Raw genomic sequence first — 144,179 nt, 5'->3', positions numbered from 1 at the left:
TGCCCTGAACGGCTTTATGACACAAAGGCGGCCTTGTATCAAAAAGTGGCATGGTCTTGTGGCATCCAATGCCTATTCCCATTGTGTACCGAATTCCTCCGACTCCGCGTACGTGTCATGTCATCTAGTCCCATACCAACAAGGTCTAGTCTAGTGTTCTGAATCAGTCATGGTTCCCTTTCTGCTCAAAGCATCGGCCATTGGGTTGGCCTTTTCTGGAAGGTACTCGATCATGCCATCGAATTGCTGGAAATTTGGCTCTAGCGGTGCTGACAGTCACTCCACTGTGCACTTGGCATTGTCTGAATCCAGTGCAATGCCTGATGGTAAGGGCGAACCTCAAATTCTCGCCCATAAAGGAAATGCTTCCAATGTTTCAGGGCTTGAATTACTACTAGAACTTCATAGACCAAATAATCCTTTTCTGCGGGTAGTAACTTATGGGACATGTTAGCTACTGTATAGCCATTCTGTTGTAACACAGCTTCAATCGCGATATTACTCGCATTGGTGATTACTTGGAACGGCTCATCCCACGAGGTCAGCGCTAGACAAGGAGCTTTTGACAAAGCCACCTTGAGGTTCTTGAATGCCTCCAAAGCTCGTGGAGTCATTCGGATCCACTTCCTTCTGGTCTTGATGCCCTTTAGCAGATCTAGTATCATGCTGAGCTTCATAAGGAGTGTGGTCTGGAAGGCCCTAGTCGGACATTTGTGGCTGCACACACAGGTTGCACACATGACAACTTCCATCCAAAATTGACATTTGTGGCTGCACACACAAGTGTTGGCCCTTGACCATACATCGTGCTATCTCTACAAGAGACCTATTTTTCCTCTCAGATACACCATTTTATTGAGGGGTATAAGGCACGGTACACTAATGCTGAATGCCTCTTTCTGAGTATGCATAAACTCTTTGGACATGTACTCCCCCTCTCTATTTGTACGGAGAGTTTGGGTCTTACATTGAGATACATTTTCAGCCATGAGCTGAAAATGATTAAAGCACATAAATACCTCTGACTTCTGTTTCATAGCATAGACCCAGCTAAGTGTGGAAAGGTCATCAATGAACATAACGAAGTAGAGATAACCTCCAATGGATGGTGTACTCATGGGAACACATACATCCCTATGTATGAGGTGCAATTTCTGCGCAGCCTTCATTGAAGCATCCTTGGGAAACGGTGCCCGATGTATCTTGCCTAAAATGCAACCCTCACATACATGCTTGACAGGTGCATCACGTGGCGGCAATGCAGAGACCATATCATGCCTTTGCAAGCATAGCATACTAGCAAAGTTGAGGTGACCAAACCGAGCTTGCCGCAGCTCTACATTTGTCGCACTGGATGTACTAGACACTGTATGTGCATCATATGCAACTCTCGTATGCATCAAGTCTGTAAAGACCATAGCGTAAAGTATTGGATGCAATAATAATATCCCCATCATTGCAATCATGTACAATGTATTTGTCATCCATAAAACGGACCACTTGGCTGGACCCAGCCCGGACCCAGCAATGGCCGAAACTAACAGGAGATTCTTCTTGATACTTGGTACATACAATACATGAGAGAGAGTGATCGTCCCACCATTTGCAGCATTGAGCATGTCTCATGCACAGCCGTGGATATGGCTAATCTAAAATCTAATCCTTGATTTCGGTAGCAATTTAGGGTAGATTAGGGCAATAGGAGGCTCAGGCATGGAAGAAGCAGCAAGTCCACCAGTATCAAGCCTCAGGAAGTTGGTTGACAGCAGGTGCTCACACATGGGTATCTTCAGGGCTGGCCGATATGAGTGTTCAAGACTCTTGAGCATTTTTTATATCAGTTGTGAACATTTGGAGCTGGCGGTCAGTAGTCGGCCAGGTTACATAGCATATATGAGAGCTGGCGGACAGTAGTCGGCCAGGTTACATAGCATATATGAGAGCCTATAGAAGGCTAGGCCAGCATTAGTCATTGTCATCTGATCCCTTATGGGGAAGTCCATAGATAGTCTAGCAAGTCCTAATTTAGTCCTCTTTGGAAGGCCAAATGCCAAAGAAGTTGTACAATCAAATACGTCTATCAATATGCTGAAAATATAGTTCATCTCTCTCTCATGTGTGCTGTCTATTCATTGTTAAAGTTTGCATCATTGCTCTTTATCAAGCTTAGGGCTGAGGATCAAGTAAGCAAGGCTTCTGCGGCTGCAACAGAGCACGATCTTTCTATTGTGGGGAGCGACAAGGGTGTCGAAGTAGTAGACGGGCGTCTCCTTGCTTGCAGAAACTAGAGCGGGGGGAGGGATGTTGTCTCCGGAGTAGTGCCATCTCCTTGATTGCAGAAACCAAAGCAAGGAGATGGCCGTCTAATGCTTTGACACCCTTGTCGTTCACCACAATAGAGTAGTGGCAGCTCAACAGAAAACGCAGATAGTGTTCAGCCCGGCTCTGATACCATATTGTGGTGAGTGGCGTCGGTGTTTGGATTGCCCGGAGGGCTCATCGATGAATGAGGCGATGCGCTGGTTGAGCGGTGGGGACACCGGATGAGTGCTTTGCCGCACAATAGCCTGGGCATTGGCTGCTAGCAGTCATCTCCTGTCTGGATATTTACACCAGGGCCTCTGTTGTGGGTGTGCCCGCCCGATTTAGGTGTTTTCTCATTTTTCCCCACTTGTTGGGTTTTATGCTGTGTATGCACCTAGAGGAGTGCTAGTGATCATCAGTAGGTTACTGGGGCACTTTTTACTTCAGTTAGTGGAGGTTTTTTCCCCAGTTTAGTTCAGTTTCACTTATATGCAGTTTATAAGTGTTTTGGTCCACCCGGCACATTTATGGCCGGACATGTGAACACTTATCCTTTAGGGGTCACTATCATGTGGCTTGTACTTTACTTTTTCTATCATTGAGATATACAGCAGTCGTGTTCACTCCCTCTCCTTGGTTTCCACGCCTGTTTGCTTTCTGTAAACCCTAACCCTAACCCTGTTTTGTCTTCAATTGGTATCAGAGCTTTGAAGCTCTACACTACCTGCCCGTACACATCCTGCGCCGCCTTCAGCAGAGCATTGAAGCTCTGTATAGCTGCTGCCCGTACAACTGTACCTGCCCGTACAAAGCCTGCGCAGCCTTCAGCAGGTACACTGCAGGTTCCGTACAAGTTCGCCGACTGCGCCATCAGTACAGTACTGCACGTCACCTTCAGTCGGCGCTTGTGTACCAGTCAGTCTGCGCCACCTGCCCGTGTCTAGTCGCCTCCAGTTGGCCTTCAGCCCGTACACCTGTGCGCCGTCAGATATACTCTGCGCCTGCTGCCGGTACCTGGTCGCCTTCAGTCGGGTACTGCATTAGTCAGTCGTCGCCTACAACTATTGTGAGCGCCACCTTCAGCGCCGACTGTACCTGCACAGTACTGTGGTTGCCTCAGTATCCGTACTGTACCTGCTTGCTTACAGAGGACTGGTTTCGTAAAGTACCTGCACAGTACAACAGTCTACGAGTACAACAATCAACTCATATCTCAGCTGGTAAGCATTACAGGTTTTGAGTTTTGGGCATTCTTATTTTTCTCTGTGAAAAATATACAGGCACAACAGGCAGTTTTTCTAGCAAGAAAAATATACAAGCACAACAGGTAGTTTTTCTAGCAAGAAAATATACAGGTTTTTAGCACAGTTTGGGTGCAGCAAATTTGGGCATTTTTGGGGCATTTTGGCATTGTGTACGCCATTTGCTGCTCTACTCAGTCATTGGTGCATTGAGCTGCACATTCAGAGGATTGAGAGTGCAGGCAGATTTGGGTGAACTGTATTCAGTGGAGTACAGTTGTTATCAGGGTTTTTGCTATTGGGTTTTTTGGTAAACAGGTACAACATTGTGCGTAAAGCATAATGGCAAATCAACAGCAAAGTGATGTATTCACATATTTGTCTAAGGAAGACAAATTGGATGGCACGAACTACTCCTTGTGGAGTTTTATGCTGAAAAATGTGCTTGTGGCAAAAGGTCTTTGGGATTTTGTTAGTGGTGATGAACCACGTCCAGGTCCATTGGCTCCAGAGACTCCTCCTCAAGGGGGTGCTCGTGGACGAGGACAACAGGTACAGGCTCCAGGACAGCCATTGCCTGTTCAGAGAACAAATGCTCAAAAGACATGGGATGCCAGGGATGCACAAGCTTTGTCACTCATTGCATTGTCAGTTCAGAGGTCCATTATACCTCATATTCGTTCAGCTGGCACTTCACAGAATGCATGGGTGACTTTGGAGCAGATGTATGCTTTCGTAATGAGGCTAGGATCTCATTTTTGAAAAGAGAGCTGGAAAATCAGAAAATGAATGAAGGAGATGATATGTCTAGCCACTTAAACAAGCTGCAGGATTTGAGAGAGCAACTCATCAATGTGGATGAGATTATTCCTGAGACACAGCTTGTGTCCACCATCTTGCACTCTTTGCCAAGATCTTACTTGGCTTTCCATACCTCTTTGAACCTCAGCATGAGGAATGCTGTTGAACCCCTCAAGTATGAGGAACTTGTTGCTCTCTTACTACAAGAGGAGCAAATGAGGAAGAATATGAATATGAACACAAATGCTGAACAAGCATTTACTACAGGTCAAAAGGGGAAGGGAAATCTCAGCCAAAGAGTGCAAATCAAAATTCAGGTGATGGTGGTTCTTCACAGGATACCAAGAAAGGTGATGGACAGCCCAAGAAGAAGGGCAAATGTCATTACTGTAAGAAGCCAGGTCATTACATCACGGAATGTAGGAAGAGGATTGCCAAAGAGAAGGCAAAGGAAGCTGGGATGTCTGTTAATGATGCTCCTAAAGCTCCTCCAGAGACTGCTTCTTTTGTTGAGGACAGGGATTACTGTTTTTTTACATGCAGCTATGATGCCTCTTGGTCTTCACAGGCACTCAGTTTGACAGAGCATGCATGTACTTGGTATTTTGATAGTGGTGCCTCAAAGCATATCACATCTCGCAGGGATTTGTTTAGTCATGTTGGCCCTGCCCCTGTTGGCAAAACTGTTGAGTGTGCCAACAATGCTTCATATCCAGTGTGTGGCATTGGGGAGATTCAGCTTACAGCCATTGATGGCTCCATTCTCCGCCTTACAGATGCCTTATATGTACCAGGGATAAAGAAGAATTTGTTGTCCATTTCTTCTTTAGCACATTGTGGAATGCAAGTCCACTTTGATGATGATAAATGCATGGTCAGAGACAAAGCAAATGCCTTGACCTTGATGCTTACTGGTACATTATGTCATGGACTTTATGAGTTGGATGCATTTCAGCCAGTGGATCAGTCTGCTTATCATGCATTCACTCTTACTCCAGCTATGGTTGATGCGGAGTTATGGCATGCTCGCATGGGGCATGTAAATTTTGGTAGTCTTATGCTTATGCAGCGACATAATATGTTTACAGATCTACCTCTCATGGAGAAGCCTCCAGATCACATTTGTGAAGGATGTATTTTGGGAAAAATGCACAGGTTTTCCTTCCCACGTGATCAGGCTCTAAGAGCAACTGCAAAGTTGCAACTTATACACAGTGATCTTTGTGGTCCCATGCAGACAAAGTCATTAGGTGGTTGCTTTTATTTTGCAACATTTATTGATGACTTCTCTCGTATATGCTGGGTCTATCCTTTGACACAGAAATCACAGGTATATGATGCATTTTTGGCCTTTGTAGCACTTGCTGAGACAGAGTCAGGATGCAAGGTGAAGACTCTCCGTTCTGACCGAGGGGGGGAATATATGTCACATGTGCTGAATTCCTTTCTTGGGAGTAGAGGTATAAAACATCAGTATACTACTCCTTACACTCCACAGCAGAATGGGGTTGCAGAAAGGAAAAATCGGTCACTCATGGAGATGGCCAGATGTATGCTAAAGGCAAAAAGACTACCACATATCTTTTGGGTGGAAGCAGTAATGTGTGCTTGTCATATTTTAAATCGATGTCCCACAAAGGCATTGGTTTCTATTACTCCTTTTGAGGCTTGGCATGGCCGCAAGCCTTCTGTATCGCATTTTCGTATCTTTGGGTGTCTTGCTTATGCACACATACCCAAAGAGTTAAGGAGGAAGCTTGATGATAAAGCCACAAAATGCATTTTTGTTGGGTATAGCCGTGAGAGCAAGGGCTACAGGTTATATGACCCACTATCCAGGAAGATATTCATCAGTCGGGATGTGATTTTTGATGAAAAATCAGAATTATCCATGGCTGGTTATGAGGCAAATCAGGCTGAAAATGATGTGTTTGAAGGTCTACTACCCATGGAGTTTCATTCCACAGTTGGTGATCCAACTCATGAGGGTACTGGACAGCCAGCAAATGATGTAGGTGGTGCAGAAATTCAGCAGCCAAATGAGCCAGAAGCTGAACCAAATATGGGACAGCAGGCACCACAGGTCAAACATATACCTAGATGGTATTTGAGGACATTACAGGACAGCCATTTAGAGGGTCCTCTGGCTGGTCGTACTCGTAGGGAGACAAGGACCAATGAGCATGCACACATCATGGATTTGAATCTGGTTATGGCAGCCAGTTTACAGGATGATGATGAGCCTGATTCATTTGTGGATGCACGAGATAATGTGCATTGGAACAAAGCCATGCAGAATGAGATTGATTCTATTAAAAAGAATCAAACATGGGATTTGGTTGATCTGCCCAAAGGCAAGAAAGCCATTGGTACTAAATGGGTCTATAAGTTGAAAAGACATGCAGATGGATCCATTGACAGGTACAAAGCCCGTCTAGTTGCAAAGGGTTATGCACAGAAAAAGGGCATTGATTATGAGGAGACATTTGCTCCTACATCCCATATGTCGACACTTAGGTGTGTCATTGCATTGGCTGCACATCGTGGTTGGGTTGTTCACCAGTTGGACATAAAGACTGCATTCCTACGTGGGGACCTCGAGGAGGAAGTTTATGTATTTCAGCCCATGGGATTTGCAGAACATGGTCATGAAGGGAAAGTATGCAGGCTGAAAAAGGCCTTGTATGGTTTGAAACAAGCTCCACGAGCTTGGTATGCAAAAATAGATGCTTTTCTACTCACTCAGGGATTTGTGAACAGTCCATCAGAGGCCACTTTGTATGTGAAGAAAGAAGAGACAGATCTGCTGGTCATCAGTCTTTATGTGGATGATCTCTTGCTCATGGGATCAAATGATGACAAAATTGCAGCATTTAAAGAGATACTGCAACAGACATTTGACATGTCTGACTTGGGCCTTGTACATTACTATTTGGGCATACAGTTTGTGCAGGATAACAGAGGCATTGGGTTGTTGCAATCACGTTATGTTGCTAAACTTCTGGAGAAGTTTAAATTTCAGGATTGCAAGCCTATTAGTACTCCTATGGAGCCTGGGATGAAACTGTCACTACAAGATGACAGTGTTTCCTTTGATGTCACTACATATGCTCAGGCTGTTGGGTGCCTCATTTACTTGTGTAATACAAGGCCAGATATTCAGTATACAGTCTCTCAGTTGAGCAGATTCATGCACAGCCCACGGTTGTCACATTGGCAAGCTGTGAAGCGTGTATTCCGTTATTTGCAGGGTACCTTGTCTCTTGGGTTGCTTTATCCTGAGGGGGGTGACATGCAGTTACATGCTTACAGTGATTCAGATTGGGCTGGTGATTTTGATACCAGACATTCCACTAGTGGGAATTGTTTCTTCCTTGGCGCTTCATGCATTTCTTGGCTAAGCAAGAAACAGACCACAGTGGCCACTTCGTCTTGTGAGGCAGAGTACAGAGCAGCCTACACTACTACTGTTGAGTGTGTTTGGCTGCGTCGTCTTATGACTGATATGGATATTTCAGTGGAGGAACCTACACCTATCTATACTGATAGTCAGAGTGCCATTGCTGTGGCCAGGAATCCTGTGTTTCATGCTCGCACGAAACACATTGAGATTCACTATCATTTTGTTCGGGAGAGACTCCAGGCAGGAGATATCAGTCTGATCTACTGTCCTACAGATCAGAATGTGGCAGACATCTTCACCAAGGCATTACCACGTCCAAAATTTGAAGCATTCCGCAATGCTTTGAATTTGTTTCCTTTTGGTGGATGATGTACAGTGATCACATATCACTCCAGGGGGGTTTGTTGGGTTTTATGCTGTGTATGCACCCAGAGGAGTGCTAGTGATCATCAGTAGGTTACTGGGGCACTTTTTACTTCAGTTAGTGGAGGTTTTTTCCCCAGTTTAGTTCAGTTTCACTTATATGCAGTTTATAAGTGTTTTGGTCCACCCGGCACATTTATGGCCGGACATGTGAACACTTATCCTTTAGGGGTCACTATCATGTGGCTTGTACTTTACTTTTTCTATCATTGAGATATACAGCAGTCGTGTTCACTCCCTCTCCTTGGTTTCCACGCCTGTTTGCTTTCTGTAAACCCTAACCCTAACCCTGTTTTGTCTTCACCACTTTCCATATTTTTCCATATTTTTTCCTTGGTGTGGAGGGCTGTCCGACTGCTCTGCTACCCCCGGCTTTTCCCTGTATGCTGGCCGACTGGAGAGTGCTGGCTGACAGGTGTCTGCTGCTGGCTGATTGGAGGGAGCTGGCCGACTAGCACTGATTGCTGGTCGTGGGCAGTAGTGGTTGCTGTCGGCTATTTACCCCAGGCCGACTGGCTGCCCTGGGGCCATATAAAATGGCCCCTTCCCCCCCCCACATTGTATTACGGGATTTTCTTGTGTATATAGTTGAGTTACACGCTTCTCTCTCTCTCTCTCTCTCTCTCTCTCTCTCTCTCTCTCTCTCTCTCTCTCTCCCAGTTCTGCGTTTTTCTGCTGTGCACTTGCTCTTGGAGTTTTCAGTTCTTGTCTTCATTTCCGCTGCATATTCTGACATGGTATCAGAGCTCTAGGCTCTTGGAAGATCTTGCGAATTGTGTGAGCAAGAGGGGGGTAGTTTGAAGTGCTGTTTGGAGGACTGTTTGGGCTTTGAGGAAATAGGATTACAAGCGTTTGGCGGGCTGAATGCTGGACAGCCACTTGTTGTTATTTCTTATCTCATCCACCTCCTTTCACAAGACTTCAGGACTGTTTTGGGCCGTACGGGAAGAGGAGAAGCAAGCGAGAAGGCGGGCCGTGTTGTCGGACAGCCACTTGCAGGTTTAGTTCTTCATTTTTTCCCACTGTCCCTCCCTTTTCAGTTAAAACTCCGCAATGGCAGATTTGCTTGAGATGGCTGAGAAGCACGTGAAGATCCCGACACTCCCCACGTTCCCGGTGGACCATCAGTTGGACAGGAACAACTATGGCATATGGAAGGTAATGATGGAATTTGTTTTGGAGTCTTATGACTTGGCTGATTTCATTGTTGTTGGGGTTCCATGGCCGGAGTTAGAGGAAGGGGAGTTACCCTCTATTCGGAAGGAATGGGAGGCACAAGCACAGCTATGGGATCGTGTCAATGCTAGAGTCCGTTCTTTCATCTTCCTCAATTGCACACCACAAGTGATCGATCATATAAAGCATATGACGTTGGCCAGAGGTATTTGGCAGCATTTGGCTTCTCTCTACAACAGGGTATCACCCATGAAGAGAATCTCCTTAGAAGTTCAGATGTGGGTGATGAATCCTGCAAAGTCGTCGACAATGCGGGAGCACATCAACAAGTTGCAGGCTCTTCAACAGGAAGTTCTCCAGGCAGGGAGGAAAGAGATACCGTCAGAGGATATGGCCATAACGTTGCTCTCACATTTGCTCTCTTAGTACTCAGCCTTTTACTCTTCTTGATCACCAGTGGCAAGCTCAGCACCATCACATGGGAGGAGCTTGTGTCCATGGTCTTGGACCATGAGGAAAGATTCACGAACCCTCCATAGGGCGGAGGTTCGGAGGCCTTAACCGGCCAACGGTCGAAAGGCCGTAATAACAACAACAAGGGAAAAGGGAAGGCTTCATCGGACAAGTCTTCTGAGAAGAAGCCCGACTCAGACCGAGAGAAATTGAAGGCCAAGAGGACCTGTGAAGTGTCCCAAGCGGACTGGGAAGAGTGTTGATTCTTCAGCTTTAGCTACAAAGACTCCAGCCTTTGTGCACTTGGAGATGATGGACACGGATGCTTCATCTTCTTCGAGCGAGAAGGCAGTTGGCTTCACTGCAAAGGATACTTAGAAATGGATTCTTGATAGTGGTGCTTCCAGGCACATGACTCCTTCCCGTGACTTCTTTCAGGATTTGAAACGGCAGTCAGGGCGCATTTTCATTGGCGACAATTCCACCATACCGATACACAGTGAGGGCCTGATGGAGATCATTCCCGATGGCAGAGGGGGGAAGCATTCCTCTCGTGTTCTTTATGTCCCCGCACTTGGTTTTCATCTGTTGTCAGTGCATGAGTTATGCAAGACTGGTTTCCAGGTGGAGTTTGAGAAGCGTTCTGTTGCTCTACGAGACCGCGAGGCTGGCTAGGTTGTTTGGGAAGGCGGCGTGGAGAATGGTATATACAAACTCTCCGCACTCTCCTCTTTGACAGGTTCTCAGATTGGTGACTTGTGGCACTTTCGGTTTGGCCACTTGAATGTGGATGCGCTGCGGCGAGCTTTCCGGGACGTGATGGTGGTTGGCTTGCCAAATGTTGGCAGCAGGCAAGGACGCTGTAGTTCTTGCATTTGTGGCAGCACAGGGAAACTTTTTCGAAGCAGGCTTCCCGGCGGGCTTTGAAACCTTTGGAGTTGGTACACGGTGACTTGTGTGGACCTATGCAGACATCATCCTTGGGAGGTTCTTTGTACTTTATGCTGCATGTTGATGATTGTTCTAGATTCACATGGGTTTACTTCCTTTCACAAAAGAACCAAGCTTTTGCTCGGTTCAAGGAGTGGCATGTAATGGTGGAGAAAGAGTCTAGCTTGCAAGTGAAGACTCTTCGGGCTGACAAAGGAGGTGAATTTTCTTCCAATGCTTTCGTGAGATTTTGTGCGGAACATGGCATCAAGAGGGAGCTGGCCAATACAGGTTCGCCGTCGGAGAATGGAGTAGTGAACGAAAGAACAGGACTGTGGTGGAGATGGTGAGGACGATGCTGGAGCATCGTGATCTTCCTCGTCCACTTTGGGGAGAGGCTGTGGCTACGGCTGTCCATATCCTCAACCGGTCTCCGATGACTTCAGTACCGAACATGACTCCCTTTGAGGCATATTTTGGTAGGAAACCTGATGTCTCTTATTTCCGTGTGTTTGGGAGCGATGCATGTGTTCACATTCCGAAGAAGCAGAGGGGGAAGCTTGACTCAAAGTCCCAAAAGCTTGTCTTTGTGGGCTATAACTCTCTTTCCAAGGGATACAAGGTTGTATGATCCAGAGAGGAACGAGGTTGTTGTCAGCAGGGATGTGGTCTTTGATGAGCATGTTTCGGTTTCCACTGTTGATGAGCCGCCACTTCTTGGAGACCCAAAAGATTCTGATGATGATTCCCAATCGATCATTCCAGCTGGACAACCTCAATCAGTTGAGGAGGTTGAGCAGCTGGAGAAGAGCCCCCGCAGCAGTAGGAGGCTCCGCGTTCTGTTCGAGTACCTAGGTGGTTGGTGGACACCCTTAGGGAGTCGGGTGTCACGGAGCTTCCCTTTGAATGGACCTCGAAGATCGCACAGAGTTTGTGATAAAAGTCATTTAGCGGAGCTTTTACAAGTAAACTATGCTTTGATGTCTCATATCATGTGGGACAAAGAGCCCACTTCCTTCAAGGAAGCCCTTACACAGGATACTTGGAGGAAAGCCATGGAGGTGGAATTGGATGCCATTGAGAAGAATAACACATGGGAGTTGGTACCGAGGCCGTCAAAACGGTCTGTCATCGGTGTCAAGTGGGTCTTTAAGTGTCACGTGCATGTTTGCCCATGGACATATCCTGGAGCTAATCCTGAAGGGGTAACGAGAAAAACAGATTAGAACCAGGAAGTTTTGAGCATGAGGTGCAGTTTTGGCCAAGGTTGGACTTGGGGCAAGACATGGAAGACAAGGAGGACCTGTCGGCTGTGTTGCAGGGAACTGTTGTCGGTTCAAGAAGACCAGTCGGTGCTGCATTTATGGATAAGATAAGCCAGTCGGCTAGCTGACCAGCAGTCGGCCAGCACTCCAATGCTCCAAAAGGCCTATAAAAGGGGGCATATGCTCATTGATTGGATCATTCATTCCACTAGGGAGTGGGTCAAGAACTAGGATTGTTTTGGTGTTTACCACCTTTTATGAAGGGCAACCTATGGCTGTAGATGTAGGGTACCTTTTTGTACCATATGAATATACTGAATTTCCAGCTCTCTCTCTCTCTCTCTCTCTCTCTCTCTCTCTCTCTCTCTCGTTTTGTCTGCGTTTTTGCATCAGCATGTTCTAAGTGGTGTTTAGGGCTGAAAGAAGACTCCCAGAGCTTCCGCATGTTACATTGGTATCAGAGCATGAGGCTCAGCAAAGCTAAACACTGATTCAGTCCCATATGATGGTGTATAGGTCCAAGGTATAGGAAAGTGCACGGGTACGAAGCCCAAGGCAAGGAACACAAGTTTGGGAAGAGTTCCCAAGAGATTTGTTGGTGGTGTTCATGAAGAATGAAGACCAAGACAGTGTTCAGAGTCAGGGCATGAACGGATTGGGGACTGGATGGAACAGATGCATAGATATTATTCAAAGTCAGAGTGGTTTTGGAGATCGGGCCGTGTTTCAGAGAAAAGGGTTGCCAGAGATGATGGATGACAGGGGGACTTTGGGAAAAGATTGGGATGATGACAATCATCCAAGAACAGGTTGGAATCCTGTCATCAAGTTTAGCAGAGGGGGATGTCATGTGCATGTTTGCCCATGGACATATCCTGGAGCAAATCCTGAAGGGGCAACCAGCAAAACAGATTAGAACCATCAAGTTTAGCAGAGGGGGATGTCATGTGCATGTTTGCCCATGGACATATCCTGGAGCAAATCCTTAAGGGGCAACCAGCAAAACAGATTAGAACCAGGAAGTTTTGAGCATGAGGTGCAGTTTTGGCCAAGGTTGGACTTGGGGCAGGACATGGAAGACAAGAAGGACCTGTCGGCTGCGTTAGATGCTGTCGGAAGCAAGGAATTGTTGTCGGATGCAAGAAGACCAGTCGGCGCTGCATTTATGGATAAGATAAGCCAGTCGGCCAGCACTGCAATGCTCCAAAAGGCCTATAAAAGGGGGCATATGCTCATTGATTGGATCATTCATTCCACTAGGGAGTGGGTCAAGAACTAGGATTGTTTTGGTGTTTACCACCTTTTATGAAGGGCAGCCTATGGCTGTAGATGTAGGGTACCTTCTTGTACCATATGAATATACTGAATTTCCAGCTCTCTCTCTCTCTCTCTACTCTCCCTTCTGTCTGCGTTTTTGCATCAGCATGTTCTAAGTGGTGTTTAGAGCTGAAAGAAGACTCCCAAAGCTTTCGCATGTTACATTAAGACCAAGTATACGTCAGATGGGTCGGTGGACAAACACAAAGCCAGACTTGTGGCCAAGGGTTATGCTCAGCGGCGTGGCATCGACTATGAGGATACCTTTGCACCGACAACGAGGATGACCACGATTCGGACCGTTCTTGCCCTTGCTTCTTCTTAGCGGTGGCCCGTATATCAGATGGATGTTAAATTTGCGTTCCTTAATGGTGACCTGCAGGAGGAGATGTATGTTGAGCAGCCTCCAGGCTTTGAGGTTCCAGGATCAAAGGGTATGGTTTACAGGTTGCGGAAGGCCCTGTATGGTCTGAAACAGGCTCCCAGGGCTTGGAATCAGAAGATTGATTCCTTCTTTCTACGGGCTGGATTTCAGAGATCGGTTGCAGATCCCAACCTATATCTCTTTCGGGAACGTGGCATGGTCACGTTGATCATCCTTTATGTGGATGACCTCATTCTCACCGGCGGTCATGTGGAGCACATTGTAGTGACGAAGGCTGCCTTGTCAAAGGAGTTTGAGATGACCGACTTCGGCTTACTCCACTTCTTCTTGGGATTGGAGATTTGGCAAACCTAGAGGGGGTTCTTTGTCTCTCAGCAACGGTATGTTCATGAGTTGCTTGAGGCCTTTGGGATGGAGAACTGCAAGCCTATCACGTCCTCGATGGACCCGAACACGAAGCTTACAATGAATGATCCTTGTGAGCCCGTTGATGCCTCTCTATACCGGAAGCTGGTTGGTTCATTGATCTGGTTGCTGAACACTAGATTGGACTTGAGCTTTCCTGTGGGGCTGCTGAGCTCATTCATGTAGATGCCGTTGAAGTCTCATTGGGATGCAGGATTGTGGACCTTGCGGTATCTGTAGGGTATGAAGGATCTTGGACTCTTTTACACAGGAGGGGGGTTGATGGATGGAGTCAGACTCCAAGGTTGGAGTGACTCAGATTGGGGAGGAGATCCAGACACGAGGAGATTCACATCATGCTACAGTTTTTCCCGCGGCTCAGGAGCGGTTTCATGGAGCAGTAAGAGGCAGCCAACTATTGCCTTGTCGTTGACAGAGGCGGAGTACCAGGTTGCTTGTGGTGCTGCTTGCGAGCTTGTGTGGTTGTGGAGGTTGCTTGGCGAGATTGGGTTTCCATAGAAGGAGCCCACAGTCATCCAGTGCGATAACCAGAGCTGTATCGCTATTGCTTGGAACCCGGTCTTCCATACCCGGACCAAGCACATAGAGATACAATATCACTTTGTTCGTGAGAAGATCTTGGCTGGTGACATCTTGCTTCTTTATTGTTCGACAGAGGACAATGCGGCAGACCTCTTCACGAAGTCTCTACCTCAGGCTATACTCCGGCGGCACTCTAGCTCACTGGGGTTGGTTCCCCATCCAGGAGCTGAGAGGGGGTGTTAGCAGTCATCTCCTGTTTGGATATTTACACCAGGGCCTTTGTTGTGGGTGTGCCCGCCCGATTTAGGTGTTTTCTCATTTTTCCCCCCTTTCCATATTTTTTCCTATTTTTTCCTTGGTGTGGAGGGCTATCCGACTGCTCTGTTGCCCCCGGCTTTCCCCTGTATGCTGGCCGACTGGAGAGTGTTGGCTGGCATGTGTCTGCTACTGGCCGACTGGCATTGATTGCTGGTCGTGGGCAGTAGTGGTTGCTGTCGGCTATTTACAGCAGGCCGATTGGCTGCCCTGGGGCCATATAAAATGGCCCCTTGCCCCCCCCCCACATTGTACATTGTATTCCGGGATTTTCTTGTGTATATAGTTGAGTTCTCTCTCTCTCTCTCTCTCTCTCTCTCTCTCTCTCTCTCTCTGATCCAGACATTGTATCTGATCCACCATGATGTAACTTTTGGTCTCATAGGTCATTATGGCCTTTTGAAGACGTTAATATAACATTTCATAACATTTCATTTCATTTCATTTCTCTCTCTCTCTGTGTCCCAGTTCTCAGTTTTTCTGCTGTGCACTTGCTCTTGGAGTTTTCAGTTCTTGTCTTCATTTCCACTGCATATTCTAACATTGGCGCCAACAGGCTAAAACGGCGGCAGCGAGACTGAACGATGGCGGCAGTTGTGCAAAGAGCTTAACGCACAGAAAACTGAGATGATAATGCACCTATGCTGATGGCGCCATAATAAGTTTTATGATGATATGATGGGTACAGTGCTCTGATACCGTATTGGCATCTAGGAGATCACACATATGCAGCTACGGAGGCTTGAAGATCATCATGGTGAGGTGTATAGAAGCGAGATGAAGCAAGGAGAGAGAAGAAGGTTTAAACCATAGCAATGGTTGTACAAGATTAAGAGATACAGAGAAAATAAGAGGGAGAGAGAGAGATGAGATATTTAAGCCAACAGAGAGCAAGTTTGCACAACTCAAATGATACTCATTGTTATAATGAATCCACCCAAATACATGCTTTTATAGTCACCAAGGCCTTATCTTATGACCCTTAATAAGAGGGTGTTCACACCTAGTGTGTTCATACTACTAAGGACACTTGATCAGACTCCCAGACTAATCCGAAATACCCAACACTTTCCAACTCCTTTAAGAGCATAATTGAAGTTGTTTGCACATGTAATTGTCACCCCCTTGGGAGCATCTTCCAAGGAAGAGAGGAGATGACATTGTGATGTGATTTCACCTTCGTGAGGTCATCCATAGAGTCACCCTTATCCATATGCAAAATGTCCAGCTGCTTTTTCAGGTAGGCCACATGAGCCTCGTTGTGCACCTGATATAGTGCCCCAAAAGGGCTTCTCACACTAACTTAGCAATGACACATGAATGGATGTGTGGTATGATGCTTCTCTTCATTGAGAGAGCAATGGGGGCATGCGATTGTGCATCTCTAGAATCCCATTGTCTTTGATCTGTAGTAGGAGGTGCGCGGGCTTGTATGATTGAAGTGATTGTAATACCTCTTGTATTTGATTTGCAGTAGGAGGTGTAGGGGCTCGTATGATTGAAGTGATTGTAATACCTCTTGTAGAAGTAGTAGAAGCAGGCTGCTAAAGCCGAGGTGGGTAGTACAATCCAAATTTCTAAGAATATTAAACTTCACATTAAAGACAATAAGTAGAGATAGCTTCACCAGTTACAACCACACTCACCCACACTCACTTAATGAGTATAAAAGATTTGGATAAGCTAACAACACAATGGTTCCGGAACGCGCCCCCTCCCCTACCTATAAATAAAACTTTATTACAGGGAGTATTTATAGATACACGTAGAGGGTGCTCTTGCACCGGACTTCCAAGTATCAAAGATGAAAGCAAAGTAAAACAAGTCTCTCTGCCCAAGCCGAAGGCAAGGGGTGTTTCCAGCTTCACACCAGCCTAGTGTGGATCTCACAGGAGAAGCCCAGTCTCACATAGTCTACTATGTGGATCTCACAAGCAACCCGAGTCTCACACTAAACTAGATGCTCCTACAGAGCCTCGATAACTTGGTCCTCAATCCCAAATGAAAATATTTGCTGTAACATCATTTTCAGTATACATACCTTCCATTTATCATCCCTTCAAGGTACATGTAGGTGCTGTAGCAAAAGAGGAATTTGATGAAGTTTATGACCTGCTGTACCACCCTGTAAACATTTCTGTAGAGGGAGAGAGAGGGAATTATAGTCGGCCACAGTGCAATCTGATGATACACAACCTTATGTAGCAACTGCCCAATGGAGAAGAAAAGATTTTGATACGTTGTTCCCCTCCTCTATGTGTGCAGCCTTGGGAGGTTGAGAAAAGGCTTGATGGGGCCTGCCTGCTGATTCTCCCTCTGCACGCAGCAGTGAAGCAAGGAGAGAAGAAGGTTCGGCTGTCTCTTAACGGAAGGGAGAGAGTGAACTTCGAACACTTTAGGCCCACCAGAGAGAGAAACAAAAGTGAATCCCTTCGCTTCAGTTTTCAGCCATGAGAAGGAGAGAGAGAGAGAGAGAGAGAGAGAGAGAGAGAGAGAACGTCCTTTCGCTTCAGTCCACCGGTCTGCAGGAGAGAGTGGGAGAGAGAGATGAGATTGTCAGAATACGCAGCGGAGATGATGACCAGATCTGGGAACACGAGCAAAACGCAATGCAGAAAGTAACAGCACAAGAGAGAGAGAGAGAGAGAGGCGTGTAACTCTGCTCTATATACACAGAAGAATCCCGGAATGATACAAATGTGACAAGGGGGCTGGGGGCCATTTTATATGGCCCCCCAACAGCAGTCAGCCTGCTGTAGGGCAGCCAACAGGACCATAATCCCCACGACTTGCTGAAATGCACAGTCGGCCAGCAGCAGGTGGGGTCGGCCAGCATCTGGGGGGGTCGTGGACCTGAAGCAACACAAACAGCCAGCAGCAGCATGTCAGATGCAGTCGGCCAGCTTCAGAGGTCCACCTTCCACCACGGGGCTGCCACCCAAGCCACAGAAAAATAGGGAAAAAATACGGGGAGTGAGGAAAAATGATAAGACACCTACGAAGGGCGGGCACACCCACAACAGAGGCCCTGGTGTATATATATAGACAGGAGATGACTTCTTACAGAGATTCCCTTCACTTCAGTTCACTGACTGTAGGAGAGAGAGGGAAAGGAGGATTTGACCCTTTTTACTTTTGTTGGCTGATTCCAGGAGAAGGAGAGAGAGCCCTTTTTGCTTCAGTCCATCGGGTGCAGGAGAGAGAGAGGAGAAGTCCTTTTGCTTCAGTCGGCTGCAGGAGTGAGAAAGAAAGATGTGACTCTTTTCACTTCAGTCGCTGGCTGCAGGAGAAGGAGAGAGAAGATTTCCTTTCGAATGTTTCTGGCTGCTTTCCACACTTTTCCCTCTCGGTGTGCAAAGGAGTCAGAACGGCGCCCAGTTCTTCGCCAGCCAGCCACCTTCTTTTCCCCACGTCGACTACCATGCTAGAGAAGAGGGCAAGTTACACTGGCCAGCCATGCTTTATTATTGTTATACTTTTGAATACAACCAGCCTTCGTAAATGATACAAGTCCTTTTATACAAATGACTTAAAAGTTTGGGTGTCCCTTGGGCTGTTCATAGGTGTGAACACTCCACCTTATGAAATATAACTAAGCCTTTTACATGGTTTTAGTCCTTTCAACGGCCAGTTTGGGTGCTTGCAAAAAGCCGATCGCAAGTCAACAAGTAATCCACAAAGTCTTGTACCCAGTAGTTCTGGGCGTCCCTAGTGCTACGAGACCGAACATGGGCAAGCATGCAGGACACGAAAACACGTCATGCATCTAGTAAATCTTTTATTTTCGCACATACACAAAAAGAAATGCATATGCAAATATACATTGGAAATCCCCCGTTCTCAAACCATGTATCTCACCTAGGAATCTAGTCATACTAGATGACTGAGCTCCAGTGTTCCCAGTCATTGGTCACACCTCCAGGCCTACTAGTCACACTAGCACTGTCGGAAGTGCTACTGATCATATTAGGAAAGCTCTCATCGCTCTGGAAATATTAGTCCACGTCAAAGGACTACTGATCATATTAGCAAAGCCCAAATACTGGACATCCCGAGGGTGATTCACGAGTCAAACTGGTGTCCTAATGCATAGAAAGATCCAGTGAGAATCCGTCTTTGCATTTATTTGAGGATACCGGAGCCAAATGGTGACATCTCCCCCCTCTTCTAAATAGTTGACCCCAACTGAAAAGCTTCCAAGTAGGCATCCAAAATTTGAGGATAATCTTTGAATGTTTGTTTATCCAACCATTTTGCATCCATAGCAGGATAGTTGTGAAACTTGACTAGATAGTGCCGTGGTAAACGGCCTCCTGGGAGCGTCTCTTCTTTATGAAAGAGAATTTGGTCAGGTTGGAGAATCTCTTTCATTTCCTCAACTTTATGAGGGTTCTCCTCCATAGGTTCACTAGGTTCTGGTCCCATATATTTTCAAAGTAAGCTCATATATAAAGCATTATGAATCTTTCAATGATCTGGGAGAGCCAATCTGAATGCAACTTCATTAATCTTTTGTGTAATTTTGAAAGGGCCATAATACTTGCTGGCAAGCTTAGGAGTAGCACCCTCCTTGCCAGGTCTTTTAGGAAGTCTGGCCTTAACAAATTTCAGCAATACCCAATCTCCTTTTTTGAGATCCATGTGTAGTCTATGCTTATCAGTAGCGTTTTTATGCTTTTCTTGGGACTTTTGAATGGCTGTTCGTACTTTGGGAAAAGCATCTTGCAAATCACGCACATATTTATCTGCTGCAAAGATTTCATCTTTTGTACGCAAAATGGAGGCAACACTACTCTGCCATACATAACCTTAAATGGTGCTTTGCCTGTAGAGGAGTGTACGGTATTGTTGCAGGAAAATTCTACCAATGGTAAAAACTTCTACCACATGCTCTTTTGCTTGGCAACATAGCATTTAAGTAAATCAAGTATGGCTGAATTTGCGGCTTCGCTTTGTCCATCTATCTCAGGGTGAAAAGCTGATAAGAAGCTAAGTTTTGTGCCCATATTGTCAAAAAGAGCCCTCCAAAATAGGCTAGTAGTCCTGGGATCTTTGTCACCCACAATGGACTCAGGCATTCCATGATGCTTAAAGATGTGTGAGAGAAAAAGTTTAACCATGTGGTCTGGCTTAATGGTCTTCTTCACTGGTATGAAGTGAGCCTGTTTGGTGAATCTGTCCACAATAGTCCATATGATATCATTGCCATATTGTGTACGAGGCAAATTCATGATGAAATCCTTGGCTATGCTTTCCCAAGGTTCATTTGGCATGAGTAAGGACTGAAGTAACCTTGGAGTCTTTTGCCTGCTGAATTTTACCTTTTGGCAAGTAATACATTGACGTTTATATGCCTCGATATCCTTGCGCATAGTAGGCCAAAAGAAATACCTCTCAATAAACTGAGTGGTTGGCAAAATTCCTCTATGCCTGAAATAAGGCGGTGCATGAGACTCATGCAAAACTTTTTGCCTGAAGTCTTTGGTAACACATAATCTATTAGCATGCATGAGATATCCATCTTTACATACATAAGGCATATGTGCTGTCCCGGACTGCAAATCAGCCCATAAAGATGAAAAATCAGTATCCATAGCATAAACATTACGCATCACAGTCAAATCCTCATGTGATGCGATGGAAATAGCAGGTAAGGGGTGTTTCCAGCTTTACACGAGCCTAGTGTGGATCTCACAGGAGAAGCCCAATCTCACATAGTCTACTATGTGGATCTCGCAAGCAACCCCAGTCTCACACTAAACTAGATGCTCCTACGGAGCCTTGATCAATTGGTCCTCAATCCCAAATGAAAATATTTGTTGTAACATCATTTTCAGTATACATACCTTCCATTTATCGTCCCTTCAAGGTACATGTAGGTGCTGTAGCAAAAGAGGAATTTGATGAAGTTTATGACCTGCTGTACCACCCTGTAAACATTCCTGTAGAGGGAGAGAAAGGGAATTATAGTCGACCACAGTTCAATCTGATGGTACACAACCTTGTGCAGAAACTGCCCGATGGAGAAGAAAAGATTTTGATACGTTGTTCCCCTCCTCTATGTGTGCAGCCTTGGGAGGTTGAGAAAAGGCTTGATGGGGTCTGCCTGCTGATTCTCCCTCTGCATGCAGCAGTGAAGCAAGGAGAGAAGAAGGTTCGGCTGTCTCTTAACGGAAGGGAGAGTGTAAACTTTGAACACTTTAGGCCCACCAGGGAGAGAAACAAAAGTGAATCCCTTCGCTTCAGTTTTCAGCCATGAGAAGGAGAGAGAGAGAGAGAACGTCCTTTTGCTTCAGTCCACCGGTCTGCAAGAGAGAGTGGGAGAGAGAGATGAGGTTCCCTTCACTTCAGTTCGCCGACTGTAGGAGAGAGAGAGGGTGTCACCAGCCTGGACATTTCCCAGTCTGAAAGGGGTTTGGTGGACTCCAGGATGTTTAAATATTTGGAAAGTACAAGCTTTGGGAATGGGGGATTATCCTAGAATACAAAGGACCACACTTCTAAAATTTAGGAGAGTTGCTATTTTTGGCCCGAATCCGATGGAAATTCTGTTCGCGTCATTACATCTGGAATTGAGGAGATACCAAGAGTTGGCAAAGTGCCTATGACAGAATGTCTACCAGTTGGGATATTTTTAGAGATAAAGTTTATGGAAGGACCATCTCTTAAATTGGGACATGTGGCAAGAAAGTGGACCAAAGTGAGACAAGTGGCTTGACACTTATTAGAAAGTGGATCAAAGTGAGACAAGTGGCCTCACACTTGTCACTTCAGCTATTGTGTGGCTCTCCACTTGTCATTGTAGCCTTCTCTTGCCATTTTAGCTCATGGGAGGCCCAAATCTATAAATTGGAGCCCTCTCTCTTCATAAATACACTAGCCTCTACCACCGTTGAAGGCTGCTCTAATGATGGCTACTCTCTTTCTCTCTCACTTGAAGGCTGCCCATGAAGAATACCGGCTGTTGGGGACTGTTTTGGAGGCTTCCATCTCGAAGAAATACTGAAGGCAAGGGTATTTAATCATTTATTATGATTTCTAGCCATTGTACTTGTTGCACCAGCATTTGTACTTGCTGTACCTGCTATACCAGTCATCGTACTTGCTATACCAGCCATTGTACCGGTTGTACCAGCCATTGTACCTGTTGTACTAGTCATTATACCTGTTGTATTAGCATTTGTACTTGTTGTACCAGCCATGGCACCGACTGTACCAGCTAGTGCACCGGTTGTTTTAGCCAGTGCACTTGCCGTACCAACATTTGTACTTGTTGTACCTGTTGTACCAACCATCGTACCGGTTGTACCAGCCACTATACTTGCTGTACCAGCCATTGTACTTGTTGTACCAACCATTGTACCTGTTGTACCGGCTGAATGGAGAGTTGTACTTGCTGTACCAGCTCTATTGCATGAAGACCTGTGGTTTTTGGAGAAGAATCAGTACCCACACGGAGGTATATGGATTATATTGATGGCTCGGCATTTCTACAGCCTATGTTCCGGCTCAGTTGCCTTGTGTTGGGCTGTGTTATGGCATTTGTATAGGGATAATCCGGCATCTCCCGTAGGGAGAGTAAGGCCCTCAAAGCTTGTACATGATATTATTCTCCTTGGGTAATAAAATACTCCAAGGGGGGGGTCGGCCCATTCCGGCCTCTATGCGGTGTCACACGTGCAAGCTCCATTTTCAGCATTTGTAGATGTTTTGTGGAGCTTTTATGTTTTATGCAAAGTGTTGATGGATATGTGTTAAGGCTGTGGCCATGTTTAAGTGTTTTAACATGCATTGATGGTATCAACAAGTGTGTCAAAGGCCCTAGTCCCCTGGGCACCCGCCGCGAGTTTCATTGGTATCAGAGCATAGGCTTTCTTGGAAGCGGAGGCTTCCTTCTATCAATAAGGAAGAGAAAAGATCTCAAGTGGGGACCACACTTACCATCATTGCTGTTAAGCATGGCCAGCCGCTTCATAGCTTATGAAGCAAGAGCATGAGCAGTAGACAGCTTGTTGATCTAAGGATTCATGAATTCACAAAATTTATCTTGGAAGTATGGAGTTGGCTTTATGTGCACACGTTTAGTACTCTTTCCATATGGATATTGTGGATTATATTATCAAGCTTACAGGCAAGCTATATGGAGATATATCTCGGGATATCTTAAGGATATGGTGAAGAGATATTTCTTTTGGCTTCATGACCAACCTGGCAAAGAACAGCTAAGTATACTTTGAGTTTGCAAAGTTGGTGCTTTTGCTATTTACTATGAAGTATTTTTGATGTTTACTAACCCTTGTATAGCCATGCAAGGAGAAAGGTGGTGTTGTTTGCCTTGAGATGGTTTCAGGGAAACATTGTTTATGGCTCTCTTTATTGGGATGGATTATATCTATGGAGATTTCTTTCTTGGACGAGATTTATATAGATATTGGGCTTTACAAGCAATTTCTATGGACGAATCTGTCCGAGTTTATAGAGAAGAAATCTTTGGATATCTCATGGATATGATGCTTTTATGGATAAAGTCCACCTCTACTCCAAGGTGTGTGGTTAGCACAGAGTATGTGGTAAGAGTTATGGTATACAAGGATTATGGTATACAGGTCTATGGATTCCTGGACTTCTTTTCTAGGGATTTGGATCCATCCTCAGGTTTATGGATTATGTTTATGACTCCCTTTAATTGGGATGGATTATTCTTTATGGCTCCCTTTATTTGGGATGCATTGGACTTATGAAACTCACTGTTCACATACCCTGTGTAGTGTTCTCTTGTCCTACGTGCTCTCTTGAAGATTGTTTCTACCATGTGAGGGTGGAACAATAGAGAGCAGATGGAAGGGAACATGGGCACTTCAAAGGGTAGTGACAAGCACAACATACCCTGTGTAGTGTTCTCTTGTCCTACGTGCTCTCTTGAAGATTGTTTCTACCATGTGTGGGTGGAACAATAGAGAGCAAATGGAAGGGAACATGGGCACTTGAGAGGATAGTGTGGGTTGGTGGCTGAAATGCCTACAAACTATTGGTGGCCGAAATGCCTAAAAACTATGTGTAGCAGAAATGCTTATGGAACACCAGGTTGTCTATGCCTGCGAGTGATTGTTTTATCTTGTTACTTGAGCCCACCTCTCATCCAAGGTGTGTCGTTAGAGTACCAACACGGAGTGCAAGTGGTAAAGTGGACATGACGGGACTTATGTCTATGCCAAGGGTCATGTGGACCGATGTCTTGTTGGCAGGAGACTTATTTTGTCTCGCCCATTTACTTGGGACATGGATTATGATATCTGGACTTATGGGACTGTTTTGTCTCGCCCATTTACTTGGGACATGGATTATGATATCTGGACTTATGGGACTGTTTTGTCTCGCCCATTTATCTTGGGACATGGATTATGATACCTGGACTTATGGGACTGTTTTGTCTCGCCCATTTACTTGGGACATGGATTATGATATCTGGACTTATGGGACTGATTTGTCTCGCTCATTTATCTTGGGACATGATTTTGATATTGGTATTATGGAGACTTATTTAGTCTCGCCTATTTCTTTGGAACATGGATTCTTCAGTTATATTGGATTTTTGAGACTGTCTTGTCTCGCCCAATCGATGAGACATGATTATATCTTGAATATATGGCTTGAAGCTTAAAGTTGCGAACAACTTTTAAGAAGTTGGGGAGGATGTCACCAGCCTGGACATTTCCCAGTCTGAAAGGGGTCTGGTGGACTCCAGGATGTTTAAATATTTGGAAAGTACAAGCTTGGGGAATGGGGGATTATCCTAGAATACAAAGGACCACACTCCTAAAATTTAGGAGAGTTGCTATTTTTGGCCCGAATCCGATGGAAATTCTGTTCGCGTCATTACATCTGGAATTGAGGAGATACCAAGAGTTGGCAAAGTGCCTATGACAGAATGTCTACCAGTTGGGATATTTTTAGAGATAAAGTTTATGGAAGGACCATCTCTTAAATTGGGACATGTGGCAAGAAAGTGGACCAAAGTGAGACAAGTGGCCTGACACTTGTTAGAAAGTGGATCAAAGTGAGACAAGTGGCCTCACACTTGTCACTTTAGCTATTGTGTGGCTCTCCACTTGTCATTGTAGCCTTCTCTTGCCATTTTAGCTCATGGGAGGCCCAAATCTATAAATTGGAGCCCTCTCTCTTCATAAATACACTAGCCTCTACCACCGTTGAAGGCTGCCCTAATGATGGCTACTCTCTCTCTCTCACTTGAAGGCTGCCCATGAAGAATACTGGCTGTTGGGGACTGTTTTGGAGGCTTCCATCACGAAGAAATACTGAAGGCAAGGGTATTTAATCATTTATTATGATTTCTAGCCATTGTACTTGTTGCACCAGCATTTGTACTTGATGTACCTGCTATACCAGCCATCGTATCGATTGTACCAACCATCATACCTGTTGTACCAGCCACTGTATCGGCTGTACCAGCCATCGTACCGACTGTACCAGCATTTGTTACTTGCTGTACCAGCCACCGCATCGGTTGTACCAACCATTGTACTTACCCGTACCAGCATTTGTACTTGCTGTACCTGTTGTACTAGCCATCGCATCGACTGTACCAGCCACTGTACCTGCTGTACCAGCCATTGTACTTGTTGTATCGGCTGAATGGAGAGTTGTACTTGTTGTACCGACTCTATTGTATGAAGACCCGTGGTTTTTGGGGAAGAATCAGTACCCACACGGATGTATATGGATTATATTGATGGCTCGGCATTTCTACAGCCTATGTTCCGGCTCAGTTGCCTTGTGTTGGGCTGTGTTATGGCATTTGTATAGGGATAATCCGGCATCTCCCGTGGGGAGAGTAAGGCCCTCAAAGCTTGTACATGATATTATTCTCCTTGGGTAATAAAATACTCCAAGGGGGGGGTCAGCCCATTCCGGCCTCTATGCGGTGTCACACGTGCAAGCTCCATTTTCAGCATTTGTGGATGTTTTGTGGAGCTTTTATGTTTTATGCAAAGTGATGATGGATATGTGTTAAGGCTGTGGCCATGTTTAAGTGTTTTAACATGCATTGATGGTATCAACAAGTGTGTCAAGGCCCTAGTCCCCCGGGCACCCGCTGTGAGTTTCAGAGGGAAAGGAGGATGTAACCCTTTTGCTTCAGTCGGCTTTCCAGGAGAAGGAGAGAGAGTCCTTTTTACTTCAGTCCAGAGAGAGAGAGAGAGAGAGAGAGAGAGAGAGAGAGAGAGAGAGAGGAAATGAAATGAAATGTTATATTAACGTCTTCAAAAGGCCATAATGACCTATGAGACCAAAAGTTACATCATGGTGGATCTGATACAATGTCTGGATAAAAAAACCCAGAAAATGAAAAACAAAGATGATACTCTTTTCGCTTCAGTTGGCTGCAGGAGTGAGAGAAAGAAAGATTTAACTCTTTTCGCTTCAGTCGCCGGCTGCAGGAGAAAGAAAGAAAGTTGTATTAATGTCTTCAAAAGGCCAAAATGACCTATGAGACCAAAAGGTTACATCATATCCATGAGGTACATCATCCTGGGTACAAAATAGTATTAAAGAAAGATAACAAATATCTAGAACTGTAAAATCTGATCTAGGTACATGAGCAGAGAGCTCTCATATCACCCTAATACATCCCTCATGGGCCGTTGTGACATGGTGCTGAAGGTGGTAAAACAACTGAGCTGGCGCAAGGTCTTGCGATGATGGGAGATGATGGCCTGAATCCTCCTATGGTGGTGTGGCCGTGGGCGAGGGCCATGGGGTCTGGGGCGTCGAGCTCTTTATACCTCAGTGGCACGTTGTGTGCACTTGACAAGGTCATCCTTTGAAAGAAGACCATCGTTATGATTTCTACTTATATTGATGACTGCCTATGACCAATCTCCAAGAGGGAGATGATTTTTGTACAATGATGGCTAGGGCTTATATAGGCCCCTTATATGCAAGTCAGCCACTTCTTCATGCTGGCGGCCTGTGAAAATACCCACAATTGTCATAAAACGATGTTTATGTTGCGTTTTCACACACGTGTGGAGTCGGGTTCCTGACGTTTTCACACACTACTGCCTAATGAGGGATTAGATTAGAGATTAGCATGGCATGTTGTGTGCACTTGACAAGGTCATCCTTTGAAAGAAGACCATTGTTGTGTTAGGGGACAAGGATTGTAGGCAAGGAGACGAAGTGGAACAAATGCACATTTTTCAACATCAGACCTGGAGCGAAATCTGAGGAATGGCAAGGTTTTCAAGGATGACAAGTTTTGGGAGTCCGTGTGCAAACAAGGGATGATGAAAATCATCCAATCAAAGTCGCGTCATCATGTTTAATAGGAGGGAATGCACGTGTACACACGTGGACATGGCTAATCCTTGGCTACTCTTTGATTTGGCAGTATCAATTCAGGGTATTTAACAGGTTGTAATAACAAGCAAGCCCAAGGTCCAAGTACTAGTCGGCCAGATCATAGGCATCAGATAGATAAGGTGGGCAACACTAAATGAATTAAATGCTTGTCTCCTGCTAGCCGACCTCGACTGCTGTAGGAGTATTCCCATGAGCCTATAAATAGATAAGCAAGTCTAGTCATTAGGCATCTGATCGCGAGTTCGGAGATGTTGTCAGTCAGTCTAGATATGGTTTTAGTCAATCCATTTTGGAAGGCTAAAGGCCATAGAAGTTGTACAGTTAAGACATTTTTTTTTGGTATCATATCAATACACTGAAAACACAGTTCATCTCTTTCTTCTCTCTCTGTCTAATCATTGCTTTTGCATTAGTGTTCCTAATATCAGTAGGCGTAGGGCTGGACCTAGTAAGTCAAAACATCTGCATGTCACACCAATCTTGCTCAAAAGGTGGCTTTTGTTGAGATTAATGTTTGTGGCACTCTTAGATGTGATGCACATGACATCCCCTCTTGCCAAACTTGGAGCACCAGGGCATGTGATGCACCCTTGCCTCATGCTCCTTTGTTGGTCTTTAGGGTCTCCTTTTCTCTTCCAATGGTACGCTATGGCTTTTGAGTTTATCTTGGATAATGACAGGCAGATTCCCAAGGAGGCAGTAATGCCATCCATTTAGATATGTCTCACCGAATCCAGTATGGAGGAGGATGCAGTGCCATGAGTTTTCAAGGGAGTACAGGAGTCTCCCATGTCGGAAGAAGAGCCAACGGTTCCAGTGGAGGTAGAGGGATCAAAGAGTTGGGAGATGACAAGTCAAGAAAAGAGTAAAGTTGCATGGTTTGCCGTTGTGCTCCAAGTTTAGCAAGAGCGGATGTCACGTGCCCATAGTAATTGGGTACTACGTAGACATGATTTTTCCTTGCAGCTGCCTAAAGGGCAAAGTTAGAGGCCGTATATGGACAGTCTGGAGCAGTTTTGGGAGCCCTATAGGTGCCTAGAGGTGCCAAAAACATGCACCAATGGTTGGGGCAAGTATTGGGCACAATATGAACACATTTTATGTGATTATTTTTTATGGCCTGAAAAGGGTTGGCTTACTTGAATACGATTTGCTATCAAGATCCCTATAAAAAGGCAGGTCAAGGGTCATTTGTAAGCGTTTAGAGATAGGGGATGAAGAGCCAAGACCAAGGGCATGCAACCATGACATTTGGATTAGCCCACCTCCAAATCAGCGTTTTTCATTAAAGCACGGAGGAGGGTAATAAGCTAGTTCATGCATAGCATTTAGGGCTTATATCTCATTTAGATCTTTGCCAATCATTGTAATTACTCATTCATTTGCTATTATAAAGTAGGAGTAGGTTAGGTAACGTTAATCTCTCTGGCTTAGTGTTAATCATCATCAATCACGCTTCCACATAGTTATCATGTTACATGCAAGGGACAACTTGGATGTTGCAAACTGAAGTCAACCAAGAGGTGCTGTTGTTTGATACTGCAACTTCAGTGCATGTTCAAGAATGAGCCTCCAAGGACAGAGCTGGTGGCAACAACGATAGTCCAGAGTCATCCTGGTTCATTCTTCGAGTTTCTGCTAGTGGGGAATGAAGTGAGTCCAATAGTAGTCTCATGTCATCAATTCTAGTCAGAACCAGAGGATGTTTTATCGGATGGTAAGAGAAGCTTAGATGACAAGTATGTTGGAACTGTAAAAGCTTCAAATGCATCCGTAAAAGGATTCTATGTCAGGAGAAGGGCTAGAGAGAAGAGAAATTGCTTTGAAAAGGAAGGGAAATGTTTGGCAATGGGGGAACCTAGTCTTAATAGCATGCAAGTTTCTGATTTGAAAATTGATTCTGGTGAAATGTCATCAAGCCAAGTTGAATCAGAAGTCCAAGCTGACATACTGGAGGGGAAGCACCAGATACGTGATTTGCAAATGTGTTCTGAGGATGGCATTGATGTAACTGGTTTAAAGTACTTGTCAGTGCATGTGATGCAGAGCAGGGATCCCTTGGCTTTGGAACCTGGTAAGAATGGCAAGGGTGAGCTTTTGGAGGAGGAAGCACATGGTAATGCTCATTCTGAAATGGCAACTAGTACATCAAAAGATCAGGGGCTTGTTACAGCAGCTGAGTTTGCAAGGCCTGATTATGAGGTTGCTACCTCACTTGCAGAATTGGCTGTAATTGGTAGAGAGGTTGGAAGTGAGTTAGGAGAGGTCTCACCTTCCGCCACAGTAAAAGAAGAGATCTTCATTAAACCGGGCAAAACTGGACTTAGAATGAAGCGGAAAGGAGTGTCTATCAAAAAAAAAGTTGGCTCAGGGCTTGAGAGCAAAGTTGCAAAGAAGCCCAGACTAGATAAAGGAGATACAGGCTTGTCAGAGAGTCACACTGGAAGGGTTTTGAGGAGAACTAGGGCTGATAAATCCACTACTTCAAAAGATGATTTGGCTGTGGAGTCCACTCGAGACAGCAGGAGACTCATGCAGGGTGCACGCCAGGTGTTACTTTACTGTCTCATTGACAAATGTTGCACTTGTTTTCCTTGGCTTTATAATTTTTTGGAAGTTTTCTTTTCCTTATGGAAAGTCTTGTGGTGCAGCTCTTGTGCTTGGCAGAAAAGAAATGGCGATGACCTTTATAAGGCTGGCTCAGTCAGGTGTGTATGATCATGGTGCTGTCATGAGCATCAAGGATGAGATTCTTCATCTGAATAATGATAGTGCTTTTTGTCAGCCTCTTCTCTAGTGGCTAGGAGGCGATTCCTTATTTGTCACCTGTTCTCTCTTATACAACATAAATGTTAGATCAACTTGAATCGCTTGTGGTGCTGTGCTTTCTTCTACAATTCTAGAGTGCTGTGGATGGATGTGTTTGCACTCTTTAGAGCCTTACTCTGGGCTTGGAAGAAAGAATAGTCATGCTTTGCCTGATTCAGGTCAGAATTGCTTAAGACTTGCTTGGCACAAGCTCATAATGCTAGGCAAAAGCTGAAAATTATTTGTGGTATCAGGATCTTCCTCTAGCTTGACCTTGACAGATTCTTGAGGCTTGCAGATTAATGAAATTTTACTGGGAGGCGCTTCTGAAAAGATAAATATTCAAATTTGGCTGTCCACTTCCTCCTCAATCTTCGGATGCCCACTCAGGACCTCCTAACTTTCCCCTGCCATTTATAACTGTTGCAGGTGTCGATAATCCCTCCAAATCTAACCATTCTCATTTGTAAGTATTATTCATATCGAATCCAACCGTGTTCATTTGTAAAGTTTATTCACATCTAAGAAACAATTGCACCATCTCATCCATCCCAATCATAGAACTCTGATCACGAGCTTACACCTGAGTTAGGGTTGTGGTTGCATAGAGCACAAGCACCGAGGCTCAACCCACAAATTAATATCATGCCCACTCAAATGTTAGTATCCTCTACATAGCTCTCTATGCAAGTATGCGAGCAACTCATGGAAAGAGGAGAAAACTGCAGAGGCAGAAGAGCCAAGAGCCAAGAGCCTTCATTGAAGGCCTCATATGAGCAAGCCCCAAAGCTTTCCACAGGGGATTTCAAAGCCCAGAGCAGTCGCAAAGGTGTCTTCTAAGTCTACAGCTCAAGTCAGGTCTGGTTTCAGCAGCACCACACGAGGTAAGTTACCTTGCTACCCATGAGTCTTCCATGGTCTACTCCAATCTCTTCAGGCACCTACGATTAGGGACTTAAGGAATCTTAGCGCGTTATCATCCAGTCTTTTGCTTAGTTGAATTCTCATTTTGCAATTGGTCTTCCCCCCTGCTCTTAATTGAGGGTATGCTTCAACTCTCCAATGTTAGGTGATTCTTGGATTCTTGACACATCTGGTTTTGTTGCACTTTCAACTTGCCCTATCAACCTGTCCTATCCAACCAAAACCCCTAGTATCTAATCAAAGTAACCGAGATGTGGGTAGTAGGGTCCGTATTGCCGAGTATTTAATGTGTCCAAGAAATCTCTCATTGAAATATCAAGTTACTCCAAGAAAGACACCTGTGTCCGGAATGCCTCATGGGTGGACATAACCAGAAATGTATAGTTCTAGAGGTGACGCCCTAATATAGGGGTTTGTCATCCTTAGGCGAGCCAGCAGGCAAAACTTGCCACGGCTGGCATCTTACATGAAGATAAATAGGAGTACACTAGGGAGCCTTCAATCTAGAAGACCATTGAGCATAGGGGAAAAAAAGTTATCAGAAAACCAAGTATCATCCATAAACGACATCTCTGGATCTGATGGTCCAAACTCTAAGCCTATCTGTAGTTGAAAGCACCTAATCTCCAGAAACTTCACAAACAATGGAGTGTGTTGAAGCTTCCGCTCCCCCCCCTGCTCGCGCTGCAGCCTGCACGCTCACCCCCTTCCCCGCCTCCTATCTGCCCTCGCATCTCCCCCGCCTCTGCTCTCTTTAGTGCCCCCCCGCCTCTGTTCATTGCCGCTTGTGCTCATTCGCGCCCCCCCCCCCCCCCCCCCCCCCCCCCCCCCCCCCCCGCTCCGTCTCTCTTCCGCCCCCCCTCTGCCCTTCGCCGCCTTTGTTTGTAATCCCCTCCCCTCATTTTCTTTCCGTTCCCCTTTGTTCTCCCCCTCCTCCGCCGTCTTCGGCCCTTTCCCCCTCCGCCCCTCCCCACTCTGCTGTTTGTGCAGCTCGGTTCCTGCAGGGCTTTCCGTTTACGCCTCGCCTTCGACAAAGCTTCAGACACTGATGGAGGCTCCTCCCGCCCCACCTCAGAGGGACTCTTCCGTAGCCCCCTCGCCCGCCCCTGAGGATACCCCCATCAGGCTTTCTCTTTCGCCAGAAGAGGAAGCGAGCCTCGCCGCAGAGGTGGAACGCCTCCAAGCACATTCCACCATCTGCCGTATAGTTGGCACTCGCCCCCGCAGAGGGGAGATTCGGGATCTTCTCCAAGCCCGCCTTCTCGCAGATGTGGGCAAGATCTTGGACGTTCAGCTACTGGGCCGCGGACACTACCAGATCGAGTTCGAGACAGCCCAGAGCGTGGCCCAGGTCCTAGCCATGAGTCCCCTGGACATCAGGGACGCTCGGGCCTTCTTCAGACCTCGGCAGCATGGCTTCGACCCAGCAACGGCCGAGCAAGGAGAGCGCCTTTTTCATGTCACAGTTTGCTTCCCTAGACTCCGCCACAAGTACCTTCCGCTCCTTTCTAGGATAGGAGCATTGGTGGGCTTGGTGCTTGAGACTGGCCCCACAGCAGCTTCAGTGGTGGCTAGAGCAGTTAGCCTGCCTTCGGTCAGGGTTTTGGTTCCTGACATCTCCCTTCCGAAGGTCATTCAGCTACCTAGGATAGGGGGGGGGGGATGGATTGATCAGAGAGTGGAGTTCTCGGGGCTCCGAACCAGTGTTTTATATGCAGGCAGGTCGGCCACTTGGCCAAGCCCTGCCCTCGTAGGAGACCCCGACCTTCACTACAGCAGCAGGCCCGCGATGGCCTGCCCACAGATGCGGCTCGGCAGGCAGCCTCCGGGACACCTGCTCAGCCCACGGAGACATCGGATTGGCAGCCTGGACAGGGGCACCGTAGAGGGAGACAGCCACAGCAGCAGGCCCAGAGGCCGATGCAGCAGCAGTCATAGGCTCAGCATCACTGGGTTCCAGTGAGGAACAGCTTTGCTCTCCTCCAGTAGGAGACCCCAACGCAGACTGAGGATCTGGAGATGCCAGCACTCCCTCCCCCGCCGTCCCCCCCCTCCCGCCTCGCTTTCGCCTTCGCCTCCTCCCGTTCCCGCTCCCGTTTTGTCAGCGGCTCCTTCCCCACCCCCCTCCCCCTCCGCTCGCCTCAGCTCCTCGGGAGGCCCTGGCAGTACCCTGGCGCTCACCTGTTGTCCGGCAGGCACTGAGCACCGACCTTGCTCGAGCTCCGCAGAGGAGACATACCATGCCGATTCGGGCTTCACGGATATCCTCTATCCACAGTCGGCTGAGTAGGCTCGACGCTAGACAGCGCTCGGAGGCTTTTGACTACTCCTTCACACGGCTTTTTGGAGCGGAGGGCTCCCATGAGCTAGCAGCCATCAGAGTGCATGTGGTGATACCTCCGGCCCGAGGGGAGGAGGCACTTGATTCAGCGGTGGCCTTCTCCTTCCCTCTTTGTGGCACTAGTGACCGGGAGTGGACTCTGGATCTCGCTCTTAGCATACTGAAGACTCAGGCAGTTGAGTTTTCTCACCATGTGAGCGATCTGGAGGTGACAGACGTGATAGGCCGACTCTGGGAGCTGGCTCACTTCTTTGATTCCGGGAGTGTGGATGCCTCCGGGGTTCGCCACTTAGTGGTTCGCATAGTGGTAGACCTAGCAAGCGACCCTGGATATGTATGTATACACGAGGTTGCTCTCTCTGAGCGGGAGGCTGTCGCCATGGGACACAGCCACTGGCACCTGATCCGAGATTCTTGCAGCACACCAGGTGGGCAGATTCGTAGCCCCGCTCGGATGGGGACTATTCTCCATCCAAGCTGCTTGCGAAGGCCCGCCGTATGGCTGAGACAGCCTCCACCTCAGCAGGTCATCCATGAGGATCATCTCATGGAATGTACAGGGCCTTGGCGGCGCACACTATGTACGCTATCGTGGATGCTTGAGGCAGGAGCTTCAGAGATGCCTGGTTGGGGGCAGTATTGATATTCTGATGATGCAGGAGCACCATTTGAGTGAGAGCAAGATTCGGAGATATGGTTCCGTGATGCCTGGCAGATGGGACACATTTTGGTCTGCAGGGTTTGGTCCCTTGGGTGGACAGGGAGGAGTATGTATGGTCATTGCAGATGCATGGCGGCAGGCCATTGTGGATCGCGGGGTCATTGTGCCGGGTAGAGCACAGTATGTTATTCTGAGGATGCATGATGAGCTCTTTGGCGTGCTCAATGTCTATGCGCCTAACCATGCTAGTGCCAGAGCAGAGTTCTGGACCCTTGTTACAGATGCATTGCCTGAGGTCGCACATTGGTGTGTCGGAGGAGACTTCAACATGCTTGAGGACCCGGCCGATAGGGTGGGAGGCAGTCATGTTACCGTGCACGGCACAGAGCTTGCAGCTTGGGAGCGATTTTGCATGACACTGCGGATTACTGATGCATGGCAGCATGAGGCTTTCTCCCGCTCTCAGGACAGTCTTAGTTTTTCTCAGTCGGATCGTCGGCAAGGAGGGACTAATCTATCACGGATTGATCGCTTCTATGTGGGCGACAGGTTCGGGGAGCATGGGGGCTCCGTTGGCATTCTCGCTGGCACTTCTTTTTCAGACCATGCGCCAGTTATTTTGACACTTGAGGAGGGGACTCGGGAGACCAGCTTGCAGTTGAGGATCCCAGAGAGGATACTTACAGATTCCAGTCTTTCTGAGGACATTGAGAGGATATGGCATGATAGCCAGAGCTCTGACCTAGATGCAGCAGGCGAGTGTGCCAGGGACTCATTGAGCTCAGCTCTTTTTTGCACGCTGTAGCCTTGACATGGTTGGAAGAGACACGAGAGCGGGAGCGCCGCTTGAGGCGTAGCCTTGCTTCGCTCCAGCGCCTTCAGGAGCAGCAGCCTACATGTGAGTGGGTGGCGTCCCAGCTGAGCCAGGCACGCCAGGAGGTTAGAGAGGCAGAGGAGCAGAGACATGAGTTCTACTATCATCACTAGGCCTCACAGTGGACGCAGCTTGGTGATAGAGTGACTGGGGAGTTCTTTGAGATTATCGGATCCCGCCATGCTCGAGCAGGTGTACGCCAGCTCAGGAGACAGGACGGCTCGCTAGCCACTGAGCTCGGGGAGATTAGAGCCATTGCCACTGAGTTCTATAGAGACCTGCGCTCAGCAGAGCCAGCCACGGAGGCACATGATGCTTGCAGACAGACTGTGGGGGCCCATGTACAGAGGAGGGTCACAGATCGTATGCGCACAGTTGTGGGTGAGGCTCTTTCAGAGGATGAGCTGGTTGAGGCTTTGAGGGTCCTTCCGCGCCATAGTTGCCTTGGGGAGGATGGATTGACACCTGTCTTTTTTATGCGCTATTGGGACATTTTGGGACCAGGCCTCCGCAGGGGCTTTCAGTATGTTTTGGACACTGGGGTGATGCCACAGAGCTTTTCAGAGGGCTTGATCTTTCTTATCCCCAAGGGGGAGGAGTGTCTGATGATATTCGGCAGTGGAGACCTATTACGATCCTCAATACTGTCTACAAGGTCCTGGCCAAGGCCTTGAGTTTGAGGATCCAGCCCTTCCTTGGGGAGTTGATTCATGCTACCCAGACAGGATTCGTCAAGGAGCGCAGTATCCTTGACAACATTTTCACCTTCTGGGAGGCGACGGCCCAAGCTAGATTTCTCGGCGAGGACCTGGTCGTTATGCTTCTCGACTTTGACAAGGCATACGATTGAGTCGATTGGGGTTTCCTAGAGGGCACTATGCTTCGCCTGGGTTTTGAGCATTCGAGGGGTGGCGGCTCTATATTCCACAGCTCGTAGCCAGGTGCTGATGGCAGGAGGACGGGGGCCGAGTTTTGAGTTGACCAGATCAGTCCGTCAGGGGTGCCCTCTCGCCCCGTTTCTTTTTCTCTTCTTTGCTGAGGCTATGAGCATGTATCTGATAGCAGAGGAGGTTGGTTTGAGAGGACTCCAGCTCCCAGTCCGGGGAGAGGACCTGCTCGATTCTGAGTTTGCTGATGACACGGGATTATTTTTGCATGGCCAGGAGGCCAATCTTCAGAGGGCAGAGCAGTTGCTACAGGTTTTTGGTGTAGCTTCGGGAGCATTGATCAATTGACGCAAGACAGTGGCCTTTTGGATCAGTAGCGCTCCCACTCCGACATGGAGCCCAGACTCCGGTTTTAGATGGATTCCTCCTGGCACGGTAGTGCGGTATTTGGGATGCCAGATTGGACTTGATTTGTCACCTGAGCAGCAGATCGCCCCGCTTCTTCTGAGTATTCGGAAGAAGCTTTTGTATTGGAGTACAGCTCGGCTATCCTTGGCTGGGAGGGTGGTGACAAATCAGGTGCTTTTAGCGACCATGTGGTACATCACGTCTTGCTGGATCTTCTCGAGCTCTTGCAGCAGCCAGGTATAGAGGCTGATCAGGAACTTTCTTTGGTCTGGGCAGGACGGTCAAGCAGCCCGGGCTAAGGTTGCTTGGGCAGTTATTACCCTTCCGCTGGCCCAGGGGGGGCTTGGGCATTATAGATCCAGTTGATCAGAGTAGAGCCTTATTGGGGAAGCTTATTGTTCGGGGGCTACTTCCAGGCGCTGAGCCTTGGAAGAAGCTTCTTTTTCAGTGACTGCAGGCTAGGGCTCCTCCAGCAGGGGGCACTTGGGCACCAGAGATACGATGGATCTTCATAGAGATGAGGAGGACATGCCTCAGTAGAGGATGGGAGGACAGATTTGCCTTGAGCATCCTGCGAGCTTGGGAGCTGCTGAGATCGGGGCTTTCTCAGAGACCTACTACTTGTGATGAGGAGCGGGCCAGACAGTCGCTCATATGGAGCCCCGCAGTACGCACTGAGCAGGGTCATATGCTGGGTTCTCGGCCTCGTGCCTGGGGACCATTGGCGGCAAGCCCAGCACGCAGTTTTGGAGACTGGTAGGCCTTCTGCAGTCTCCCAGAGGAGGTCCAGGTGGAGAGGCTGAGTCACTTCAGAGGGGGGCTAATTATGCGGGATGACATTTAGGAGGCACTCACTGAGGAGTGGTTCACGTCTTTCGAGCCAGCGGCCCCACGGTGGATGGGAGCCTTTACACAGTTGGAGATCCTGATTGCTGTCAGAGCTTGCACTGAGGATAGATGCCTCTACTATGAGATCCAGGATGAGGGCAGACTGCAGAGAGTGGAGGCGGAGTCGCCTTTGGTTGCAGAGAGTGCATCTTTCAGAGGATACGGGTAGTGGCCGTCGCTTCCCGGAAGTGGCATATTGATCCAGACCCTGCAGATGTGGACTCTGATTGGCGCATTTGGGCATATGATGCGTGCCCCTTGGTCCGGCTCCAGTGGGACCCTAGCAGTACGAGTGGCATGATCCTTATGCGTCCCCCGAGGCCACAGAGATTACCTTTTTCCAGTACATTGTTCGGTTGGGGATGCATATTCTGACTGCGAGGAGGATGGTCTCCCCAGCCGCAGCGGAGCATTGGCGGCTACAGGGACTCTCACAGGAGTTCCTAGAGGATTTTTGGGCCAGGCTCTGGGCTATTCGACAGGCACGCAGGATCTCGACTTTTCAGTGGGGGCTGGTTGCCCACAGGGGCTCTGTAGTTGGCACTTGGCTTGTCTACAGTGGTCTTCCGGTGGCCTATGTCCGATGCGGCCACCCTTTGGAGACACAGAGACAATGCCTATGGGACTGTCCACAGGCGCAGCAGATTTGGCTGAGGATGCTGCGCATTTTGGCCCCCCTCTCTCCAGAGGGCATGTATACGTGGGGTGCCGCTGCTTGGTCGACATCGTCAGGGCCTGCTCTGGGATACGAGACGGAGCAGGACAGCCAGGCCATCAGATTCATTAGGGGCCAGCCTCGCCTTGTTCCTTCACCGGACTTCTCGTCCGCCGTCTGGACACAGCATTACAGGCCACCTGTTTGGCTTTTCCCCCCTCCTATTGTATGATATAGCTCTCAGTTATTTGTACTGATCGTTGTACCTTTTTGCACCTAGGGAGAGTCTCCCTAGTTGCCTTGATTGGATCTCTGCTCTGCCTTCTTATGAGCAGGAGAGGTTTTTGTAGCCCAGTGGGCGGTTTTTTTAAACTAATGAAAGGATCTTTTCTCGGAAAAAAAAAAACTTAACATTTTGGATGAATGGATCAACTCCACCCCTTTCCTATGTAGTGAACATTTTGGATGAATGGATGCAACTCCACCCTTTCCTATGTATTGACGAATGACTCTGAAACTAGAAGTGAACTAAGCAGGAACTATTGTGAATTAAGAGTGAGTTAAGTTGTGGCTATGCATCATTTTCGTCTAATGTATGGATGAGCTAAGGGTGACCCCTCTAGTGAACTAAGTGTGACCTAAGGGTAAACTAGAAGTGAACTAAGGGTAAGCTTGGGAATATACATTGACCGAAAGGTATGCTTGGTGGGGAGATAGAGGGGTAGATAAAACCACAAGTGAACTAAGGGTGATCTAAGGGTGAACTATGGGTAAACTAGACGTGAACTAAGGGTGAACTAAGGTAAGCTTGGGAATATACATTGAATAAAAGGTAGGCTTGGTGGTGAGATAGAAGGGTAGATAAACCCAGAAGTGAACTAAGGGTGAATTATGGGTAAACTAGACGTGAACTTAGGGTGAACTAAGGTAAGCATGTGAATATACACTGATTGAAAGGTGAGGGGTATATAAACCTAGAAGTGAACTAAGGGTGATCTAAGGGTGAACTAAGGGTGAACTATGGGTAAGCTAGATGTGAACTAAGGCTGAACTAAGGTAAGCCTGGGAATATACACTGACCTAAGGGAAAACCAGAAGTGAACCAAGGGTGAAAACTAGAAGTGAATTGAGAGTGAACTAGGAAAAGCCTGGGAATATACACTGACCGAGAAGTATGCTTGGTGGGGGGATAGAGGGGTAGATAAACCCATAAGTGAACTAAGGGTGATCTAAGAGTGAACTAAGGGAGACTTATGGATAAACTAGACGTGAACTAAGGGTGAACTAAGGTAAGCTTAGGAATATACATTGATAGAGAGAGAGAGAGAGAGAGAGAGAGAGAGAGAATCAATTCACCTTAAGAGTGGCATTGCAAAAAAACCATTACAAGAGTACAAGCCTTTGCAAAAACATTACAAAGGACGCCACCATCTTCTTGAACTAGTGTGAAGCACCTCTCATCATTTGGGGATTCCCCATACTCGCATGGTGAAATTTTGCATGATATATTAGTTGTGATATCACATATTTTCACATGATTATTAAGTAGAAATCTCTCTACACCAATTGGAGCATGCCTTGGTGCTAGGGACAATAGTGTATGGCATGTGGTGCATGTGTTGGTAACCTTAGGGTCTACCATAAAAGTTTTGGTACAACAATGTGGACACCAAATCCGTGGTTTCTCTTGAAATCTAACGTGATCTCTACCACATTGATACTTCCTTCATAATACACTAGTTACAGAAGCTCTCTTCGTGGGTTGGGAAGACCCTATCTCAATTTTCTCTTCCGATGTAGCACATAATTTTAGCTTCTTTCCATGTCCAAGCCTTGTTTGAATCACATTTGCTTGTATTTGGCGAATGCTTCCTCTCATAGGCATTTCTTTGACTTTGGGTGCAAGAGTTCTCATCAGAATTTCCTTGCAAGTGTTGAGTTGATGCATGAAGGTAGAAGAATCAGTGTGCTCTAGTTCTCCGTCAATCTTGGAAAGGATGTCTCTCACTTCGTTGACACAAACCATGACTTTACTATTCTCCACACCACAACTTGAGGTTGCCACATTGTTCTCCATTATTAGCACTTTTAACATCTTGTACATGGTCTGGATTTGTGTCCTGCATGTCCTTGCCATGTGAATTATCCACAATTGGAAGGATGGGAAGCAAGTGTGGAAACTGCTTCTCTATGATTGACGTAGTGCATAGAGGTGTTTTCAAGGACTTGTCAAATCTGGGCAATCACAATAATTGCATTGCATGCTCACATAATACCAATGACTTGGAGTAGAAACACTTTGGATCTTGAACAATAATATTAAGGCATTTATAATCTGCAAAGAAGATGGATGTGGTTCTTTGACGATCCATGGATATTAATGCGTCCCGAGTCAACTTGAACATCAAAACCACATGTTATAAGAAGCAAACAACCCAAAGCAATTAACAGATTTGAAAATTTAGTTACCTATTTCTTGTTTTTGCTTAAAAAACTCTAACAAAGTCCCACCCATGCATGTGCATCCAATAGAGTGTACTTTACAGATTGCCATAATCTCTCAACCAAGTTGGTTGTGTCCACATTTCCATAACTAAATAGATGACCGTACTTGGGCCATCTCTTGTGCCAAGGACAATTATGCCCACACCACCCATTTGTCACATATATTTGCACATTCCCATACGTAGCGTAGTATTGCAAAAGCCCTTGATAGTTTTGCTCAAAATCAAATTCAGTGACCATGCCATATCTTTAAAAGATACTTGAGCGACAGAAACAAAGGGCACACACATTCAAACCATGCCATACGGTTGGGAGAAGGTTCTCCACCCATGCTTTCTTTGCATGAAACCAATACATAATAATATGATAGGAGACTTGTTGGCGACCCAAGCTATCGTACTTCCAACAATAAGGGTCTTGTTTGACCGCCTCATCAAAAGCTTGAAGCTCTGTTTGGGATTTATCAATAACAAGGGCCATAGGTCGAACATTTTTCATTCTCGAGAGCACTATATTGAGGGTTATCTTTAGGGCAATACTTTCATGGTCTGAGCCTGGATCATTGGTGCACATCATAAGCCAAAGGAGTATACCTATAACATGTTGGTTTGGCAAGACTGCAGCATATAATGGAAGACCAAATACATTTGTCTTAAAAGTACTATCAATAGCCCATCAATTATGCATAGAAAAACACATTGCCATGTCTATCCACTTATCTTGAATAATAACAATGAATGGTTTATCTTTATCATTCAGTGCTTGAGGATTGTAAGGTTGGCAGTAGCACACCTAACAATATAGGATACCCACTTATCACCATCTAAATATTTTTATGGAACAAGAATATAACACCTACCTTGCCTTGTTTCTGCAACATGAAAGCCTCTCTCCACATGGCGGTCCAGTCATCTTTTGATATCTTCCCTACATTTGGAAAGAAATGCTAATCAACTAACAATTACACATAGCATATACAAGGTATAAACCACTTAAAGGTAGTTATAGATGGTACCTTGATTGTGAATCTGGTATGACATCATAGAAATCTCCCTTTGAATCATGAAGAACCTGTAGATTACTTGATCAATAGTAGAGGATTGCTCATAATGTAATCTGTATTTTGATAGAGACATCTTTGCCACATGTCATGAGCTACCCACATCAAACAAATCCTCCATGCAACACTTAATGAAATTTGGAGTACTGGTGAAGATACAGATCCTAATGTGTGCCAGCGATATGTCCTTCGTGAAGAGGATGCAATGAAATGGAAGCATTTTTTGTGTTAGTAAAATATTGTACTCTTACCTTGAACGGGAAACCACATCTCTTTGACCTCCTAAGTCTCTTTTTGGTTCCTCTCCTACGTGGTTCCCTACCTCTATGGCATGCATAATCAACGACTGCCTTGCATTTGCCATGGTTCTTAATTGAGCAAACCATAACTAGCCTTACTTTGTGCTCAATCATAATCTCGATCAAAGCTTGATCCACATGTGATACATTTACACTCCTTTCACGCTTAAGAAGTAGAGTATTGTCATTTTTGGGAAGTGGTTGTGATAGGAATTCCCTACCTTTTAATGTCCACACACCATGTGGACTTAATATTTTGAAGAGTATCATTTATTCCTAGATGACATGCTCCATCTCCCATTGTGTGACATTCTTGCACAATGCTACTTAAGAGGCTGCCTTTGAGGCTCCTTGCCTAGTCGTCTTGGGAGCACACCCTTATTGCTCTTCTCGGGGAGGGTCATGACCTCAAAAGATGGCCGCATGGAGGTACTATGAGGGTGAGGAGCTTCCTTGTGGCATCACCACCTCATGTATTGCTTTGATCTTAATTATGTCACATGCAAGAATCTCAATGCATCACATCACACGTAGGCCCACATGACCTTTAATACCTTCCTCTCGTGATTACATCATTATTGCTTTCATAATCAATAAAAAATAATCTTTTTGAATTAACCTTGGCATCATATAAATCAAGACAAAATTGATATATACATGGTTAGAACTTTCCTTGTATTATGAACACATCACCACGCCCTTCTCACAACAAGGACTTCTCATTGATGGGTCTTTCTTGTCAGATTCTCTCCCATTTACCCAACATCTTCGTTGATTACCTTTAGGTCAAAGCGCTAAATCTAAAGTTTGGTCATCATGTCTACTTTTATTTGATAAAGAACCTCTAAGAGAGCTAACTTACACCTGTCTTGCTAGCCTGAGTCTTCTGGTCTGGCATAAGGTGAGATGCATTGTTCAAGTTCTTAGGGCCAAAGGCTCCTCGAGTAGACCCTAATTAGGTCTCTTCTGGTTACTTTGGACTGGGAGGTCTTCAGTTTTCCACCGTTATATTTCATCTTCGCAATTTGCACAAGAGAAAGTACCCGAACAAAAGTTTGTGGCTCACACATACACACATTCCATTGGATTTTCTTGTCTAAACTGTACATGAATTGACCTCTTTTATCCTTGTCGCATTTTTTAAAATGTAAATCTAGGTGAGTAACTTTATTGGAAAATTGGAGGATTTTGACCACATCATTCTCCTCTGGGAGCGATGATCGTGCTGAATTGCCACTCCCCCATGCAGTCCAGCAAAAACTCACCAAATGGGAAAAACGGCTGGCCAAATATGCCAATGTCATCCTTGAGAAGCAACGTCTTTAGGAGGTCCAAGCATTGGTAGAGCAATACCAGGATCAACTTGAACCGCCACCTGCTTTTGCAACCTTTAATCTTGTACTTGCATGTGCGCCATCCCCCATTAAACTTGAACTTCCGCACCGGGTAAGGCAGGAGCCCCCGCAAATGCTCAAGGCCAAGGACAATCCATTCGCCAACATGATGTTGACAAATAATAATTTTTCCCTCTTGTGCCTCCTCATCCTCCAATTCTTAATCCATAAACAACCAAATCCAAATCCCACGTTCACATCGAACAACTCGATGCGAACATTGACACAGTTCGATGACAAAGACTCACAAGGTCCGCACACCAAATTTGCGGAGGTATTTTATCCTCCTATTGCAACTCTCCACACCTGTCAAATAAGAACCAAATTGAACTTCCATATACTATTTCTGGTCAACCCTATGATCAAGGCCCCACCCCTCAAGAAGCTCCTACTCATCAACGCGACCTGGGCCGGCCTCTCTACCTTCCTTTCCTCCCAAATCCACATGCCCATTGGAACCTTGTTAAAAGGTAGTCCAAATTTATGGAATGACCTTCGAGATTGGATGGAACATAAAATATAGGCTTATGTGGAGGAGGAAGCACCCTCAGATTCCTCGGATGAATCTGCCAGTGCAGATGCTAACCCGATTTCCTCCATGGCCAACATTCTTAGAGCGTTGTTTCTTTTGGGATGTGGCCTTCTTAAGCTTGGCCTACAACCGTGTGATGACATTCAATGGGGCAGTAGATATCTTCCCATGTTGAATGTCAACACATTGTTGAGGGATGGCATGCCTTCGACTGTGGAATGAGAAACTGATTACAAAGGGCAATCCTTATAGTAATGGTCAATTCCACAGCCATGAGATTGTGGTTCTATTGGGCAGACGTTTCTTTTGGGGGCATTCCGCCACTCTATGGGGTTCATGGTAGAGGAAACACAGAAGAGGTGGTTTCCATGCCAAGACACCTATAGTGTGCACAAGTGGTTTAGGGTCCATGTGAGGCACCCACAAAGGGAGATGAAGTGTTAGGGGTGCCTCAGGGATGGCAGAGTGCATGGGCTCCACAGGTTTAGTAATGGATCTAGTTGGAATCTTTCCATGAGCAATAGGATGTGCCTAGAAAGGCAACGGTTGGGATGCAAAGATTGGTAGTGGAGAGGGGCGTGGTGGCGCCTTATGTGAGTAGTTGGGTTGGGGCCATGCTACTAGTAAGTCTTGGGGCCCGGGAGGACAGAAAGGTAACGTTACAAATGAGCTTTGGGTTGTTATTGGTGCGGTGGCCAATTGCATAGAATAGCTTTCTCGCATGTTAAGATCGCTCAAAGGTGGAGGGGTCCTTGACCAACAGGTGGTTGTGAGCCCTTGGATTGTGCAAGTCCAAGAGGAAACGGTCTATTAATTGCTTATCCCTCAATTTTTCCCTCTCTTCACAATGCGAATCAAGGTACTTGATGTGAGCAATGTAGTCGTGTAATGTTTCCTTAGGTTTGTATTCCAATTGGAACAATTGGATGACAAGGCTCCATTTGGACTCGTAGAGTGCAAATCCGAAGGCCTCTCTCGCTGCTTTGAAAGCGCTTTTGTGCCAAGGGTCCAAGGATTGGAACCATTGCACGGCCTTGCCTTCAAGGCTGAGTCCAAGGAGATGGACTTTGGTTGCATTGTTGAAAATTTCAAATGCCTGACACATTTGGTTAAAGACCTCGATGTGGAATACGGGGTCTCGAACTCCATGGAATTTCGACAAAAGTTTGAAAATCTTCGCCCACAGATTTTGTATGTGATGTTTGTGGGTGCAAGTGTTGTGACACTCCCCTTCCTAGAGCTTATGCTAAGCTTGGAATTTCAAGTTGTGGCGTAAGGGGAGGTGGTGCAAGGGTGGGGGTGGGAATAGATTCGTGATGGATAGAGAAGAGGGTATGTGAATGTGCTCGGGGCATCTATCCACGACGGGGTACATGTATGGAGGGGGCCCATTAGCTGAGGGCTCTTCAAAGATCGTTTCGCCCTCTCGGCCAACCATGTGTGGCATGGCAACCATATGTGAATGAGCAATTAAGGCTGAGGTGCCGCCAAATGGAATGGAGGCATTGGGGGTATGCAACCATGATCGAAAGGTGTCCATGGTGTGCGAGGAAGCTTACAAAAGTGCACAAGCCCGAAATAGGAGTTTTAGCTCACTTTTGTCTTGTGTGTAAATGCACCCTTAAGGTTAAAAGTGATCTTTTGAGGCATTTTATGCGTCTAAAAAACACCCTAGTGAGTCCGGGAGGTAGACCAAAAGTATCTCTAAAGATTTGGAAATTTAAAATTTTTGATCTTTTTTTAAAAATTAAAAACTTAATTTTTTGGGTTTGGTATGACCGTACACTTACAAGCGTACGCTCGTGGTTGGAACGGCCTGAGACAAGTGTGGAACAACTGTTTGAAATTTTTTAAAAAAGTTTTTTGGGTTTGGTATACGGCCGTACGCTTACAAGCGTACGCTTATGGCTTTGGGTTGGAATGGCCGTGGGCAGGTGTGGAACGGTTATTTGGAATTTTAATTTTTTTTTTATTTTTTTAAAAAGAAAAGTTTTTTTGGGTTTAGTATGGCCGTACGCTTACAAGCGTACACTCGTGTGGTGGCTTTAGGTTGGAATGGCCGACAAGTGTAGAACAGCTGTTCAAAAATTATTATTTTTTAAATAAGTTTTTTTGGGGTTTGTTATGGCCATACATACGCTTACAAGCGTACGCCTGTGGCGTTAGGTTGGAACAGTTGTTTGGCAAGTGTGGAACAGCAGTTTGAAATTTTACTCTCTTTTTTTTTAATTCTTTTGGGTTTGGTGTACAGCTGTACACTTACAAGCGTATACCCATGGCTTTAGGTTGGAACGGCCGTTCAGAATTTTTTTTTAAAAATTAATTTTTTAAAAAAATGGGTTTGGTACGGCCATATGCTTACAAGCGTAGGCTTGTGGCTTTAAGATGGAATGGCAGCAGTAAGTGTGGAATGGCCGTATGGAAAAAAAAATTGATTTTTTTTTTGGTACAGCCATACAGTGACAAGCATATGCCCGTGGCTTTAGGATGGAATGATCGGCGGTAAGTGTGAAACGACCGTGGCAAGTTGAAATTTAAATTTTGAATTTTAAAATTTTGAATTTCAATTTCAAATTGGAGGGAAGTAAGTGGGAGACAACTAAGACTCCCTCATTAATGCTAGGAGGTGGGAAAAGGGCCAAAGTTAGAGGCTACCTCTAAATTAGTGGATTTTGACTAATTTAGATGCCTTCTAGCTTAACTAAAGATTAATTCTCTTAATCCCACTATTAATCACTCCTTAACTCTCTTCTTTGCCCTCAAATTACTCCTAATTGGCGAGGAGTTTAAGCATGGGGATTTGATAGGTGGATTATCAATGTTTATGCTAATCCAAACATGTGATTATTCCAAAATAATTTTACTAATTAGGTCACTAATCAATCCACTCAAAAGAAAAAAGTTTAGACAAAAGAGACCAAATTAGTACTAATTCTTGCTAATTAGGACCTGAAAGCATAGATTTGAGTCAAGGCAAGTGTTTAGCACACTAATGCCACTCCAATTAGTCTAATTACAAGATATTAGGCTCACTTTTTTATTTTTTTGCTCTCTTTAAGTCCACTAATCACACTAACCAGTAGGTTAGTGATAATTAGTCTAAATTAATAGATAGTTTATGGTGTTTTTAGTTTTTTTGTTTGATTAGTGTTCTATCTAGTAATGCTAACCTACCTATGCTGCAAAGGAATTAAGCAAAAGAAAAAAGAGTAAGCTAAAAATAAATAAAAAGAGTCTAGGTTTAAACAAAAATCCTCTTGATTAGGCTCTCTAATCAGCCAAATCACAAGTCTTTTTACTCAAACAAGTAGTAATCCTACTCTAAACACAAAGCTATACATGAATCTTAACAAAAACATCAAAAACAACCAAGCAAAACATCAAAATATAACAAAAAATAAAAAAAACGCATGCCAAAGAGCCTACCTTCTTGCACCGGGCTATGGAGGCTCCATCGGATTCGAATCAAAGATGGCGTAGACAAGTAGTGGATGGCGCTCCCTAGCAGTGGTGCCAAAGATGTTAAGGAAACCCTACCCTAACGTGTCATGGAAATTCGCCTATCCATCGAGCTCGAGAATGGCTCAAGAGCTCCAGCGTAGTCGCTCGTCTCACTGTCGTCCTCCTGCACTCGTTGTCACACTCGGCCACCTGGGAGTAAGTGATCCGGGGCACCCAAAACATAGTTACAAGGCTTTTCTCTATGGTTTGGCCAACTGAACACCAAGATCCTCTTATTTGTCCTTTGAAGCTCAATACTTGGGAGCGTTTTTAGGGCGTTTCTCTCATCAAATGATGAGATTTACAAAATAGAGATGCCCATTACATAAGTGTATAGACATAGTTGTTATAGGAATGTGTTAACCAACAAATGCTTGCTCGAAGTACTCTAGAAGTTATGTATTAGGCTAAAAATGATGTAAGGATTTCTTATCACATAGAAGGCAACTTGACAATGAAAATATGTAAGAAAAGGGGTCCATGAATGAATGAATATTTAACAAAGTTACAGGACTTGAGAGAACAACTTCTTAATATTAATGAAGTCATTCTTGACAAGGACATAATTAACATCACCCTTAATTCTTTTCCCCTAAATCTTATCTAGGTTTCAATACTTACCTATCATGCGCTTGTAAGCTTATTGTTTGCAGGAGGAACAATCTAGAAAGAATGTTTCTTAGAGTTCTAGCAGTGATCAAGCTTTAGCAACCAAGGATAAGGGAAATAAATTTTAGCAGAAGACCAATTCCAACAAACCTTTTGAGGCTAAGGGTGATTTCAAAAAGCCAAAAGAACGTGACTTATTGGTATTGCAAAAAACTTGGCCATGTAATTAAAAAATAAATAAACTTCAAGACAAAGAAAATAAGAAGACAACATCTAGTACGGATTTCAATAGTTCAACCTCCTCGACAATCAGAGTTCAAAGAAAGATGACTCTACTAATGTCATTGTTCATCAAAACTTCTCACTAATGGCTATTTGTAGTTATAATTGTAAACAGGATGCATGTCTCATTACAACTGTCATGGACATTTGGTTTCTTGACAATGGTGTGCTAAGCACATAACTTTTCAAAGATATATGGCCAAACATATTGAGAATGCACAAAGTGGTCACATGTGGTCACACTATTACATGTACCAATAATGCCTTATACCCTGCTATTGCTGAGATAATTCTCACTACATTAGTGGGATCTTTTTCTTGAAAATGTACTTTTTCGTTCAAGGAATTAAAAAGAATTTATTTTATGTGCCCACTCTAGAAAGGGTGGGTGTTAATGTTGAATTTGCAAATGATAAATGCATTGTGCATACAGAGAATAGGACAAATAGATTGTGCTAATAACTGGATCATTAAACCACAAATGATTTGTACAAATTGGGCATGCATGGCAAGTGTGATGTTTCTTGTCTGACAAACACTTCTAATAAAATGAAAGTAAACCAATTATGGCATGCTAGGTTTGGCCACACTTTTATTGGTGGTTTGATGCTTTTGTAGCAACATGGGATGTTAGAGGATCTTCCTTAAATTGATCCACCACTAAAATATGTTTGTGAAGGATTGTGAAGGATGCATCCTTGGCAAACATGCTTGCTAACCTTTCCCAAAGAATGCTACAAATAAAGTTGATCACAAATTATAGCTCATAAGCTTAATGACAAAGCAGTGAAATGCATTTTTATTGGTGGTTAGAGTGCTGAAAGCAAAGGTTATCATCTCTACAACCCTCTAAAGAAGATCATCATCAGTAGGGATGTCGTTTTTACAGAGGATTCTATATATCCAATGATAAAATTCAATAAGCATGCCTATGCCAATTCTTCGAACATGTTTGATGGTTTATCAACTGTGCCAATATATGCTAATTCTCAATAGATTTTACCTACTACTGATTCGTGTTTGGTACAAGAGGGAAGTGCTCAAGAAATTGATGCACCAACTCCAATAGATCGGTTGGGAGATGTAGTAAATTTTAAAAGATTAGCAATCAATAAATCTAGGGTTATGGATAGAGGCAGCTTGGAGGATAGTGAATTGTCTGCTCCTTTGCATAGTAGAAACACATCTGATGCTCAAACCACTTCTTCAATAGATATTACTGAGTTTGCATTTCTTAGTTCTCTACATGATGTAGATGAACCTGAGTCTTTTGAAGAGGCTCAAGAAGATCCAAATTAAGTGAAAGCAATGTAAGATGATATTTATTCCATTGAGAAAAAACTTGGGATTTAGTGGATCTACCACTTGGCAAGAAAGCTAATGGTACTAAGTGGGTTTTCACAGTCAAGAGAAAGGAAGATGGACCAGTTGACATATTCAAAACCAGACTTGTTGCAAAAGGTTATGCCCAGCATAAAGGGATTGATTATGATGAAATTTTTGCTTCCACGTCTCATATGACCATTATCTGATTTGTTATTGCTTTGGCATCAGAAAGTGTAGCTATTGGACATCAAAACATTGTTCTTAAATGGTGACTTGTAGTAGGAAGAAGTTTATGTAAGTCAACTAGCTGGCTTTACCCAAACTGATCAAGAACACAAGGTTTGAAAGCTTAAGAAAGCGATTTAAAACCAGCTCCAAAGCTTGCTGCAAGAATATTTATGCCTATTTGACTTGACAGGGATTTCAAAATAGTCCTTCAGAAAGCACTTTATATGTGAAAAAGGATAATCAAGATTGCTTGTTGTCATATGACATGTTAGTGATAGGCACCAATGAGGACTTCATTATAGCCTTCAAGGTTGATCTTGTCTCAAATTTTGAGATGGCAGACCTTGGAGGTCTTTTACACTACTATTTAGGTATGCAATTTATACAGCAAGATGATGGTATAATCATTAAGGAGTCCAAGTACATCAAGGCATTGCTAAAGAGGTTTAATATGGAAAGTTACAAACCAATCTCTACACCAATGGAACTTGGTGTAAAACTTAGTCTGCAAGATGCCAGTGAACCATTTGACATAATCACTTATGATCAAATTGTTGGGATGCCTGATCTATTTGTGTATCTCATGGCTAGAAATCCAGTATGGTGTGTCACAACTTTCAAAATTCATGCCTTACCCAGGTATCAAGCACACTGATTGTAGTTAAACGCATCTTTTGATACTTGTAAGGCACTAAAGATCTTGGATTGTTTTATGCCAACTAGGGTGATTTACAACTACAAGCCTTCAGTGATTCTAATTGAACAATAGGCGATTATGATACAGGACAATCCACAACTGTAATTGTTTCTTTCTTAGTAATTTAAGCATATCTTGGCTAAACAAGAAACAACCAACTGTGGCAACATCGTCCTATGAAGCTGAATACAGATTAGTCCTTCACTATGACAGTTGATTATGTATGGTTAAGGAGCTTGATGGAGGATCTTTGTGTTCTTTCTAACACCCCTACTATTATTCTCACTGATAGTTAGAGTGAAATGGCAGTTTCCAAGAATCCTTTCTTTCATGATGCCAAGACCAAGCACATTTGAAGTGTATTACTATGATGTCAAAAAGAAACTCCATGCAAGAGAGATCGATCTGATTGTAGTACACATGACAATGTGGCAAATCTTGTCACTAAAGCCTTATCATGTGAAAAGTTTGAGGCCTTCCGCAAAGCTTTGGGTCTCTTCCCTTTTAGAGAATGATCTACAATCTTTGTAAACCAATCTCTGTAAACCTCACATTTGTACTAAGAGGGGTTTGTTAGATATATGGTAGTACTTCACCACCGTGAGGTCATGCACTTATGCTATGGGCATTTTTATCCCACTGGTTTTTTCGAATGGCCATCTAGGTGTAAATGGGAACCTTAGGGCTAGTTAGTATATAAGCAACCTCATCCTCAGTTTAGGATTGATGTTCATTTTGTACTTCATTATACCTTGAGCTCTTGCTCCTAGTAAACTAGCCTTCTACACTCTCTCTCCCTTGTGTTTTCTTTGATCCGTGAACATTGCGTGAGTGAGCAGGTTTGCAACTTTATTTCCATAAAAGCTAGCAACATCTTTGAGCATCGATCCTACTTCTTGAATTGCGATCTGAACTCATCGATCTCACATCTTTGAATCTCCTTTGACATTATCCACCTATTCAACAAAGGAAGAAATGATAAATTAAAGAAGAATGAATAATTTTAAAGCTATATCTTATACCAAAAGTACAAATATATAGTTTTGATTGGAACTCACCTTGCCAGTCCACCTAATTTATAGATGGCATTCAGAGCTTTCTCTTATCCACACCCACCAAATTGATATTAGAAGTATGAACTAGTGAAATCAATTTTTGAAAACAATAAAAGAATAATATAGAGTCCACTAAACATAAACCGAGGAGTGCCCAAAAAATAGGTATAGTTATATACGTACTTGCATCATCTTGTGCCAATCATGTGATTTAAGACCATAAAATTGATGCTCACCCTTCTTCTTTGTTATTGTAAATGCACCCTTTAATGAGTGCATTACACCAGTTGATGTACGAAAAGATGAAATTTGATTCTTGACATTCTTTTCCTCTTGCCTTGCCAACCTCCATGGCACCTTTGGTAAAACCACCTTGTCATTAATAACCCTTGAACATGCATCCGATATCCTTTAGGTTATCTCTTATTGCATTGGTGTCTTTTTTACTAATTAGATGGTCCCAAATCATTGATGCCACATTCTAAAAAATGTGCATTGGATCCAAAAGATGATTTATTCTTAGCTCTGTCCAATATGGTAGATGATTTATTCTTAACTCTGTCCAATATGGTAGATGATAGAAGATTGAGTACCTTTTCATACCTGCGGGTGTTGTGTGATGGGAGTCACCCTCCATCTCTCGTCTTACACTCCATCTCTTTACCTTCCCTCTTATGGCATTATAGGAGGCGAATGCCACATGGCTTCCCACTCTGCACCTCTCTCACAATCGGAGAAACCTCTGGTGATGGAGCATAATTAGGATGGTTTGGAGGAAGGAATCTATGATGTTCATTATACACCACTTTCTTTAGTGCATGTGCTTGTTTGGATACAAGTGATGGTCCATAAATTGGACATGCATTATATCCTGCAGTTGTGAGACCTACCAAAATGGCATGTAAGAATTGAAAGTTAATCAACATTACAATACATTAGAGTTATGAATGAATCATTCGTGCATGATTAGATAAGAATGGATTTATAAGTATGACATACCTAAGCACTCCGTATAGCCTGGAAAATCATGCATAGTCCACATCAACATACCCTTGACCATTGCATTGCGAAATGAAGTTGGACGAGAAACATCATGCACCCTTATGCCTCTCCATAATTTCTCAAGCTCATCAATTCAAGGGATCAAGGTATACATATTTATTCTTTACCTTGTGCTTCCTAGGCACAAGAAGCGCAAGCATCACATGACCCTTCTTGTTGATGGACATCCATGGAGGAATTTTGTAATTCACAAACAACAATGGGTCATGTGGACCATCACGTAAACCTCAATTTAAATGGGTTCACTCCATCCATACCCAATCCACGCCGTAAATTACGGGGCTCATCTTTGAACTCTGGCCATTCATCCTCTCAATGTGAGCCCAAGCCGGTGAGTAGGCGAGAATCATCATCATGCCATCGATTGAACGATAGTTCACATGCCATGTCATTAACTCAGCAATGGATTGACACTGAAACATATGTTGAATGCGAGGTATAATAGAAAAGTGCCTCAATAACTTTTGTAGAATTTTTGCACCTTGTAAATCCTTCCTGTAAAAACGATCCTCTCTACAAATTGAACATTGCATAACATTGACAAAGGCATCCCTAAATAGTACACAATCATTTTTTACGGTATGCATGAATTCGAGTGTAATCCATACCAAGATTGTAAAACATTTTTCGAGCGGGCACCACTTCGTCTTACGGGCATCAATTTGTTTGTTGGGAGTATCTTCTTTAATAATCAGAGTAGGCTATTCACACTATTATTGCTCCATCCATATGTTGTTTGCAAGTTGAGGATTTCCAAGTATACCTGCAAAGTTGAGTACTTTGCACCCTTATACAATGGTGTGTTAGCCTCCTTGTGTAACACATCCTCTCTTTTAGAAGTTTGAAAGTTAGGTGTCTCTTCCTCACCCTTACTTTGAAAAAAGTGAGTGATCATTTCCTCTATGACATCCTCTTCCTCTATCTCATGTAGAGGAAATCATGGGTCTTTCAAATGTACTGAACATGCTCCACTTTCCAAGTGCTCCTTACGACACTTGTGGGACCCCTTCTTCAAGTTTCTCCCAATAGCAAAATAATGAGACATATTGTATAGTACTTGGCAAAACAGTATTCTAAATTAAGTGTTGGTTGTCACTCTCTTACTAATCATGAGTTCACCCTTGTTTGATCCAATGAAGCTTCACACACATGATGCCCTTGTTTATTAATATGGTATCAGAGCGAACTTGGTTAATTAATCACTTCATTAGTAGAAATAGGTTAGTATTAGCACAAATAATTAAGAAAAAATCCATCATTTGTTTTTTGTTAGGGTTTCTATAAATAAGCTCTGTCGTGTCAAGGCGAGGCTCTTGTGCGAGTCATGGCGACGAAGCATTCACTGCGTCTTACATCTTTTGAGCAACAGCAGGGAGAACAACAAAGATGGCCAACAATGGGGCTCGGGCAGCCGTTCACAGCGGAGAAGTGCATTTAACCCGGGCGAGGACAAAGGCTTCGTCGAGGAGATGCGCTTCATGGCTATGAAGCTCCACTGCAAAGACCAGTCCTCTGAGGGTGAGAAAGGATTTTACCTGCATTGGATGAGATAGATGGCTGACAGCATCGATAGGCAAAATAATCATTAAGAAACTCCTGCTAATCCAGTCGCAATCTCTTGTGTGTCTAGAGGATCATCCAATGACTGCGCAGTTCTTGTTGCCGCAGAGCTAGTCGACTTTGCTCTTGGCACAGACATTGGTGTGGTGCCCGGGTCGCAAAGCCCTAATATAGTTGGCTGGGATCCGATTATTTTGCAAACAGTTGGCCAAATTTTGCTTTGGCAGCCTCATTTTGAGGTTAAGCAACCAAAGCGTCTTCGTACATCCAGAAGGTGGTACCTCAAAGACAAGTAGCCAGAAGAGATCTTCATGGCCTTGGTGAAAATCCCTCTGGGGAGGAGGTCAACAGTGAAGATATGGATTAAAGAAGAGAAGTTTGAGCAACAGTCCCCCAAGGGATACACCTCTGATGTGCTTCTTATTGCCTGTATGCAGTTGGGATACCACTTCTCATGGGAAAATTCTTCTTTTTTATGGGAGGATGAAATGTGGAACTTAGTATGATGTCTACTGAATAGCAAGTGGGACTAAATCTGTGATGTAAACCTGGTATGCAAAATAGGTATCTACTATGTGTTTGATATAGACTTTTTGTAAAGAGATGTTAATATTAATAATATATATAATTTTATTTTTTTTTAAAGCTTTCTTATGCTTCACAACGAAGAGTGGTGGTGGGGAGGGAGACGTTGTCACTTGGATGGTTGTGTTTCACTAGGAAAGCTCAAACCAAGTTGGGTCTTATTTGGATGCGTCATGGTATTCCTGGTGTACTAGTGCCCCACAACTGTTCATCGCTTATCGGCCAAGGATACATTTCAGCTTCCCATATTTGTCTTTTTGACAAATGTAGGGGTGAGACCAAGCCACCTCTAGGAGGCATTTTTTTTAAAGTCATCTCACCCCTACAAATGGCAATAAGACAAAATACTCCCACTGAAATGTATCCAAAATCTAGCTTGATAAAATACCCTCACTGAAATGTATCCAAAATGTAGCTTGATAAGGATGTTGACGAAGAAAACAAAGAAAAGAGAAGATTGATCAAGCTTGGAAAACTGAAGGTAGAAATAAAGAGAAAGAGCTTGATTTTGTTATCCATATCCATATCCAGTTTTGGATTCCTCTTCTTGAAGAGAACATGCCCTTGTCTACAGAAAGAGCTTGATTTTGTTATCCATATCCATATCCATATCCATATAGGCATCATATGCCATTAAAACAAGTTGGCAACACATAATGAAGGAACTCTCATTGAAAAACACACACGTAGGGGCAAGAGAAAAATCATTGTATTTATTCCATTCCGTCTATTCTCTCCCTCTAGTTAGAACCCATACAAAGGGGCTTTGAATAGTCATGTCCATGTGACCTTTCAACTTCCATAACTGCATCTTGCCCTACATCTCCACTCTCACGTAACTCCCATAAACTTGTAACTCCTAACCACTTCTTGATGTGATATCTTGTAACTCCTATCGTTAATGACATAATCCCATGCTTTGTTATGCTAAGCAGTCTATGTGCTAATCTTAAGAAAATATGATCATAAGATATGGGTGGCCAAATACGACGTCAACAGAGGGAGAAGCCAATTTAGTAGTAAAGGCATTTATATAAAGACGAGAAAGAAAAATAAAAAGAAAAAGAGACAGAGAGAAGATAATCATAAATATAGATTTATAAATATAAAGATTAAATATCAAAAATTAAATTTAAAAGTATACAAGTTTATAGTTAATAAGCAAAGAGGAGAGAATATATAGATATAGATATCAAAATCATAAAAATTTAAAAAAAATAAGAATTTACTTAAATCAAGGATAAATGATTATTTGTTCATATATAAACATGAAGGAAAATTAAAAGAAATTAATATGAAAGAAAGAAGATGTTGGCAAGGGAGTGGCATATGCCGGCATCGTGCATTTGTGTGACTAACATACCCAATATACTTTTGATATGCAAATATCTTGGAGTAATCACTAAGGTATATGTAAGAGTATGAAAGTCCAAAGAAGGAAGTTGATTTTCTTATGGAGTCATAAAAAATATACTTACATGAGGGGTTTTCTAACATATAAAAAAGGTATTTTTGTCATATCAAAATTTATAAGAATTTATCTAAAATTTGAAAACTTGTAGGCAGAAGGTCCTTTAAATAGCCCTTGAACACACTTGATATATGGGATCGTGACATGATAACTCCCACTCCCCACCCCCCGCACACACACGTAGAGAACACAAATAGATAGACACACATACATATAAGCTAGACAAGTAAATAGAGAGAGGAAGAGATGTGTGTTACAAACAAGAACTTGAGTGTTGGAACCTTAAATGCACCCTTTTGTTAATCAAACCAGAATGCTAACCTAGGACCCGCTCGAGTCAAACACACCTTGCATCTAGCCACCACTTCCTCTTCTTTTCTTCTTTTTGTCCTCCTTTCTCTTTGTCTATATTATGTAGAACTGGCTCCTCTCTTCTCTCACTCTCACTCTCACACACAAGGTTCATGTTTCCTTTGGCTTAGAAGAAGGTGTTGTCCCAATCCAAAACTTCCTCTTCCAAGTCTCTGAATAACAGATTTTTCCACTATCTCAATAAAAACTCTATTTAGAGCATTATAAATCATCACTACACAAGTAGCCATTTCTTGAGATGCTCGAATATCTTCACTTACTACAAGGCTCGATCTCAAGCACTAACACCTTAATAGATTAAATAAATTTGTTGGCACTACCACCTAAATCTCATGGGCATGCTCAACCCTTAAATGATCATCCTACATATGTTTGTCCCACCATTGGCTCTCAATCCTCAAGCATTCACAATCTAGAATCAAGGAAGAACTAATTGTCTGGCCAAACAAGTCCAAAGATTTGTACAATCACAAATAAGGAGATCCATTGAAGCCTAACACTGCTAATTTATAAAAGCATGCTACTCACCATTTAATTGTATAGCTTCCTTTTATTTGTGCACTTGGCCTTGAAATATCGGCCTTATGGTGGACAGCATAGAGCTAGACTAATAAAGCTAAGTAAAAATATGATTATGCAATGACACCTGTGTGGCCTCTTCAATTTTGTGAGAGACCACTTGTGTCATCGATGGTGGGAATCACAAACTAGTATAGATGAGTTATACTAATGTCAATGATAGCTATATTAATGCAGCATTTGAAAAAACTAGTTGACTATTTACCATTACAAGAGGGGATAGAGGCATGGGCATTTCATTGATATGTTTTTCCTAGCTACCTTTGCTTCTTCCGTGCACTTCAGTAAGAACAAAGCTTCAGCCACTGATTCATCTAGAGCAAAGTATTTGGAGTATGATTGAGAATACCAACTCATCGCAATAAATAGAATTCAACGACATCCATCAACCTTTCTACACCCATGCAGCAGTGCATGCAATGGCAACCCTTCATGAAGTATTAAAAGGCGGGCATGCTACTTAAGATCCGAGTGAAACCATGCATATCCCTCAACTAAGTTTGCATTACAAGAGGTGTGCACTACAATCACATCCAAAAATGTTCCCACTAAGATGGATGATTATTTGACCCGAATAACTTCGCGATCAGCTACGAAAATATAAGACTCAACAGTCTTCTCATTCAGTAACATGCTTGACTCCCATCACACATCTATTAAAGAGGCTCTAGAATGATCTACGATCAGCTTGGATTCACAAGCCCTACCTTATATAGCAGCAAAATACTCTTTACTCAGCTTGGTATCAGGCTTCATGGTCTTTTCACCGGGCTTCCATCCAGCCGGGCAAACCTCATCTGGATTGTCCTGTACATATTGGACAGCCTGGACATATCCAAAGAGAAGTTAACCCAAGGCTTAAATATAGTAAGCTAAAAATATTGTCAAAGGAATCATGCAGCATGACAAAACAAGGACCCAAAGAAGAAGTCTAACAAACCTGTAGGGTTCTCAAGGTCTCATCTACACTGCGTCCGATTGCAAGGTTGTTGATGGTAGCATGCTGAATGATGCCCTCCTTGTCAATGATGAAAAGGCCCCGAAGTGCAATACCCTGACACATCCAAAAGTTCAAACCATGTGTTGGGTCCAAATTGGTTCCAAAGTCATTTACAAAAATGTCAACTATCACAGGAAAAATTAAATTGATCAGGATTACCTGGCCAGGTATCAGAACATTGTAAGCTTTGGATATGGTCTTAGTCAGATCCGCAACAAGAGGATATTTAAGGTCACCTAACCCACCTGACTTTCTGTCTGTTTGAATCCAAGCCAGGTGAGAAAACTGCACATACAAATGCAAAGAGTTACATACAGTGTATATCAAACATATATACCTAGATGAATCCAAGAACATGCCCTAATTCACCTTATAAGAATGTACAATTTATAACCTCATGGTAGTCATCCACAAGACAATAAACCATCATCAACTTCATCATGCATAGTATGGACTGGATACTACGACATCCCCACTAACGTCATCAGTGCCCAAAAGTGGGTGTAGAACTTGGTATCAATATATGCTCCCACACACACACACACACACACACACACACACATAAGAGCATACATTCATACAAAGGTCTGTGTACTGAGTTTCTATCAGAGCTTCGGAGATACAAGGCAGACTCGGCCATAATGAAGCCTAGCACTAAGGATCATAACAAATAGAAAGAATTACTACAACAAAAGGGTAGTTGATAGGGCATATACACCACTAAAGATAGAAAGAATTAACACAATATCAACTGGCTGCAACTTAGACGAAAACTTCACAATGTGAAATTTGCATGTCCGCTAATCCAGCATAAAGATATACCTAGATGAATCCAAGAACATGCCCTAATTCACCTTATAAGAATGTGCAATTTATAACCTCGTGGTAGTCATCCACAAGACAATAAACCATCAACTCTATCATGCATAGTATGGACTGGATATCAAACATGTTTGGAGACAAAACAAGAAGTGCTAACTAGCATCAGGAACATAAAGTATGTTGTACTTTTTCAATTTAAAACATATAAATTTGAAATATATTTTACTAGAAAGGAAATGTGCATGGTCTACACATATGGGCTTCATGGATGAGACATGGGCTACCCAATAGGGTGCACATAGACCAGATTAACGCCCAGCTATAGGAGATTCCAACAAGATCTCACATAACGTGCAATTTACTTACCACACTGTCAGTGGAGACACCAAGCACTTCTGTGTTCAGCTTCTCGAATTCTGCGTACCGGTCGCTGAAAGCAGTAATCTCTGTCCAAGCACATCCATGGAAGCACATTCAGATGATGTACAAAATTCATAACATACGGTGACAATTATTTTTATTTTTAAAAAAAAATCACAAAAAATGGCTAGTACCAAGCAGTGTGAGTACCTGTTGGGCAGACAAAGGTAAAGTCCAGAGGGTAAAAGAAGAGAACGACATACTTCTTTCCTCTGTAATCTGAAAGTTTCACCTGAGTTTAGGATACAACAAAAATCATGTTAGTTTCAGTCCATGCACAGCATCCTGGCCCATCCAGATCCATCTGGGTGCCCATCTGGGACCCGCAACCTGAAGACAAGGTGTCATGGAGTAAAGTCAAACAACCCCATGTATGGACCGATCATCGATGTTTAAATATCGGCCACAAAAGCATGTAGCTTATTAGACGTTTCCATCATAGGCTCGTACCTAGAAGGCTTTAAAGTGATTGGCCATGTACTCATTGCATGCTACAAAAGCTCATGACCATTGCTTTGCCTTTACAGTAAAGGGCTAGTACCAGGCCAACCACATGCACATGCCATTATATTGCCACACAAATGTGTATTACCATATCAAAAACCTCCACCACTAGATCATTAAGACTGAGAAGCTGGTGGATTATAAGGGCAAAACCCCTTCAATTCACCTAATGAGCACTGAAATTCAATTTGTAGGTACCTTGATAAACTCTTGGTCAAAGACTGCTTCTGCCTCGAAATTGGGTGCTTCATTTCCTACCAGAGGAAGTTCTCCCTGCCAAGTTAGAAACATATACAAGAGACAGAACATCAGCAGCATGTACTATGCATCGCATTGACACAACTGAAACTTCCTTTGACTCTATATTAGAATGCTGCTCTCATTTTAAGAAAAGCCTTACATTTATTTGTTTCAATGCAATGCATAGCCTCCACCACAGTTTGCAGAGGCAATGATGGAGTTATGCCAAAGGAACCAAACAGTGTTGGGCTATAAGTAGAAAGTTTAGGGCATTGTGTTACCAGGCTTCTGCTTGTCATAGATACGCTGAAATGTGCAGCCATGTGTGTGGCAATCCTCACCCTGGGTGATTAGTGTGTGGCTCTGGAGGGGTGCCTCTTGACCCCAGCGTGAGTTGATATAGATATTGGCAACCGTATATAAGGTAGGCCCATCGCCTTCGTTCAATACCTCCTATAACCCTTTCACTATGATGGCATGTACGCAGCCCCATGTGCATGATGCCTTGTGGTGATATCCCACATGGTATCAGAGCTGAACAATGCTCTTCTACCCCTTCCTTGGATTTAGTGGGAATATTGAGGAGTGTCTGTGGCAACCCTTGCTCTGGATAATTGGTGTGTGCCCATGCATGCTTGCTGCCTCGTATTGATTTACCACAACATTCATTCAGAGATCTTAGCGTACATGGTGTTACCCATCTTTATGCACAAATGTATGGCAGCATTCACGCATAACCATAAGAAAAATCTAAAAGCCCTTGGACGGCAAGGCAAATATTTTCTGAGAATGCTTATTAGCCCTTCTGCCATTCCTTCCAGCGGCAAACCTGTGCATTAATCCATTATTGCATCCAATGAAATCCCACTGAATACTGCATTCAACATGTGGCATGATGAATATCGTCCACAACACAAGGACATTCCCCAGGTATTCTGTTGCACGAAGAACAAAACATGCAATTTCAACCATTCTGTCATGCAGACATTGCTTTGGCAGAAGGCATAGGCGTATTCGTAGCTTCAGTTCTTCATAAACAGAATCATCATTACACATATTCATTCATCCCATTTCCCATTAGCATGCTAGCCTGAGTGTGTATGCCGTGCTCATAAAGGCAGTTTATCTGTGGTCAAAATGGTGCAAAGGATAGCTGGCCAATTGGCACACAAAAGGGGCCTTTGTTTCAATACTGCACTATTAGCTGCAAAGACGTGCATAGCAGCACATTTGGGAGGGCAGAGAAGCCCACCCACAATCAACTTTTAGATGATGCTGCCCACTGTAGCTACGCAAAAAGAAAACTTATCTAACAGTTAAAGAAGTGTTGGATCGGTGAACCCAACTTTAAACCACATTTCAAAAAAAAAAAAGCACACAGTTCTGCTCCGATCGGGGGCATTTTAGCAAGATCGGGCAGAGCTTTGCAGAGTTAGTGGCATACCGCAGTTACCGCAAGAGGGCGCGCAGGGGCGGAGCTGCGGGCGGAGAAGGAAGAGGCGCGCCTGCAGGCCGGGCGGAGAAAGTGAGGGCGAGATAAAGTACCACTTCGAAGGCCTTGAAAAGAACGCGGAACTACAAGCGAAGTGGAAGAGGACGACACCGAAGATAATGATGAAGAAGAAGAGGCCGCAACAGAAGAAGAGACAGACAGAGAAGATGAGGAAGACACGGTGAAGATCGCGCTAGAGCACGCCATGGCCATAGCAACCTTTGCTAGGGAGATTCACAATCGAGTAAAGGCGACTAAGGCTTCATTCATCCCACGGGTGTCTTTTCCCATTAAAACACATCTGTGGTTTGAAAGCATTTCCCGTGAGGAACCTCCATGAAGATTGGTGTCCTCTCCTATTTGCTCAACCTCATGGGGCACAAGGTTAGCCCATATGCCCTTCCCAACTAGAGTGCTCTGACAGACAAGAAGATGACACTATCATGCATGCAACCGATGGTGTGGAACTAAAGTTGTCGAGCATGCATCCCACACGATCTTTGCGAAAGAGGTTGCACCACCCATTGGATTAGAGTAACCGTCTCGGTGTGACAACGAGTGTGAGAGGAGGGCGGTGATGAGCGGCTACGGTGGAGCTCTTGAGCCTAGCTCGAGCTCGCTGAATAGGCAGCTTCCCACGCCATGTTAGGGTGCGTTTAACATCTTGGGCGTCACTGTCGGGGAGCGCCAATCCGCTACTTGTCAAAGCTTTCTTTGATTCGAATTTGATGGAGTCTTAATAGCTCGGTGCCAGGTAAGCTCTTTGGCATGCGATTTTTTGATGTATTTTGATATTTTGTATGGTTGTTTTTTATGTTTTTGTTGTGATTTATGCATAGCTTTGTGTTTAGAGGAGGATTACTACATGTTTGAGTGAAAAAACTTGAGATTTGGGTGATTAGAGAACCCAATCAAGAGGGTTTTTACTTAAACCTAAACTATTTTTTAAAAAAAATTTAGCTTAATCTTGTTTCTTTTGCTTAATTACTTTGCATAGGTAGGTTAGCAATGTTAGATAGAATCCTAATCCATAAAAAATGAACTCGTTAACCAAACCCACTACATAACTCAAGTCCGGCCTAGTGATGATCATGTAAATGAGGCTCCCAACCATCTTTCTGTACATAGTGGCGTCATCAAATTCGTCTCCCAGACCAGCCCTCAGCTTCAAATTATGCTCAATTAGTGTGTTCAACAGCTTACATGCTGTCATGCCATATTTCTCCAGCATCTCCAAACCATATTGCCATTGTATCAACCATATGCCTTTGGGGATTGAGGTGTTCTAACTACCTCAATCCCCAAAAAAATACCTCAACTCACCAAGATCCTTCATATCAAACTCTTGTCCAAGAAACATCTTCATCTATGCTATCTTTGATGTGTCATGATCAAATCATCAACACATATGACAATGACAACCAAACGTGCTAGAGTCTTCTTCATATACAATGAGTGATCTGCCATGCTTATCTCAAATCTGATGTGCTCAATAAGAACTTGTTAATCCTGTCAGTCCAAGCTTTGGGTGCCTTCTTCAAACCATATAATGCTTTCTTCAACTTGCACACATACTCTAGATACTTTAAGTGCACATATCCTTCAAGCTACTCCGTGTAAACCTCTTCCTAAAGTTCCCCATTCAAAAAAACATTTCGGACATCCATTTAATATAACTCCCAACCTTTAGATACAGCCATAGCAATTTCTATTCTCATAGTTGCCATCTTGGCAACTAGACTAAATGTCTCCTCACAATCTAAGCCATAGTTTTATGCATAACCCTTTGCCACTAGTTTGGCTCTATAACTTTCAATGCTTCCATATAATTTGCTTTTTAACCCGTACACCCATTTGCATCTAATTGCTTTCTTGTCCTTCTAATGGCACCAAATTCCATGTCTCATTCACTTGCAATGCATCCATCTATTCATGCTTTCTCCCATTGCTCTTTACAACTACATCAAAGCTCTCCAGCTCATCATGTTGTATAACCAAAGTCATATATGCATAGTGCATCTTAGCATATTTGTTGTATGTAAGCCTGTCACATAGGATATCTCACCCTTTTTTATCTCCTCAATGGAGGTTCCAAATACACTCATTGTACCATTTCATGCAGTGGCACGTATCTCTTTGAACCACTTTTTGCACCTAGTGTTTTCACTTATGGTATGGCTAATTCCTCATCAAGATTTTTGGACCTTGTGATGACTTATATCCAACATTCTTCATATATGGCACACTATCATTTGTCCTTTGCATAGAGCTACTTCCCTGTGAGCCCTCCTGTGTATCATTTTATTTTCTTGCATTGTTTCGCCAGCATCCCAACTAAGGACTCACATTCCTGCTAGATTCAAGACCTCACATAATCACACTCACACTATTTTTTCCTCTCGTGAGACCAACCATATGCTTTCGACCATCCTCTTCATCAACACATGCATCCTTTGTGCGATGCCAACTCGATGTCTTGTCGAATATGAAATCTCTTCTTATGTGTACTTTCCTTGTAGTTGGATTGTAACATCTATAAGCCTTCCGATCCATTGCATACCCAATAAAGACACACTTTTCACCTAGCTTTGTTCTCTTCTCGTCTAGTATATGCACATATGCAATGCATCCCAAAGACCTTCAAGTGTGACAGAATCATAAATAGCCAGTGTGGGAGTTCTATTGCGGTTATTGCTATTGCCTCTACCTAATAGAGTATATTCCTCTCATTCATCATAGCTAATGTAACCTTTGTAATGCTATGATTGTTCCTTTTTGCAACCCCATTTTGTTGAGGGATATATCGGCATGTCAATTGTCTATGTATCCCATGGTCACTCAAGTATGCATCAAATGTATATGAGCTATACTCACCACCACTTTTATTTCTTCTCAACCATAGGTTTGAATTCCTTGAACTTGTTAAATTCTTCCTCTGTATGTTTCAGAAAGTACACCCACCTCTTCCTGTTGAAATCATCAATGAATGACACATAATACCGATTTATGTTTATGCTAAGCGTTTGAGTTAGACCTCCATATGTCTGTATGTATAACCTCCTATTGAGATATCGAGCTCGTCTAGTGAGGCGGTGGACACTGATGACGCGCCTAGGGGATAGGTCCCACACTTACACCACTGGCATGGTTGGTGAGATGGGTAATATGCGGCCAGTGGGATGACAGGCTATGTGACAGCCATTCTAGAGACTGGCATAGTTATAGCGCCAGCTCATTTTTAGTTGGGTTCACACTATAGAGAACCATTGTATGTATTTGGTTGTGTACTCTTATCTTGTATATGGTGTGTTGAGTGTTGAGTAAAGAAGAAGAAGATTTTCAGTCTCTCACCTTGTGTGTTCTCTATTAGGGTTTTGTGAGTGTGTGTGTGCTTGCAAGAGCTCAAGCTCTCTTCCCCCCTGCATCTTTTCATGGTATCAGAGCCTAGTTCATGCTAAGGGCTGAGCTGCAAAGCAAGAGAACCACACAGGAAGCGGTACGAGGGTAAGAGCTTCAACTACTCTTCCCTATTTGTGTTGGTGCGGGCGTAAAGCTATAGGGCAACTATAAAGTCCTATTGGACAAAAAAAATTTGGCCGAAAACGCGTTTCGGGCGCATCTGGACCTTTGTTTTTCAGAAGGCAGGCGATTTCAAGCACTGCGGGCGGGTAAGTCATCGATTCTCTGCAGAACTCTGCTTTAAGAACTGCAGGAAGACAGATTGGCTGTGTAAACACTGTGTGTGCTGCAAAGAGGTCAATAGTTGCCATTGGGTGTATGACAGTACCGCTGCTGCAGAAAATACAGCAGTTTGTGCAGGACAAACCGGAGTGCTGTTTCTGGTAAATTTGTGTGTCTAGCAAGATGTCAAATCATGGCATAACCCAAATGGTGGCTGAGAAGCTTGATAAGAACAACTTCCATGCTTGGAGGTTCAGGTTGACGAATTTCCTGATGGGAAAGGGCTATTGGGACTACATAGAAGGTGAGCATGAAGAGGCACCAGAGATACCGGACATAAATCCGCGACTGCTGCAGATGTGAAAGAGTTTAAAGACTGGAACCAAGGAGCCAGGAAAGTTATGTATTGGCTCTCCATTAGTATACGAGACACCATGATTGGGCACATTCAGGATGCCAAGTCCCCCAAGGAGGCATGGGACACCTTGGTAAAACTCTATGAAACAAATACCAAGGCACGTAAGATACAGTTGAAGAATGAACTTCATATTGTGGAGAAAAAGAGCATGTCTGTGAATGACTGCATTGAAGATAAAGGGTATTGTGAAATCCCTTGCATCTATTGGTGTGTCAGTAGGTGATGATGATAAGGTGGAAGTCTGTCTACGTGGTCTCGGGCCACAATACAAGGCGTTCAAGACATCTATTCAGACTCGGGAAAACATTCCCAACTTTACAGATTTGGTGTCTATGCTGATTATAGAAGAGAAGAGCTTGGGTGAAGACCAACAGTCTTCACAAAACAAAAACAGTTCAGAGCAACAGGCCTTCTACACAAGTTCAGGAAGAGGACGTGGTCAAGGAGGTGGCCGAACAGGTAATCAGAATTATGGCCAGCAGCAGCAACAACAACAGTCCCAGAATACAACAACAACATCAACAACACACAGGTGGAAGAGGCAAATTCAGAGGTAGGGGGAGTCAAAGAGGACGTGGAAATTGGCAAAGGCAATATAATGATGCACGTGAATGCTTTTATTGTGGTAAGCTTGGACATGTGCAGGCGCAGTTTGCATGCAGATACACTCCGCAGCAAATGAGGTTGCTGAGTGGAAAAACAGGCACATTGCTGAGATTGCGCGAGCATTGATGGAAGAGAAGAATATGCTGCATAGCTATTGGGCTGAGGCTATTTCTACAGTAGTATACATCATGAATAGGACTCCAACTGCAGCCATACATGATGTAACTCTAGAGGAGAGGTTTACTGGCAGAAAACCTGATTTGTCTCATTTGAAAGTCTTTGGATGCATTGCATATGTGCATGTGCTAGATGAGCTGAGAACTAAGCTGGATCCAAAAGCTGAAAAATGTGTGTTTATTGGATATTCCCTTGAGCAAAAGGGATACATGTGTTATAACCCTGCTACAAGTGAGTTGAGGGTAAGCAGGGATGTTATTTTTGATGAGATGAGCAGCTGGTATGCTACTGAAAAAGAAGCTGTTGGGACTGATGTGAGTGGAAGTGTGGTTGCACAGAACGCAGGTCAGCAATCACAGTCTTTGATGAGTGGACCAGGAGAGTCCTCATCTATTGGCTCTGTTGATAGACCATGGAGTGGCAGGCTGCATCATAATACCAGTCCTACAAATGTGATTAGTACATCACGTAAAGGAAAAGAGAAAGTGGTTGAGCCCCTTGGTATGCCTGACATTTTTGCAGGACATTCTCATGTTGATGGAGAGTCTAGTGGCTCAGAGATGAGCCTTGATGAGGAGCTTGGGATACCAGCTATGAGAACACCTGGTGTAAAGAAGGCTATGGAAGCCATGAATGAAAAGCTGCGAAGATCTGGGAGAGTGAAAAACCCTGTGCAGAGGTTTACCTATGATGGTTATGTGGCACATCACTATGCATATATGGCAAAGGTTGTGCAGGTTGTAGAGCCCACATGCATTGATGAGGCTGTTGGAAATGTGTGTTGGGAGAAAGCTACGGATGAGAAGATGGATGCACTATATGGAAATGAGACTTGGGATTTAGTGCAATTGCCTGAAGGCAAGAAAGCCATTGGATGCAAGTGGGTGTACAAAGTAAAACATAACAATGATGGAAGCATAAATAGGTATAAGGCTAGATTGGTAGCCAAAGGGTATGCGCATACATATGGCATTGATTATGAGAAAACTTTCAGCCCAGTTGCCAAGATGGCAACAGTGAGAGTTGTGATAGCAGTGGCTGCGTCAAAGCAATGGTCTTTACATCAGATGGATGTAAAGAATGCATTCTTGCATGGGGATTTGCAGGAAGAGGTGTATATGTTGTAGCCACCTGGCTATGAGGATGTGAGTCACCCCGAGCATGTTTGCAGGTTGAAGAAAGCCTTGTATGGCTTAAAACAAGCACCAAGAGCATAGTCTAACAAGATTTCTGAATATCTTGTCACTATTGGCTTTCATGTAACCAATGCAGATTTCTCGCTCTGTATGTGAGACATGGTGATAGAGGGGTTGTGCTTGTTGTCATCTATGTAGATGACTTGATCATTACGGGGGACCATGATGCAGAGATCTTTGATGTAAAGATCTTGCTTAGACAGAAGTTCGAGATAAAGGATCTGGGGGAGCTCAAATATTTCTTGGGCATTGAGGTGATTAGGTCACCACATGGTATTGGATTACTGCAGAGACAGTATGGCTTAGACATGTTGTCCAAGTATGGTATGAGGCTGTAAGCCTATTTCCATGCCATTGGATTAGAATGGCAAGTTGAGTGCATATTCAGGAGAGATTTTGGAGGATCCTACTATGTATAGGTGCATAGTAGGTAGTTTGATCTACATGACGATCACCAGACCAGATTTGAGCTATGCTGTTAGGTTGGTGAGTCAGTTAATGCAGGTTCCAAGAAAACCGCATTTGGATGCATTGAGACACATATTGAGGTATGTGAGGTCTACTTTGCATTGTGGACTATTTTATGAAACTGGGACAGAGATATGTGTACATGGGTACACAGATGCTGATTGGGCTGGTAGTATCTCAGATAGAAGATCTACTAGTGGCTTCACGTTTTCTTTGGGGAGTGCTGTTGTGACTTGGAGCAGCAAGAAGCAGCCTACGGTTGCTCTATCCAGTACAGAGGTCAAGTACAGAGGAGCTGCTATGGCAGCATGTGAGGTAGCTTAGTTGAGAAAGCTACTTGCAGATTTGGGTCTATCAATGGATAGACAAGTTGTCATTTTCTATGACAACATTAGCAGTATACAGTTGGCCAGGAACCCAGTTTTTCATGCTCGCACGAAGCATATAGAGGTCCACTACCATTTTATCAGAGAGAAGGTCTTGGCAGGAGACCTTGACCTTGTTTATGTCAGCACACAGGATCAGGTAGCTGACATCTTCACCAAAGCATTGGGTACAGAGAAGCTCCGCAGATTCAGGGCTTCGCTTGGTGTACATGAGATATCAAGCTCGTCTAGTGAGGCAATGGACACTGATGACCCGCTTGGGGATAGGCCCCACACTTACACCACTGGCATGGTTGGTGAGATCATATGCGGCCAGTGGGATGACAGGCTGTGTGACAGCCATTCTAGAGACTGGCATAGTTATAGCGCCAGCTCAATTTTAGTTGGGTTCACACTATAGAGAACCATTGTATGTATTTGGTTGTGTACTCTTATCTTGTATATGGTGTGTTGAGTGTTGAGAGAAGAAGAAGAAGATTTTCATCAGCCTCTCACCTTGTGTGTTCTCTATTAGGGCTTTGTGAGTGTGTGTGTGCTTGCAAGAGCTCAAGCTCTCTTCCCCCCTGCATCTTTTCACCTCCAACAGTTTACCACTAATCCTCCCATGATTCGGAAATGCCTTGCTTGCTTCCCAAAGTGGCACACATGATTTGATCCATCATATTTGAACTTTGGCAAACCTGACACAACACCCGTTGTTTACATATTCCTTAGCTTTCGCACATTCATCTGCCCTATCTGCTTATGCCAAATGTCAATGTTTTGTACCACTCCTTTGCCTTTAGCAAACATAATAGATTGTAACTCAGGTATTCCTACATCTAAGGTAAACAATCTACCTTCTTTTTGACCTTTTGCAGTTGTGCAGCCATGCTCAAAGTCCTCAATAAAGCATCCATATACATTGAAACTAACTTGCAACTTTTGCTCAACCATTTATCCCATCGATGTAAGATTCTTGTTTATGGTCATCACATGAAACACTTTATTCAATTTCTTAACTTTTCCATCATTCATTTTCAGCTACACTATTCCAACATGCATGATGTTATGTGTTGTGCCATCTCCCCATTGGCTACATAACCCGACATCTTCAATCATTCCATTGTCAAACCATTAACTGTGATGTGTCATATGAGTCAAGGTGCCAGAGCCCATACCATTATCATTTTAGAATTCTTCTCAGTCATTGTGCCAATAACATGGCTCATGGCAAACAAGCTTTCTCACGGTCCTTCATTCATATGGCTTATGGATGCATAGTTGCCATGTTGCAACCTCTTATTCCATGAATCATTTTGCTTCTTATAGCATTCTCTTGCAAAATGCCTAGGCTTTCTACTACAATAGTGACAACAACTCTCATCTTTGTTTGCCTCCATATTGTACGAGCCTCTTCCATTTCTAACGATGGCTCTCCCCCTTCCTCCGGAGTATGATCTATTGCTATATGCATTCCCTCTTCCATGGCTATTCTACACGTGGTATTGCTGCGGGCGGCTATTGGCTTTGCCAATCTAAGTTATGTCTACCACCCATTCTTCCACCTCATGGTGGCGAGGAACTCCCCCTCATTCCATATCCTCTTTGCTAAGAGTAAAATGCTCGAGTAAAATGCATGATCCCATGAATTACCCCACTACTAACATTCATGTTCCCAAGACCAAGCTTCAATTCTTCATTTATAAGTAAGGCAATGAGTTCTTCAAAGTTTAATGGAGTCTCCTGCACGGAAATAGAAGTGTCCAAGGATTTGTAATCCTCACCAAGACCATTCAATGTAACCACAACCAAGTCATCATCCTCAACTCACGGTGCATCTATGGATGCCAATGCATATGCAAATTCCTTGATTTCCATAAGCATGAGATACACTAATGAAGTTGCAATTAAAACATTTTGTAATTTTTGTTTTAATTGAAACTTCATTAGTATATCTCATGCTTTCTTTAAAGTAGCCGTATTCTTGATATGGCATATCATCTCGTTACTATCTAACTATCCAAGGTCGCGTGTACTCTTGAGATTATCTTTTTCACGAACATACATCATGGGACAGAAGGATCATAACTACAGTGCAAAATGAATGCCCAATCATCATATGTATAGTACGTTGACTTCTTTTCAACACTTTTGGTGTGTTGATGCATTAGCCCACAGACATGCTTGACTCTTTCTTCTTCTCCTTCTCTAGTCTTTTTCAGTATTCATTAATATAATGGCTTGGCTTCCAACAATAGTTGCATTTTTCTTTCTTCTTAGGCTTATCACCCCCCTTCTCGGCATCCTTTCCCAAAGATTAGGCTAATTCTTCCTTTGGCTTATAGCCACCTTGAGAAAAGACTTTGCCTTTATCTTTTGACTAATGAGACGAAGGAAACCTACAAAGTGTATGAAAATTTGTAGAATGTAGGGTGGTAATGATACTTAGCAAGAATGTAGTGTGGTAATGATACTTAGCAAGAATGTAGAAATCGATGATAATGTTGATGATACTATTGAAGCTGTTGAAGATTGAGCTTGAAGATGTGACGTCGAAGATGACAACAGCCCTTCTGTATACCAAATGCTACTTTTGTTATGTAGAATACCCAAAATCAAACAAAAATAGTTCAAATTGACACTTCCTTGAGATGCTTATGGTAACCTTATAGCATGCAAATAAGCCTTAAAATGTGCACCAAACACACAAAAACTAGGTTAACATAGTTAACAATATACCTTCTCCACCTAAGAGGATAGCTCAATCTACAGTAACCTTACAACATGTAAATAACCCCTGAAACATGTCCCGGCCGCATAAAAACTAGGATACAATAGTTAATAATACATTATAGGCAATGCCTTCTCCACCTAAGAGGATAGCTCAATCTGAGACAATCTTCAGGAGAAGATGACAAGGGGGTGAGAGGCAAGAGAACATGCTCTGACACCAATTATTAGAGTGGAGATCAAAGTAGCAACACACACATAGATGTAGCAATCAAGAAGAGATAGATGAAAGCATAACACTCAAAGTAGATTAATGAAAATGAGTGAAGTATAAGTCGTGGCATGATAAGGACACTTACACACACCCATAAGAGTACATATATACGTTTTGGGAAACAAAACCTGCTACAAAGTGAAAAAAAACCTCGAGATAGATGGAAGCACAACACTCAAAATAGATTGATGAAAATGAGTAAAGTACAAGTGAAGTGACATGATAAGGTCACTTACACACACCCATAAAAGTGCATACATGTGCTCAAGGAAAAAAATCTCCTAAAGAGGAAAAAAGTGCCCAGGCCCATTATTAGCCCTTAAATGGCTACAAAGGTCAAACATGCACTCTTCTTTTAATGAAAAAAAATATCATACTAAAATTTTCACACAATATCTATAAGTTTCATGTATCTAAACAATAATCATAAATCAAATATCACTGAGAACAATGTCATCATAACATATCTCCTTGTACCACAACCAGGTCCTCAAACAAGACAGCATGCACTGTTGAGCTTGATCACTTCTAGATCTTTGTGTGGACTAGCATATGGAGACATGTCTCACATCTACCACAATCATGAAATCCCAATATCCTAGAAGCCGATTCGTCTCCTATCCCAGAAGCAGAGACGTCTCACATCCACCAAAGTCATGAAATCCTTGTTGAGAATGTAAGCTCAATGATAGTAATTGGTGGATAGCATTAGATGTGTGGGTAGTAATCTATCGATGTGTGGACAATAATGGCCATGGCCAAATGGCCAAGTGTGTGTGGACATTAGTACTAGGCTATGTGTGAACGTATCACTTATAGAATGTGCTCATTTTAGTAAAGTAGAATGAAGCTAGCTATGGAGCTTCTCTACATTGTGTGAGATGGATACCATACTTTCTAATGTGAGTTCTTGGATTTGTAGGTTTTGAGAGTTTCATTTGTGCCATATTTTGCTGAGTTAAATGTGCAGCACTATTCCATAAAGGTTGATGCACAACTTGTGTTTGTGAGTGATTTGGTTTGGTTATACAAACTAGAGTAAAACATTGGCTTTATGACCCCAGGTGGAAGTGGTTTCAAATATTGTTCGTGTAGCTCCTTTTTTATCCCATATTTCTCTTCCCATCAAAGCAATGTAAAGTTGTTGGGTGGTGAGCTCCGAAATCAATTTATTTACAACCCTTTTTTTGATTGAGATATTCTCCACATCTAGGTCATCATCCAGCATGTTGTCATCAAATAGCCTCTTGCAACATTGATCAAATGTCTCAGGTACATAGCCCACCTTGGTTGACATTAGGCCTATAGCCACAACATGATGTCCTAGAAGATGTGGACATCATTAGGCCACATATCCCTCACACCATCTCTAATAGCAACCATTATTGCAATAAATAATTCCCAATGTATGATCGTTGTTTTGAAGCAGAGTTTCTTATTGGATCTAAACCAGCCTTATGAAATTTTATGTGACCCATGCACGTACATGAAAAGAGAGCATCATCCTCTAAAGGGGATGGATCATGGCCATAGATTACATATTTAGCTAGATGGCAAATAAGGACCGCGAACGCTCAAACTCCCCTAGCATAATGGTTATCGTATCCCTCGTGTGTGGATGAGTGCACTCCAAACCTATTAACATCCCAAGCCTTGTCCTCCACTTAAGGAGCCACCACCTCAGGTAACCTTTAACACTAAACAACACAATGGCCTAGCTATGTTAGCTAGGCCATGTCGGCTACCCCCTGCTACTCCCTCAAACCATTATGGCGATCCAAAACCTCACCCGATGAAGATGAAGACCACCTCCTAAACCTTAACCTCAACGAACCTTCAAGGAGATCACCAAAAAAGAATGGGTATAACCCAAGAGTACCTTGGCAAGCTAGGCGGCGAGCTAGGGAAAGTATGACACCCATGCAAGAACGAGGTAGCCACGATTTGGCCTCAAGCCTAATTGTGAGTGGAGATGTATCAAGTAAGCACCCTAGGCGACAGAGTTTTACCCAAAAATTAAGCCACATTAGATCCCCATCAAGCTGCTAGAAAGGGAGCTTGTTTGTCTGCATTCTAAAAATCTCACCATCCACACAACCTCGGAAGCCAAAAAGATTGAAGAGACAGCCTTAGTACCCAGTACCACCTAAGTCAATGCTTCATTGGATCTTGAGACAAAATTGTTAGATGCACAAGATTCTACCAAGCAAACCCCCACATCTAGGTGCCCAAGTTCAACGAAAACCGTGCCTTAGACCCCCACAAATGCACCCTCAAACAACAAATCCAAGTTGGTGTGGGATTCGAAGCCATGCCTCTGACACCAACTCCAAAGCTTAAGCAGGAATGGAGACTAGTGGCTTCCATCTTGACTCATGTACTGATACCACCTTTAAAAAATTTGAAAGAGTGCAAGCAACAAAGAGGGAGCACATTGCCCATGTGTAGTGTCCCTGTCTATCCTTGTTTCCATCAAAGCAGAGCCACCCATGGTGTGAACCCCAAATGGAATTGTGCACATCCTTTTGTGGCACCGTCAAGCAACCCTAGGGCTCGAAAAGATCACCATTACCCCATAACACCTGTGTGCACCCCATCGCAACACCAACTCGCAAGCTAGAATTGGAAAGACATCGCTCAATCAAGTGTACCAGCAAAGCTGACCACAATGGCATCCAAACTTTCATCATGGTGGATGGGCAAACATTGCTTTGCCCTCACTGATTGAGCGTGCACATGGTAAGCCTTCACTCCTATTCCACATGTACATATGTAATATAACCCTCCCTACTCAAGTATACGGTCACTACATTCATCAAGAATGATAAAAAAATATTAAAAACCAAAAACATATCAAGAATTGTCAGAAAATAACTACAAACATGCATGCACACCCACTGCACATGCATGTGCATACACATTCACACGTTTGCAATGCTTTCATCCCCATGTGCGTGTACACACACATACTCGCCATTTGCATGTGCACTTGCACACTTGCATTCACCTACACGCACCCACTCTTCTAAACATCATAATTTAACCCATGCACGTGCATACTCCATTGCATTCACACACATTCGCATGCACACGTGCATCCATATTCACATCCGCATGAACACGTGCATGCACCCACATGTTGTGAGAGGTTTTTGAGCCCAATGAAGTCAGGACGTGGACAAATTTGGAGGAGGGCAAGGCAGGTTGTAGGAAACTATGATGTACATATGCTAGTCTAAAACATAGTGTGTAGTTGACATAGTATGAAAAGGATAAATAGAAAGACCATGCAACGGCTAGAAGGGGAAACTGTGCATGAAGATATGGTGAGAGATCTAGATGATTAAGATGTGCATGGGGAGTTTGAAGAAGACATGTGGCAGTTTCTTGTTAGGAAGGTAGGAAAAGTAGTGTGTTTGTTTTTTTTATGAAGAGGGGCTTTTGGTTAAAGGTCACAGGATTTTTAGAGGGAAGGCTTTGGGAGAGCCCATTAGAGAGAAAGACACAAGAGCGCACAGAGAGAAGAGAAGGAAGAAGTGTGAGCAGGTTTGGGCAAGACCAAAGCAGAGGGAGTGTGTGTGAGTTAAAGGATCAACGGAGGGTTGCTAAGGCAAGCCCTAGGATCTCTATTTGCATCCCTAGGATCTCTATTTGCATCTCTATTGGAACTTGGTGCTACCAAGGACTTTTCTCAATTATGGATTTATGTTTGAAGAAGAAGATCTGCAGAGGGGACTGTAGAATTCAACAAGGAGGTTTGAAGCTGTGAAGGATCCCTCAGATTTAATATTTTTTCTCACTTATTTGAGCCCAAGGTCTCATGGTTGTTGAGACTAGTTTTGTTTTTGCAAGTTTGAAGAAAATCGAGTGCTTTGGTCTGAACATGTTGTGAGAGGACAGATGAGTTTTTTGTGCTATGGTGTTTTAGTTGTATTGTTATGATTGAGATTGTTGAGAAAAGTCAATTGAAGATTTGAAGTCTACTAAGTCGGGACCGAATCAGATTGTGGTCAACTGAGAGTCCATCATGGTAAATCTTTTGGTCATTTAATGCCCCTACCTATTCCCAAAGGTCCATGGAAAGAGATTTCAATGGACTTTATTACCGTTCTCTCATAATGACATCATATGGACCATAGTTGATAGATTTAGCAAGCCAACAAGAAACGACAACCAATGAATTTCAGAGAAAAATGATCTAGTTTGGCTTCACATAGAAAAAAGACGGTTAAAGAATATTGCCAAGCATCCTAAGATCAAGTTGGCTCCTAGATGTTATGAACCGTTCACAATTATCCAACAAACTAATGAAAATGCATTCCGCTTGGGCATTCCCACTCACTGGAAGATACATAACTCATTCCACATTAATTTATTGAGACCCCTTAAAGGCCCCACTCATGTTAACCATGTTATTGATAACCCTCCTCTCCTCGAGGATGGCTCTAAAATTCTAGTACTAGAAAGTATTATTGACCATGACCAAACAACCACCCGTACTGGCACTGTGTATCATCGTTACTTAGTGAAGTATAAGAATAATTTCATTGAGAAATCACATTGGATTCCTACAATATCGCTTATCCCACACTACCGGCACTTGATTCCGGCATACCACTCACACATTCACATTGATTCTTTTATTCACTGACTGAGGTAGTGTCATAGTTATTCCATATGTTTTGGTGCCGATTAACTGAGACATCACATTTATTTAGTGCTGATTCACCAACTTAGGCAACACATTTATTTAGTGACGATTCGCCGATTGAGGCAACACATTAGTTTAGTGCTGATTTGCCAACTCTGAGGCAGCACGTTGATTTAGTGCCGATTCGCTGACGACTGAGACAGCACTATAGCATGAGGTTAGCCACCCTTGCTTACACAATTGAGGATAGTTGCTTTTTAACCTTGTTGTATGTTATGGAAATGTGAATTGTGGAATTATTTGATATTTTATGTGATATTTATGGTACGCTCATTTGCCACACAGTCGTGTGACTGGCTATGCATGAGAGCGTGGAGTAGTGGTCGTATCGTGATGGGCGGATAAGCGAGATTTAATGTGTCTTGTGTTTTTGGTGAGCGTATCTATGCACGGAGTAGCGTAGGTACGATGGATTTTGGTCGGTGTGGCTCCTCCACTTAAGGAGCCACCACCTCAGGTAACCTTTAACACTAAACAACACAATGGCCTAGCTATGTTAGCTAGGCCATGTCGGCTACCCCCTGCTACTCCCTCAAACCATTATGGCGATCCAAAACCTCACCCGATGAAGATGAAGACCACCTCCTAAACCTTAACCTCAACGACCCTTCAAGGAGATCACCAAAAAAGAATGGGTATAACCCAAGAGTACCTTGGCAAGCTAGGCGGCGAGCTAGGGAAAGTATGACACCCATGCAAGAACGAGGTAGCCACGATTTGGCCTCAAGCCTAATTGTGAGTGGAGATGTATCAAGTAAGCACCCTAGGCGACAGAGTTTTACCCAAAAATTAAGCCACATTAGATCCCCATCAAGCTGCTAGAAAGGGAGCTTGTTTGTCTGCATTCTAAAAATCTCACCATCCACACAACCCCGGAAGCCAAAAAGATTGAAGAGACAGCCTCAGTACCCAGTACCACCTAAGTCAATGCTTCATTGGATCTTGAGACAAAATTGTTAGATGCACAAGATTCTACCAAGCAAACCCCCACATCTAGGTGCCCAAGTTCAACGAAAACCGTGCCTTAGACCCCCACAAATGCACCCTCAAACAACAAATCCAAGTTGGTGTGAGACTCGAAGCCATGCCTCCCAAAGCTTAAGCAGGAATGGAGACTAGTGGCTTCCATCTTGACTCATGTACTGATACCACCTTTAAAAAATTTGAAAGAGTGCAAGCAACAAAGAGGGAGCACATTGCCCATGTGTAGTGTCCCTGTCTATCCTTGTTTCCATCAAAGCAGAGCCACCCATGGTGTGAACCCCAAATGGAACTGTGCACATCCTTTTGTGGCACCGTCAAGCAACCCTAGGGCTCGAAAAGATCACCATTACCCCATAACACCTGTGTGCACCCCATCGCAATACCAACTCGCAAGCTAGAATTAGAAAGACATCACTCAATCAAGTGTACCAGCAAAGCTGACCACAATGGCATCCAAACTTTCATCATGGTGGATGGGCAAACATTGCTTTGCCCTCACTGATTGAGCGTGCACATGGTAAGCCTTCACTCCTATTCCACATGTACATATGTAATATAACCCTCCCTACTCAAGTATACGGTCACTACATTCATCAAGAATGATAAAAAAATATTAAAAACCAAAAACATATCAAGAATTGTCAGAAAATAACTACAAACATGCATGCACACCCACTGCACATGCATGTGCATACACATTCACACGTTTGCAATGCTTTCATCCCCATGTGCGTGTACACACACATACTCGCCATTTGCATGTGCACTTGCACACTTGCATTCACCTACACGCACCCACTCTTCTAAACATCATAATTTAACCCATGCACGTGCATACTCCATTGCATTCACACACATTCGCATGCACACGTGCATCCATATTCACATCCGCATGAACACGTGCATGCACCCACATGTTGTGAGAGGTTTTTGAGCCCAATGAAGTCAGGACGTGGACAAATTTGGAGGAGGGCAAGGCAGGTTGTAGGAAACTATGATGTACATATGCTAGTCTAAAACATAGTGTGTAGTTGACATAGTATGAAAAGGATAAATAGAAAGACCATGCAACGGCTAGAAGGGGAAACTGTGCATGAAGATATGGTGAGAGATCTAGATGATTAAGATGTGCATGGGGAGTTTGAAGAAGACATGTGGCAGTTTCTTGTTAGGAAGGTAGGAAAAGTAGTGTGTTTGTTTTTTTTATGAAGAGGGGCTTTTGGTTAAAGGTCACAGGATTTTTAGAGGGAAGGCTTTGGGAGAGCCCATTAGAGAGAAAGACACAAGAGCGCACAGAGAGAAGAGAAGGAAGAAGTGTGAGCAGGTTTGGGCAAGACCAAAGCAGAGGGAGTGTGTGTGAGTTAAAGGATCAACGGAGGGTTGCTAAGGCAAGCCCTAGGATCTCTATTTGCATCCCTAGGATCTCTATTTGCATCTCTATTGGAACTTGGTGCTACCAAGGACTTTTCTCAATTACGGATTTATGTTTGAAGAAGAAGATCTGCAGAGGGGACTGTAGAATTCAACAAGGAGGTTTGAAGCTGTGAAGGATCCCTCAGATTTAATATTTTTTCTCACTTATTTGAGCCCAAGGTCTCATGGTTGTTGAGACTAGTTTTGTTTTTGCAAGTTTGCAGAAAATCGAGTGCTTTGGTCTGAACATGTTGTGAGAGGACAGATGAGTTTTTTGTGCTATGGTGTTTTAGTTGTATTGTTATGATTGAGATTGTTGAGAAAAGTCAATTGAAGATTTGAAGTCTATTAAGTCGGGACCGAATCAGATTGTGGTCAACTGAGAGTCACTAGTGTTCAGTTAGTGTCAGCTGAAAGTCACCAGCGTTTAGTTGGTGTCAGCTGAGGCTTAGGATAAGTCAGCTGAAAGTCAGCGGTGTTCAGCTGGTGTTAGCTAAGGCATAGGATAAGTCAGGTAAGGGTGTAGAAGGCTAAAATTAATCTTTTTAAGTTGTGAGCGAGTCAATTAGAGTTGTATCTGATAGTCAGAGGTCTATTAGAGTCAATTAGATGGATTAGTGAGCAGGAGACTATCTAACAGGATTAGTTAGAGGTCAACTGAAGTCAGATAAGAGATTGTTGTGATGAATCACTATGGGGTCTAAAGTGTTTGGGGGTTTGTTAGTCTCACAGGACATAGAAGTGGAAAGATCTGAGTCAGCTCAGTCAGCAGGACTGAGTCAAGCAGTAGTTAGCAGAGGGAGACATAAGCAGACCTCATTAGGTCTCCATAGTAGACAACCAAAAAAACTAAGGGATATTGAGCAAATGAAGCTAGGAGGTGGTGGCATCAAGAAGAGAATACATACAATCAAGTAAGCTCCTTTCTATTAACTGGTTTATTATTTCTATTAACTGGTTTATTATTTCTATTGTGATATTTTATGAATAGCAATCATTATTGCAAATGTTCATGCATATCAATTTCTATATTTCAATATGATATCAGATCATTATTGCACCCTGATAAAGAATCAACGATAGAACCTTATGGCGCACATTTAAGTCTTCTTTTAAATTGCCAGTATGTAGAAGCACTAATGAACGAGAAGAAATATAAGAAGATATTAATGTATAATCAATAGTGGCCCTCAAGTACCAAAGTGTGTGTCGCACACTGTCAAGATGTGGTTTGCGTGGAACCTGCATAAACTGGCTCTCTAAGCCAACAACAATGTAGCTCAAATCTGGCCTGTTGATCGTGACATAGATCAAACTCCCCACAATTTTCATGTACATAGTGGGATCCTCCAACACATAACCTACATCTGCACTAAGTTTGCCATTTTGATCTAATGGCACCGAGATTGGCTTATAATCAGCCATCCCATACTTGGACAACATGTCCAATACATAAATACCCTCAGGTGTGCAAATGACCTCAATTCCCAAAAAGTAGCGTAGATCTCCCAAATCCTTCATCTCAAACCTTCTTTTGAGAAGACTTTTCACATGCTCGATCTCATCCAAGTTGTCACCTCCAATAATAAGCTCATCTACATAAATGGTGATGATCACAATTCCCTTATCACTCTTGCGCACATACAAAGAGTGATCTGCATTGCTATATAAAAACCAATAGTGACAAGATACTCAGCAATCTTGTCATGCCATGCTCGTGGAGATTGCTTCAGCCCATACAAGGCCTTACAAAAACTTACATACATACTCTAGGTGACCTGTATCCTCAAAACCTAGTGGCTGATCCATATACACCTCTTCTTCACCATGCAAGAACACATTTTTGATGTAAAAACCAGCCTTTAGACGCAGCCACAACAATCACAATTCTCACAGTTGCCATCTTTGCAACTGGGGCAAATGTCTTCTCATAATCAATCCCATGTGTCTGCACATATCTTTTGGCTACCAATCTAGCCTTGTACCCGCTTATGCTACCATCACTGTTATGTTTCACCTTATACACCCACTTATAGCCAATAGTTTTCTTGCCTTCAGGCAACGGCACCAAATCCCAAGTCTCATTTCCATACAATGCATCCATCTCCTCATTCATAGCTTTCTCCCATAACACATTTCCAATAGCTTCATCAAAACACGTGGTGGGTTCTACAACCTGCACAACTTTTGCCATATAAGCATAGTGATGTGCCACATAACCATCATAAGTCAACCTCTGCACAGGGTTTTTGACTCTTCTAGATCTTCATAACTTTGCATTCATGGCTTCCATATCCTTCTTCACACTAGGTTTCCTCATTGTTGGAATCCCAAGCTCCTCATCAAGGCTCATGTTCGAGCCACTAGAGTCTCCAATAATAACAGAATGCCTTGCACAAATATTCGGCATACCAAGGGACTCAACCACTTTCTCTTTGCCTTTATGTGATGTACCAACTACATTTTCAAGATTGATACTATAACGCAACCTGCCACTCCATGGTCTATCAACATAACCATTGGATGAGGACTCTTCTAGTCCATTCAATTACTGTGATTATTGACTTGCATTATGTGCAACCACATTTCCAACAACATCTTTTTTAGTAACATAACAGCTACTTGTCTCATCAAATACAACATCCTTGCTTACCCTCAATTCATGTGTAGCAGGATTATAGCATCTATATCCCTTTTGCTCAAGGAAATACCCAATAAACACACATTTTTTTGCCTTTGGATCTAGCTTGGTACGTAATTCATCTCGCACATGCACATATGCAATACATCCACCAAAAACTTTCAAGTGAGACAAATCACGTTTCTTGCCATTATAGCAGAGAAACTTGAATATTCTGAAACAATTCAAGACATCTTAGAGATTGGATTTAGAGCTTTCAAAGTGTTCATCTTTGATGTTAAGTGTTTCAAAGTGGTATATAGAGGTACTCAAGCAACCGTTGTCAGGCTAAAATCTGAGAGGTATTTTGGATCAGTGTACATATGGTGCGTGTGGTTTGCAAATAAACTTTGCCCTGAATGCCCTGGCAAGTGTACAGGCTGGGTGGTTTTGTTGAAAGCTGGATTATGCACGTGTTACTTCCAGAGAAAATGCTGGAGATCTGGAGTTTTATTGCAATTGTGTGGTGTGCGGGTGGTTACTAAGCAGAGCACCGGCTGGAAGTGGTCATGATTAGTAAGTGGATGCTGATGAAGACAACGGGCAAGTACTCTCGCATTTATTTGGAAGCTGTATGGGCACCGTATTTCCTGGAAAAGAAAGGAGAAGGAGGGTCTCTTTTATTATTTGAGGGTGGCCATCATTTTGTGTTTTGGGGGCTTTTAAGAAAAATATAAAATATGTATATGGCCAATTTAGAAGGCCACATGGAAGGAAAAGGTGGCGGCCAGCTGGTAATCTAGAAGGTGACGGGCGCTCTGAAAAACGGTGAGGAGGCCCTACGTAAAAAGTAAGGAGAGGCGCAGCGTGTGGTGGCTTTTGCTCAGAAGTAGGAGCGTGAGGAGCTGCAGAAGAGAGACCGCCTGGCGACTGGGGAAGCCAGGGAGCGGAGTACAAGAGGCCGCCTTGAGAGAGAGGCGTGTGCAGCCATCCAGAGTGGAGCTCCAGGCGGGGGTCGTCGCTTTGCAGGAAAGAGACGGAAGAAGAGGCCGCCGTGTTGTGAAGCAGCTGGGCTCTGAGGGACGCAGAGGAGAGTCGACTGAGAGCCTTGTGTGTGTGAAGGCCGGCGCAGAGTCGCTTTGCAGGTAGCTGGTCGTGTGGGCTCTCGGGCGTGAACTGCAGCCAGGTGGAGCGAAGAGAGGCTGGGGCTCTCCCGTATGAGCTACAGTGAAGCGTCAGAGCTGCAGGTACAGACTTAGAGTGGTCGAGCTGGCAAGAGCGCGGAAGAGTGGTAAAGAGTTGGGGACTATGGTCGCTGCGTTGAGCTAAAGAGGTGGTGGGGCCTCCGTGTAAAGAAGGGCAGCAGCAGCAGCAGGTTCAGAAAGGCACAGTTGTGTGCATGAAAAGGGAGCCGCCTGGGAGCAGCTGGCGATGGGTGCTGGCGAGGACAGATGAAGGGTGCGCAGCCATCAAGAGTGCAGAGGTGGTGGGCCTTGTGTGGAGGCAACTAAAGGGCTGGAGTACAGCCATGTGAGAAGAAGGAAAGGCTAGTGTGGGCCTTGTGTGTTGGCCATAGATAGGCTGGTGACTGTACAGAAGAGGCTGCAGGTCTCTTGGGTGATGGTTTAGTATGTTTGGTGATTGGAGCAGCAAGAGAGGGCTGCTGTCAGGAAGGAACGTGAGATGTGGCCTTGGGCTAGATTTCTGAGGATGCTGCGGTGAGCAGTGGTTCGTGGTGTTGAGGATTGTGCGAGGCTCTGGGGTTGGTGAGACTGCTGGTCACGACATACAGAGAGTGGGAGCTGCTGAGTGAAGGTTAGCTGGTGTGGGCGCCTTCTGGTGAGAGTAGCTGGTCTTGTGTGGGCGGTGATTGCAGGCAGTGCGTGGATGCTGACCAGAGAGAGAGCCTTGGGTTTTTTGTGTGTGTTGGATGCAGAAGTGGTGCTGATGTGTGGGCTGGAGACAGTGGGGCTCGCCTACGACAATTGGCAGGTTGCAGCTGGAGACAGAGAGTAGCCAGGCTACAGAGAAAGTGAAGAAGGGTTGCTGGTGTGGGCGCCCTTTGGAGATTACAGGGACCGGGAGACAGAGGCTCGGTTGTCAGACGCAAGGGTGTATTCCCTTGGCAGTAAATCCTGGCCAGAGTCCTGGTCTTTGGTGTATTTGCTGTGTTTATACAGTGTGTATGGTGTTGTGTGTTTGCTGAATATATCATCTGTTCATTGTGGTTCTGAGCTATCTTATGGTGTGGGTGGGTGGCGAATGTTGAGAGAGTGTTCCAGCCGGTGGCTGGTGGTGCCCCGTTCGTGGTAGTTTTTCCAAGTTTGGGAGGTGGAAGAGCTATAGAGGCAGGCTTTTCTTTCTTTTTTTCACCTCACACCGTCAAGAAGTATCCAAGCGGATTTTTTGCAATTGACTCAACTAAATTATGGCAAGATTCAAGAGACACATACGTTCTATCACAACATTGTGAATAGGTTTGCACTTGATTTTCAATCTTAATGAATCTATAGATAAAAGGTATCGTATATATTTTCTTGTAGATATTTTATGGTTATTCTTTTTAGGTTGTGTTTCATCCGGACCAAAGAGATCCTAATTGGTGGTATGTAATACAAGTGGCTCCTCGATCTAAACGTAAATTTCAAGATTAAGATGTTGAAGAAGAAATGCATGGTGGACAATCAATGGAAGATGCAATATCAATTTGACCACCATGAGGACCATGATAATAATATCTCTACATCTTCTTCAAGTAGTTGAATAGGACTTTGTATTAATATAGGAGCCATCAAAATGATAGATTTAGAGATAGACCAATTGGCATTCATGGATTTATTGCAAGATGGATTTGATGATGGTACTAATTAAATATATATCATCATATGTACACATTGATCGATTTATAACGATTTAGTAATTTTTTTGTTTTATTTCAAAAAGATTTGGATGTTTGTCAAGCTTTTTGGACTTAAGTTTTTATTTCCACTCCAGTTAAACATTTTTTTTTACAGCACTGCTGAGCAGTGTTTATACTACCGACATAGTGGCATTTTTACACCACTGCTTAGCGACGTTTATACTGGCATTTATCTAACGGTGCTTATAGTAGTGTAACATAAAACGTCGCTAATGCTTGCTTCTCTTGTAGTGCCAAACTTGGAAACCATCTCTTCTTCTGAGGCCTGAATTGGGTGTGTGCCATCCATAGGAAGATGGAATACTTGAGCTATAATCTCACCTATAAGTGGCATGTTGCTTGCTTCTGGTTGGTTGACCACAATGTTGCATTGTAGCAACGATTGAAGTTGGTGCTACACATGGGGACTCAATGCCCAGGTACTCTAGGGTAGGGAGATAAAATCCTCAATTTTCACCTACCCTCAACTATTAGTGATGTATCATTGCCTGTATGCCAGCTAAAGTGGTGAGGCTTTCAAATGCTGGCATTTTTTGGGGATGGGGTGAATGATAGGGAAGGTGAAGATGAGGAAGAGCTTGCTGCAAGTCGTCGAAATCATTGAGGTTCTCTAATGGCATGCATGACTTCTTCTATCTTGGGGAACGTGGCACCTTCTTCTTTGATGATTGCACGGACCTCTCCACGTTTAGTGGATGGAGGCGGTCCCAAAGAAATACATGCCTCATGTCAATCTTCTTGTGTGGAGCAATCGTGTCATTAGCCACTGAATCTGCCAAGGATGTGTGGGGGATCCTTGGCAATTCCCAATTTCTTATACGCACCTTGGAGTACTTACCTAATGACAAAAGGAAGATAAGAGATTGGCTTCCTACTATAACATACAAAGATCGGTTCATAGTGTGAACCTAACTACATGAGTTTATGCAATAACTATGCCATAACTCTAGTACACCAAAGTGTTTGTCACATAGCCTATAAAACCACTGGTCGCAGCACATCACCCATAATCTCACAAACCATGCAAGTTAAAGTCCATAGTTACTGGCTAGGCATCCTTGGGTAGTGACATTACGGCCTTGAATGATGTGTCTCCTATCTATTACCTTGGGTGGATAACTTCTACATCCTTGTCTTGGAAATTATCTACTAGGTATATTGCTTTGTAGTAGAACCCATCAAAGATGTAGTGCCCTTCCTTCTTCAAATGAATAAGCGTCGAAACTTAGCTTTGTATGGAAAAAATCTTTTGAAATTTAATCAAATTATTTTATAATTTCATTAAATTCCTTCTCTTCTCTCTCTCCACGGCGGCAGCACAAGAATCCACAGCTTCTTTCTCTTTGTTTCTCCACGGTAGTAGTACCTACATGTGAATTTCATCTCTCTTTCCTTCTACATGCTGCACGGCTTTGCATGAAGAGAGAGGATCGTGGTTTTACTTAAAAGCTTTGTAAGCTTTATTACAAGCTTAATGTGATAAGCATATATTTTAAGCTAATAATCATAAGCTTACAAAATTTTATTTTCAAAGGCTTCCCAAAGGGGTTCAAAGAAGAGAGGGAAAATTCGGATTAAGAGGCTTGCAAAAAATCTAATTTGCAAAAAAAATACAGAAAAGCGCTTCACTCTCTTTTTTCAAAAAAAAATATTGAAAGCCTCATACTCTCTCTCTCTCTCTCTCTCTCTCTCTCTCTCTCTCTCTCTCTCTCTCTGCATGGACAGCCGCTTCCTTTTCATAATTTATTTGGTATTTTCTCTCTCTCTCTCTCTCTCTCTCTCTCTCTCTCTCTCTGCATGGACAGCCGCTTCCTTTTCATAATTTATTTGGTATTTTCTTTAAAGCTTATCTCCATAAGCTTTAAAATTAAGCTTTGCTAAAGCTTTTAGCTTTATGAATAAAGAGAAGGGATTAGAACTTAGAGCTTAGTTTAAACCTTATGTAAAACTTTAGTTAAAGCTATAAAAAGCTTTAAATTTTGGATGTTTTAAGAGAGAGATCCACAAGCACTTCTTTATTTGGGACGCTTTTATAAAAGCTTACACAACCCTTGACTAAGCTTAAATTATTATTATAAAAAGCTTAAAAGTTTATAACTTAAAAGTATATGTATAAGAGGACCATACCTCTCAAGCAGCACAAGCTTTAAGTGAATTCAACATCAAGGATTACAAGAGGAAAAGCAAATTTGAGCAAACTCAAGATCTTCAAAGCATTATCCAAGGCTAACATCGAAACTCTATAAAATCAACAATGTTTTATACTTTTGTGTTAAGACTTATTTTTTTGTAGATTAAATCAAGGCTATCTAATGACACTACTCACTTTTTGACATACAAGCTTCCGACTTTTTACAAATTGCGAGTGAAAGCTAAGTAATAATTACACCTTCTAAATTTTATAAATTAACAATTGAAGTTGATACTATATTATGAATTGAAACTAATGTAGATTAGTATATGCAAAATCTCCGATGATTTACTAGTTAAGTATTCACCTTGTGTAATTTGATTACTTGTAAATAAAAATTGTTAGTTGTCGATTCGTTTTCTTCTAACTAATATTTTGTCCATAATTTTAATCATTAGCAAATTAAAACGTCACATATGCTTGTAATATTTGTGAACTTTTAATTATGTGTTTTGTAGCAAGGCTATCCAACACTTACAAGTAAGTTGCTACCCTCTATAACTTAGTAAATAATTCTTTCAATATTTCTATGTAAGTTTTACATTTCAGACAGAAATTCAAGCACTTTCCAAGTAAACTTCTCCTTACTATCCTTACAATAGTGATCATGCTTAAATATTTATGTGTACAATTTCTTACAAGGTCATAATTTAATATAGTCCTAGTTAGGTTTGAAAGAATAATTATATTTCAATCTATTCACATTACTTTCTCATTTTCTCAACATAGAACATCATTGCAATTGAATATATGTAAGGTATGACTCTCTTACGCTTAACTCAACCTTATGATTATTTTCATGTTTATTATTCAAGTTTATTTTAACTTCAAATGCAAATTAATATTTTCATCATCTAGACTTGTTTACTTAATCAAGATTGCTAGAATTGTTACTAGTCATTCATATTTATATTTGTTCTTAAACTTTTGATGTATTGAAAAATCAATTTTATCTATTCTTCATTTACAATCTCACACCCTCTCAAACAGCTTTTCAACGCAAGATAATTTCAATAACACCATAACAACTACTCTGACTCTTGAAGTAACATGTTTGTTTCATTTGATTATTTAACACTTTTTGGTAAATTTCAAGCAGAGTTTTTATGCATTAAAGATAGAGCTTCTTGAAGGAACAGGCCTTTTCATCTTGAACTATACTTTATCTTAAACGCCATCATGGTAAATCTTTTGGTCATTTAATGCCCCTACCTATTCCCAAAGGTCCATGGGAAGAGATTTCAATGGACTTTATTACCGTTCTCTCATAATGACATCATATGGACCATAGTTGATAGATTTAGCAAGCAAGCATACTTTATACCTTGCAAGAAAACCATGTCTGCCCCTTAAGCTGTTAAGCTATTCATTAAGACTATCTTTCCTCACCATGGCTTTCCCAAAGTCATTCTCTTGACCGAGATGGCCGCTTTTGCAATCATTTTTAGGTTGCTTTATTCAAGAATTTAGGTTCTAAAATAGACTTTACATCCGGTTTTCATCCAGAAAAGCAATGGCCAGACTGAAGCTACTAACAACACTATTATGGATTTTCTTAGATCGTACACTATTGACCAACCCTCTAATTGGGATCAACATTTGCCTCTACTTCAATTTGCTTACAACAATACCCCCCATTCGGTTGGGTCAAGATCCCTTTGAAATCGTCTATGGTAAGAAACTTCCCATTCCTGTCTCTACCATAACTAGTGATGTTCCAGTTGTTGCTGACACTTTAGCTCATGATGACCATGCTACTATTCTAGCTGAAGTCATTGAATCTATTGAGCGAGTACAATTGAAATACACCGCTCACGCCAACAAGAAACGACAACCAATGAATTTCAGAGAAAATGATCTAGTTTGGCTTCACATAGAAAAAAGACGGTTAAAGAATATTGCCAAGCATCCTAAGATCAAGTTGGCTCCTAGATGTTATGAACCGTTCACAATTATCCAACAAACTAATGAAAATGCATTCCGCTTGGGCATTCCCACTCACTGGAAGATACATAACTCATTCCACATTAATTTATTGAGACCCCTTAACGGCCCCACTCATGTTAACCATGTTATTGATAACCCTCCTCTCCTCGAGGATGGCTCTAAAATTCTAGTACTAGAAAGTATTATTGACCATGACCAAACAACCACCCGTACTGGCACTGTGTATCATCGTTACTTAGTGAAGTATAAGAATAATTTCATTGAGAAATCACATTGGATTCCTACAATATCGCTTATCCCACACTACCGGCACTTGATTCCGGCATACCACTCACACATTCACATTGATTCTTTTATTCACTGACTGAGGTAGTGTCATAGTTATTCCATATGTTTTGGTGCCGATTAACTGAGACATCACATTTATTTAGTGCTGATTCACCAACTTAGGCAACACATTTATTTAGTGACGATTCGCCGATTGAGGCAACACATTAGTTTAGTGCTGATTTGCCAACTCTGAGGCAGCACGTTGATTTAGTGCCGATTCGCTGACGACTGAGACAGCACTATAGCATGAGGTTAGCCACCCTTGCTTACACAATTGAGGATAGTTGCTTTTTAACCTTGTTGTATGTTATGGAAATGTGAATTGTGGAATTATTTGATATTTTATGTGATATTTATGGTACGCTCATTTGCCACACAGTCGTGTGACTGGCTATGCATGAGAGCGTGGAGTAGTGGTCGTATCGTGATGGGCGGATAAGCGAGATTTAATGTGTCTTGTGTTTTTGGTGAGCGTATCTATGCACGGAGTAGCGTAGGTACGATGGATTTTGGTCGGTGTGCAGCCATCGGGTTTTGGTGTGCGTCGATGGTTGCCCGCCCATAGTTTTATTTAATTAAATTGCTACAATTTTAATGTAAATAGCTAAGCTTGGAGACCAAGTTACTTTTTGATATTAATAACCCAAAGTGGAATGTATCAAACTATTTTTCAGCACTTGCTTTTTGCTAATAAATAAATACATGCATGAGGAAGCGTGCTCACTCATGCATGGGGGGATATTGAACCCATTCACTTTGTTGTGCATATCTTGCTTTTGATATTCTTCTTGTTTTATTTGCCAAATTATGCTATGGCTATGGAGGGTTATTTAACAACAGTTAATGCCATGCTAAAACGTTCTAGTAAAGGCTAGTAAACAACCTAAAACTATCAAGGAAGCAAGAAACTCTACAGGGTTAATACCATGATAAAAGCTCTTCTTTCCTAGAGTACCCATCAAGTACCCATCAAGTGATACCAATTTGTTGGAAGGGGCTCATCCAATAAACAACATACAACAAGCTAGATTTCGCTCATGAATAGAAGAGAGTAAAGTTGACTCATTGATTTTGTGTGTAGTGTACAATGTATTCCCCTTAATTATCTTTTATTAAGAGTCACTTGCAAAGCATGTATTCAATAATAAATTTTGACTTTATTTTATAGAAAATCTTTGTTGTTATTACTTGATCCCTCATAAACCTTTTGTTCTCCTGGCTTTTGCTCTTTTTCATGCACACCAGCGTCGCAGTTTTGCCGTGATTGGTGGATGATCTCAAAGACAGAGCAGGCTATGCGCGTGATGTGAAGATCTGCGTGTAGCTAGCATATTTGGGGGCAGTCTGCATCCATTCCATCTCCAAATGGCTGAACAGCTTGAAGGTAGGCCTTGAAAAGCTTAAATCAGCCAAACAGATACTAATTCATACTAAGGTCCCCATCTGAGATTTTCAAAGGTAAAGACTCGTGTTTGTATGGGAATCCATGGTTCTTATGGGAATCCATGGTGCAATGGCCTCTGAACCTCACATAGCAGGTGCTTTTCTGCTTAAATTCAAGATTAATCAGGCTGTGTGTTCATGTTTTTCTCAAGTCAGCTGGGGTCTACTATGCCCTTGGGTTTTGATTTGCCATGTGATGCTGCCATGGATGATATACTGCTATATGCCAACTAATCTGCTTAAAATCAAGGGTTTTGATATGCCATGTGATGCTTCCGTGGATGATATACTGCTATAGGCCAACTAATCTGCTTAAAATCAAGGGTTTTGATATGCCATGTGATGAGGTTTTGATATGGCATGTACGAGGTTATGCTGTGAAAAACCTAGGGTTTCGATTTTGGTCACTTGATGCTGCCATGGAGGAGATACTACTATGAGCCAAACAATATACTGAAAATCTAGGGTTTTGATTCTCCATGGGGTGCTGCCATGGATGAATTAATGCTACGAGGAAAATATTTTGGCGAGAACCCAAGGCTTTGATTCTCCGTGTGCAGCTGCATGGATGAGTTAATGCTATGAGCAATTTGTCTGTTTAAAATCTAGGGTTGTGATACTCCATACGACATTTCTAGACAATTTTATGACCTGACCTTTGCAGCTGGAACAGCAAACATCACAAATTGTACGTAGCTGATGTGACATTCACAGGCAATCTTTTGGGCTAAAAACACTGGATGCCACACTCCTTTGCAGGTTCACGTGTGCATATGCATGTATTTTGCATACTATATCCATCTGCATTGCTTGCATCCATTTAGTTCAATTCATTGGTTATCGCTTGTGCTTGTGCACATGATTTAGGAGATCTAAGCAAGTAATGTGATCTTGTGAATACACTCTGCCTTTAACACGGATCAGGGACAGGGACATGCCATCAGAAAGAAAAGAAACTTTTTAGATATATCACATCGTTCTGGAGTCATGGATGCTATGGACCTCATTGCCATCTCAGTGAGTTTGATGTTTTGCAGATGATGAGCGGTTTGATGCATCACAATATGCTTTTTTTGGTGGAAACGTAAGCCAAGAGGTTGAGCTTGGTGGTCTTGATGAAGAGGATGATATTGTACTAGGTGGTGCTTTTGAGGAGGAGGATGAAAGAATTTTGGCCCTAAGTGAGAAGGAAGAGGTAGCTAGTCTGTTATGCTTTACCCTTAGTCTTGTGGTAAATTGATTGTGTTCTCAGCCTTCTGGTTCAATATGGTGACATCTTTGTTTTTGTATAGGTTGAGGCTCTGGATGCAGTATCTCAGCCAGATGATGTTTCAGTGGACATTTCTGAAGTCAGCAGCTCTTATATGGTAAACGTGTGTTTTTAGTGTGTTGAGATGGTTGAAGTGATAGAAATTATCAAACATGTTCACTCTGTAGCATGGACTTGTTTGTGTAAATCAGTTCTGTTTTTTTCCAATTAGTTGCTTTTAAGTTTTTGTTGCTTGCACTTTGAGTCCGTGCACACTATAGTTACAGGAACGGCTGAGATGCAGTGTGTCTCTAAACGGGAAAATCTTTTTTTGAGGAGATCTGTGGGCCCAAAATGCATTTCAACTGTCCCATTTTCTGAAATGGTGTGGTTCGCCCATCTTCCCTCTTCCATCTTGGCCATTTCCCCCAACAACACCTGGCATTTTCCCTCTACATCTCCCCATTTCAAGTTGTTTAGGTCAAACGACTTACATTCTTCAATATCTTTTTGCATCCACCTTCTCTCCTTTCCTTCCTTCTTTTATTTCTCTCATATCCCTTCCAACCCCCCCTCTCTCTCCCTTACTCCCTTCTTCTCCTCAGTTTCTACCTCCCTTGCTGTTGTGGCATTCCCTCATTTGTTTTGTCCCCCTCAAAAATTCTGTTTCCATTCCCGGTTTCCATAACTATGGTGCAGATATTTTGATTCCATCACAAAAAATATAGAAAAGCTATTTTGCAAAAAGTGCCCTGACAGAGACAAGAGTAGACACTCCTTACCCTTATGACTTGTTTGAGAAGTTTGATTTTAGAGTACAAATTTTATAGATACAAGTTTGAGGTTGAATTAGCAGCATATGCTCTTGTATTGAAGAAGCTGAATGCGGATTGCTTTGCAAAAGCCTTGCATGTGGAGTCCAAGTTGTACAGTTTAAGAGGCTAAAATAGAGCTAAAGGATCAGTAGAGATGTCAAATTGTATATGGACAAGTTGTCCATGAATTAATGCAAGAATGAGAAAAGGGTAATCTGAACATAGCAGACTTTGAGAGAAGCTCACCTCTACCTCTAGCAGGTAAGGGTCGCGGAAGAGCACCTAACAAGGATGTGTGGCCAATGAGACAAGCAAAATGCTCAAGCAGGCTGTGGGAGTTGCAATGGCACCCTTTTATCAGCATGAGTGAACTTTGAAGTGGCTTTTTGGGAAAGAAGACGGTGTTCAAACGAAGGTGTAATTATCACTGTTATACAATGCTAACCAGCACCACTGCGAGGAGCTAGGAGGGCATGTGTATTCTAGTTAGCACTATCTTGTAATGAGTGCAGTGTCATGTACGTTGCAAATTGGCACCAATGCTAGGTTATGAAAACGCAGAGCTAAGCATCGTCATGACTAGCACTTTCATATAGTGTTAGCTAGCATACGAATTGTTGGAACTAACTGAGCCTTAGTGGTGTGGGTTGTGTTTAGGTTGTTTTGGTGTGAACACCCTCTTAGGTGTGAACGTCCCTTATTAAGGGTTAGGTCAGAAGATAAGGCCTTAGTGCCTATAAATACACTATACGTGGTGTGAGTATTATCATTCATAATACAATCATTGTGTTCATGTGCAATCTCCGTCTCACTTGAGTTCTATTGCATTTCTCTCTCTCTCTCTCTCTCTCTCTCTCTCTCTCTCTCTCTTCCATATCCATGTCTATGCTTCCATACACCATGGCTTGATCTCTCCACCTCTCCTTCCACTCTCTCTCACTCCCTCCCTCCTGGACTTGGCCATGTTTCCAACACGGTATGCTCCATTCCATCGCCATGCTTCACCAGAGTTACCAAGGAACGGGAGTGGGGGAATGTTTTGACCCGTGGAAACAGGAACATTTCGAGGAATGGGAGTAGCAGGGGGAACGCCATGTCATATCTTCAATTTTGATTAAAAAAAAATTCAAATTAAATTGAAGTTATAGATGTGAAAAATAAAATAAAATGAGAGAACTCCAAAATGGAGTTGTAGCTTTAAAGTTTCAAGTCTTGACTCGTAGGCCGTGGCCTTTGCAAAAATGAGATTACAATGATCAATGATCAATGCCAATTCATAGATGATCTACAATCAAGAGTTACGAGTCAAAGCTAAAAGGAAGAGGTTACAACAACAAATTGAATCAATCATACATGATAAATCAAAACTACATAGTACAATGATCAATCATGGGAATGACAAGTTTGCATATGTGGCATCAGCAAAATCCACATCAATTACATCTCCCTCTGTTTTGTGACTACCATCGTCACTATGAGACCCGAAGCCAATGAAGCGCTCCTCCATGAACTCCCTGTTAGAATTGTGCATCTCATTGTTATATTTGCTTTACCTGTTTATTGGGTATTTTAGCTATTTCTCCTATTTTTGGAAGTCGTGAGCAAGTCGGCCAGCTCACTCCCTTTGCTATAAAAGGGGCCTCACATATTCACTTGATGTAGTTCAATCCCAAGCACAAGCTCAACACTTTCTTGCTGGCTATTGCCATTGTAAAGCTTCATGCTATTATAAAAGGTGATCTTGTCCACTACTCCATGCATATAGCTTTGCATTCTCTTAGTAGTAGAGCTCCATCCCTGCACACCTAGATTCAGCTTTTTTTGTTCAGTACTTTTTCATTTTGTTGGGATGACAGAGGATACCCCATACAGGTACTCCGATTTGTCTCATAGGCCGAGTTCGGTCTTTTGGAAGACGTTAATAAAATCTTTCTTTCTTTCTTTCTTTCTCTCTCCTTTGCTCCCTCTTCTCTCTCTTGTTTTGTCATTGCTTCCACTCGTGCATGCTCCAACATGGTATCAATCGCTTAGGTACCCGGCTGCATCCTACAAGGCAACTGTTTTCTTCATCTGCTGGCTGCATTTCTGGCTTCTGAAGGGGACTGTTCTTTCCCTTTCTAACTGCTGCATTTTCTGGGGATCAAAAAGTGGCTGCGTTTTCTGAACATAGCTGTGTTTTTCTGCTCGTGGTACTCTTCCTCGTCAGCGTTTCACCCCCCCCGGGCTGCCCTGTTGCTGTTGCTTCGTGCCAAGCATCATCGGCAAGCTTCTTGGTGCTATTTTTCAGCATTGATTGCGGTGAAAGGGCTGTTTTCTCTGTTTTTACAGTGTGGACTGCAGTGGAAGGTGTTTTTCTAGCATGTGGTGCATTGTGACAAGCGGCCCCGACATCTCTACTTCTTCCTTGGCCTCCCCTCCCTCCGGTTGTGTCACGTGCACACCCTATGGGTTGCACAAGTGACATGGCATCCATAACCATTTAGCAAGCATTAATCCATTTATCCAGGCATTAATCCATTTATTCAGGCATTCAAGCATTTATCATAGCATGTATGGGACTGTTTCAGCTCCTCCATCAGCACATAAAGCATTTAATAGCATATGGAGCATTTACTACATCAGGTCGGGGCCTGTTATGACCAGCCGACAATAGTATCAGCAGCCGACAGCATTAATAGGGCATTTATTGTAGTCGTGAGGTCTCAGACACCTGTCAGACAGCAGCATACCTGTCTGACCAGCATCAGTACAACATATATAAGCAGCGCATCATACATTCAGTTGATCATCTTGACCATCTCATCATCGTTTGTGGTCTTCAGCCCCAAGACCCTAGGTGAGTGAGGAGTTCAGCATTCAGACAGCATCGAGCATCTCATATCTCAGGCCTCTTCTCAGCGTTTCCTATCTAGGGAGCAAGGAGAGACCACAGTTTAGCATACAGCAGATCAGCATCTTCATTCAGCAGCATATAGTTCATCTTCCTACCTCCTACATAGAGGAAAGCCGGCATCTAAGGGTGGACCTTAGCATCGGAGAAAGGATCAATCATTCGTCATCAGCATCCAGCATCTCTCTCTCATCCCGAGAAGGATATTCTTTAGGACAGCATCATAGATCTCATTGTAATTTCATTCATTTAATATAGCTGCATTGCATTGCATTGCATTGCATTGAGACCTTTGTCTATCTCTTAAGTATCATTAAGTGTAGTTTAGTTTAGCCTAAGGTTGTTTTACTACGATCAATCCTTTGCATGTCACAGGTTGGGTGTTTTCGGTGAGTTTTGGTGGACTATTTTGTTGCTGTCCACCTCTTTCTCTCTCAAATTTGAGAGGGAGCTGATTGGTCCTGGTGCCTCGCTTTGTTGGAGAGGAGTCTTGGAGTGCTGAGATTTGTGTACTTTGTTGCTGTGGATATGGCTTCCCCTTGTACGAACAAGGATGACCTTAGCTCTCTACTCTTGGAGGAAGAGTCCGTCCTCGTCTCTCAGGGTAGGATGAAAGTGTCTCTTAATAGTTTTGATCAGGCACTTTCTACAGTTCAGAAGAAATGTTAGAGTTGCTGCTTCTCTTGTGGGAAGAGAGGACATCTGTCCAAGGATTGTTTGTCCAAGAAGAAGGACAAGACCAAGGGCAAGTTTTCATCTTAGAAGAAGGGTAAAGACATGACAAACGACAATGATATAGATTCCTTTAGTAACACATCTAGGACTCCCAGGGTGCTTGCGGCTTGGGAGGACCAAGATGATGTACTTCTCTAGTATACATGCAATTTCTACTATGTGCTTCCAGCCAGAGGAGGCTTGTGGGCGGGAGAGGGGATTGATTGCAGCTCCACTTACTAGTGCATGGGAAGTTGGAACCATGATTTGGAGTTCTGAGCATTAGACATTTGGCAGGACATGGTTATCTTTGGTGTAGCAGAAATTATGAACTGGATCTGTTCCGAGCTCATTGTTTGAGGCTTTTGGAATGGGATGTGTTTTCCGTCGGGGATTATGGGCGTGGTATGTCTAGTAGCTCAGCAGCTCATCATTTATTCTTGGAGTTCACTACACACTTGTGTGGGAATTCGACGCCAAGCAAAGTTCCTTGCTGTTCATGGTGGCATTTTGTTTTGAGGAAACATGTTGGCGGGTGCTCTCTCCCACGTGATTCCGGTATCTGCAGTACTGGAGGGTCCATGGTTGCATCTCAGCTTATCTTCTTCAGACTCTTGCACACTATGAGCTGTAGAGGGGGTGTTAGAATTGTGCATCTCAGTGTTATATTTGCTTTATTTATTTATTGGATTTTTTAGTTATTTCTCCTATTTTTGGAAGTCGTGAGCAAGTCGGCCAGTTATGAGTAGTTGGCCAGCTCACTCCCTTCACTATAAAAGGGGCCTCACATATTCACTTGATGTAGTTTAATACCAAGCATAAGTTCAACACTTTCTTGCTGGCTATTGCCATTCTTTCTATCTTTAGCGGTGCATTTGCCATATCAACTACTTATTTGCTGTACTAATTCTTTCTATTTGCTACTTTCCTTAGTGCTAGGCTTCATTATGGCTGTGTTTGCCATGCATCTCCGGAGGTTTAAACTCAGTACGAAGGGCTTGTTTAAACTCAGTACGAAGGGCTTTGTGTGAATATATGCTCTTATGTGTGTGTGTATGTGGAGTGCGTGTGTGAGCATATCTTGATACAGAGTTGTACACCCACTATTGGGCACTGATGACGGTAGTGGGAATGTCGTAGTATCTAGTCCATACTATGCATAATGGAGTTGATAGTTATATAGTCTTGTGGGTTGACTACCATGAGTATATAACATGCACGTTCCTAAAAGGTGAACTTGGGCATGTTCTTGGATTCATCTAGGTATATAATTCAGCCGTATTAGCGGACATGCAGATTTCACATTGTGAAGTTTTCATCCGAGTTACGGCCAGTTGATATTGTGCTTATTCTTTCTATCTTTAGCGGTGCATGTGCCCTATCAACTACTTATTTGCTGTACTAATTCTTTCTATTTGCTACTTCCCTTAGTGCTAGGCTTCATCATGGTTGAGTTTGCCCTGCATCTCCGGAGGTTTGACAGAAACTGAGTACGAAGGGCTTTGTGTGAATATATGCTTTGTGTGTGTGTGTGTGTGTGTGTGTGCGCGCGCGCGTGTGTGAGAGCATATCTTGATACAGAGTTCTACACCCACTATTGGGCATTGATGACGTTAGTGGGGATGTCGTAGTATCTAGTCCATACTATGCATAATGGAGTTGATAGTTATATAGTAGTCACAGGGAATGGGCATTTTTAGACTCGGGAATGTTGGGGATGGCAACATCTTCTCGTTCCCGTTCCCATTGTCGTCCCATGTCACTCTATAGTCACAGGGAATGGCCATTCTCAATCTTTTCCATCCCCATTCCTCGTTCCCATTTCGCGTCCCATGTGACTATGGGATTGACTACCATGAGTATATAACATGCATGTTCCTAAAAGGTGAATTTGGGCATGTTCCTGGATTCATCTAGGTATATACATTCAAATGGACCAATGTAGAGGGATGCATTCCTCAAATTGAAAGATGCAACTATTGGTCCAGTGTTGATCATTCCGGATTTGCAAAAGCCTTTCAATGTCGAATGTGATGCATCTAGAAATTTCATAGGAGCTGTCCTAAATCAAGAGGGACATGTCGTGGCATATGAGAGCCGTAGGTTACATGATGCAGAGCTCTCTCTTAGCATTTATGAGAAAGAGCTCTTGGCTAATTCATGCACTTACTATATGGAATCATTATCTTCTTGGTATTGATTTCATTGTGAAAACAAAACACTAGAGTTTGAGGTATTTTCTTACCCAAACTAAATTGTCAGAGAAGCATATGAGGATGGCCAATTCCTCTCTATGTTTCATTTGTAATATGCGGAAGCTTCGGAGAAGGATCGGTACTTCAAAACTCAGAAAACAGCACTCTTTTCGCGACGGAATTAACGCACAAACTGAAAGACGATGTGCAGAAAATAGAGAGAGAAAGGGGAGATGGAGAGGACACAGTATTGGGTCCCAATTACCCTCTGTAGGGCCCCCACCACGGATGGTGTATTTGCTTTATTAGAATGATGTAAATCTGAAACAAATACAATGTACTTGACCTTTTCTTGGCTGGAAAACCTGCCCTTGACCTTCAGTCCTTCACCCCTTTGCTTTAGCAAACCCTTGGCTGTCCTGGCCCTTGAATGCTTGGAGCTCTTGGTGAATTATGAGATGGTATAATGGGATTATGGGCTGGGCTTTTATACCCTTCATAGCATCCAGTCGGCTGGTTTTGTGAAGTCCCACGACTGAGATATAATAAATAAATGAGTTCACACTTTAATAAAGTGTTTTCTCACTGGTTTAGCCCCTGTCCAGCCTGCGCATGACCCTGGGACAGCACCCTGGCTGCTGGGCATTCAACGCAGAGGTGTGGGACTGCCCCCCACACCTGGCCGCCTGCTGTCTTAGGGTTTAAACCTCTGTCGGCTGCCTGTCCAGAGGCTCTGGAGCTGGCCGACTGCCCCTCCAGCCCTTGCCTTGGCTGGTGGGCAAAGTCTTGGGCCCTCCTGGCCCCTTGGGGGTGGTTCTACACCTCCCCCATGCCCATCTAAGTATGCACATGCAAATACCTACACTGGGGTAGCCCTATGGGCTGGCCCCATCTCTACATGCAAACTACATGCCTACAGATGTCTGGCATCCAGTTGCAAACCAGATACTCAGCACATCTGACATCATTCCAGAGGGAGACTCACAGCGCGGACTGGCACTGCTTCATGTGCAGGACAATGCACACCTGACCTCGGACGACTGAGATGGATCCCTGGCTGACTCGTCCCGGACTGGGCTCACATGGGACCAGTTCACCATCCCAGGTCCTGCACCTTCTGTACAGAATGTCCACGTGGCATCCAAGTGCGGGATGCACGTGACATCCCCTTCTGCTTAACTTGACGGAAGCTGCATAGCCTCCAAATAATCCGTCAATAAAGCCGGATAGTCTTCGAAGAATTCCTTGTCGAGCCATACCGCTTCATGAGTTCCTCGGTCCTGAAACTTCGTGAGGAACTGTCGTAGTCTTCGGCCTGAGCCATGCTTGAAACGGTGCAGAAGGATCTGTTCTGGAACCATTACCTCTGCTTCATCTATAATGTCTGGTTCCACTTCGTCTTTGACCTCTGAAGGGGGTGGACCTGCATATGGCTTTAACCAACTGACATGAAATACATCGTGCATAGTCCAACTCGGAGGTAGCTTTAACTGCATAGACACCTCATTAATCTTTTTCCGGATGGGGAATGGTCCGAAGCTCCTGAAAGACAACTTTGGGCATCGCTTGCCCACCTGCTTCAATCTTTGCTTCATAATCCGAAGATATACCCAATCTCCTTCCGAAAACTTCATGTCCCTTCGGTCTTTATTGGCCTGTCGAGTGTAGGCCTCTTGCGCTTTAGCCAATCTGTCTTTGACGGACTCTAGGATCTCCTGGTAAGACTCCGTCACTCTGTTCGCCTCTGGTACTGAAGACGAAGTCCTGGTTAACAACGACTGGAAAGGCCTTCCAAACGCTGCCTCATATGGAGTCCTGCCAATAGCTGAAGAAAAAGAGTCATTCAACACAGCTTGAACTAAAGGCAAAAACGATTCCCACTTACCTTGCTGATCGTGGACATAACACTTCAGCACATCAAAGGCCAACTGGTTGTATATCTCTGTCTGGCCATCTGTCTGTGGGTGGAATGCACTGGAAAAATTCAACTTAGTACCAAAATTATCAAACAATGCCCTCCAAAAATGACTGGTAAACTTGGCATCTCGGTCTGACACTATGGTCCTAGGAATCCCACCAATCGGGTACCAATGCCGAATGAAAAGCTGGGCAACGTCCTCGGCGGTCACATTGGCCCTGCAAGGAATAAGCATCACAAATTTGCTGAACCTGTCAACAATAGTCAAACACTGTGTATTACGCTTACTCGGACTGGGAGGCAGATTTGTGACAAAGTCCATTGAAATGTCTTGGAAAGGACCCTCAGGAATTGGCAAAGGCTGTAACAACCCTATCTTCTTTCCACGAGGAGCTTTCACCTTTTGACAAATGTCACAGCGTTGTACATACGTAAACACATCACGCCTCATCTTTGGCCAATAGTATTGCCGTTCTAATTTCTCCAGAGTCGAATTCATGCCCCTATGACCACCTGTAATGGCGTCATGGGCATCATGGAGAAGAGCTGCCCGAAATGATTTCATGACACACAGTCGGCCTTTGTAGTAAAGCCAACCATCGCGTATCAGAAAATGGCATGGTCCTGTGGCATCCAATGCCTGTTCCCACTGTGTACCGAATTCCTCGGAATCCGCGTACGTGTGCTTCATGTCTTCTAGTCCTGTACCAACAAGGTCAAGTCTAGTGGTCTGAATCGCAGATACTTGTCCCTTCCTGCTCAAAGCATCGGCCACTGGATTGGCCTTTCCTGGAAGGTACTCAATCATGCCACCAAACTGCTGGAATATCCGACTCCAGCGGTGTTGTCGATCACTCCACTGTGCACTTGGCATTGTCTGAATCCAGCGCAATGCCTGATGGTCAGTGCGAACCTCGAAGTCACGGCCATACAGGAAATGTTTCCAATGTTTCAAGGCCTGAATGACTGCTAGGAGTTCACGATCGTAGACTGAGTAATTCTTTTCGGCGGGCAGTAACTTACGAGACATGTAAGCTACTGGATGACCATTCTGTTGCAACACACCTCCAATTGCGATGTTACTCGCATCGGTGATCACCTGAAATGGTTCGTCCCACGAGGCAAGGGCTAAACAAGGCGCTTCAAACAAAGCCACCTTGAGGTTCTGGAATGCCTCCAACGCTCGTGGAGTCATTCGAATCTTTTGCCTCCTTGTTTTCACTCCCTTTAGCAGATCGGTGAGGTCTGCCGAGAGATCAGAAAACTTGTCAATGTGGGTGGAATATGCCTGGCATATACCCACAAATGATCTAATGTCATAAGCAGTCTGAGGTACTTCCCAGTTAACAATCTCGGCTACTTTAGCCGGATCAAGTCGAATGCCTTCGGCACTGATTATATATCCCAAGTAATGTACCTGGAACAGATAAAATTCTGACTTCTTTTCATTGACATAGAGCTCGTTGCTTTCCAGCAACCTAAGGACTTTCTCCACATCAACGTCATGCTGCTCAACTGTAGCTGAAAATATGAGTATGTCGTCCAAAAATATGAACACACACACTCCAATCAACTCCCGGAAAATACGCATCATCATGCGGTTAAATGTAGCTGGGGCGTTCGTCAAACCAAATGGCATGACCACAAATTCATAGTGGGCCCGTTCTGTACGGAAAGCTGTCTTGGGGATGTCCCCCTCAACAATCCGAACCTGGTGGTACCCACTCTTTAAATCCAATTTAGAGAACACCTTAGCTCCATTCAGCCTCTCGAGAATATAGTCAATTCGAGGCATCGGGAATCTGCTCTTGATAGTCAGCTTGTTGAGTGCACGATAATCGACACACAACCGAGAAGACCCATCTTTCTTCTTGACAAATAAGATCGGTGCTGCAAACGGCGACACGCTGGGGCGGATGAAGCCAGCTTGCAACAATTCTTGGAGTTGGCGGTCCAACTCCGATTCCATTGCCTTAGAAAGGCGATACGGAAACTTGCTCGGGGGTTCCGAGCCTGGGAGGAGGTCAATCTTGTGATCCTCCGGTCTGGACGGGGGAAGCTGGGGAGGGAGACTGTCCCGAAGAAAAATCTTCTGGAACTTTTCATGGAGAACCGAGTACTTCTCGGAAGCACTGGCCACCGTCTGGGCTGTCTGGACGTAAATCATCGCACACTGTGCGCCTTTCCTGACTGCTCGCTTAGCCTGCAAGTGGCTTATGAGCGGAAAGTTTGGAATACCTGGCTCACACTTAATGGTCACAGGGGTGTTGGACACATTCCGATCAATCTGGAACGTGTGCTTGTCCCACTTGACATCAGGAAGGAACTTGTGAAACCACTGGATACCCAAAATTATGTCTGCTCCTACAAGAGGGGCAACCATAAAATCACGCACAAACTCTATGCCCTGAATGACTAATTTAGCACCTAAAGCTTCATACTTGACGCTCGTAGTCATACCTGTGCTAAAACCCTCAACTTGTTTGTCCACCGGAGTGAGCTCGAAACGGGCACGCCTAGCGGCCTCTTCCGTGATCACATCCTCCGTACTGCCGCTGTCAAACAAGACAACGACTCTCTGGCCACCTATGTAGCCAAAGGACTTGAGCAATTCGTTGCGCTCATACTCCTGGTCATGGGCGCCCTTCTGCTTATCTTCTAGCTCCCGGCTAATAATTGCTCCAACTGAAGCACCGGGGTTTGAAGAACTAGGGGTCGCCGCTGGGGTCTGTGTGGGAGCTGTGCTCACCACGAAAGCTGTGGAGGCAGCGGCGGGCTTTGGAGGCTTCTTCGGACAATCCCGAGAAGTATGTCCTTTTGTGTGACAAAAGTAACATCTACCCTCCTTCCTGTACTGAGCAAGCTCCTCAGCACTCAACTTGCCACCTGTCTTGCCTGCCTCCGCTTTCTGGTCTGGAGTAAGCTTAGACGCATTGTTCGAGTTCTTGGAGCCAGAGGCTCCCGGGCTCTGTCCTGGGGAAGACCCCGTCTGGTTCTGGCTTTTCCCCCCCGAGGTGTTAGCCTTGGGAGAAGCCGGCTGGGAAGTCTTGGGCTTGCCACCATTGTGTTTCATTTCTGCACTCTGCGCAAGCGGGAGTGCGTCCTCAAAGGTGGCTGGCCTAAACATACGCACCTCCCATTGGATTTGCGTGTCCAGGCCATACAAAAACTGCCCTTTCTTGTCCGCATCAGATAAGCCTAATTGTAGACACAAGGTCGAAATTCTATTGGCAAACTGAAGGACTGGTTGCGCATTCTGACGCGCACCCCTGAACTCGTCTTCGAGTCGCTCAAGGTAGTGGGGCGGTAAAAACCGCTGCTTAAGGTCACGGACGAACTCGTCCCACCCATAAGCTGCCATACCTGATCTGGTGTGGGCATGAGCCCACTGAGTCCACCAAGGAATGGCCTCACCTTCCAAATACCAACTGGCTAAGATCACTTTGTCAATATCTGATTTCCTAACTGCGGCAAAGTAAGCTTCAAATTGATGTAACCATGAATACAGAGTAGTGGGATCGAGTTTACCATTATACTTACTGAAGTTCATTTTCTCGGGAAAATGATTCGAGGGCGCCGCCGGTGTCAATCTGGCGTCCAAAGCTCGGAGGTAATGCTCGTGTTCCACCCGTCGCATGGCTTCGTCTTCTCGTTGTCGAATCTCCAATGCCCGTATCTGCCTCTCAAGCAAGGAGCTTGACTGCGGCTGTGACCCCTCGAGAGGGTCCCTGTGATGACGAGGATCTGGTATCTGGGGTACGGAAGGAGAGGGAGGAGGAGATGGAAAACGCGACGCTGGAGAGCGAGAACGCTCCTCCAGAGCCAAAATCCGCGCCTTCTGCTCGTCCAACTTGGTTGTCTGGTCTGCGATTGCTCGCATCATCTGCTGGAACATGTCTTGTACACTCAAGCCGGGTGCCCTAGCTGGGCTGCCTGGTGCACTCTGGTCCCATGGTTCTGGTTCTCTCTCGTCGCCAAAGCTCGCCATAGCGGGAATATGCAGTTCCTTTCCGGACCGCAATCTGACCATCCACTATCTGTGTGGGAGACTTCCGGAGGCTTCCGGAGGCTAAAAACCAACCGTCCTTCGAGGGACAGGAGTCACTCCGAAAAGGGTAGTCCACCGGCGTCTAAAAACCAACCACACGAGCGAAAAATTTTCTGGTTTTCTTTGCTGAATCTTCGTCCTTGAAGTAGGCTCTGATACCACTGTAATATGCGGAAGCTTCGGAGAAGGATCGGTACTTCAAAACTCAGAAAACAGCACTCTTTTCGCGACGGAATTAACGCACAAACTGAAAGACGATGTGCAGAAAATAGAGAGAGAAAGGGGAGATGGAGAGGACACAGTATTGGGTCCCAATTACCCTCTGTAGGGCCCCCACCACGGATGGTGTATTTGCTTTATTAGAATGATGTAAATCTGAAACAAATACAATGTACTTGACCTTTTCTTGGCTGGAAAACCTGCCCTTGACCTTCAGTCCTTCACCCCTTTGCTTTAGCAAACCCTTGGCTGTCCTGGCCCTTGAATGCTTGGAGCTCTTGGTGAATTATGAGATGGTATAATGGGATTATGGGCTGGGCTTTTATACCCTTCATAGCATCCAGTCGGCTGGTTTTGTGAAGTCCCACGACTGAGATATAATAAATAAATGAGTTCACACTTTAATAAAGTGTTTTCTCACTGGTTTAGCCCCTGTCCAGCCTGCGCATGACCCTGGGACAGCACCCTGGCTGCTGGGCATTCAACGCAGAGGTGTGGGACTGCCCCCCACACCTGGCCGCCTGCTGTCTTAGGGTTTAAACCTCTGTCGGCTGCCTGTCCAGAGGCTCTGGAGCTGGCCGACTGCCCCTCCAGCCCTTGCCTTGGCTGGTGGGCAAAGTCTTGGGCCCTCCTGGCCCCTTGGGGGTGGTTCTACACCTCCCCCATGCCCATCTAAGTATGCACATGCAAATACCTACACTGGGGTAGCCCTATGGGCTGGCCCCATCTCTACATGCAAACTACATGCCTACAGATGTCTGGCATCCAGTTGCAAACCAGATACTCAGCACATCTGACATCATTCCAGAGGGAGACTCACAGCGCGGACTGGCACTGCTTCATGTGCAGGACAATGCACACCTGACCTCGGACGACTGAGATGGATCCCTGGCTGACTCGTCCCGGACTGGGCTCACATGGGACCAGTTCACCATCCCAGGTCCTGCACCTTCTGTACAGAATGTCCACGTGGCATCCAAGTGCGGGATGCACGTGACATCATTTTTAGATCTTACACACCTCAGGAAAGAAGAATGTAGTGGCGGATGCATTGTCACGAAAGCCGTATGTAGCAGCTATTTCGATTGCCTCTCATGGGGACTTGTTTGCAATGCATGATTTGTATTATACGGATGTTGATTTTGCCACTATTTGGGTTGATTTGATGGCTGGTCATGCACATGCCTCATATGTGATCAAAGAGGGTTATCTTATGAAAGATAATTGCCTATGTATGGTGTCTGACACGAGGTAAAAGATTTTGAATGAGTGCCATGCTCCTCCATATGCTGGTCATAGAGGCATAATGCCTGCTACGCACATGATTGAGCGGTATTTCTTTTGGCCAAGTATGCGGAAGGACATAGAGGCACATGTACGTGCATGTATCACCTGTCAAAAGGTGAAATTTGATAGGCAAAAGGCACTAGGTTTTCTTCAACCATTGCCTATTCCCACGCAGCCATGGGAAAGTATTACAATGGATTTCATTATGGACTTGCCATGGACCCAACAAGGTAATGAAGCAATTTAGACAATTGTGGACAATTTTAGCAAGCAAGCTCGCTTTTTGCCAATCAAAAAGACCATCAAAGCTGAGCATATGGTTAAAATATATCTTGCACAAGTGACAAGTGTTCAAGCATCATAGAATGCTGGAGTCGATTGTGGGGGATAGAGATCCCAAGACTACAAGTCTCTTTTGGCGGGCCTTATTTGATAACATGGCACCAAATTGAACTTCTAGAAGCCTATCACTCTCAAACGGATGGGTAGGAACCGGATTCCAATATCACATACCCTGTGTAGTGTTCTCTTGTCCTACATGCTCTCTTGCATATTGTTGCTACCTTGTGTTGGTGGAACAATAGAGAGCAGATGGTAGGGAACATGGGTACTTGAGAGGGTAGTTTGAGTTGCAAGTCTACATCGAAAACCACTTTGTTTGCAATACTATATTCATATGCATTGGTATGTTAATCTGGTCAGAAATGCCCATGACACTATGTACTTGATTCTCCCAAGATCAATATACTTTATTTGAGGGAGGGGCCGACCGTTCCGGCTCATTGTGCGTCTCTTGTCAATTCAGCAAATTACTTCTTGTATTGAGCATGTTGTCCAATAAATCTTGGTGTATTGATTAGCATTGTGTTCAACCAAGTTACACCAGGACTGGAAATAGCTAGTCAGCCAATACATCAGCAGGCAGTCGGCCAATAGAAGAGTGAGTCAGCCAGGAACAAGAGGAGTCGGCCAGCACAGGACAATCCCTAGGACCCAAAAATAGGGAGAAAAAACATGGAAAAATGGAGAGAACTCCTGGGAGGGCACACCCACAACAGAGGCCCTCATTGAGTACTATGGTACAGACGGGAGATGACTGCTAACACCCCCTCTCAGCTCCTGGATGTGGAACCAACCCCAGTGAGCTGGAATGCCCCCGGAGCATCGCTTGAGGTAGAGACTTCGTGAAGAGGTCCGTTGCATTGTCCTCCGTCGATAAAAACTCTAGCAAGATGTCATCAGCAAAAAACTTCTCACGAACAAAGTGACTCTGGATGACCGTGGGTTTCACCAGTGGAAACCCAATATCGCCAAGTAACCTCTGCAATCTCACCACCTTGCAAGCGGGACCACAAGTAGCCCGGTACTCTGTCTTTGTAGAAGACAAGGCAATAGTTGGCTGCCTCTTGTTACTCCATGAAATAGCTCCTGAGCCAAGGGTAAATCCGTAGCCTGATGAAGATCTCCTTGTGACTGGATCTCCTCCCTAATCTAAGTCACTCCAATCTTGGAGTCTGACTCCATCCGTCGTTCCCAATGTCACAGAAGAGTCCAAGATCCTTCGTACCCTGCAGATACCGCAAGATTCGCAATCCTGCGTCCCAATGAGTCTTCAAAGTTGTCTGCATGAATGAGCTCAACAACCCCATTGGAAAGCTCAAGTCCAATTTGGTGTTCAGCAACTAAATCAATGAACCAACAAGCTTTCGATACAAAGAGGCATCAACCTGCTCACAAGGATCAGTAACTGTAACTTTGGTATGCCAAGTTCTGGGAACGTGCTGAAGAGCATACAAGGCCTTCTGTAACTTGTAAACCACCTCCTTTGATCCCGAAACCTCAAAGCTTGGAGGCTGTGTAATATGCAGCGTGAAACCGGCCTCTGGTAGAAACCAAAGTGCGGTAGACTAGCAGTCACCCTTCTAATTGTAGTCCAAATAAATAACAAAATTATCAGGAGCTAGAATGCTCCAGAACTTAAAGGAAATTGACACCTGTTGGCCCCAAAGCTTGGCGATCCTTTCGGTATTTCTTTATTTAAATTCAATGAAATGTATAACTGAGTACAACAAAGCCAGTTCAGGAAAGTAAACCTGCATGTCCAATTTGGCAGCCCTCAAGTGTTAGAAGTCATCTCCTGTCTATATTTATACACCAGGGCCTCTGTTGTGGGTGTGCCCGCCCTGTATAAGGTGTTTTATCATTTTTCCACACTCCCCGTATTTTTCCCTATTTTTGTCCATTTTTCCTAGTGGTGGGGAGGGTTGCCAGAGGATGCCAGGAGCACTCCAGTGCTGGCCGACTGCATACACATGAGTCGTGGGCTACTGGACTGTTGGCCGACTGCAGTTTCTCACTCGTGGGCACTTCTGTGCTGGCCGACTGCATTTATGCAGTCGTGGACGTGGGCACTTCCTATGCTGGCCGACTGCTCTCCTAGGGGCATATATATAGGCCCCTTGCCCCCACCACTCATTCATTCAGTTTTCTCGGGATCTTGTGTATAGAGAAGAGTTTACACACCTATCTCTCTGTGTTTCTTGTGCTGTTTATTTTCTGCAATCTACTTGCTCTCTTGTCTACCCAAGTTTGGTTATCATTTCCGCTGCATATTCTGACATGGTATCAGAGCCCTAGGCTCGAGATAGATCTTGGGAGTTTTTCTGAGCAAGAGGGGGAGTGTTAGGCTGCTGATTGGTGGACTGTTTTGGGCTGAACGGGAAGAGAAGGTGCAAGAGGAAGGCGGGCTAAGGTGCTGGACAGCCACTTGCAGGTTTTCAGATTTTTTTTTCCCCACCCAACCACCCTTTCAGGTTACTCTCCGCGATGGCAGATTTACTAGAGATGGCTGAGAAGCACGTGAAGATTCCGACTCTCCCCACGTTCCCAGTGGATCGGCAACTGGATGGGTCCAATTACGGCATCTGGAAGGTCATGATGGAGTCGGTGCTGGAGTCATATGACCTTGCTGATTTTATCATCATCGGGGTTCCACGGCCGGAAGCTGAGGAAGGGGAGTTACTATCGACGAGGAAGGACCGAGAGGCACAGGCACACATGTGGGATTGTGTCAACGCCAGGGTCCGGTCGTTTATTTTCCTCAATTGCACACCACAAGTGATCAATCATGTGAAGCACATGACGCTGGCGAGAGGCATATGGGAGCACTTGGCTTCTTTGTATAACAGGGTATCCCCCATGAAACGGATCTCCTTGGAAGTGCAGATGCGGGTTATGAACCCTGCAAAGTCTTCGACGATGCGGGAACACATCAACAAGCTGCAGGCCCTTCAGCAGGAAGTCCTACAAGCTAGGTAAGAGATATCATCTGAAGATATGGCCGTCACTTTGCTTTCCCACTTGCCTGGTCAGTATTCTGCTTTCTATTCCTCGTTGATCACGAGTGGCAGGCTCAGCACCATTACTTGGGAGGAGCTTGTGCCAATGGTCTTGGACCAGGAGGAACGTTTCACAAACCCTCCTCACAGCGGAGGTTCGGAGGCCTTAACTGGCCAACGGTCGAAAGGCCGGAATAACAACAAGGGCAAAGGGAAGGCTTCACCGGAGAAGTCTTCTGAGAAGAAGCCCGATCCAGAACGAGAGAAGCTGAAGGCCGAAAGATCTTGTAATGATTGTGGCGAGAAAGGCCACTACTGGAGGAAGTGCCCTAAGCGGTCAGGGAAGAGTGCTGATTCCTCAGCCTCAGCTGCAAAGACTCCGGCATCTGTGCACTTAGAGATGGTGGACTCCGATGCTTCATCATCTTCGAGCGAGGAGGCAGTTGGCTTCACTGTGAAGGATACCCGGGAATGGATTCTCGACAGTGGTGCTTCCAGGCACATGACTCCATCCTGTGACTTCTTTCTGGATCTGAAACGGCAGTCAGGTCGTATCTTTATTGGCGATAACTCCACTATTCCGATACATAGTGAGGGCCGGATGGAGATTATTCCGGACGGCAAGGGGGGCAAGCATGCTTCCCGTGTTCTTTATGTCCTTGCTCTGGGTTTTCATCTTCTGTCAGTGCATGAGGTATGCAAGACTGGCTTTCGGGTGGAATTTGAGGAGCATTCAGTTGCTCTAAGGGACTGTGAAACAGGCAAAGTTGTTTGGGAAGGCGGTGTGGAGAATGGCATCTACAAGCTCTCTGCACTCTCCTCATTGACAGGCGCTCAGGTCGGAGATTTGTGGCACTTTCGTTTTGGCTACTTAAATGTGGATGCTTTGCAGCGCGCCTTCCGGGACCAGATGGTGGTTGGCTTGCCAGATGTTGGTACTAGGCAAGGACGCTGCAGTTCTTGCATACGTGGTAAGCAGCACAGGGAATCCTTTCCGAAGCAGGCTTCCAGGCGGGCTTCGAAACCATTGGAGTTGATTCACACTGACTTGTGTGGACCTCAGCAGATACCATCTTTGGGAGGATCTCTCTATTTTATGCTGCTTGTTGATGATTGTACCAGATTCTTGTGGGTCTACTTTCTTTCCCAGAAGGACCAGGCTTTTGCTCGGTTCAAGGATTGGCACGTGATGGTGGAGAAAGAGTCTGGATATCAGGTGAAGACTCTCAGGGCTGATAAAGGAGGTGAATTCTCCTCGACTGTATTTTTCAGATTTTGTGCAGATCATGGCATCAAAAGGGAATTGGCCAATACCGGATCGCCTTCGGAGAATGGAGTTGTTGAACGTAAGAACAGGACTGTGGTGGAGATGGCGAGGACCATGCTGTAGCATGCATCGTGATCTTCCTCGTCCACTTTGGGGTGAGGCTGTGGCAACGGCTGTCCATACCATTAACCAATCTCCGACGACTTCAGTATCCCATATGACTCCATTTGAGGCATACTTTGGCAGGAAACCCGATGTCTCGCACTTCCGTGTCTTTGGGAGTGATGCGCATGTACATATTCCGAAGAAGCAGAGGGGGAAGCTTGACTCCAAGTCCCGCAAGCTGGTATTTGTGGGGTATAACTCTCTTTCCAAGGGATACAGGTTGTATGATCCAGATAGGAATGAGATTGTTGTCAGTCGGGATGTGGTCTTTGACGAGCATGTTCCAGCATCCACTGTCGAGGAGCCGCCACTTCTTGGAGATCCAGATGAGTCCGATGATGATTCCCAGTCTATCATTCCAGTTGATCCACCTCAGTCATCACAGGAGGTTGAGCCCGCAGCTGGAGTAGAGCCCCCGCGACCACAGGAGGCTCCACGATCTGTTCGAGTACCTAGGTGGTTGTTAGACACCCTTCGGGAGTCAGGTGTCATGGAGCTACCCTCCGAGTGGACCACAGAGGACGGCCCTCGAAGATCACGTCGAGTCCGAGATAAAAGCAACACAGCGGAGCTTCTTCAGGTGAACTATGCCTTGATGTCTCGTATCATGCGGGATAAAGAGCCCACTTCCGTAAAGGAAGCCCTTTCACAGGATACTTGGAGGAAAGCCATGCAGGTGGAACTTGATGCCATCGAGAAGAACAACACTTGGGAGTTGGTACCGAGGCCGTCGAAGCGGTCAGTCATCGGTGTCAAATGGGTCTTTAAGACCAAATACGCGTCTGATGGGTCGGTGGACAAACACAAAGCCAGGCTTGTGGCTAAAGGTTATGCTCAGCGGCTAGGCATCGACTACGAGGATACCTTTTGCACCGACAGCGCGGATGTCCACGATTCGGACCGTTCTTGCCCTTGCTTCTTCTCAGAGTTGGCCCGTGTATCAGATGGATGTAAAATCTGTGTTCCTTAATGGTGACCTTCAGGAGGAGGTGTACGTTGAGCAACCTCCAGGCTTTATTGTTCCAGGATCGGAAGGGATGGTTTACAGGTTACGTAAGGCCTTGTATGGTCTTAAGCAGGCTCCCAGGGCTTGGAATCAGAAGATTGATTCCTTCTTCATTCGGACTGGATTTCAGAGATCGGTTGCAGATCCGAACCTGTATCTCTTTCGAGAACGCGGCATGGTCACACTTATCATCCTTTATGTGGATGATCTCATCCTCACGTGCGGTCATGTGGAGCACATTGGAGTGATGAAGGCTGCCTTGTCAAAGGAGTTTGAGATAACCGATTTAGGCTTACTCCACTTCTTCTTGGGATTGGAGATCTGGCAGACCCAGAGGGGGTTTTTCGTCTCTCAGCAGCGGTATGTTCATGAGTTGCTTGAGGCCTTTGGGATGGAGAACTGCAAGCCTATTACTTCGCCGATGGACCCGAACACAAAGTTAACCGTTACAGATCCTAGTGAGCCAGTTGATGCCTCGCAGTACCGGAAGTTGGTTGGTTCATTGATCTGGTTGCTGAACACCAGATTGGACTTGAGCTTCTCCGTGGGGCTGTTGAGCTCTTTTATGCAGACGCCATTGAAGTCTCATTGGGACGCAGGATTGCGGATCTTGCGGTATCTGCAGAGTACGAAGGATCTGGGACTCTTTTACACAAGAGGGAATGGAGTCAAGCTCCAAGGTTGGAGTGACTCAGATTGGGGAGGAGATCCAGACACGAGGAGATCTACTTCAGGATACAGTTTTACCCTCGGCTCAGGAGCAGTTTCTTGGAGCAGCAAGAGGCAGCCAACTATTGCCCTTTCTTCGACAGAGGCAGAGTATCGGGCTGCTTGTGGTGCTGCTTGTGAGGTTGTATGGCTGCGGAGGATGCTAGGCGAGATTGGGTTTCCACAAAGGGAGCCCACAGTCATCCAGTGCGATAACCAGAGTTGTATAGCTATTGCTCGGAACCCGGTTTTCCATGCCCGGACCAAGCATATAGAGATACAGTATCACTTTGTACGTGAGAAGATCTTGGCTGGTGACATCTTGCTACTTTATTGTTCGACGGAGGACAATGCGGCGGACCTCTTCACGAAGTCTCTACCGCAGGCTACGCTCAGGCGGCACTCCAGCTCCCTTGGGTTGGTTTCACAGCCAGGAGCTGAGAGGGGGTGTTAGAAGTCATCTCATGTCTATATTTATACACCAGGGCCTCTGTTGTGGGTGTGCCCGCCTTGTATAAGGTGTTTTATCATTTTTCCACACTCGTATTTTTCCCTATTTTTTTCCATTTTTCCTAGTGGTGGGGAGGGTTGCCAGAGGATGCCAGGAGCACTCCAGTGCTGGCCGACTGCATACACATGAGTCGTGGGCTATTGGACTGCTGGCCGACTGCAGTTTCTCAGTCGTGGGCACTTCTCTGCTGGCCGACTGCATTTATGCAGTCGTGGACATTTTTCAGCAGTCGTGGGCACTTCCTATGCTGGCCGACTGCTCTCCCAGGGGCATATATATAGGCCCCTTGCCCCCACCACTCATTCATTCAGTTTTCTCATGATCTTGTGTATAGAGAAGAGTTTACACACCTATCTCTCTATGTTTCTTGTGCTGTTTATTTTCTGCAGTCTACTTGCTCTTGTCTACCCAAGTTTGGTTATCATTTCCGCTGCATATTCTGACATCAAGACCTCTTAGCACAAAGGGTTCACACACAGATCTGTGTCCCACAAAAGCAACACACTGTGCTTCCCTATAATCAACCAAGACAATTCAGCAGGGCAGCCTTGAGCACACATCTGGCTGTTCCATGAACATGGTCTCAACTCAGTTCAAATATACATCCACTGTCCAATCTCTGTTTCCACCCTTCAAATTGCCATACCCCTCCTCTCACAAGGGGCCAGATGACACAACTCTGCAGTAGACATAGCCGGGTATGAGTGGGAGTCAGTGTTTCAAGGCCAGACCCGCACATCAGGAGGAGTACGTGGCTTGGGGGGGGGGGGGGGGGGGGAGAGCTGTCCTTTTTAGATCCCATCTCCGACAGATTCTCAGCATCGTTCGGAAGGACGAGGATACACGGTATCTTTGGGTGCGCCTACAGCTTAGCAGTGATAGAGTCATCCACATTGCTGTGTGTTATTTTGTACCACACCACTCCCCTTACGCTGTACATCATGGCCAGTCACCATACTTACCATTATATGGGGATATCATGGAGTTCTCACAGCTGGGGGAAGTCCTCCTGCTCAGGGATTTCAACGCCAAGACGGGAAGTTAGCAGGTCCCACTACTTGCTACCCATTTCAGTACTCCCTGGATGCACCCTCCGTCTCTCTCACACGGGCAGAGATTACCAGACTTATCAGGCAGGACTTGATTCAGCTGGACACTAGGAGGACATGGATACAGCCGACACAGGAGCTTGGTACGAAGATGGCTTTCTATAGGGATCATCTTCTCCAGCTCACGCAGGATGGGTTTGTGATTAGACCCAGCTACATGGATACTCATCTTTCTCATGGGGTACGGTGTGTTATTGGTCAGATGCGCACATCCTCACACCAGCTAGAGATTGAGACTGGCAGATTCAGAGGAGTACCAGCTGAGGCGAGGATTTGTCAGCTATTCTAGATGGAGCCAGAGACAGAGTTACATTACATATGTCACTGTCCAGTATATTATGAGATACGAAGCCGTTTTCACTGCCTGTTTAGAGAGGGTTTCGGACCACTTTCTAGAGTCATGAGATACCAGGATCAGAGATGCCTCGGATTATACTTGCTGGAGCTTCGTAGACATAGAGAGGGTCTCTTGAGAGGGACGGGATCAGAGAGGGAGACACACCTACAGAGGCAGATTACAGACTTCTTTCGACCAGAGATTGAGCAGTTAGGCCAGCAGGCATTGCAGCTAGCCCCAGAGTATAGCCGCACTAGAGGTACACTGATTGATCAGGCTATAGAGCTGGGGCGGTCCAGGCGCCCCAAGATGAGAGGCCCATCTCAACACCGGCGGAGACTACAACAGAGGATCAGGACCATACTAGCACGGCATGGGAGATGTCCAGTCAGAGTACTCACCATGGAGGACATTGAGGATATCTGCCATCGACGACTGATGAGAGACATCTTTGGATAGTGATGTGTATGATGCTTACCTTTGTTGCCAGAGTTTTCCTCCCAGATGTTATCCATTAGGAGCTCCTAGTACCGTACTTTTCCTCACAGTTATTTCAGTTTCAGTTAGTTGTTTTTTAGCTTTTCTTACATAGACATTGTATCAGATCCACCAATTGTTGTAACCTTTTTGGTCTCATAGGTCATTTTGGCCTTTTGAAGACGTTAATATATCATTTCATTTCATTTCTCTCTCTCTCCCCCCATCGCTTGGAGCTGTATGACTAGGCGCTGTACGGACTGCCACGTGTGTCAGTCATATAAATTGCACGAATTGTGCGTACAACCTGTTTGGATTGTCATGCCATCTGTACAGATCTGCTGCCAAAAACCCTAATTTGGTGTTGGTAACCCAAATTGCTACCAAAAACCCTAATTTTCAGCAAAAGCCCTTAAAAAACAATAAAAACCCTAATTTCAGCAAGCCTAATGATGGATATGATCAAGGATTAGACATGGATGATGGCACTGCCTTGTGCACGTGACATCTCCTTGTGCTGAGTTTGATGACAGGATTCTAAGTTTTTTTGTCTTTGACTGTGGATGATTGTCATCATCCCTTGGCTGCTCTGGATTCCAACTGTATCATACTTCTTCCATGGAAACTTAACTGAATCTCTTGTTTAGTCTCAATTCCACTCCATGATTGTGCATTTGTTCGAATGTTGTCCCCTTGCATGCATACCCTTGTCCTTGAACGCATTGACTTATGATTGATGACTGAGGTTGATCAAGGCACCTAACTGAGGTTGCTGCTCCTATTCTTGGGAAGCCACTGAGGTACTCCTTTGAGGACCTAACTTCCATGGGCTAAATGCTGAGGATTCACCTAATACATGCTTGACCTTCCTTATGCTTTTTAACTGCTTGCGTTTACCTTGCTTGGACTTGTACACCCCTTATGACAATGCCCTTGTGGTGAAAGTGTGACGCCCCTGGGGTGGAGGTTGCTCCTCACTTGATGAAGGTAGGGTGGGTGTGGCTACTAGTCCTTGCGCGGCTATTAGTCCAGATATCGTTACTTTGCATATTTTGATGTGAAGCTGTGGGACCTGTAGTGCTTGGTGATGTGGTTGCACCTGATGCTCTGATACTAATGTGACATAGTAGAAGCTTTCTTGTCTTTAATTGCATGCCTTAAGCACCTTGTAGGAACGTTAACGCAAAATGCATGAGAGAAGAGAGAGAGAGACGGGTTTTCCAGTATATGTATTATGTACATAGGAAAAGGTTACATTTATGCTTGGCCATAGGCCTTCCCAAAAGGGCTACTAACTACTTATGACCAATCTCCAAAAGGGAGAAAGATGAGAAATGAGCTAACTTGCTGTGTGCTCATATATGATGCTAATATGTTGGTCGGCCAGCTTCAACTGCTGTCGGTCAACTAATTTGTCCTCTGACATAAAATATGTAGCATAAAATGCTAACTTTTGCACCTAAATTACTCATAAATGCTGCCGACTCTCACACAATGCTGCTGACTGATATTCTACTGCTGTTGACCTGATATGTGCGCGCTGAACTCTGCTGCCGACCTGATGCATGCTGATGAAGATACCCTAAATGCACCTAATACTGCTGCCTAATGAGGGATATGATCAAGGATTAAACATGGCACTTCCTTGTGCATGTGACAACACATACGGTGTGGACTGCGAGGATCTTGATATCTCATGCAGGGCGGGAGCTATCAAGAGTAATAGCCTTGGATCCTTATGCAGGGTGGAAGGATATCAAGAGCAGAATTTGTGAGCCTTGTGGTTGGGAGCCAGAGAGGCCCTATTGCTTGATTTGTATTTATTTATTTGTGCTTGGAGAATTAGGTGCACACTGGTGAGGATTCCTTGGCACTCGTGATCTTGTACTTGGGAGGAGATTCCTTTTGGTAATAAAATACCTTTGGGGGGGGGTGTTGGCCCATCATTCTGGTCCCTAGTGTGGTGTACAGTTTATTTCAGTTGCTTGTGGTTGTGTGGTGATTAGTGCTTAATTGTGTTTACCATTTAATTGATTCCAAGTAACACGCTCGCCCCATTACAAACTTGGTGATTCCAAGACTAAGGTAATCACATGTCCTGAGGAGTTTCTCGTCTTGGATAGGTTTAAGTGCATGTGTAGATTCCTGTACGGCCTGGTGCAAGGGATATTATGTCCCCTACTCCATGCGGAGATTTTGATGGAGGAAGCACTCTAGGGATTCCCTTGAGCACTTTTTGTGGGTATTATTTGACATGATGCTTTTATGTCTCATGTTGAAAATCTAGTGGTCTTGCGGAACACACTTTAGATGAAGAATATAATTTTGGGATTGGCTTTTGTATCCATGTTTTGGGTACTTGTGATGTTACATTAGCTAGTCTCAGCTTAGCCTTTAATTTGGCTACCTGTTTGGAGACACGTGACTTTTGTATTTGTACTTTAGACACATGTGACTTTTGTATTTGTACTTTAGTTTCGATTATGGATCTTCTCCATGGAAAGATGGAATTCCTTTGGATTATGGATCTTCTCCATGGATAGATGGCCTATGTATGGTATACATGTTGGCATTGTTGATTTTTGAATTAATACGGATCCCTCTATGGGTTTATGGATTGACATTGTGGACTCCTGGATTTATTTTGTGGGAAAATGGATTTGTTCTGTGGAGATTTGATTTTGCATTGGTCATTTTCAGCTTGGTCAATCTTTGTCAGGTGTTTTGTGGCCCCTCGTGAGTAAAAGGCTTCACACATTATTTTGGGGTGCCTGGGAAGCTTGAACATTGCTTATATTATGGACTTTGACCTAAGTCTAATAATTCAGGGAAAAAGCGTGTAGAGAAAAGTGTGAAGGAAAAATTACACACAAAAGCATTGCCTACATATGTATTTAATGGCCGTTTTTATGTGCTTTTGGAGGAGATTGCGTCGAGGTCATCATCACCATCACTGTTGTCCATACACTGCTTGGTCCTGTCTGGATAGGCCATACCTGTTTGTACATGCGTACTGCTGCCCTGCAGCACCCTGCTGTATAGTACTGTCTGTACGCTGCCTGCTATGGTACCTGCAGCACTTACTGTGTATGATGAAGTGGACCTGCTGTACCTGCAGCACCATCTGTATATGCTGACGTGGCAGGCCGTACGTGCTGTATGTGCTGAACTGTTTCGTACCATGCTGATTATGGCTGATCGTACCTACCATACCTTATGTACCTGCTGAACCATCCGTACTTGATGTGTACCTGTTGTACTGGTTATTCTACCTACTGTACCGATCATTGTACATGCCGTACCTGTTGTACCTGTTTATTGTACTTGCTGTTTCGGTTGTTGTGCTGCCTATTGGATGTACTACCATTGTATATTCTGTTTCTTATATCTATGGATTGGCTGCTGTACTCTGCATGCTTGCAGTACCATGTGTATCTATTGTGCTTGATGGTTGTACCTTGGTTTCCGGTGGAGCTTTGGAGATGTTCTTGGTTGCCTATCCTCTTGGCCAGCCACCCATAATTTGACAATACTCTTCGAGATTTCATGGGTTTACAGGAAACCTATGGTATATGGACATCTTTTGGGACATTGTATTCTGAATTTTTGATAATAAAGCACCCCCAAAGCTAGTTCTTGCACAGGTTGTTGCTGATGTGATCGGTACAACTGCTTCAGCAGCAATTTTTTCAATGTCGTTGTCGAAAAACAAGTCACATGTGCATGTTCAGCCTTTCCAGTGCCAATTCAGGCACATGCCTCTTTAGTGCCAATACGGGCATGAGCATTTCTTGTATCAACATGGATACAAGCCTTTCTTGTTCCATTCGGGCATAGACCTCTCTTGTGTCAATATGGGCACAGGCATTTAATTATCAATATGGATACAAATCTTTCTTGTTCCAGGATGGGAACAAGTCTTTCTTGTACCAATTCAGCCACAAGCCTTTGCCATTTGCCTTGTGACATAATTAGGAGCCATTGCCTTGTGACAAAAGAACTCATGCATAATTCCATATTGCAAACAATTTTTCTTTGTGATGTGCTTTATCTGGAAGAGTTGTTTGTATTATGTTGTAGGGGGGGTGCCTTGCAATCGGCACCATATTGTCCACTACATTGCTTTGTTTGTTAAGTATCTTTATAATGCACCATATTGATTGCACCTGCTCCTTGGAGAATTCCCTCGCTAATTTGAACTAGTTTCGTTTCAAATCAAACTTTCATTTTTCAATTTTGCATTTATGATTGAACTAGTACGTGGAAGTGTGCATTGAGCTAAGTATATGTTAACAAGTTTTCCTATGTGAAGACCTTAATCCATGCTAACATTTTGACTTGTGAAAGGGTTATTTAGAAAGCCTTTACAGTTTCCTGTCAACTGCTCAAGATGTTTGCTATCATTGTTGCTTTGCAATCTTGTTTTGGAAGGCGCAAACATAGTTGATTTTTGTAAACACAATGTGCTAGGTTGATTGAAATTCTCACCCAGGACGACACAATGCCTTTTTTCTTGCTCTCTTTGTAGGCTCAAGGTTGCTTCTTCAGCATTTTGTGGCTACCAACATATAACTTGAGCTGATGCTCAGTATCTTGACAATTTAATGTTCCATAACTTAACTTGCTTGTGGAGAGGCCTGGATCAAAATCTGTGTCCGTTATTTTGCACAGGCAAGCCAAAAAGTAGCTACCTTATGTAGAAAGTGAAACTTAACAAATGAAAGTATGTTTAAAACAATCATTTTACTGTTGGTACATTTGGGTAAGCCCGAGCCATGGAGCGTGCCTACAAGTGGCTTAAGTGTTGCAAATTTGAATTTCTGAATCTTTGGCTCTTTTCCTTTCAGCATGCATCTAACGTTTTTTCCTGTCTGCAAACCATCTTGAGTAAGAGCTGCTCAAAGTAGAATATCATTGGTTGAACAACCACCGTAAATAGGCACTATCTTCTTGTTTCTCTGCATGTCAGGGGCATGGTCCATGGATCCTCTTATGGGTCACCAGCATGAAGTGTTGAAGCGCAAGTTATGTCCAAGAAATGTAGTAAATGCACGTCTCTGAAATGTTTTGTTTTAAAAACTTGTTTGGCATCCAGTTTGGGATTCAGTAAAATTTCTCTCTATCGAGGTCTTAAAATTTGCTTATTGACTTTGCTAGTTTTGGTGCACAATTCTGCTTATAACTATCTTGTTTTTTGGATGTCAGAATCTTGGACTTCGGCCCACTCATGACCCTGAAGTGGATTATGGTTCTCGCACCTGGTTTGGCAATGAGCAGCTACAGCCTATGCAGGAAGCCCATGAAATGCGGGCACCTAATTTTCTCTCACAGCGGCAATGGGCAGGAGCAGAATCAGGGTTTGCTCAGACGCCATTCCCCATGGCTGGGCCTTATCCACCTGTGCGGTTGCAAGTGCCAGCAACAATTCAGAATGGCCGGCAACAGGCTGCAGCATCTCATGGGAGTGTGTCCCCTAATTATAGGCCCCATGTTCCAGATCCTCGGTCTCTCCCTATGGGGGGAGCTCTTCCACCATATTTACAGTATGGAGGGAGCCATGTTTTCAATCCTCCAGCTCCACAAGGGCAATGGTTGGCTGCACCGAACATGCAGCTTGGGGTCTCTGGAGGGTTAATTCATGGCTTTATGCAACAGCAGGTGGCCCAGCAACACACCTCATTGCCTCCTCAGGTAATGCTAAGGCAGTCTGGACATCCCAGGATTCCCACTGCGTATGTGCAACAAGCATTGTTTAATCCTATGCCGTCAGCACCACCTTTGATGGCTAAATCTAATGATCATTTCATTATGGCTGGTGGAAGGGATTCTCGCCATGAATTTCAGCAGCGAAACAGACAGACATTGCGGCCTTATCAACAAGGCACATATGATTCAAGTAACCTTTCTAACAGGAGCGGTATTCGGCAGCAGTTCAGATCCAAGTACATGACTGCAGAGGAAATAGAAAGCATTGCAAGGATACAGCTTGCTGCAACACACTGTACTGACTCCTACATTGATGATTATTACCATCAAGCCGTTCAAGCAAAGCATGCAGGTGGGACATTTCATGGAAGGCGCTTTGCTCCTTCTCATCTTCGGGATTTGCCCTCACATAGACGTGCTCCAGCCATGCAGCCTACTTTTGTTCCAGTGGATGGACTGGGGAGGGTTCCTTTCTCCTCTATTCGAAGACCACGGCCGTTGTTGGAAGTTGATGATCCCTCTGTCCAAACAGGGGGACCTAGTGAGAGTCTTAATCTCAAGCTGTCTGAAAGGCCTTTGGAGCAGGAGCCAATGCTTGCAGCTAGAATTGCTATAGAGGATGGATTATGTCTTCTTTTAGATGTGGATGATATTGACCGGTTCCTATCAGCAGCACAGCTTCCTGATGGTGGAACTCAACTGAGATGGCAAAGGCAGATGATGCTAGAGGGTTTGGCTGCCTCATTGCAGCTGGTGGACCCCTTGAACTCAAGAGGGAACGACTTAGGTTTGAGAGAGAGGAATGAACAGATAACGGGAGTAGAAACCAAGGAGGACTTTGTGTTTCTACGCCTTGTCTCACTTCCCAAGGGGCGGAAGCTTGTGTATCGGTACCTTCAACTTCTGCCACAAGGAAGTCAGCTAGTTCAGGTAGTCTGCATGGCTGTTTTCCGTCACCTCCGCTTTCTGTTCGGTGTTCCTCAGACAGACTCAGATGCAGCAGCAGCCACTTCAAAATTGGCAAACACAGTAGCTAACTGTGCTGCCCGAATGGATCTAAATATGATAAGTGATTGTTTAGCAGCTGTTGTGCTTTCTTCTGAGCAGCCTCCTCTTAGACCTTTTGGTAGTGCATCTGGTGATGGGGCCAGTTTGATATTGAGGTCTGCTCTTGACAGGGCCACAGATCTCTTAACTGATTCTAGCTTTGCGTTCCCTTTTGAGGATAGAGAAATTTGGCAAGCAACCTTTGACAGTTTCTTTCTTTTACTGTACAAATACTGTACAAACAAGTTCGATAGCATCCTACACTCAGTGGCAATGTCCTCACCACCAGGAAGGTCTGTGGCTATTAACGCAGCTGCTGCAGGAACAATGAGTAAAGAGATGCCCATAGAGCTTCTTCGAGCTAGCCTACCACATATGAATGAACACCAAAGGAAGTCACTCTTAGATTTCACTCAAAGATCAATGGCCTTGGGGGCTTTGGGTGGACACAATGCATGAGACAGCCATGCCAGCAGCACTGCTGCAGTTCCAGGCTGCTATTTTTGAAAGGTGTGTTCTTTGAGCTTTGATTTGGCTGGTCTCAACTCTGACTTTTGTGCTGTATGGGGGGCTAGCATGGTGGACCTGCAAGGCAATGGCCATGACCTTGAGAATCGCCCCTATGATAAACTTTTCATCTTTTTTGTGTTGACATGGCTGGGACATGACAGTAGACATTGCAGTTGTAATCAACCACTTGCACATATACTTCTGTTGCTTCTGTTGCATGGTTTTTGATAGGATGCTAAACCTGAGGATAAAAGATCCAAACTCAACAAAACAAATGCAATGTCATCTTTTTTAATCAACTCTGTACAATTTTGTATGTCTGGTTGGTAAGCCAGTGATAGGTGCACTTTTCAAGCCTTCTCTTTACTGCAGGGCATTTTTCATGGTTTCTGTTGGAACACCTACTTTTGTTCGACAAAGGCATGCTGTTTGCTTGGCATACAAGCTCCAAAATCCATCTTCTTATGCAAGCGATAGATAATAATTAAGTGGTGGCTGAGTGAGAATAGAATGGGTGCCTTTGTGGAAGGATATAAAATAGTGCATTGCCATTGGTTTTTTACACTTAAACTTGTGAATGAAACGGTTGTCATTTGTTAGGCTTTTATTACATGAAGTACACTTGTGCCTTCCATTTATGCAGTGTGTGATGGTCGCTATGTCTCTGTATTCTTGTGTCCATCTATTGGCACTACAAATCCTTAGCACTCCATAATACAAGCTTGACTTTGTTTAGGTTATAGCACGACTTTCCTTGCTAATTCATTTATTGAAGCCAAATGTAAAATATAGTGCATGTATATAAAGTGTGGACAATAGAGGATCAATGCCTTTATCATTCTCCTGTTTGTAGGACTCGAAATTGAAGCTTTAAGACTTCGCATTTGTTGAGATAACTTATATTGTCCAAGCCTTGAACTTGAATGTACCACTCCTAAATGTAGGGCATGGGATATACGTGAAGAAGGTTGTGAGCTCCCCGGCTGTTTTGCTGAGCAGTACACCCCTTGTCTCGGTCTCCTCTGTGCTGCCCTGCTTTGCCCTCCTTTGCCTGCTTTCACCCCCACTCTACTTCCCCCCTTCCCTTGCCCTGTGCACCCTTGCTTCTGCGTGCACACAACACCCCCCCCCCCCCCCCCCCCGGCCCCCGCGCGCGCGCGCGCGCAAAGAAAAAAAAAAAACCACCAAACAAGCCCTTATGCTCGCAATTTCTTCCCCCCTTTTGCCAGCCTCTTCCTCTTTTTTGCTTCCTCCCTGCTTTTCCGTTTAGCCTCAGTCGGAAAGTTTTTTCTTAGTATTCAAGTTGACCTTTTTTGCTTAGTTTAGCATCATGGCTAATCATTCCTTCCCGGCCGGTGAACCATTAATTTTATAGCTTGTGACCCTCTTCGTTGGGATTGAAAGAGACACCAAGGCGACCCACTTTGCCAAAATCTTCAGGTCACATTCATCCCATCTCCAAGCCTTCGATTGGATACTTGGCGTTGTCCTCGGAGTTTCGCACTCCACTTCAAAGATGTGAGGTTGCTTGGGAGAGGTTTCTTTGAAGTGGACTTTGATGTTGAGGAAGGCAGTTGCCGACCGTTGAGGTGCTGAAGGGCAGCCCATTCCAAGTGGACCCGGGGAAGATGTTCCTTCTAACATACACAAGCTATTTCGACTCTATTGAAGAAGACTTGAACTGCTTTCCTCTTGCACTTAGGTTTCGAGGTCTTCCACATGTGTATTGGCTGATGTTGGAGACCATTGAGTCAGCTTTTGAGCTAGTCCTATTGTTGCTCCCTGTCGCTGTCTAATCGACATCTATTGCCCAGGTGGTCAAACATTGCCTCGCGGAACACTGTCCCTAGGGTTATGGTGCCTGCTCTTGACAATGAGCTCATTGAGAACTTGGTGTTGTTTTCGAGACCTAATGGGTTGTCGAAGGAACGTATGGAGATTGCAAGTAGACTTGACCAATGTCAGGTCTGTCACCAATAGGGGTACTTTGCTAGGGGGGATAAAGGTCGTAGGAGAAGGTGCAAATGCAGCTCTCAAGTGACACATGTTGTTCAAAGTCAAGAGCTTACCTTAGCCTTGCCAAAGCATGTGTCGTTGGGTCTTGCCTTCAAGCCACAAATGTAACTTCCCATTGTGGGTGCGCTAGCTCGTGTGTCGTGTCCTTACTCCGTTGTCACATAGGAGTGCTCCTTTTGCCAAAGGGGTGAAGGGAGAGCTCTCAATGCCTAGATGGAGGCAAGAGGAGATTGTCCTTCCTGATGGTTCTTTCTCACAAAAAATAGGGGAAAAAGAAGCTAATTAAAGAGGGAAACCTACAGTCAAACCTATTTAAGCATGCATCCATCTAACAAGCATGAATTTAGAAGCATACAAGCAAGCAAGAAGAGGGAAGAATGAGAGCTCACTCGGCCGGTCAAATTGAAAAATGGTATGGTCTTTATTACTAGTCTTAAGCAACTATGTATACTAAGTCCTTAGACTTCTCTATTTGACATTAAGCGTAGGTAAGGTCGCTTTATATGTTCCAGTGTTATTTTACAAAAGTTAAGCGCCTGTTTGTGTGGGTAAGATGGCAAAGCACCTTACGGTAGGTCGGGTGGGCGAAACCATGTTAACCCATGGAGTGGTTAAACAAATCCCCCTCCTAATGGTGACTCCATCCTAGTGTCACCCAAGTCGATGATGAAGTTGCTCCGAGAAGTGGATGGTGTGGATGGTGGTGAAGCCACTGCTGGGAAGTGAATGGTGGTGAAGCTACCGCTAGGAAGTGGATGATCTAGGATATGACATGAAGTTGGTAGCCGAGGTTAAGTGGTAAAGTTTGGGATCGACTTGGAGCCGAATGCAAGGCAAAATGGAAGGAAAACTTAGCCGAGACGTAGGCAGCTTGTTGAGGTGGCATGTTAAGTGATGGAAAATGTAGAGATTCGTCATGCCAGGCCCCCAAGTTGTGTGGACCCTTCAACATGAGGGAGTTCGGAGAAGCAATCTGCACCCTGTGATGGGCTAGATGAGTGCCAGGATCCCATGGAATGATTGGTATGGATAGATGAAGGTCCGATACATCGTGGTGCGACATGGTATGATGCTCGGGTCTCATAGCATGATGCCTAGAGATTGGGCTATTGCTTGAGAAATATGTCAGCCATGGCGAGGTGGTGTTGATGTTGAATTGGAGTCAATGTAGAGGGTATAGGCATGGGAGCTCATTGGAGGTACCTATAAGGTCGCTAGAAGGATGGCAGTGTCGATGGTCAGAAAGGAAGCATTACAAGGCACCTATGTGGAATTGTGGAACATTGAGCATTGTCGACCTTGGGCAGGCAGCGTTGCTTTGACCTTTTGGGCATCTCTATCTCACTTGATTAGCAAAACTGTAGTAGGCAAGTTTGGTGCCTAGGAGGGAGATGCAAAGCGTGCTTGATGGAGTCACCGCTCTATGTGAAGATCACCGTTTGGGTGCATGAATCCGACGTGCCCCCATAGGCCACAATTGGGATGGCCGTTTGATTGGGCAAGATGGAAGGCCAGGAGCCCTTGTGAGTGTGTAGACGCCATAGACCATGATTGGATTGGCCATTTGATTGGGAAGATGGAAGGCTAGGAGCCCTTGTGAGTGTGCAAACGCCAAAATTGTGAGTCATGGATGGCATGAGGGCTGGACTGAGCAAGAACAAGATTCGATGGTTAAGACGAAACTGGGCAAGGTAGGCATGGATGCAGTGTAAAAAGGAGATCCGGTGCCAACGTGTCTTGATAAGATGTGGTTTACAGCATTGGGTGTGAAGGACTGACCAGGTCTAAGTTCCGAAGGGCCGATGGTGGAAGGATGTGGGTGAAGAGGATTGAGTGCACAATGAAAACTTGCAAAGGTTTGGCTGTAAGTGGAAGCTGATTTGGTTTTGGTGGTAGAAGGATTGTCTTTTTGTTTTTAAAAAATAAGGCAGGAGAATATATATTAGAAAAATCTCACATGGAGATAGAAAGAGGCCAGTACAACCATCAGGAACATAATATCAGTATGGTGGAGACTCTCCACCTTATACTAACATGCTACATAAACGGAACAGAGATGTGTATCCAAAGCATCATCCTTCAGTTGTAGATCGTGTAAAGCACTGAGAGAGGATCCAGCTGGGTACTCCTTGTTAGTGGCAGCATCTTCTTTGATAGCTCTTTTTTTTGCAGCCTTGATCTTCTTCTACAATGTAGTACTAGTCTTCTCCAAGACTTTGTTCTTGCCTTGACTTGTCTCTCTGGAACTTTCCAATTGGTTCAACCTGGTTCTTTGAACTCTTCTGGCCTGCACAGTCAAATCAAATCTCAGACTCGGGCTAGCTGAAGTGGACAGATGGTTGAAAACCCTTTGATTCCCTGCTTGATAGATCTGTTCAGGGTAAAGGGAGGGGATAGAACTCCATTCTCATTGACTCTGGCTCTGGCATTCCCAAACAAAGTAGCTACTGAGTGGATGAACTTAGGGACTAATCCCATACTTGCCAGAGAGCTGAGAATAAAATCCCACTCCAATCTATCATAAGCTTTGTCAAAGTCAATTTTAAAAAAGAGGAAATCTTGGTAGCTCTGTTCAGCATACTCAATACCCTCCCAAAGGGCTATAATAGCATCTAAGATGTATCTGCCTCTTACAAATCCCTTCTGTTCTTTCCTAACCCATTCAGAAAGATGATTTGTCAGTCTATTAGCCAGTGATTTAGCATAGATTTTATAGGCAGTACATAGTGTGGTAATAAGTTAGAGAGGAGGTCCTTGTCCCCTCTTTTATGAACCAGCTTGTTGCCACATTCATTTATGTTCTTGGGGAGGGCTTTATATTGCATAGCCTATTGCCAAACCTTCAAGAGAGGGGTTAAGATAGAGTCCTTGAAAGTCTGAAAGAACTCAGCAGGTAGTCCATCAAGGCCCGGGCTCTTTCTAGGCTTCAAGCTGTCAATAGCATCAGCCAATTCCCACTCTATCAGGTCACTTTCCAGTTGCAATCTGAGTGAGTTAGGGACAACCCTATCTATACTAGCAGCTACCTTTTGCATACATTCCAGCCGGTGGGGGGAACATTTAGGCTCTGGGGAGAAGAGCTTGGCAAAGTGGTCATGAGCAAAGGTCAGGTTCTCTTCTGGGTTTTCAACATGGATACCAGTCTCATTCTTCAGGAGGGGAATCACCTCTTTAGCAGATTTCTTTTTTAGAACTTGTATCATCTCTTTGGAAGGTCTATCAACGCTTCCAGCCCACCAGTCTCTCAGAAAGAGTCTAAGGTGGAAGCAACTGATTTGTTCTTCTCTCTTGAGACTTTCTTTGACAGCAAGGAGCTGGGCCTGGAGGTCAGACCTACCTTCATTTACCTCTCTCTCTAAATGTTCTAGATCTCTGTACTTGGCCCTCTTCTCTCCTGTCTGATTGTTGTAACCTGTTTTCTGATTGAGATCAGGTAGGCTTGGGATTCTTTAACAGCTATCGACCACTGCCTAGTGGGGAACTCATAGGAGCAGAGATTGGATTTCCAGATTCTTTTGATTCCTTCCTGGACTGTTGGGAGCTCAAAAGCTGAGGGTAAATGTGGAACCAAGAGGCTCTCACTTTGGAGCTCTCTTTTTCAAGACCGAGGACCACAGGGTAGTGATGAGAGAGAGCTAAGGTTTTCATGACCTTACATTTAATGTTTAGGTAGGTGTTGCAGATAGGGTTGGCAACATAGAACCTGTCTAGCCTGGCTTCCCTGAGGTCCTCCCCCATCCTTCCATTGGACCAAGTGAAATCCTTGGAGAGATCAGGGTCAAACAAGTCCTGAGAAAGAATCAACTCCTCCCAACATCTTTTCTCTCTCCCCTGGATACAAATCCCAAGGCCCTTGAATCTATCAAGGGGGATTCCACCATGTTAAAGTCACCTGCAATTATGAGGGGACCTTGCAAATCTTGAAGCGAATTCCACAGTGCTAGTCTTGAAGCAGCAGGACCCGAGGCATATAGGGAGACCACCGTCATAGGGGAGTCGCCACGTAAGGATACCGCCACCCATCTGTTGCAGGGACTGGAGTTAATACTCCTAACTAATGGGGCCCAATTCTGATGAATGCCCAAGGTACATCCACCACTGCCAGATTTATGGTCTGTTTCTCTCTCCCCTGGATACAAATCCCAAGGCCCTTGAATCTATCAAGGGGGGATTCCACCATGTTAAAGTCACCTGCAATTATGAGGGGACCTTGCAAATCTTGAAGCGAATTCCACAGTGCTAGTCTTGAAGCAGCAGGACCCAAGGCATATAGGGAGACCACCGTCACAGGGGAGTCGCCACGTAAGGATACCGCCACCCATCTGTTGCAGGGACTGGAGTTAATACTCCTAACTAATGGGGCCCAATTCTGATGAATGCCCAAGGGTCTGTACTGTACCAGACATGATGACTCGATACCTTAGCAAGTCTTGAGGTAAGGTTTGGTCCCGACACTTTAAGTTCCTGGAGACGTATGAAATCTGGGGAGCACTCAAACTCATACAGCCAGTTTTTGATTATAGCTGACCCATGGGAGTCAATGATCTCTTTGACATTAAGGGAGACAATCTTCATTGGAGACCGTTGCTCTTTTTTCTCCCTGGGTTGCCAGGGGTCATGGGTTAGCTTGTGCTCTAGCTTTCTTCTTCAGGTTCTGATTCTGAGAAGGCTTTGACAAGCTATCTCCCTGAAAGCAAGATGGGTTTGGGTTGGGAGATGATAGGTTCTTTCCTTGGTGAGAGGAGGTTTCTTTGAGGACTATCTCCATTCCATCAATGTGGTCGACCTCTTCAGAGAGGGAGGTTTTGAGCTGTGTTGCTAAATTGATTCATCATCCTCAAAGTTACTGGACTCCTCCTCAGAGGAACTGAGAAGCACATTATGTATGGGGTTGTAGGCATTATTTAAAAGAGCAGTGAATCGGTTAAGGGAGTGGACTGGGGGTTTGGGTTTAGTATTCTGAGGAGCTTTGCCTTTCTTTCCTCCTATTTTGAAACCATCCTCTGTGCCTGTGGGGATAGCTTCCTTTTCTTTATCCTGAGACATAGGGGGAGGGGATTTAATGGGGCAATTTCTGATGTAATGACCATGTGTCCCACAATAAAAGCAAGCATTGGGAAGGTTCTTGTAAGTTGTACAACAAAACCTAGTTTATGATCTGGCCTCCACCTATGTTGATGCTAGGGACTCCCGCAGCTCTTTAGTCATATCCAATTCAACTAAGATCTGAGGATGCAATCTTGGGTTAAATTCCAGTGCTGGCCTTCCTAAAGGGGATACTATTCTTTGCAGCAGGGGGTAGAGAGAGAATGGGAGATTGGGTAGCTCCACCCAGACCGGGACTTCACTGGGTTTGTCATCCATAGGGGAGAAGGATGGAAACTTCTTGAACAGAATCAGAGGAGAATTTCTGATAGTCCATTGTCCAGTACTGAGGGCATCCAAGGCCATTTTCTCTTCCTTAAAGAGGAAGATAAAGAAGTTGTTGGGAAGGTATTGAGTGGTGACTAGCACATAACCTCTAGTCAACAATTCTTTGTGAATCCACGATTTTAATACTTCTATAGGGGGGCGGGGTACAAACACCTGCCCTATCAGTGCCCGAGCCTGGTAATCTCTCTCCAGATCCCTTACTAACTTTTCAGGGAGGTTAACAGAGAGGGAGTTACCCGGAGATCTATGCCCTTGCAATGCTGCAGCTTGATCTTGGTTTATTGCTCTTCCACTTGCATGTTGAGATGACTCTTTGTCCGCGCCCTGACTTGCACCAAGAGGGCCTTCAGAATCTTTCCCAGTACCAGGGACATAGGCTACTTTTCCACCCCCCGCGGTTAGGTCTTCGTGCAAAAGGGGGAAAGGCTGGGGGGTAGGACTTTATTGAGCACCACTCAGAAACATCTGCAGACCCGGTGGAAGGTGCTGGAGGCCTGGATTCCCTTAACCCCATGCATTGATGCGACCAGACTGTTCCTTGAAGGCAGGACCTTGCTCACCTGCAATGGGATTCCTTTTTGGTTTGTATGTGGTTTGTAATTGGGCTATCCGACGATGTACCTATAAACAATCCCATATGTACTAGCTCTATCCTCCATGGGTGGGGAGCGCTCCACTTAGTGGGCAGCCAATAATAAAAGTAGTAAAAGGAGGGGGGTCACCTGCACTTACCGATTGTTGCGAAGACGCGGACGTCGGCATTGCATTGCTCGTTACTTGTTGCTGAACCGCGGTGCACCGGTGTGGGCATTGCCGAGTGGTGGCTTGGTTATAAGCATCGAGGTTGAGGGACTAGCATCTCTGTCTTCTTACCAGGCTTGAAGATTCGTTGGTGGGGCTTGTCAGAAAGGCCGGGGGAAGAGATTGGTGAAGAGGACGGTGCATGTGCATGTAGCAGTGTGGTTGAGAGGTCGAGGTCGGGATGGGTGTAAAGGGAGTTCTCTCTCTCCCTCTCTATTCTCTTTCTCTCAAGCTCTTTTCTTTTCATACTCACACATACAACCACATACCGACAAACAGACACACACACATATAGAATTGGGATCTCATAGTGCATCAGAATAGGTACTGTAATGGTGAGTAGGTCAATAGAGAGAAAAGTTGAAGCAAGACCAGTCTTTCCGGTGCATGTTGACCTCTGGTTACTGCATTTCAACTGTACCTGTCACCACTACAAAGAAGATAAGGAAACCCTATAGACTAGTGCAATTATCTACAAGCTTTCTAATGTGGTCACACAATCTCCTACCAATGGGATAATAGCCAGGGGAAAAGTTGTTAGCAGCATCTTCTTTGCCATTGATGAGTTGCTTGGGATGGAAGAGCTGTCTGTATGTGTCCATAAGCACTTCATATATCACGATGGGCTCCAAATCTACAAACACAACTCATGGCACATGCTTACTAGCCCCAATTTCTCCTCCTTCAATGGTCTTGGCATGGGCATGTGGACATCAAGATGGATCCATGCTCGAGGCAATCAGACTTCGAATAGGTGTTGCTGAGACCTGGATGCCAACTTGATGAATATGGACTAAGATGTACACCCTCATGGTGAAGAAGAGAAGGAGAAGGAGAAAGCTTGAAGAGCTTTAGGGTTTGCAAGGGAACTCGGTGAGCAGATCTAGCCCTCTCTGCACCAGTCAGGAAATGGGCAACCTTTAGGAAGATCGGCTCCTAGGAGCCTTCCCTGATAATTCAACGTCTTTGATCACCGATCTCACTTCTACAATTACAGTCTAACTTGACCAATCTCTTATCTCTTGGTTCTTGGATTGTGGCCATTCAATATCATTAATCGTTGATCCTGGATCGTGGTAATCCGATTCCTGAATGATCCCACTTTTTGGACGATTCAATTTCTTTGATTGTCGATTCTTAGATCTTAGCGTTCTGATTCCTCGTCCATCCCACTCTTAGACGATTAACCTCACTGATTGTTGATTCTACTTCTCAAATTGCGATTCAGCCGCACCGATCTCACATCTTTGATTTTTACCTTCGAATCGTCAATTCGACTTTACAAATCGCTACCGATTTCAATCCGACTTTAGATCACTAATCGGGCAATTGATCCTTTTTTTTGGACAATTCTTGATATGTTTTGGGCTTTTTTTAAACCGTGCGTGTCCTCAGCGGGGCAAGGGTGGAGAGTCGCTTGCCCATCCACGACGAAAGCTTGGACCACGCCACTTCCCGTGGTCATCTTGGCTGGTGCACTTGTCTTGATTCTGGCCTTCCAACGATAAGGAGAATTTTGGGATCACATTTTGGTTATTTAGTTCAAGGTTAGAGACCAATAAGATGAGGCGCTAAGTTTACAGAGATATTCCCTTTGATTCCGATATGTGTAGTAACTAAGTTGTTTTCACTTCACAGTATACATAATAAAAATGCATTCTATACAAAAATAAACAATAGGAAAAACATCCCACGATCCAAAAACTGTCACTGCAATGATTCTCCATATTGTCATGTTTTAGATTTCCCTCTAAACGAAATATATGGACAAAAAAAGGAAAAGAAGAACCTAAATGTATTTTCATATACACCATGAGGGTTTTTCTCTTTGTTTCAACCATGTCTGTGCAAGAATGCTCTAGGTGCCCTTCCTCTATACTTGAATCCATATGTGTATCAAATACATTGGATGGAAGCAATTGTTGGATGCCCATCACAATAAACCATGATAGCTGGGTTCTTCTTTTGAGTTCATTTCTTCTTGGAAGGGACGTGTGAAAGATTTTATGCTTTGCGAGAATAAGAGAACAATAAAGGAAGTTCTAGTTCAACATGTGTTCATGCAAAGAGAACTCGTTTTAGAAGAATGCCCTACAGGTGTACCATTTAGCAAGCCTAACTGTAAGTATTCAACGCTTCATGAGTATTGAGCTTCAATATTGAACTTCTAATTATTTTTTAGTATGTTTAAATTTTTATTCATCCTTATTTGTCTTTGATATGTCCATATGTTTATCCGTCCTCCGACATTGAATGATAGCCTGTACAATCTATTGTTGGGATCTTTGATGTGATTCATGCTTACATTGGTGAGCAACAATATAAAGGGAAAAGTTCAAGGTCACTTGAAGAGCATGGTATCTTTTTTTAAATCATTTTAACTAGGCTCTAAAGGGAAACTCCATTTTTGGTACTTTAGAGTATCTTCCTCTTCCCAATTTCAAAAGTGAAGAGTAGCCACTTCAAAACTCAAATACGAGCGAAAGTTTCAGACACAAGTTGTTTTCAGAGGTTCAAAGGTGTCTTAAACCCAACATAGCAAGCATGCATATTAAATTAAAGATTTTCATGCCTGTAAATGTGTTTGTTGAATTCTTCTCCGATCGTGAAGTAAGAAGAACCAAATCTATGTTTACTTGCAAGTTTATAGATTCAGACAATATTCTAGAATTCTTAGACAAAGGATGGGATAAAAAGATAATAAATGGGCTACACAGCACAGTGACAATTGACTCTGTCTCATGCAAATATATGATAGGTACTTAGAATTTCATTATGAGCTTTTACCATACAAGGTGACACACAGTAAGGGGCGAAAGAGTCCCTTTGGATAAAGATCTTGATAACTTTTGAGATAATCCTTTGTAGGACATAGATATTTGGTTTAATAATGAACTTGTCATAGTGTTGTAAATGAGAAAAAATGATACTTTAGAGAAAATACAGAATGACCTACAAAACAAAGAGGAGTTGGATCTGCCAAACCACTTCAAATTCAAAATCTGGAACCACATGGTAAAATACTTTATTTTGTGCATATATTAAAAAACTTCAATATCAAATATTAAAGTTTCTATCTTATATGTAATAGGTCTCCATAATTGATGGTGCGCTACAAGATTGCAATACTATTGTGACCATTTCGTTACAAAATTCTAGCAAGTCAAGTGGTGTGTACGATGATAAGATCTATCTGTGCAAAAATATGCCTAGGCCTTCTTAGATTATAAATTTAATTTGACAAACAATATGATGTGTGCTTGGGTTAGTTAGGAGTTGGTTTATATCTTTACCTCCTTATCAAAGCTCAGATTTAGCAACAATGTTACGATTAGCCTTGCATTGAAGCAAAACTGGCTACAACCTAACATCTAACATATCTCATCTGGTCGTTTTATAAGTTGGGTCTTGAGTTAGAGCCTCTAAAGCACTTAAAAAATTTCCACACAAACCTACATTGAACATGGGTATAACAAAGATTGAATATTCAATTCATTGTCAACATAACAAATAATGAACCGATAAGAAAAAGATTTACAGTTTTACTTTGGCATGGAATCCTCTAGCTAAATTAGCATAATAACAAGTTCTTTACATCAAATGGATAGCCACCAAGCTCCAATGTCCATTACAAATCGTAAAGTAGATTAAAAATAATTTAAAGGACTAACTTCTAACAATGAATACGTGGGACTTACTTTTCGTTACACGGGCATGACTACCTCTTCCAAGTTCACCCTTGACAACCAATTAAAGATATCAAGGAAGGTTCTTGAGTCATTTTGCAAGATTTGTGAGATGGCAGATTTGTAGGATATGCACCTACAATCATACTGCAAACCAAATAAAGAAGTTACAATACAATACAGATGTTCACTGGGGGAACTTTTAAAAAATTTCACATCTTTGCATCTCTTATGTAGTTAGGCTCAAGCCATTGTTTATGAGCGGCATTTGATATGGCATAAAGAATGAATTTTCCTACATCTTTGCATCTCTTATGTAGATAGGCTCAAGCCATCGTTTATGAGCGGCATCTGATATGGCATAAAGAATGAATGTCCCTATCCATTAGGATTATTCTATGGGCATGGGCTGCCAAAATGTAAGTGTCTTTAAAGAAATCAACAAACAAATCTTCAACCGCCTCCTACAAGCATAATAAGGCTAAAGATTGCCACCTCATGCCAAGTTTAAACTCCTTGCATATCTGTCTCGTGATGACGACATGCTAGAATGGAAGCTTTGGCACTACCATGATCGTGCACTTCTGGGCTTTTTTGATTTCTCTCAGTGCATAAACATACTACTGGAACCTTTGTTTCCTTCCCTCCTCCATAAACTTAGTGGACTTTCCCCTTCCTAAACTTGATTCATATGCCATCCTCTATCCAACTTGAGGGCCTTTTGCCTAATGTCTTCTTGGTGCATGCCATTTGATTCATATGCCATCCTCTATCCAACTTGAGGGTCTTTTGCCTTATGTCTTCTTGGTGCATGCCATTTGATGCATACAACAAGGTGGTGCAAAACAAACAAACTAAAATCAAATGCACCACAAACATACCAAAAACCAAATACGTGTACTCGTGTTATGGTGAATTATTAAGTTGTGGTGAACGGCCTAATGTAATCCACCGTGATAAGATAAAATTTGAGCATAACAATATATATTTTCGCATTGTTGGTGAACTATCGATTAAGGAACACCATAATGATGGTCTGTCGTCTAATGTAATATAATGTGATAAGAATTGAAATGAGCATAATAATATGTGTTTTTGCATTGTGAGTAACTTACTACTTTGAAACACATTTTTACTATTCTTTACTATAATGTTACATCACTAACCACTAGATAACAACACCATAGTTTGACAACACTCTTGTAAGGTAAATAAACAAGTGTCATGTGATGTATCGTGGTGACAATGGTCTAATGCAATACACCATGATAAAACAAAAGATTAGCATTTTAATAGGTGTATTCGCATTGTGGGAAACTAAACAACAGCACCATAGTTGACTATTCTCTTGTGAAGTAAATAAAGAAGTGTCTTACAATGCGACTAGATCAAGGAAGGTTCATAAAAACGATTTGGTTTGCATTGTGATTTTGAGCCGAGCCAAGATGATGAGGAGTGCAAGACGAGCCCGAGCAGATTTATGAGACAACTAGAGCAGAAATTGATCTGTGCAAATTGCTTAGAGTGGAAGCGGGAGGTGATGTAGAGGACAACAAAGGAGCAGGGGAGTAGAGGAGAACAAATGTTGTTAGTAAGAGAATACATTGCGAGCAGAGTGTGTGAATTTACGTACTCGATACTCGAATTTGATGCCGCCAAAGGCAACCACCTATTTGTAAGCTATTTCTCTTCGAGGACTTTTGAGAAGGAGAGATTGCCGCACTGCCCCCAATACAGTCCTCCTCCACACGAGCTCTTCAACGTGACCAAGGTATCTCGTTCTCTGCAACATGTTTCTTGTTCGCTTTTGTGTAACAATATTTTAAGTGACACAATAGGCTAAACTGCGATAGAATAGTGCTCTACAATGTGATCAAGGTATCTCCTTGTCCAACTTCCCTTTAGAGTAGTCTTGTGAGGTTTACAATAGGCCAAAATGAATAAACACAATAGATTTGTGCTCAAGCTATCTCTTAGTGTAGCTTATGATCCTTTTGCATTGCAGTCACTTAGTCTTGTGAGTTAGTTATTGTGAGTTAGTTATAAAATACAAACAAGATTTTACTATTCTTAAATGCATTATAACACCGTTAAAACCACTAGACAACAACACCATAATTGATTCTCTTGTGACATAAATATAGAAGTGCTTTACAACACGAATACATTAAGAAGGGCTCTTTAAATGATTGGAAAAAGCGTTGTGATTGCCTTACCTCGAGCACCTGTACTTGATGAAGAGAGTGCCAAGGAAGAGCAAAGGCGAGTAGATTTCCAAGTCGAGCCAAGCTGAGCAGAACAGATTTTGAGTCAAGCAGATTGCTGAGAAGAGCAGCAAAATAGAGTAGGAGGAGATGTAGATGACAACATAAGAGCAAGGGAGAAAAGGAGATGTAGAGAACAGATAAGATGTAGAGCACCACGAGAATACACCACTTAGAAGACGTGCATCTCAAAAATTACGAGAAGTAAAAGCACATAGTGTGGCATTGACATCGGCATGTGTGTGAGTATACCTTTTTTGGCAGTGTCATTAAACTCATCGAGTCGTGTACCGGATGTCGCCTTAAAAGGCACACTGGGGACACATGGCCGGTGGCACTGAAGGCAGCTTATTTTTAGGCACATTCAAGGCGTAAGCAAGTTTATTTCTTTTCTAGGACTTCGAGTTCATACTGTGGGAAGGACATTGCCTCAATACTGCCTTTAGCATGAGCTCTACAATGCAATCAAGGTATCTCATTGTTCATTTTATTGCACATGCACATTGTGTTGCAGTCTTGTGAGTTACACAATAGGCCAAACTATACATACGTGATAGAATAGTTCTCCACAATGCAATCAAGGTATTTCCTTGTGCAACTTACTATGTATTTGTGTTGTAGTATTCCTATGAGGGGTACACAAGAGGTCAAAATGTATAAACGCGATAGAATAGTACTCTACAACGCGATCAAGGTATCTCCTTGTGAAACATATTGTCTATTTACATTGTAGCATTCTTGTATGTTGTCACGGTATAGGATGAAATGTACAAACATACACTACATCATTTTATCTCTCTCTCTCTCTCTCTCTCTCTCTCTCTATCTCTTTTTCTGTCTCTCTCTCTCTCTATTTATGTCTCTCTTATCTATCTCTCTTAATCTATCTCTCTTAATCTATCTCTCTTATCTATCTCTCTTAATCTCTCTCAATAGCAAAATAAAATTACTCCAATAAAATGATACATCCTTAAAAAATGATACAAGCTCAAATAAAATTACTCCATGGAAATTGTTCCAACAAAATGACACAAACTTGTGCGACGATCATCTTGTGACATTTCATTTTTGAATGTGTTTTTCTCTTCTCTAGGCACTTCTGGTTGACTTGGACTCAATGGATTTTATTGCTCCCTTCCCAATGGCTTCCTCTATAAGTTATAGCCTGAAATAAGCACCAATGTGTTGATCTCCTCAATTGTCACATTTGTGCCTTCAACCACTTGCCATATAGTAGGCACATTGTGCGGGGGGGATGGTTAATGTTCTTATCCACAACCCTTGTATGCATGATGTCATTGTTGCAAAACCATATCATTTGACTAGTCTTCCGAGTAGCATGGGACCTTGTTAAAAATAATGTGGTGCAAGTACTCCTTTTTGCACATCATACAATCATGCGACGACACTTTCTACTACCTATATAACCCAAACACTTTACTCTGCTACCCTTTAGAGTTCTCCTAATTGCCTAAAATGTTTTGTGTATGGGTGCTTCCATTGCGATTTTGTTACTCGATTCATTTCTTGTGTCCACATCTTCATCCATGAATTGTATTTTCCTGCGACGTCCAATAGAATTCCTCTCTCTCACGTTCACATTGTACTCAGGTCTATGACTAGCATCATCATCCACATCAATTACATTACATTATCGTCTCTTATGTCGAGCTGATTCTCGATCACCTGCCAAAGGAGTTGAGGTGTTGTAGAGGGGTGTACCTGAAGTGGCACTCTTTACTATCCTTACAACTTGCTGGGCTTGGAGTATGCGCATTTGCCCTCACAATTAGCTTTCAATAATTGGACCTGCCGATATGCTTGCACAGCATTATGAATTTTTCTTTGCACTCTGTAATAAAGCATTAGCCATGTCTGATACACATGTATTGTAGAGTGTTGTTTTTTGTTTGAAACCCTTCCCGCTAACCAGCTTCCATGTTTAGACTCTGACAAGTTTTTTTGTGGTGTACATGACTAATCACCGCTCTTCTCCACACCTATGTAACTAGACGCATCATGGATTGGGTAACAATGGTTTGCCACATTTATGATCCAAGGTAGTAAACAATGGCTTGTCACTAGTAATAATGGCTTTTGAAAAAAGTACTTCTTTGTTATTACCTCTTTTAGCATATTGACTTTTAGTTGCAACCTGTAGGAGCTTCCAACTATTGCAACTTACGAGATGAAAGAGAAGGACAAGGCTTCCCAAGTATTGTTTTGGGAGTGCATAAATAATGTCATGGTGACACATGGATTTGAAAAGGCAGACTTCTTTGGTTTCATGGAAGATGAAGTCCAAGAAAATTGGAATGCCATTAGAGAAGTCTACAATGAAGGACAAGAAATGAAAGGTCGGGAACGCTCATGTTTATTTCATTGGGCACAAAGCCTAAATATACATACCGCAAAGTATGTTATAAAGGCCTTCCAAGGCATGCATAAGAGCATGTGCAAGAAGTGGTGGATCAAGTCAACAAAAAAGGCTACACTAGCTCAAGGGTGACTTATCCAACAATGGTGGCATAGTGGAAATGTAAGAGATTCAGATATACCTGCCATGGACCTTTGGTTGAGCTAGTGGGAAGTGCACATCACACATTGGGGCAATGGAATGATTTCCGTATGTATAAGAACCATTGTCTTAAAAATAAGTGTCTTTAATGATGTTTCTAATATTTCTCTATCGTTTGACACCTAAGGCTGGTCCTTTAGTAGACATCTTCAAAAAACAACAACGTTCATTCTCTCTATCAAACTCTCAAACACACACACACACACACACAATTATTTTTAGTATTCCTAAAATTTTATCATGATACGTATCTTTTATATATATTTTTACAATATATTTCATCTTTACTAGTGGGGAGCTACATGGCCAAAGTAATGGATTTCTAAAAAAAATAAGAGTTTAAGCCATATTTTTTAAATTTACTAGTAAAGTTTTTGTTTGTTTGTGGACTCACAAAGCACCACTATTAAGAAACCAAGCATCTTTTCTTTCACTAAATTACATCTAAGCATTTAACACACCATGGATGTGTCATACATCTTACCCCTCAACTCAAAACTAACTTAGATCAAATATCCTGCATCCTCTTTTGCCTACTATATCATGGAATAGCTTGTGTTCTAGCATTTGGGTCTCTAGCATTTGGGTCCAAAAATATGTAAAATACTAACACTAAAAATATAAATTTGACACCATATTCATGTATAGAGTATATTATCATGCCTTGGAGTGTGCTAGTGACATCCCCCATACCTAACATAATATTCTAGTCTTACCTTTTATGTAATAGGTATAAGATAGAAGCAATACACATCCAAAGGATTTTTTGGGATGTAGTATTATTTTTTATCCATACTTGGTGAACATGTCTATTGGTCCAATAAGATAAGATTCAATGCTCACTTCCATGTGGACATATGATATGCATTTATGTGTATGTGAGCTTGATAAAATAGAAGCTCCAATTATGGTTGTATAGTGATATCCACATTTGAATAGGAGATTCATGCAACTTTTACTAATAAATGCCTAGTGTAACCATACAAGGGATGGAAAATAATGTTGCACACTCATATATCCATTAGCTATATGGTTGACTCTGTTGAAATATACAAGTGAATAGGGTGTGTGTGGGAACAAGCCCTTGGTGGCAAGAGGCTGTAAAAGAGAATCTATAAATGTGAGAGAACCTGTGAAAAGGTGAGAAGCATCTACTGGGAGAGAATAAAGGGTAGCATGAGAAGATTTAGGAGGTGTGGAGATATTCTGGGAGAGGTGGAGAGAATCAAGCAAAAGAGGTGGAGTGAATCAAGGAAAAATCAGTGGGATTGGATGCTTGGATGTAAACTCTATAAATTGAGGCATTGGCCTAATGAGAATTTGCTGGTTTTTTATTATCCATGTCTACATTAAGCTATCAATTAATTGCTCACTAATCACATCTTAATTATCGTCTAATCTCTTTGTTAATGATGTTGATTCTAGCATTTGATGCACCATAGCTCATCACACTGCTGTAATTTTAACATGGTATCACAGCCTAGCCTAGAATCCATTAAGTTTATGATTCCATTATCTAACTAATTAGGATTAGTAGATGATTAGAAAATAATCACTTTTTTAGTTATTTTTAAGTAGCCCACTGTACCCAGCCAGTGGGGTGGAGGGGCTTGATCTCCCTCCAAGAGCAACATTAGCTCAAGCCCTTCTAGGCATGCATAGCTATCTCACTGTGCTCCAGCCAAGCAAATCAGTGCGCCAAACCGCCTACGACAGCTCTAGATTTTCGTAAATTTACAGGCACCGTTTTTTTGAGGAGAAATTGAGATTTTTGCTTCATCAAATGGAATGGCTCTAATTCCTCTTGGCCCTAGAGGTTTTCAAGGGTGCTCTACAAGCTGGTGAAGTCAGAATTTGATTTGATCAAGTCTACAGTGAGATCCAAGCTCTAAATCATCTTTTGAGAGAGAGAGAGAGAGAGAGAGAGAGAGAGAGAGAGAGAGAGAGAGAGAGAGAGAGAGAAACCCCACAACCCAATGTAACCTGCCCCAACAGAGTAAAACCACCTCTCAGCCACCGATGATGTAGGCCATGTGGTAGATGTATGTGTGAGCACTTGAGTCAAGGTCACGGGCACTTGTAGTAGCCTTGGACACATAGAGAGAGAGGCCGCGAACTATCAAGTAAGAGGAAAACTTGGTATATGGTCCAGGTGTGCTAGGAGTATTCACTTGAGGGGAGGTGTTGAAATATACAAGTGAATAGGGTGTGTGTGGGAACAAGCCCTTGGCAAGAGGCTGTAAAAGAGAATCTGTAAATGTGAGAGAACTTGTGAAAAGGTGAGAAGCATCTACTGGGAGATAATAAAGGGTAGCATGAGGAGATTTAGGAGGTGTGGAGATATTCTGGGAGAGGTGGAGAGAATCAAGCAAAAGAGGTGGAGTGAATTAAGGAGAAATTAGTGGGATTGGATGCTTGGATGTAAACTCTATAAATTGAGGCATTGGCCTAATGAGAATTTGCTGGTTTTTTATTATCCATGCCTACATTAAGCTATCAATTAATTGCTCACTAATCACATCTTAATTATTATCTAATCTCTTTGTTAATTATATTGATTCTAGCATTTGATCCACCATAGCTCATCACATTGCTGTAATTTTAACAGACTCCACTACTATGATGTATGTGCACCAAACCATAAAGTTCCATTGATGTGTTAGAGAGGAAAAAACACATAGATAAAGGGAGAAACCCATAGCCCATTAGCCTTCTTTTGGTGCACATCAGCAAATCTTTGAGATTGTTGGATTCTTATTGTGGGTGCCTACCCACTCTTATTTTTTATGGAGAATCCATTTTAATAAATTTTTCTTGATGTGAAAAACCAAGGTGTTTTCACCATCGTTAAAAAATACCTAAGTTTTTTCATGATTATATATATATTTTTAAATTTTTTTAATGTGTTAGTTAGTTAGCTGATGCTAGTACAGGCAACAAGGTTAGATCTTAAAAAACCCATCATCTGTTAATGTGAAAACTCAAATTTTTCATCGGGTGATTCATGGTGAAAAGTGGACATGATATTTACACTTTTACAATCACCCCATGGGTTAGCATGATGTAATAAACTAAGAAAATAAGATCTCTGGTTATATTTCATAATAGTAATGGTTATTGTTATTTACACTTATATAATCACCCATTAGCATCATGTAATAAAATAAGGAAATAAGGTCTCTAGCTATATTTTATCATTGCTATTTTAACTTTTTTTCATAAAATTTCTTGTATTAAGAGTATTTTTTTTAAAATGAATTTCTTTGGAGCCTTTATGTGGAGAATAGTTTTTCTTGTATTGAGAGTATTTATCTAAAATGAATTTCTTTGGAGCCTTAAAGAATTTTCTAGATATTCAGTACACACATTCATTGGGTGCATGAGTTTTATTATAAATGGTATGCCAGCCATAATAAGACGGGTTGCAATGGTCAAGAATTGGTGTCACTTGCTCTCATTTTCGAATAAGAAATTCCTAGTAGCATTTGATGTAGTTGTATAACTCGAGTGGTTAGGTTAGGGTGTCAGTTGGGTTAGATTTAACCACGGTTAGTTTAGTTGTGTATAAAAGGCCATCTTGATGCCTTGATCTTTGTATTAACCAGCAATCAAGAGTAAAGAGGTGACATTTTCTATCCTGTTAATTTTTCTTTTTTGAACACTCACATTGTAAATGAGATTCTCTCTCTCTCTCTCTCTCTCTCTCTCTCTCTCTCTCTCTCTCTCTCTCTCTCTCTCTCTCTCTCTCTCTCTCTCTCTCTCTCTCTCCCCTACACTCAAGTACACATGCACATACTAAAACACACTCATGTACACACACTCACATCTTGCGTGCATCACTACCCCCCACAAATACAAACACAAATGCATCTCTCTCTCTCTCTCTCTCTCTCTCTCTCTCTCTCTCATACACTCAAGTTTACACACACAAACTAAAACACACTCACGTAATACACTCTTAATACACACAAGTCACCTGTACACTAGAATTTAAACTCATTTGCAATGTTGTATGTTGTAGAATGGCTTCATCAACCCAATCTTGAAAAGCTCGTCTCACAACAACCTAGCGTCATTTTAACATTTCTCAACCGACATTGTCCAAGAGCATTGAAGATGCAGGACCAAGTGAGATTGTCTCAAATGTGGTCGTAATTACAAGATGACTTCAAGAAGATGATTCAAATGAAACCAATAGAATTGCCTAAGGACAAGGAATGCACAAAAGAAGATGAGGAGGAGGTGTAACAGAATTACTTGAAGGAAACATAGCTGATTTTCATGAAAAAGGGGTACACATTCACTTCCATCGTAAATCCTACAAATGGAAAGGATTTCTTTGATGTTGTATTTACGTACTAGGATTGACATGAGAATCAGCAACAATTCACAATAGAGAAGCTACAACTCATTGCCCGCTCCAGCTTGCCTCCAAATGCGTAAGTCTAGTATGATGTGTAAAAAACACAAGTTGGTTCAAATAAAGCCTGAGAGTGTAATGTATGGCTCTTTTGTTTGTGTAGAAAGGGCAAGTTGGTTCAAATAATTTCTAAAGGAGAGAATTCCACTGCTCGTGTATCAAGAACGCGACCCTCCGACCACCGCCCACTAATGATGGACCTAGTATCCAAGGGAATATTCAAGGGAATATTCCTCATATCGTTGCCCTGGACCCCAGCTAACGATCGTACCCCTGACCATCTCCTAACCATCATCAAATGGTCACAATAATGACCCCATCGGTGTCTAAGCCGGGACTCATAATGGGAGCCTAACAAATGTGCATTATACATCAAAGTGAGATACATGCTGAGAGGCGGGCATTGAGTGTATACTAACAATTGGGGCGCTAGTAGGACACATACCTTATTTAGCACATCTACCTCTACTAAGGTTTAGACCAATACATCCTCATGCAGTGCCACATGTTGCACCTCCACACTTGCTCCTATTATGCCAGCACTAGCTCTATCCACCACAGAGCCAATTGCTTTTGCACATGCCCTTGGAAGAGCGGTAGTAGAGACCATAGTGCCTATTGTAAGAGATGGTGGTCAACATAGCCATGGAAAGGTGGCCCAAATAGCCTAGCTAATTCATAATTCACTAGAGATAGTGATTCTAGGAGACATTTGGAAGCATTTGATCAAGTGTGTGAGGCATTGGGAGAACAAAATGACATTTCCAAGACCAATGCCTTTAGTCTAACATTAGACATTAAGGGCTAGGGTTTGGTATAGAACTCTCAAGGTCAAGGAATGCTTGAACTTCACCACTCTTAGGAGATTGTTCTTGAAGCAATTTGTGCGTGAAAAAGTCTTATATGGGGTGTAGCTTCACAGCTCCATAAAGTCGGGAGAGAAGAAGAGTCAGTTAGCAATTTCATTAGCCGTCTCAAGCATTTGAACTCTCGTTGCCTTCCATATGAATGCTACTCAAATAATCAACTCTGGATAGATTGTTAACCCAATTCTAGGGTTAATAAGAGCTACTACCATTATCTTACATCAAGGAGTCACGGATAGATACACCAAAGGGTCATACATTCAAGATATGAAGCAATAGTGTCCAAAGAGCTACAACTTGGACAGGCACTCGTAATGGTGTGATGGAGTATTTATGGCGATTCCTACTTCAAGAGTGTGTGGTAGCAAGTTAGGACGAAGTCCTAAGTGATGTACTTCATGGATATATTATGAGAGTAGTCATTGTAATAGCATTAGGCCTCTTATGAGCCTAAAAGTGCCCGATCGGCCATAATTTAAGTGAGTGTGAACATTTATGCCATGTATATAAGTGAATTTCTCTCCCATTATGTAATTGAGTCTTGCTCTTGCAAATCCTCGTGCTTATCTCTCTCCCTAATGCATGCTAGTTGAGTGTGTGTGAGTGAAGTGAGGTGAGAGGAGGGAGGAGTACCCGTAGTGCAACGGGGCGGTGTGACAACACTCGCGGGAGGCACGGTGGAATTGCTTCTCAAGGAGTTGTAGAGCTTGGAGACCTCAAGGGTTACAAGCTCAGCATC

At 43.7% G+C, this 144,179-nt stretch overlaps 3 protein-coding genes and 1 long non-coding RNA gene across 4 annotated transcripts; 2 read left to right on the top strand and 2 right to left on the bottom strand.

The window, feature by feature from the left end:
- The first annotated feature begins 29,012 nt into the window (after positions 1 to 29,012).
- On the top strand, positions 29,013 to 30,664 carry LOC147627318 (uncharacterized). Its single transcript, XM_086815955.1, has 2 exons — positions 29,013 to 29,892; positions 29,994 to 30,664. Exons 1-2 carry the CDS (start codon positions 29,191 to 29,193, stop codon positions 30,024 to 30,026), a joined length of 735 nt encoding a protein of 244 aa, XP_086672081.1. The 5' UTR covers positions 29,013 to 29,190; the 3' UTR covers positions 30,027 to 30,664.
- A 26,727-nt stretch (positions 30,665 to 57,391) lies between these two features.
- Positions 57,392 to 61,830, bottom strand: LOC147627317 (2-Cys peroxiredoxin BAS1, chloroplastic-like). The gene is made up of 7 exons (XM_086815952.1): positions 61,336 to 61,830; positions 59,850 to 59,924; positions 59,298 to 59,379; positions 59,094 to 59,173; positions 58,065 to 58,190; positions 57,846 to 57,959; positions 57,392 to 57,730 (listed from the first exon to the last, which is right to left on the bottom strand). The coding sequence occupies exons 1-7, from the start codon at positions 61,594 to 61,596 to the stop codon at positions 57,614 to 57,616; spliced, it is 855 nt and encodes a 284-aa protein (XP_086672078.1). The 5' UTR covers positions 61,597 to 61,830; the 3' UTR covers positions 57,392 to 57,613.
- A 27,654-nt stretch (positions 61,831 to 89,484) lies between these two features.
- On the top strand, positions 89,485 to 121,675 carry LOC147627316 (protein PAT1 homolog). The gene is made up of 4 exons (XM_086815951.1): positions 89,485 to 89,801; positions 90,898 to 91,055; positions 91,153 to 91,227; positions 119,319 to 121,675. Exons 1-4 carry the CDS (start codon positions 89,783 to 89,785, stop codon positions 121,323 to 121,325), a joined length of 2,259 nt encoding a protein of 752 aa, XP_086672077.1. The 5' UTR covers positions 89,485 to 89,782; the 3' UTR covers positions 121,326 to 121,675.
- Positions 121,676 to 125,225: 3,550 nt separating this feature from the next.
- Positions 125,226 to 129,716, bottom strand: LOC147627315 (uncharacterized). The gene is made up of 2 exons (XR_015268539.1): positions 129,558 to 129,716; positions 125,226 to 125,679 (listed from the first exon to the last, which is right to left on the bottom strand). It is a non-coding gene; the product is annotated as an uncharacterized LOC147627315 (long non-coding RNA).
- Between the last annotated feature and the right edge of the window lie 14,463 nt (positions 129,717 to 144,179).

Source organism: Cibotium barometz, chromosome 21 (genome assembly GCF_041138505.1).
Source record: "Cibotium barometz isolate CiBa-2024 chromosome 21, ASM4113850v1, whole genome shotgun sequence".
Taxonomy (NCBI): domain Eukaryota; kingdom Viridiplantae; phylum Streptophyta; class Polypodiopsida; order Cyatheales; family Cibotiaceae; genus Cibotium; species Cibotium barometz.
This window is presented reverse-complemented; position numbering and strand designations above follow the sequence as displayed.

Bases quoted from the DNA above. Each gene is read 5' to 3' on its own strand.
- LOC147627317 (XM_086815952.1), bottom strand. From the start codon at position 61,596: ATGGCCATGGCGTGCTCTAGCGCGATCTTCACCGTGTCTTCCTCATCT. The intron at 59,380-59,849 runs GTACCTACAAAT...TCCTAAACTCAG, and splicing joins TTGACCAAGAGTTTATCAAG to GTGAAACTTTCAGATTACAG. The intron at 58,191-59,093 runs GTAAGTAAATTG...TTGTATGTGCAG, and splicing joins GTGTCTCCACTGACAGTGTG to TTTTCTCACCTGGCTTGGAT.
- LOC147627316 (XM_086815951.1), top strand. The intron at 91,056-91,152 runs GTAGCTAGTCTG...GTTTTTGTATAG, and splicing joins CCCTAAGTGAGAAGGAAGAG to GTTGAGGCTCTGGATGCAGT. The intron at 91,228-119,318 runs GTAAACGTGTGT...TTTGGATGTCAG, and splicing joins AAGTCAGCAGCTCTTATATG to AATCTTGGACTTCGGCCCAC.
- LOC147627318 (XM_086815955.1), top strand. From the start codon at position 29,191: ATGGGGGAACCTAGTCTTAATAGCATGCAAGTTTCTGATTTGAAAATT. The intron at 29,893-29,993 runs GTGTTACTTTAC...CTTGTGGTGCAG, and splicing joins TCATGCAGGGTGCACGCCAG to CTCTTGTGCTTGGCAGAAAA.